We start from the raw sequence: 144179 nt of genomic DNA on the forward strand, positions 1-144179 counted from the left end.
TGTTTTTAACCTTTTAATGCCAGTTATGTAAACTGTTAGCCAACTTTCACCATATTGAATTGTTTTGAAAACAAGTTTCCCCTGAGTAATTCTACTTGGTATTGATGAAATAAAAAATAATAATGAATTTTACTACACTCTATGATTGTGCCTGAAGTCAGGCATGAGATTAGTTTATTCTGCTTCAGGCATTTTAGATACTAACTCTTACATCTAAGTTCCTGCAATATGCTACTGTATGTATCCTATATACCAGGGGTGTCCGACTCCGGTCCTGGTGGACACAGTGGCTGCAGGTTTTCATTCTAACCGTCTTCTTAATTAGTGAGCTGTTTTTGCTGCTGATTAACTTGTTTTGCCTTAGTTTTAATTGACGTGACTCAGACCCTTTAGTTGTTTCTTTTTCCTTAATTAGCATCCAAACAATAATGAGACACAAAAAAAGCCACCACATGAGCAGGTAACCTGAAAATAAAGAAAGGGGAAGGTCTCGGTCATGTTGGTCTGCTCAGGTCACCAAATAATCTTGACGGTGGTCTTAGAAAAAACAGAAAATCAACAGTCTGCTGTGGCAGAATAAGAGCAGCAACAAGTCATGATATTCTATAACGGCTTTAATTAACAGCAAGCATTGGCCTCTCATTAAGAAACTAGTTGGAGTGAAATTGGCTGGAGTTTGACATTCCAATTTAGCTGGCCATCTGTTGGCTTGTTTCACATCTCATTTCTGTTTGGCTACCATGTAATGAAGAAACAAATCAATTCAGAGGACTGAATCCTTAAAAACAGGGTTATTAAAATAAAGGGAAAAGGAGTTAATTAGCTGTGAAAACTGATTAGGAAAAGGGTTAGAAGGAAAACCTGCAGCCACTGCGGCCCACCAGGAACAGAGTTGGACACCCCTGCTATACACAGTGTAAAAATGTGACAAATTAGACTCTCCAAAATGGCAACACTGCGGTTAAACATAGGCCAGGCAGGAAGAAGCAGGGCTAGATGGATGGACATTGGACGTGCCATCAGAGGTGTTCAGGTTATCAATCATTCAGTCCGCAGAGGTTGGAAGAGAAGAGACATTAGAATACTGTGCCACCCTGTGGATCAGCGAGGTATTACCACAACCAGATCATGTGGGGTCAACTGATATGCTAATGGGACTGTGGGAAAATATTTAAAAAGTAAAAAAAATAAACAATGTATTGAATAGGAAGTGAATGTCAACATTTCAGACAACTGGGGTCATGAAAAAGCTCAGATTTCAAAATGAGGTCACAAAACAAAAATGCTTGGGAACCTCTGCTTTAAGCTGTACAGCCCCAAGGCAAATGGGAAAAAAGAAGTGCACCTTATGGAAATAGTTGACGTTTTCAACATGTTTGAACAGTCAAAGATTAGACCTTCAAACAACAGTGTGTGCAGGTAAAGGTGACATACTTGAACTAATGACACATGAAATTGACACCTCTATATTTATCACCTCTTCATATCCACAAAATTAGAATTGGATGTTTTAGATTAGGTGCCAATGAATAAAACCTCCTTAGACAGAATACAACTGGAATCTGCCTTGTTCAAACCACAGATCTGTCAGGTCTGGTGTTCCCTTTGCTATTGATGTGTGTGCGGTCATTATGGCAAGATCAAAACAGCTTTCTAAGGCCTTCAGAAAGAAAGTTATGGACACCTATGAGTCAAGTTTTAAAAAGATTACCAAATTATCTGAAATCATTCATTGCACTATAAGGAAAAACATCTGCAAATGGGGTAGATTTTAGACGCCTGCCAATTTGTCCAAGACTTGTTAATCTAGCAAATTCAGCTACTAAAAGAACCCCAAAATTTAATCACCGGATCCGCAGTCAGTTGCAAACATTGGTGTCAAAGATATATCTACAATCAGAAAGACTGTAGAAAATTGACATTCATGCGAATTGTGGTAGGAAAAAGCCTTTGATCTCCCCATCAAAAAAAAAACAAACAAACAGCAAAACAGAGCAAGATTACGGTTTGCTATTCAAGTGCAAGCATTTTGGAACAATGTGCTCTGGACAGATGAATCAAACAGTAACAGTAGACATTGTTGGTTGCAAACTGAATGAATCATTTCAGGAGGTAAACCTCATATCAAATGTGAAGCATGGTGGTGGATATGTTCTGGTTTGGGGTTGCTTTGCTGCCCCAGGGCCTGGGCAGCATACAGTCATGGAGTCAGCCACAAATTCTGCATCACATCAAAGGGTGTTTGAGGAGAATGTGAAGCCACCTGTTGAATCAGAAATTGACCTTTCAACACGCTAATGGTCCAAAGCACAGTAGCAAATCAATAAAGGACTGGCACAAAAAGAAGAAATGGAGGGTTGTGGACTGGCCTAGTCAAAGCACTGATTTGAATTCTATCAAAATGTTGATGGGGGGATTTGAAACAGGCAGTCCATGCAAGAAAACCCACAAACATCTTGCAACTGAAGGAATTTGGCATGGAGGAGTAGCCATTTCACCGAGTCAATGTGAGAAATGGGTAGACAATTATGCAAAATGTTTATGAGAGGTCATTTCTACTAACAGGGTAATACCAGCTTCTAAGGCTGAGGGTTTACTTACTTTTTGCCCATTACATCTATTGATATTTTTGATGAATAAATGTGTGTGTGTGTGTGTGCCCAGCGGTGGGCTGGCACCCTGCCTGGGGTTTATTTCCTGCCTTGCGGTAGTTAGGATATAGCGGGTTGGATAATGGATGGATGGATGACTGTGGGATGGCACGGTGGAGCAGTGGGTAGCGCTGCTGCCTCACAGTTAGGAGACACAGGTTTGCTTCCCGGGTCCTCCCTGCGTGGAGTTTGCATGTTCTCCCCGTGTCTGCGTGGGTTTCCTCCAGGTACTCCAGTTTCCTCCCACAGTCCAAAGACATGCAGGTTAGGTGCATTGGTGATCCTAAGTGTGTGCTTGGTGTGTGTGTGTGTTTGCGCACCCAACGGGGGGCTGGTGCCCTGCCCAGGGTTTGGTTCCTGCCTTGCACCCTGTGCTGTCTGGGATTGGCTCCAGCAGACCCCCGTGACCCTGTAGTTAGGATATAGTGGGTTGGATAATGGATGGATAGATGGATGATTGTGTACGTACAGTATTTCGTCTTGTCAGCTTTATCTGTATGCACTGTGCATGAAGATCTACAGTTTGCCTCTTCAAATATGTTGAAAAAGTCTGCAATTTCCATGGGGTACACTTACTTTTTCACATGACTATACATGTTGTAGTTAAAGTTAATCATTTGTTACTTTAATAGTCCAATGATAATAAGTGAATGAATAAACAAAGCAGGAAATGGCATTCTATTCCAACCTGCCTTTACAGTGGTAAAATAATACATTTCCAGAATGCTACAGAAAATCAAACAAAAATTTTGTTATGCTGCACTACCTCTAAATGAAGGCACATATTTGCCATCATATTAAGCAAACACTGTTAACTGATGAAATTGTGGTCTGAGTGGTGCCACATTGCTCAGTGATGATAGCTAAAAGGTTTTGCTGGCTTCTATAAAGCCAAATAAATAAAAGACCATTTTTCACTAAAGTAAATTCACTGGATTTCTTATAGGTCATAGGTGAGATTTTAATTTGTTTCTGCACACTCAGAGATAATGCATCATAGACAGTCTGGCTGGGGCTGTTTATCCTGGAATACTGCGTAATAGAACTTGTGGAGATCTGAGTGCCCTGATACACAAAATACTGGTTCTTATTCATAAGTGATATTGACCCTGCTTTGTGGATGGACCGGCACAGCAGTAAAGAGAAGAGGGGACAAAGCTGAAATGAAGACTGAATACAGAGATAAAACAAAAGAGACAAAGCACGTTTTCTTGCAAAGTGCTCTCTCTCGTACTGTGCTTCCCATCTGTTTGATCTGATGATGGTGATAATAATATATGAAATAGCCTGTTCCCAAATTCACTTGCAAAAGAGAAATAAATGGTAAATGTTTACCTCCCAGATGTATATACGTGCACATTTACACCCGTTCAACTGGTTCTTAATGCGCATATATAATCAGCCAATCATATGACCGCAACTCAATGCATTTAGGCATGTAGACATTGTCAAGATGACCTGCTGAAGTTCAAACCGATCATCAGAATGGGGAAGAAAGGTGATTTAAATGACATTGAACATGGCATGGTTGTTGGAGCCAGACATGATAGTCTGAGTATTTTAGAAACTGCTGATCTACTTTGATTGTTGCACACAAATGGGTAAGTGTCAGAAAAAGGGAAAATGTCCAGTGAGCAGCAGTTCTCTGGGTGAAAATCCCTTGTTGATGCCACAGGTCAGGAGAGGATGGCTAGACTGATTCAATGTGATAGAAAGGCAACAGTAAGTCAAATATCCAGTCGTGGTATGCAGAAGAGGATCTCTGAACACACAACACATCGAACCTTGAAGCTACAGCAGCAGGAGACCACACAGGATGCCACTCCTGTCAGCTAAGAACATGCAACTGAGGCTACAATTCACAAGGGCACAGCAAAATAGAACAACAAAAAATTGGAAAAACGTTGCCTGGTGTGATGAGATTCAGTTTGAGCTGTTACATTTAGATGTGTAGGTCAGAATTTGGCATCAACAACATGAATGCATGAATCCATCCTGCCTTGTATCAACGGTTCAGGCTGCTGCTGGTGGTGTAATGTTGTGAGGGATATTTTCTGACAGACTTTGGGCCCCTTAGTATCAATTGAACATCATTTAAATGCAACGGCCTTCCTGAGTATTTTTGCTGTCCATTTCTATCCCTTTATGACTGCAGTGTACCCATTTTCTAATGGCTACTTCCAGAAGGATAATGCACCATTGTCACAAAGCTCAGATCATCTCAAACTAGTTACTTGAACATTACAATGAGCTCACTGTACTCAAAAGGCCTCCATAGTCACCAGATCCAATAGAGCACCTTTGGGATGAGATGGATCGTAACATTCGCATCATGGATGTGCAGCCAACAAACCTCCAGCCACTGTGTGACGCTATCATGTCAATATGGACCAAAATCCTTGAGGAATTTTTCCAGCACCTTGCTGAATCTAAGCCACAAAGAATTATGGCAGTTCTGAAGGCAAAAGGGGGTCCAAACTGGTACTTCCCCATATGGTTATTTCAACCAATATAACATCTTTTCTTGTGAAGTTTGTTTTATGGAATAAAGATTATATTCTTTTCATTTTATTCAAAGGCACATTAAGTGACTTTATAAACCTTTATGGCTTTTTTGAATGCCAACACCATCTCAATGAGCTTTATAATATTTAAATTAACTGATTTATGCTTATAGGATTAGCATACATGAAACATGTTCTCAATATGCCAAATTAATTCATTTTTGCTGACACTTATGAACAGTGTGCTAGAGAACTGGATGGAAGTGGAGACTATGAGGCATGTGTTCATGAAATGTTCAGCTGCAGATGCAATCTGGTAGAGCAGTAAAACCTCAGACTGTTATTGGATAGTGGCAGTATCATTCTGCCGCCATGAATTATTTTACAGCAGAGGCTCTTGGAAAGTGTAATGTTATCTGGAGTCTCTGGGGGCAATCCAGAAGTGATTCCAGACAAGCTAAAGTGACATGGGTAGTAAGTACAGTATATCTACATTAGTCAGTCGAGCTCTTAGTTGGAAGAGGAGAAGAAGAAGCAAGGGCTCTTCTGGTGAGGAAGAGGAGGAAGAGATTGAGAAGGCCAGTACAATTGTGCAAGAGGAACATTTGGAGACCGGAAGGAAAGCTGTGGTTACAGTGGACTCAGAAAATATTCAGACCCCTTCACTATCTGCACACTTTATTGTGTTGTAGATATAATTTTAAATGGATACATTCAACATTTTTGTCTATCAATCTACACTCAATAACCAATAATGTCAAAGTGAAAACATGTTTTCAGAAAGGCTTGCACATGTATTAAAAATGAAAAGCTGAAATCTATTTAATACTTGTATAAGTATTCAGACCTTTAATTCAGTACTTTGGGTAGAAGACCCTTTGTCAGCAATTACAACTTCCAGTCTTTTACTAGTCTTCCAACTTCTTTGTGCATCTGGATTTAGGCAGTTTCTTCCATTCTTGAGGTAGATCCTCTCCAGCTCCATTAGATGTAATGGGAAACATTTTTAAACTGTCACCTTCAGGTCTTTCCACAGTGGTTAGGTGGGGTTTAAGTCTGGGCTCTGGCTTGGTCACTCAAGGACAGGGAGAGTTGTCTTGGCTGTATGCTATGGGTCATTATTGTGCTGAAAGGTGAACTATATACCCAGTATGAGGGGGCATACACATAGAAAATCTGTGTGGAAATGGGAGAAACTTCCAGAAGGACAACCATCACTACAACACTCCACCAATCTGGGCTTTTGGCAGAGTGGGCAGATGATGCATGAAAAGCCAAGTTGGGGTATGCAAAATGGCACATAAAGGACTCAGACTATGAGAAATATACAAGATTCACTGGTGTCATGACACCAAGACTGAACTGTCATGTCCAGAGGAAACCAGGCACAGCTTTTTGCAAGTACAATGCCATTTGAATGGTGAAGCAAGGTGATGGCAACATCATGCTGTGGGGTTGTTTTTCACTAATAGGGACTGGGAGACTAGACAGGTTAAGGGGAAGTTAAACAGAGTGTAAAAGAGACAAGAGGAGACAGCATAAAGGTTTGGGGTTTCTGGCCCCGTATACTGTAGAAATATCCACAATAATAAACAAAACAAGGTCAAAATATATAAACAGAAATTGCTCATATGCGCGACACCAAAAATGGCGTTGGCGGCCATTTTATAAAGGAGGAGCCGGAAGTGGAGGAATGCTGGGAAGGAACCGTGAGGGAGGATGGGACTGATGACGTCAGGAACAATGGCGGAGTAAGGGCGGAAGTAACGTGCTGCGGTAATGAAGCTTATGGTGGCGGAGCGTCTTTTTTCCTGGAAGAAAGCAAAGGAGAAAGGTTAGTACCCCGCCACTCCCTGCCGGCGAACATCTTCTGAAGCGTGTTAAGATCCGTCCGCGGCCTCCTATTCGCGATGCGTGACACGACCCCCCCCATCAGCCCAAGACCGTCAGGTTGGGCGGACCTAACCGAGAGGTCGTGGATACGAGAGAGGGCATCGGCATTGGCCTGAAGTTTGCCGTGACCATAAGTAACCGTGAACTTATATGGTTGCAAATCCAGAAACCACCTGGTGACCCGCGGATTCGACTCTTTGTGTAGGGACATCCACTGAAGCGCAGCGTGATCGGTCACTAGAGTGAACTCGCGACCCAACAGGTAGTAACGGAGATGGGTTACTGCCCACTTAATGTCCAAGGCTTCCCTCTCCACTGCCGCATACCTGGTCTCTCGGTCCAGCAGTTTCCGGCTTAAGTACATCAGGCCTGTGTCTGGAGAATAAAAGGGAGACCAAAATCAGGGGTCCTTAATACAGGTACCGACGTTAGGGCCTTTTTTAGGTCACTGAATGCGTGTTCCGCCTTGTCGTTCCATACCACGTACAGGGGAGTGCCCTTCTTTTTTAAATTGGTCAAGGGTGCTGCCCTTTCGGAGAAGCAGGGTACGAATCGGCGGTATAACCCTGCCAACCCCAAGAAAGCCTGCAACTGTCTCTTGGTATTCGGATGGGGCCATTCCAAGTTGTCCTTGATTTTGGAACATTGGGGTCTCACCTGTCCTCGTCCCACAAGGTAGCCTAAATACTTGGCCTCCTTCAATCCAAAAAAACACTTACGGGGGTTAATGCGGAGGCCGGCTGTAGCTAGTGTCACAAGGACAGCAGAGACCTGCAATAGATGCTCCTCCCAGGTGCCAGAATAGATGACGACGTCATCCAGGTAGGCGGCACTATAGGACTGGTGGGGCTTCAGCACTCTATCCACCAGACGTTGAAATGTCGCTGGGGCCCTGTGCAGCCCAAATGGGAGGACCTTGTATTGCCAATGTCCGCTATGGGTGCTAAAGGCCGTTTTCTCTTTCGCAGATGCCGTTAAGGGAATTTGCCAATACCCTGTCGTCATGTCAAGAGTAGTCAAGTATCGAGCCGTACCCAGCCGTTCAAGTAGGTCATCAATGCGGGGCATTGGTTAGGCGTCGAACTTGAAGACCTGATTCAGACGTTTGAAGTCATTATAGAACCTCCAGGAGCCGTCCGGCTTGGAAACAAGGAAGATAGGACTGGACCAAGGACTATGGCTCTCCTCAATAATGTCCATATCCAACATCCGTTGCACCTCCAATTCCACTTCAGCGCGTTTTGCCTCCAGGAGTCTATAGGGTCTCTCCCGGACGATTACTTCGGGGTCCGTGACTATGTCGTGCGCAATCAGCGAGGTCCGGCCCGGTGACTCGCTCACTACTTCGGGGATGGCTCGGATTGCCTGGGTTATCTCCTGCCACTGTAGGGGTGTCAGCTCGTCACCAAGGTTAAGGGCAGACGTGCTTGTGAATAGGGAGAGGAATCTACGAGTTTCGGGAGACTCCTCTCTGTCCTTCCAGGGTTTTAATAAATTAATGTGGTAGATCTTCTCACTCGGTCGATGATTAGGTTGTTTAACTAAATAGTCGACGAGCCCCTTTCTTTCTTTAACCTCGTATGGGCCCTGCCAGTGAGCTAGCAACTTTGAATGGGAGGTAGGGACGAGCACCATCACTCGATCCCCCAGGCGGAAATCCCGGAGGACAGAGTTGCGGTTGTAACACCGGGCCTGCGCTGCCTGCGCATGAGTCACGTGGTCCTTTAGGAGTGGCCTGATTTTAGCGAGCCTGTCGCGCAGTTGTGCCACATACTCCAATATATTGGAGGAGGGAAGGGCCTCAGCCTCCCAGCCCTCTTTTAGTATGTCCAAAAGTCCTCTGGGTTGTCGCCCGTACTATAACTCAAAAGGGGAGAACCCGTAGAGGCCTGGGGCACTTCCCGGTAAGCAAAAAGCACGAGCGGTAGGAGCTGGTCCCAGTTCCTGCCATCGGCGTTGACTACTTTATGGAGCATCTGTTTAAGCGTCTGAATAAAACGCTCTACCAGCCCGTCTGTTTGAGGGTAATAGACAGATGTCTTCTGGTGCTTTATCCGGAGTAATTTGGCGACCTCCCTGAATGTATCTGAGGTGAAGGGTGTACCCTGGTCCGTGAGGACTTCTTTGGGAATACCCACTCTAGAAAATAAGTTGACTAATTCCCGTGCGATATTTTTTGTGTTAACGGAGCGCAGGGGAACTGCCTCTGGGTACCGGGTAGCTTAATCCACCATGACCAATATATATTTATGGCCGCGGTTTGAGGGTTCCAGGGGTCCTACTAAGTCCACCCCTATTCTGTCAAAGGGAATATCTATCAGGGGTATAGGGACGAGAGGAGCGCGGCCCCTCCTAGGACTCTGGCGAATCTGACATTCCGGACAGGATTGGCAGAAATGCCGGACCTCCTCGTTGATCCCGGGCCAGTAAAAGCGGAGTTTTATCCTCTCCAAAGTTTTTTCGGCCCCGAGGTGGGCGCCTAGGAGGTGAGCTTGAGCTAGTTCACATACCTCCTGCCGGAAGGTACGCAGAACTAGCAGCAACTTCCGCACCTTGCCCTCGTGTGTCGCCACCCGATACAACAGATCATTCTCAAGCACAAAGAAGGGCTCGCGTGGTATGGATCCGTCAGCTTGTGAGCTGCCTGGAAGAACAACGGCATTCTAGGCAAACTGCAGGGAATCGTCATTCCACTGATCCCTTTTAAATGAGGCAGGCGTGGACCAAAATTGATGGTCCAAGTTGCTCAGGGGGTCTTGTGAGCTGGTCAGCGGAAGTGTTCCCTGGCTCGTCCCTTCTCCGGTCGGGGTCTGTTGCTGGGGAAGCGTCCCCCGCTGTGCCTGCGTCATTAGAGCCAGCCCCAGAGCACGGCGTGCAGACCGCGGGAAGGGTGCCTCGCCCCCTCATAACCAGACCCAGTGAGGCTCCGGGAGCGGTGTGTGTCTTACCGCATTTTTTGTGTGACCAGTCTTGTCCCAAAATCACTGGATAGGGGGGTTCGGGCAACACCGCGACCATCAAGTTAGATAATTGCCCCTTCCAGGTAATGTAGCACTGTGCGGAACTGTATGACTTGGTCTCCCCATGCACGCAAGTGACTTGCAAATGTTGCTTAAGCCACTGTCGCGGTAATACATAACGGCGAGCGACAATGGTTATGTTGCTGCCGGAGTCAAACAGAGCCACCACCGAATACCCATTCAATAGCACCACTCCCGTGTTCGGACTTGCCAGGGGGTGCGACGGAGTACAGTACCTCTCTGCGGTGGCCCAGGCGCAGTCCATCGGCTCCGTGGTTGTGTTCATGGGACAGGTCGGCAGTAGGTGGCCAGTCTCACCGCACTTGTAACAGCGCGGGGATGCCGTCTTTTCTTTGGATTTCTGCGGCGATTCCGCAGCGCGTCGAGAGGGCTCGGGGGTGGCTGTGGGTTCCCACGAGCTTGCCTTTCCGACGCCCCGGCTCGGAAGACCACGAGCTGACATTCCAGGACTTCCAGGAGTCCTGGCATGTCCTTATAAGGGTGGCGCCGGACCTGCTGGGCGAGGGAGCTAGGCATGGCATTTACCAGGCCCTCACAGGCCACCTGCTCGATGACCTTCTGGGCTTGGGGACCCTCGGGCCATAGCCAACTCCCCATTTTTCCCCAGAAGTCAAAGGCCTGTGCTCGGGCCGGCTTCTCTGGGTCGAATTGCCAGCTCCGCCATTCACTCGCCTGCTGGCCCGGCGTGATGCCGTAGCGTGCCAGGATCTCCTGTTTTAGGAGGTCGTAACTCGTGGCCTCCTCCTCGGGGGGATCGTAGTAAGCCCGCTGCGCGGGTCCCTTCAGGTAGAGCAGCAGAATGGACGCCCACTTGGACCGCTGCCACTCATTCCGGGTGGCCGTCCTTTCAAATATGCCCAAGTATGACTCTATGTCGTTCGCTTCTGTCATTGGTACTAGAGGCGCTGGTTGAGGTGGGTCAGGCCTTACCCTCTGGGCTTCTGCCAACCTGGCCTTCGCTGCCTCCAACTCCCGGGTGGTAGCGGCTTGCGCTTGCTGCAGGGACAGGATCTGGGCATTCATCCCCTGCAGCACCTGTCCTTCAGTCATTGTTTTCAGAGCAGTATCCTGCTGACTACGCCACTGTAAAAGAGACAAGAGGAGACAGCATAAAAGTTTGGGGTTTCCGGCCCCATATACTGTAGAAATATCCACAATAATAAAAACAAGGTCAAAATATATAAACAGAAATTGTTCATATGCGCGACACCGAAAATGGCGTCGGCGGCCATTTTATAAAGGAGGAGCCGGAAGTGGAGGAATGCTGGGAAGGGACCGTGAGGGAGGATGGGACTGATGACGTCAGGAACAATGGCGGAGGAAGGGCGGAAGTAACGTGCTGCGGAAATGAGGCTTATGGTGGCGGAGCGTCTTTTTTCCTGGAAGAAAGCAAAGGAGAAAGGTTAGTACCCCGCCACTCCCTGCTGGCAAAAGTCTTCCGAAGCGTGTTAAGAGTAAAGCACGGAGATGTCCTTAAAGAAAACCTTGCTCCAGAGGGCTATGGACCTCAGACTGGGCCTACGGTTCACTTTCCAATAGGACAACATCTCTGGAGAGACATGAAAACAGCAGTCCACCAACAGTCTCCTTTCAGCCCTCTTCTTTTGAAGAGAAGAATGACAGAAAATGTTGCATCAGACCCAAGAAGACCTTAGGCTGTAATCAATGCCAAAGGTATGTTGGCTAAGTACAAAGTAAAGGGTCTTAATACATGTGTCAATGTGATATTTTTTTTATTTTGGATTAATTTGCAAAAAATTCCTAAAATTCTTTTTTTTTTTTTGTCATTCTGAGATTTTGAGTATTGTTTAATGAGAAAAAGCACATGGGTGCAACACAGAAAAATCTGTAAAAAGTGAAGTCGGAAAACATTTTGAAGGTCCTGAACCTCCGGAACTGAATTTTGCCTTTGATTAGTTTTTAATTTACAGCTCATATGAAGGGTTCAAGTTTTTCTTTGCTCTAAACCACACACCTGCAGATTTATTTATTTGGCTAATATCAAACATTCTGGTTTGTCTTTGGTAAGCACTATGCATCTGCAGATATATTTATTTATCTATAAGGTCAGTATATTTAAAAAGTGATTATGCTTGCATAAGGGTCTGCTGGTTGTATACATGCAGGCCAGGTGCACCAGAAGGGAAAAAACATCTTAACAATTCACATTTTGAAGCACTGTAAGCTCTAAAGAATTTTTTTTCTTCCTTATTTTACCCACAGAATAATTTGAGTGAAACATTTCATCAACACAAACTTTAACAAAATAACATTGTTTTGTAAGACAAATTCATAGACATTGATGGCTGGAAATGATTGTCAAAGTATTTCTGTTATTCTGATCATTCATAAGCTTATTTACCTTGTTAAAAAAGAAAGAAAAGCAAGCATCTGATGGTTATTGACTGTCTAATTAACATCTCTGCCACACTTCTTACTGTTTTCTACCATGCAGTTTAACAGTAGGAAGCTGGCTTCAGCATTCACTTATTTAAAAAATATAATCTTTGGTGCTAAACTTTGGAATGCTATACCCTAAACTTCCATCCATCCATTATCCAACCCACTATATCCTAACTACAGGGTCACAGAGGTCTACTGGAGCCAATCCCAGCCAACACAGGGCACAAGGCAGGAAACAAACCCCGGGCAGGGCGCCAGCCCACCATAGTACGCTAAACTTGAAGATAGATAGATAGATAGATAGATAGATAGATAGATAGATAGATACTTTATTAATCCCAAGGGGAAATTCACATTATCCAGCAGTATACTGATACAAAAAACTATATTAAATTAAAGAGTAATAAAAATGCAGGTAAAAACAGACAATAACTTTGAATAATGTTAGCGTTTACCCAAACCCCATGGGGGTGGAATTGAAGAGTCACATAGTGTCGGGGAGGAACGATCTCCTCAGTCTGTCAGTGGAGCAGGGCAGTGACAGCAGTCTGTCACTGAAGCTACTCCTCTGTCTGGAGATGATACTGTTCAGTGGATGCAGTGGATTCTCCATGATTGACAGGAGCCGGCTCAGTGCATGTCGCTCTGCCACGGATGTCAAACTGTCCAGCTCCGTGCCTACAATAGAGCCTGCCTTCCTCACCAGTTTGTCCAGGTGTGAGGTGTCCCTCTTCTTTATGCTGCCTCCCCAGCACACCACCGCATAGAAGAGGGCGCTCGCCACAACCGTCTGATAGAACATCTGCAGCATCTTATTGCAGATGTTGAAGGACGCCAGACTTCTAAGGAAGTATAGTCGGCTCTATCCTTTCTGACACAGAGCATCAGTATTGGCAGTCCAGTCCAATTTATCATCCAGCTGCACTCCCAAGTATTTATAGGTCTGCACCCTCTGCACACAGTCACCTCTGATGATCACAGGGTCAATGAGGGGCCTGGGCCTCCTAAAATCCACTACCAGTTCCTTGGTCTTGCTGGTGTTCAGGTGTAAGTGGTTTGAGTCACACCATTTAACAAAGTCTTTGATTAGTTTCCTATACTCCTCCTCCTGCCCACTCCTGATACAGCCCACGACAGCAGTGTCATCAGTGTGTTTTTGCACATGGCAGGACTCCGAATCGTATTGGAAGTCTGATGTATATAGGCTGAACAGAACCGGAGAAAGTACAGTCCCCTGCGGCGCTCCTGTGTTGCTGACCACGATGTCAGACCTGCAGTTCCCGAGACGCACATACTAAGGTCTGTCTGTAAGATACTTGAACTTGACCTAGTATTAATGCTGACCTGAATATCTCATCTGTCTGTAGATTAAATCAACCAACCTAGGGTTTAATTCACCAGTCATTATTAAAGATAAAAGAAAAAGACAGAAAAAGATAGAAAGATGTACAACTGTGCAACATGCTGAAATTTGTTATTATCTGAGATGTGTGATCAACCCTATTAAACCAGGAGCAGACAGTAGACATTTAATATGAGAAGCATTCAAGTTGTATTTTGTTCTACAGTGGGATCATATCAGCAACACAGAATTACTCTTAGGAACTGCAGTAAAAGTCTGACTAAGATAAGAGTACGAGATCATATTTGAGACTGAAAGACATTATGATTTTATGGCACCCTGAGCTGCAAATTGGCAATCATGATGATGTTGGGCAGTTTCCTTGGAAATCACGATGACTGTTGTAGTTTTCTGATACTAACTCTTAGGCTTTAGCTTCAAAGATAATAACAATAAAAATCTAATAATAATATTCCAAGTAGAAGAAGAAAAACATAATAAGGTAGGAGATTGTGCTAAGCTGCACTTTATTGTTACAATTTCATAACAGCATCAACAATAATATTGTAATGAGCACCAAGATGGAAAGACTGAGATACAGAAACACACACCCTGAATTAGAGCAAAGCAACTTAATGGGCATGTTTATTTAGCATAGAATGATCCACAGCAATACTTTTAGAAGAATCACCTTCCTCCTGTTATGGCCATAGGGAAGCACCTAATAAAGTAACAGTTCCTGAAATTAGCTACAGCAATTCTGTGCCATTTCTGAACTCTCCCAGTGTTCCTGATCATCCTCCAGAGTTGGTTGCTATGTCTCTCTCTGTGAACCTCTTATCTTTAATGTGGCTCTATTGATCTAATGTCCCAGGAGTCTCTGCTTGTCATTTTGGACCTTCTCTGGCTGATAAATTGTAATACAAATGTTCCACAGGTTGTGGAATGCCCAGCTCTGTGTACCTGTATGACATTTTGCTGTCAGTCAACCCTCTAGCCTAACCTATCTTCAGGATAATATGGTGGTTACTGCAAAACATTTATGACCATCTTTGTGTTGATACTGTGATATCACTTGTGATTCATATACAGTATGTGTGCTCATCCCACTTGGAGAAGTGATATTTACTGTATGTGTGTGCTGATTTGCATGAATGCAGTTTGCTTTAGCACTACCTTATGTGGAGTGGTGGAGAAGTGTACAAATCAGCATATTGCATCACATATTGTAAGAGTATTTGAAGTTTGGTGCATGATTTGAGGAACTGTTCATTGTGTCATATCCATAATATCGCTATTACAAATCTGCATTTTCCTTCTGGCCTAAAAACATAACGTTATCAACACTTTCATTTTGGCTAACATATCAAACAGCTTCTCCAAATAGATGGAGCAATCATGTGACGTACAGGAATTGTTGCAAATATTATTCCATCTCTGCCACATCCATATAGTTTTACAAGATCATTGTTGTACAGTGTTTCCAAAACATTCAGTCTTTCCCAGGATGTGCATGTTGATCTCTGCCATAATGCCATCTTCTGACAGTTCCTAGTGAGGTAGAACTGCTCACAAGCTCTCCTACATCCTGGTGAAGTTGGAATTAGTTTCCTAAATTAAGAAAACAATAACACTTACTCCAAAGAGTAGGACCAAATTTGTACCACTGTAGAGATTTTTGAGCCAGTTAGGACTGTTTTCCTACTCCGAGATGCTTGATAAATTTGGGCATTGAATTTTTTTTTATTTGAATCCTAAAACTGTCATAACATTAATGGTGCTGGACCATGAATTATAAAAAAAATAATGTACTTCCAGCACAGATAAGGGATAGCAAAAGGGGAAAAAGCACATCCCTTGTAAAAAATCAACATTTACTTTCCTAATAAAAAGATACTTTAACTTGAACCAGGTACCTTACCCCACCACAGTGACAGCTTACTTGCACTTACTTCTTACTGCCTCACTCTTTTCCTGTTTCTTTCCAGGCAGAGAACTTTAGTTTCTGCCTGTAGGGGTTTGATTAGCTTTCCCTTGGCAGACATTGTCCTTTCATACCCAGTTCTGGGGTTACTGCTAGAGTCACACAAAATTTCAGCAGCCTTCTAGTTGTTTCCTGATGACACGCAAATGTACTGTTTCTTATGTTAAGCCATCTCATTAAAAATACTGACTGTCAATAATGTTGTCATTAATTACCCAAACACGTCTACTTCAGGACAATAGTAATAACACTCTAGGTATCTCTGCTGTCATCTATGTGACAGTTTTAAAAAGACTGCCACCTGGAAAGGTGCAAAAAGTTTGCACACCTCAGCTATATATCCAGTAATGCTTTTGACACATCAGTTGAACAAGCATGATGGTTTCCTGTTGCCATGAATTTAGGGACAGTCTGTAGAAAGTGTCACTCATTTTAAGCATAAAAGCCATTGTAATCTGGAATAGATTTCCTTAGGGAAGACTGAGGAATGTTATCTCTTGTTAATATAAACATAAATGGACCATTGCCAATATTCCTACAAAATGAATCTATCCCAGGCTCCTGATAACAACAGTATTTGCAATGGTCCATTTAGCTTTTCAGAATAATCACAGCATGTTGCTAGAATCTCTCTAATATCATCCAAAAGCCTTTTTGCAAGGCCCCACATTTTGCCCAGTCTTCACATTAAGCAGCTTTTGTTCAAATCTCAGCCTCTACCATTGCTTTGACTTGATGGCTTTCATTACTCCAGTGGATTTGAGGATTGTAGACACAATAGACTCCAAGGAACATGCAGGCATGGCTCAAAGTCTTGAATATTTCCACCCTGAACATGGGTTCAGGGTTGGTTTAGTCTCATTGTTGTGACACTAGAGGGCACTGTTGCTCATCTAACCTGACAGACAGATGTCCAGGACAAAAGGTAAAATTGCTGAAAGGTATTTTAATTCCTTTATCTTTCTTATAAATAGTGCCTCTAAGCACCCCACCCACCATACACAGGCAAGTAATAATAATAAATATGAAAATTATATGCAATTCTCCCCTCCACACCTCCCAGCAAGCTCTGTCTTCTACCTCCCAACTCCGGCTTGCTTGCTGGGTTTACAGCAGTCCTTTATATAGTCCTTGACCCGGAAGTGCTTCTGTCCTTCCATCCCCGTGACTTGCCACCACTCCATCTCTCAGATGGAGAACATGCATTTTCTTCAGCTCGGAAGTACTTCGGGACTTCCATCCCTGTGACTTTGGAGTACTTCCGGGCTATGTAGAAAGTCGAGACTCCCAGGTCTCCCTGCAGCTTTTCCTGGCGTTACCCATGATACCCAGCAAGGCTGTGAAGCCGAACTCCAGATCTCAGGGTGCCCTACCGGGCACCGCTATACTGCAGGGAAGCTGCCATCTAGCGTCCTGGGGGAGGCAGTGTCCCAAAGTAGCTGCCTTCCCCCATCCTTCCATTCTTTGGGCGTCCCGGCCGGATTGAGCTGCCAGCTGTCCATCACAATGTCTACTTCCTTATCCATGGATTTGGAGATGCTTTTTCAAAGGTTAAGCTTATTCTCAACAAAACAGCCACTAGACAGGCCCAGAATGCTTTCATTTCCATTTAGGAGCTCCAGTATTTGTCCAGCTGTTGCTCTGAGTAGTCTATCTAATTTAAAGAGTATAGAAACTCTGCAGAGATGCCATGTGAGGCTGCTACCTACAAGGCAATGAGTGTTGAAAGGTATGTGGACATTTCTTTTTCAGTTTTACACATCTTGACATTGTACTTTTTCCCCATTTTTCTTTGCAAACTGCTCAGACTCTGTCAGGTTGTATGGGGCCACAAATAAATATGCATTTTCAGGTCCAGCGGCAAATTCTCAGCTGGATTGAGATATGGACTCTGACTCAGCCACTCCAGGATATTAACATTATTGTTTTCAAACCATCCCTGTGTAGCTTTGGTTTGGGGATAATCTAAAACGATGTTAGGAAGGCACGGGCACACTGGTTTAAAAAGGTAAACAGACCTTATTTATTATTTTATGGTTAATGAATACATCAAACAATTAATCTTCATTTAAGCCATCCGGAAATATTGTTTTTAAAGAACAGATATAGCAGTTCTCACATTTTAATCTGTGTTTATTCCGCCAGATATGAGACTTAATGCCAAACATAATGGGGGTATAACTGCTTTACCTAAAATGTTTGTGAAAGGTTGTAGTAGCATCCCCTTTTTTCTATATGTTGAAGATACTGGATGAATGTGGACTTTAAGATGTTTTTAGTTTGTCCAATATAAACAAGGCTACATTCCCTACACTGAATACCATATACACACTTGCTGCAGTCCAACTGAAAAGTCTGAAAAAATGGCATTTCCATATTTGAAATTCTGTTTAAGATTATTTCCTTATCTCCAAAAAGAATCTGAAACATTTTTTTATTATTTCTCTGCAATTTGAATGACCATTTTGCACGACCCAACAGCTCTTTCAAATTTGTATTCCTACAATAGGCAGATACAAGGCCAGATTTCTTAAATGGATCACATTTTACCTGTAGCATTAAAAAATGATTAATCATGATACTGTATGCCTGTTGTGCCATACCCGAGAATATCAATACTACAGGAGTCTTATTTAAAGTAACCTCATGTGCCACCAAATCCACTGTATTACCATTAATACTCAAATTGGAACTTCCAGCAACCACATCCACAACATTCAAGTGGTGCTGTACCAACTGTACATCACACCAAATTAAAGTTGTATCCAGATTTCAATCTAATCCTAATCTATCGCCAAAGGATGAGCCCCACCATACAATCTCCTATAATATTATATCTTGGTCTGGAATCCCTACAGATTTTATTTTTTTTCTCCAGCCTCTGGAGTTTTTTTTTTGTTTTTTCTGTCCACCGTGGCCATCGGACCTTACTTATTCTATGTTAATTAATGTTGACTTATGTTTATTTTTTATTGTGTCTTCTATTTTTCTATTCTTCATTTTGTAAAGCACTTTGAGCTACATTTTTTTGTATGAAAATGTGCTATATAAATAACTGTTGTTGTTGTTGTTGTTAGGTAGTCCCAACCCTCAATGGTTAAGATTAGGATTTAGTGTTGTAAATTCATCCATAAAAATCCCAAAAGGTTATCCATACCGTATTATCATTTTAACATTAGGTGTGGGCAGCATGGTGGCGCAGTGGTAGCAGGGGTCTGCTGGAACCAATCCCAGCCAACACAATGCGCAAGGCAGGAACAAATCCTGGGCAGGGCGCCAGCCCACCGCAGGGCACACACACACCCACACACCAAGCACACACTGGGGATGATTTAGAATCACGAATGCACCTAACCTGCATGTCTTTGGACTGTGGGAGGAAACCGGAGCACCCGGAGGAAACCCACACAGACACAGAGGACCCGGGAAGCGAACCCAGGTCACCTTACTGTGAGACAGCAGCTACCACTGCGCCACCATGCCGGCGACAACAAAGTATTAATGTGTTTTTTAATCGTCGAAAGCTGATTTAAAGAGTTACAAATATTAACTCCTACTGAAAATAGTACTATTTTATCCATTTTATTAGTTTTTACATTTCTAAGAATTTCCGCTAAATTAAAAATACTCTCTCCCGGAAAACTCTATTTGCACCTCAAAATTATAATAATGGGGGATTCTAGATATATTAGAATCTCCCAAGATTAAATAGGGTTTTAAAGGATTATATGTTCAGTCTTTTTTAGATTGAGTCATTTGATGTATAATACTGTAAGTCTTTCCACAACATGTGTAGACGAAGCAGAATGAGAATGGGCATGGGGATCAGATTCAACTGTACATGTAGACCCAATGTCTCTCTTTGTGTTTAAAATCATCTGCTCCCCTGATAATGAGACAGACATTATTAATTTAACCAAACAGTCTTGTACCGGATTATCTTTTCATGGTGTAGACCCTAAATGGAAATGAAACATTTCCTGTTTAGCATCACCATCTTTTGGAATATAATCAATTATTACATTATTAGTCTCAAAAGATGAAGCTACAGATGTAGAAGGGGCTTTAGGAGCTCGCCATGAGCCACACAGAATAAATGTGTCCGTTTTGTTAACAGATGTCATATTAAATGTTTTATTTAATGGACATAAATTTAATTTGTTAAAGGGAGTTGTCGGAATTAAATTACATTGTTGTAATAGTGATAAAGAAATTAACTGAATTTGATTTAATGCAGAGTTTATCATTATAGGTGTTAAAAGATATTGACTGAACTGTTTGTGTGGAAATTGGCTGACCCATAGAAATTAAATGCTCTTCCATTTTAACCTGAATTTTATCCCAGTTTAGATAGATAGATAGATAGATAGATAGATAGATAGATAGATAGATAGATAGATAGATAGATAGATACTTTATTAATCCCAAGGGGAAATTCACATTTATCAAACTAATTTCCAACAAGTCACTACTCCCACTAAACCAGTAAAAGAATAAAGCATTTTATGACTTTGCGGGTCTTGTGTTACAAGATCCCCACCTAAATTTGAAGACGACTGAGACATAACCACTAAACCTGTGTTATTTTTACCAGAGGATAAAATTACTTTATGGGTTTGTGGATCCTGCACCACAAGATCTCCCCCTAATTGCGAAGAATAACTAACTAACAAATCTCCATTATTATTACAAGGAGGGCAAACAATATTATGGATTTCTGGATCTTGTGCTGCAAGATGTGTATCCATATTCAACCCAAAATAAGACAAAACCTCTGTTCCATCATTATTAATACTCTAAGATAAATTTGAAAGAAGTTATAGGAGAAGAAGGGGAAGAAACACTACAGTATGAATCTTATGTACTAATAGACTATCTTTTGAAGCTAACTTACAAAGTTTTTCTTTTTCGAATGTGCAATGTGTTTCCATCTATCAGACGAATGGTCAACCACCTGCATTCCAGAATTTTGATTGTGAGCCTGAAGCAAATTAGATATCTGTTGATGAGAAGCCATAATATTTAATTATGGAATAACCCCTGTTAAAATAAATGAGTTAAAATTAGATAAAATAGAAAAAGATAATGTATTCCTGTATCTTATTTTCACTTCTTAAATTGTTTTAGTAGTCAATTGTAATTCCAATGATAAATCATAAAGGTTAATATGTCCTAAAAATTGGTATAATGTTGCAGTGAAATTGAAGTTTTGAAAAAGCCAGTTATTTGTATTCTCCCTCAATTTATTTAAAACTAACTGATCAGGAAAGGCAGGTCACATCACCATAGATCCTCCCTCTAACTGATTTCAGAGTCTCCCATGTGCCTTCTTTCAAACTTTAGCTGATATTTTATGTATGTGTTTTTAAACAGTGGCTTTCTTTTTGTGTGATCGGTAAAACACCCCGGTAACAGTTGTTGTAGGTACAGTCTCTGCATTTTCTGTCACTGTGCCTTGTAAGAGTTCTCATTGGTCTCTTGGTGACCTCCCTCAATAGTCTTCTTCTTACATGAGCACTCAGTTTTTGAGGACAGCCTGGTGTAGACACATTTCTAGCTGTGCCATACTCTTTTCATTTTTTTAGATGCTTTCACATATGCACTAGGCTCCTATTGCCATAGCCCATGATTGACTGTCTGAATGAAACAACTCAGCCCCCACCATAGGCCATATTTGTTGAAATGTGGCACACTTATTCTTTAAGTAAATTTATAAAGACAGTTACATTTTCGTTGAGATATCCTGAACAGATTGTTTTGTACACAGTATTAAATGATCAATTCCAATTGAAAAACATTGGCGAATTTGCAAGCTTGTCTGTTTTAAAAAGGGGAGAAATGTTCTGTGCAACTCCATATTAGTTTCCTGCTTCGATTCTACCTTGACATCGACTATACCAACTTGTCTATTTTGCATATTTTCCTCTTTTTCACCTTAGAGAGTTGCAAACTGCATGCACTGATAGGAAGTCGCTGTCGCTGGCTGCTTGAGCACATGCAGGACAGCAGTCTTCTGTTTTTAAGTCAATATCAGCAAGTTGCTTCTGCTGGAGCGCAAACAGGAGAAAAGCAGTGCGCCAACATCTCACTCCTCTGGGTGCTTTAAGTTATAACAGGTACGTTAAATGACTTTCCTAACCATAAAAGTTTAAAATGCAGGCACAGAAAACAAAAGGTTATCTAGATATGAAATTAGTACCCTGTGCTGTGTAAACCACTGTGCACAGAACAAAAAAACATTTACATATCATTTACCTTACACTAATCCAGCATCACAGCTCCATTATCTGCAGTATATAGTGATTCACTATTTCACTGACAAATAATTTACTAGAGTGACCAGACGTCCCAATTTCAGGATATGTGAGCCAATAAATAAATGAAGGATATGAAAATTTGTCAGCGGCTGCCCATCTAATAAAACATTGTTCTGCTGACACAAGAATCCCACCATGCAGTATACGAATAATAACGCTGTCAAAACTCTGATGGGGACAAGCTTAATTAAGAACTTGTGTTGAATTTGTGGGGATGACTAAGCAGCAGACTAAAACAGACAGCACTGCCATTTATTTGTTTGCATTTCAAGTACCATGTGGGCTCCTATGTGTTCATTTGTGGAGGTGTTTGTTTTTATCTGTGCCCGAATCCCTATCAGTTTTGATGGTAAAATAAAGCAGACATTAAACAAACAAGGATGGGCTTTATGCGTTGGCTTACACGCTACACATGGGGTCCGGTCTGGACTCTCTATAATTTACTATCAGAGTGCCACATTCATCTGATATCCATAATGGTCAGTGGCTCTAATAAAGTTTACCTTTCATTTCTGTTAATCCATAACATTTGTCATATCAGAATAGTTTTGCCAGTCCCATTTCATGAAAAGTACTAAAGTCCAGAAATGCTCAAGTACAGAAGGAATTTCAAAAGGGATTTATTTATTTAGTTTATATCAATTGACACAAATTGTCACAGAGTATGAATATGGTGTGTGTGTGTTTATATTTATATGTGTGTGAGTGAGAGCAGGTCTTGTGATGCAACTACAGTTCTGTCCACCCCTGTTTTCCGCCTTTTGCTAAGTCCTGGTGGGGTAGCCTCTGGCCCCCACAACTGTGAAATCAATTGATAAAGTTCTGGAACCGAACTTCTGAACTCAGTCCATTGAGGCCAACAGTGCCTGCACAGACCTCAGACTCACCTGAATGTTACACTGTGCGTCCATTGTGTAACTTGTTAATGATTGTGTTAACTGGACTCCAATTTATATTCAGTGTTTTGGATATTTTCTTGTATCCATTTTTTGACTTTTCATGGAGATCTTTTCAGTGTTCTTTTGTCTTTATGGTGTAGATTAGTCCCCATTACTGACTAAAACCAATTTCCAACACCAGAAATGATATAGGTGTGCCATGTTACAATGGGGGAATTCGCATTCATTCAATTATTTTGTGTTTCATATTTGTAATGACTTCAGAATACTTTGGAGAGATCTCTTCACATATTGACATTAAAAAAGGTTTTTTTTTTATTTCTGTTGACCAGTGACAAAAGCCAGATAAAATCCATTGTAATTCAAAGTTGTATAAAAATAAAATGTGAAAATGTTTTATAGTCACTGTACGATAGAGCCATCGTTGATGTCCTGGGTTAGGAAAGCTAATGTTTCACATCTGCATCAAGTTGCATTAGATAAGTGGTTCCCAAACTCAGTCCTGCGGACTTGCAGGTTTTTATTCTAACCAGCTTGTGTTTTTAATTGGACTCCAAGGCTAAATAAGTGAGCTGTTATTTCCCAGGTTCTGTGGTTTTGTTCAATTAAGAAATTACAAAAGTAAGTGCATTAATACAGTTTAATAAAATTATGCATTTATTATACATGGATAACAAATTTAGCTTTTTTTTACTTTTTATTTACCTTCATCCTGAATTCCATTCTGACTTTCCATTATTGACCAACTAGTGGGTCTGATGCTAAAGCAGTTGCAGCCTTTCATCGTTTTGCTGCTCGTCTGGGTGTCTGCTTTGCTTGTTAATTGTTATCATGAGGAAACAATGAAGGGAGCAAACAACACAATAAGGGAAAATAAGAAGAAAACAACAAAAAAGAGTTAAGTATTTAAAGCTATAGAAAAAAATAGAACATTTTCTAAATGTCTTATAGAGTAAAAATCATACTGTTGTGCTTTTCTAAATCTAGAATAGAGAAGAGAAAAAAGGCCAGGTAACTGAATGAGATTAATTACTATCAATTATTATAATCAGTCAGTCAGTCATTTTCCAACCCGCTATATCCTAACAGGGTCACAGGGCCAATCCCAGCCAGCACAGGGTGCAAGACAGGAATAAAACCCCGGGCACAGTGCCAGTCCACTACAGTCAATTATTATCAAGTAAAATCTGCAGCCACGGGGGTGTTCAGGACTAAGTTTTGATAACCACTGCATTAGATCAACCTATGAAAATTAAATTAAGATCAGAAGAAGTGTCTGCAGTAGAGAATTCAAAATGACTAAGATCTTTGTCTGTACTTGTAGACAATATTTTTCCCTAGAAGGAAACAATCTTTTAAGAGAATATATATATATATATATATATATATATATATATATATATATATATATATATATATATATATATATATTCAAAATCAACAGTCATGAAAAAATGTGAATTCTGAGTACATGAGCCTGTGTAGATGCCAGTTTCTTCTTATTAACTCTCCAGTATGACACTAGTGCCAGATGTTGTAAGAGTAGTGCTGTCTGCCAAGCTGGAGATGCCAGCCAGTGTGTCTGTTAGAAGCAATTCTTATCATGACACATCAAGAGATGATTCACATAACCAACAAGGAGGATGAAAATGCTGTAAATTTTATGAAGGCTCAAAATATATAGAAGTGATAAACACTGAAAACTGAAGTGACAAAGCACCATTGAGGAAAGCACAGCATCACCATTAATAACTGGAACATTTAATGAAACCAGCAAATAATATTTCTGAAAATGATTCAACCCAGTACTAGATGTTTCACTATAGGAAGATTTTTCCCTATGTTTGTAAATGTGCATTGAATGTCCTATTCTTAGGGGTAACAAGACCTCCAATGAAATTATGGATAAAGTGAATCAATTTAATAACTACTACACTAGAGATTTTAACATGAGCCTTGTGAAAATCACTATTTAGAATTGAATTACTTCAAGAATTATTCTTGCCGTGTTTAATTAACTTTTGACCCTATATATTAAAATTGCATTAATGTTTTTGGTAAAGTCTTGTGTTAGCTTGCAGTATGGTGGTGGTAGATGATATTTTCTAATTCAGAATGGCCAATGTTTAGACAAATACAACATGTAAAATGTCATTTAATCGTCTCAAATAATCTTTCAGTTATGTTTATGGGGTGGCACAGCAGTACACACTGCTGCATGAGGGATCCGCACTGCTTACTTTGAATCCTTTGCTTAGTCATTGTGGACTTTTCACATTCCTTCTTATCTGCATGGGCTTCCCTCTGGCTCCTCAGTTTTAGCTCCCACATCCCCATGACATGTGTGTATTACGATAACTAAATTGGCTTTCATTATGTGGATGCGGGTTTGTGATAAACTTAGTTCCCGTGTCCAGAACACATTCCTGCCTTGTCCACAGTGCTACTGGGATAGACTCTGGTTCCCTATGACCCTGAATTGCATTAACCAGGTTTGACAATGTGATGTTAACTAAATGTTTTCTGATACAGAAAAAACAAGACCATTTATAAGTTAAAACATAACATAACTGTTTTAACTTTACAGTCAGCCCCTATATAAAATACCATTTGTCCCATGGGGGCTACTTTGTGCATTAGGACTACTGGGCCTGCTGTTACACCAGTGGAGTGAGAGCTTGGTTCACCTTGACGGCAGTAAGTCAGACTTGTTCTCAGTTAGACTGAGGGACTCCGCCCAGGCTGCCTGTGATGCTCCAGGGTTCCTACAGCCTTCGGGTCACCCGTTTGTAGGGTATCAATAGTCATGATGGGGACTGACCAGTACAATACATAAACAGCAAGACTGGTGCATCATAAAGCATTGTGCTATTTATTCAAACAATCAATTCAACAGGCAGTGTCCAAAGAAAAAGTGCAGTGCATTTCTTTATTAAATAAATAAATAGTCCATGATAGAAATAAGTGCTCTTTTGTAGAAGTTACAATCAGTTAATAAGAAAATAAATAATCCAAAGGAATGTTAAAATCAAGAATAAAATCAATGAGAGAAATCTGGGCTACTTTCACTCTTGTAAGCCTCCACGTCTCTCTCGTTCTTGTCTCACCCTTTTCACCCATTAGGTCTCCACTGAGGATAGCCAAAGCCCAGTTCTATCGTCCCACTACCATGTTTTGTATTATGACCCTCGAAGCTCTTAGAAAAAAGGGTGGTGTGCCCTCTCCATGTTGGGGATGCAGTGCTGCCTCAAGCAGAGGAGTTTAGGTATCTTAGAGTTCTGTTCATGTGTGAGGAAAGAAGAGTGGGAGAGAATGACAGGTGGATAAGAGCGGTCTCAGCAGTTATGTAAACATTGTACTGGTCACTCTTATTGGAGAGAGAGAGAGATGAGAAAAAATTGGGGTTAGGGTTAGGGTCAGGTAAAGCTCCCTTTTTACTGGGTGATCTATATTCCTACCCTCATCGACGGCCAGGAGATGTGTGTAGTGACTGAAAGAACTAGATCACGGATACAGAAATGAGCTTCTGTGTAAGGTGTCTGGGCAAAACCTTTGAGAGGGTCTGAAGTGCAGACATTTGGGAGAAGCTGAAAATAGAGCTGCTGTTCCTCTGTATCAAATGATGCCAGTTAGGGTGGTATTTATTAGGATGCCTCCTGCATGCTTTTCTGAAGTAGAAGAGACCTAGGGGCAGAATTAGGACACACTAGAGAGATTATTATCACCCCGGAATCCAGCCAGAGTGGTTGAAGAAGGTTGTGGAGAAAAGGGCAGTCTGAACAGCTTTGCTTACGCTGCTTCCCCTGTGACCCAAATCAGATACGCAGTAGAAAAATGGACGGAATTTTTAGTTAGAACCAAGAATGAAGTTATGTATATTGACATATATGTGATAGACTTCGATGTTTCAAACAGTATTGCAACCAATGCATGTTATTTTGCTTTCAACATAAATTGATTTTAAAAATGCTATCTGAACAACTTAATTTCAGGATTAATTTCAGTTATTATGTCCTTTCCAATTACACAATATTACAATTATTAGCAACTATTAGCTATTTAAAACTAATTCCATACCAAACAGAAAACCAGAACAAATGGTATTTAATAATAATAATAATGAAGGCAGCAACAATCCCTGGACAAGGTGTCAGCCTATCTCACAATGATCACACCCACATGTCAGGGCCAATTCAGCATCATTAATCCCTGTGGTTTATAGTTTAAGCAGGAGAAAATTTTCAGAACATTTACACTATGTTGAAATCAACGTCAGACTTACAAGATCTCTGGAGTGAGGCCTAAAGGTTAACATTTTCACAGGTAAAAATAAAAGCAACACATTTGTTGATTACTGTCATCCACATCCTGATTTTCTAGCATCTACAACTGCTTTCTGGCAGTTAAACTGAATACAAAATATGTATATTCCTGGAGAGCAGTTATACATCTTTGCAGGTTGCTTTATATGTTCCTATTACCATGATGTTGGTTTTAGGAGTGTCTTCTACAAAGGTATCTGTATAAGTTTTTTTTTTTTTTTTGTACATTACTCCATTACCATTCATGTGAACTCATGGGTAATGGATCACTCTGGGTTGTAGTTGCATATTTAGTCTTGTCTTTTCACATACTGCTGCAGGTTTTGCTTCACATGTAGGGTTAACATAGTTGCTTCTGTACACTGGAGAAGAGCATTCAATATTGAAAAGAAAATTTGCTCAAGGTTTTGTGAGATTTATAGACATTGACCCATAAGAATTATTAGAAACAGAGGTAACATGCTGTTGTCACATTTTGGATGAAGGTGTCTGTTGCTGCATTGACTGAAATACATTACTATTTTAGTTTTCATTGAAAATCTACCATTACCACCACCACCAATATTACCATTGCTGTGTATCCCTATTTTTTTGCTGGCAGACCTTGGTTATGCAGTATAAAGCTTTTTTCATCAAACCTGACTTGATAAATACTGTATTCTCTTCCAATTTTAATAAAAATGAAAATGAATGTACTGAAAATATATATTGGTTTACAATTCTATATAGCTGAGGTTTTAGGGTTATATACAGTAATCAACACCAGTGAATTGTTTCCACCAAAACTAACCAGAGAGGCATTTACAGAAAACTTAAACAGCTTGGTGTTGGTAATCATGATTCACCTGTCTAGACCACAGCATAACTCCATATTTTCTGATATAGCCCCAACATTCTTTTTAGGCTCACAACTTATTGCTCTAATGCAGATTTGTGACTTGGAGAATATTTCCTCATCACATCACAAAGTATCTCTCATTTTCTCTTCTGATGATCTCACACTTCAGCTCAACTTGACAGTGACGACTACTAACAACATTATCAAAAACAGGCTGTCTCTCACAGGACTCTTTTGGACAACCAGATAGCTGTTTTGGTCTTCCATAAGTATATGGGACTCTGCAGAACTGAAAATTTTGGTCATTAATATTAATCAAATTTTAGTTACAAAACAAAACACACACATACATACAAGACTGCACAAGCTACAAGATATTAGTCACATTTCCTTTGGTGCTATGAGCATGTATTTGTGTACTGTATGTATATGTTCTGCATGAATATTTGGAACATCCTTTTCTAGTATCTATACATCGCATCCTAACTTCAGAAAGAAATAACCAAGTTGCCAAAAACGTTTAAGCAGACCTCATACTGCCCTTGTGATCTCTGCATGATCTTCAGCAAATGAAGCCAACAGTTGAAACAGATGCAAAATAGTACATCAAATTAAATTACCTAACAAAATGAACAAGCCTTTGTAGAGTCTGTGGTAAAAAAAAATTAGGCAGCAGATAGAAAAAGGTTTGGGGATGGCCAGCCTGTATACTGAAAATCAGCAGATTTACAGATGCAGCCTTCACAACTGATCTGACTAACAGGTTAGTTACTCGAGCAGCTGAGCCCACTCATTAATTTCTTTAATGGGGCAGAAGAAACCAAGGACCTGGAGCCGGAGAGCCCTGTGATGGAGCCCAGTGCTGGAGATGGGGCCCTATCACTGTGGAGCACTCTTCCCATGTCCCTGCTCCATCCATCCATCCATTTTCCAACCCACTGAATCCGAACACAGGGTCACGGGGGTCTGCTGGAGCCAATCCCAGCCAACACAGGGCACAAGGCAGGAACCAATCCTGGGCAGGGTGCCAACCCACCGCAGGACACACACAAACACACCCACACACCAAGCACACACTAGGGCCAATTTTAGAGTCACCAATCCACCTAACCTGCATGTCTTTGGACTGTGGGAGGAAACCGGAGCGCCCGGAGGAAACCCACGCAGACACGGGGAGAACATGCAAACTCCACGCAGGGAGGACCCGGGAAGCGAACCTGGGTCTCCTAACTGCGAGGCACCCGCAGACATTCTTCGGCTTATTATTTATTTTATCTTTATGGTCATTTTTAGCACTTGCTATTCTAAGATTGTAAACAAAAACAAGGAGGAGACTATATTCACATTTCTGAGGAAATCCATAGAGCCCATCAGCACAATTTAAGATAGCCACATAAAGCTTATTGAACAAATGGTAGCGTACAAGGCTATAACAGATCAGCGGAAGAGGCTCAGTATTATTCTTATCGAAGAAGTTCAGAGGAGTATCTACAATTTGGATCAGAGGCTGAAAAAACTGGAAAATAAAATGTTGTCCCAGAATTCCAGTTTTCCAAAATGTCAGACAGTATTTTAGAAAAACATAATAGTTTAGAAAAGCAGTATAAAGATGAGATTTCGGTAGATGAGGAGTCTTGTCCAGGACGAGACGACTTTGATCAAAATGACAGTTGATGACAAGCCAAGAGAAAGTCAACACAATACCATCCCTTGTGTATCAGGTTCCAGAGTTCAGAATTTTGGGAAAACTGAAATCAGAGACTAAAGAAGGAAGGAAAAAATTGAAAAATGAAAAAGAGAGGGCTATAAATATGGTGGATAAGAGGAAGAGGTGGAGTCAGGGTGATTGGAACAGAAGCTGATGTGGCAGGAAGATGAATTCTGGGTGCTGGAAATGCCATCATCAGGGGTTGCTGGAAGTGACGTCAATGGTGGGTGGGCTGGTGGTGATATGATTGAGAGATTGCAGAGGAATAAGAAGAGAGAGGATCAGGTGAGAGCACCGAGCTCCCAGTCTGGCTGACAAATAACACTATTTAAGCCTGTAACTTTCCCTCATGCACACGTGTGTGACAAGTCATTTTGGGTTTGTCCTGAACATTAAGTGTCTTCCACATGTTAAGCTCATTACAACTTGAACTTCCATGCTCTCCTTCTGTGTAACCACCCTCTAGAAATCAGTAAATATAACTTTTAATTTTTTTTTTAAATGTAAGTTAGAATACATAAATGTAAGTGAAATTAATAAATAAAACTTAATTTATTTGCCAATAAATTTATGCAAATGACTTCCGTTCAAAAACTTGTCAAATAAACTACAAAATGAGAAAATCTGTCAGTCATACAACATACCAATGAACACCAGCTGGCCAAAGACGTCAACAAGTACTCTGCATACAGTACAGCTCATTGTGAAACATACCAGATGCTATATGTGTTCATTCTGGTGATTACTTCACTAATAGTGTGCAAACAAAAAATTTGTTAATAACATTTGTTGATTTTTTATAATCAGTGCTGTCCCCAAATTCATAAAATGTTTGATTCAATACCTGGAGTGATGATCTTGAAAAATTACTATAGAAATGGCTCCTTTAATTTTTCTCTCATGTTGTGTTTCTTTTACTTTGTTTTTAAATGTCATATAAAATCTTAAAGGGGGTCCTCATGATTAGTGGGTGCAATACATAAAATATCTACCTTACCCTTTCAACATATGCATTATTATAAATCATCACTTATTTTTTAAGTAGTAAGACAACAAATCAAATATAAGATACCCATCCATTATCCAACCTGCTATATCCTAACTACAGGGTCATGGGGGTCTGCTGGAGCCAATCCCAACCAACACATGGCACAAGGCAGGAAACAAACCCCAGGCAGGGCGCCAGCCCACAGCAGAATCTAAGATACTTTCTTTTTAAGTAAGAGATTGTTTAATTTATTAATTAATAGAGTAATTAGCCAAATTACACTCTTAAAATAATGGTTCACTTTACTAGGTGCTATGGTTTCTCATAAAACCATTGTTTGACAATGAACCTTTGCATTTTGGGAAGGGTTCTTTCCATATAAATTTGGTTGTTTGGGCCTTAAAAATTTTCTACAGTGATCTTTTAAAGTATGTACACTCTTAAAATTAACAGTTTTTAATGGCACTTTATGGTTCTTTTCTAGGTTGTGTGTTTCCATGTAGAACTATTGCAAAGCACCATGTCATTCTGGGATGGGTTATTTGCATATGAAGTTCCTTGCATTTTGAAAAACTTACTAATTTGTGAGAAGAAATGATTACATCTTTAATGTTTGGTAGGTTACCTAGCAGGAGACCAACAGATTATAAAACCTGGACACTATCAATGTATGCAGCAAGAGTCCTTCAGAAATCAGGAATCCACTGGTATTTCACAACTCTGTTACAATCTATTCATGTTTTATTTTTTTTTTTGTTTTACTGTATGGAGCCTGTTGTAGATCTAAAGGTTCTTTCCAAAATCTTTCATGTGGATGGGCCTATTGGAAACCAAAAATGGTTCCCCTATGACATCACTCTGAAAAACGACTCTTTTTTTTTTTAACAATACAGTATGTAGGCTACCTTGCGGGATACTAATAGATCACAGAAACTGGATCTTACCCCCCTGTAAATGTGCAAAGCAAGAGGCCTTTTAAAATCACAAACCCTCTATTTCTTCGTGGAACCTTCATTGTTTTGGAAACTGAAAATGGTTGCCCTATGGTATTGCTCTGAAGAATCACTTTGGCACATTTATTTTTAAGAGTGTAAAGCAAACTTGGTGATAAATAAAAAGGCTTTGGGAGGAAAATAAAATAAGTCAATAATTGAAATAATTCAGTTCAAAAATGTCTGACATTTTTATATATCAACAAAACAATTTTACTAACAGAATAACACAAAAATACATCTTGACATTTTTATGTATTATTGTATATTATGTGGAAGGGAGCACAATACAGAAGTCTATAAACATAATACCTCCAGCCAACGTTTTCTGAATGAAGCTATTCTTTCTTAAGCCCAATCTCATGTGCTATAATTGAAGGTGGTTCATCTGTCTAATCCCTAAAAAATGGCCTCAGACACAGTTGCATGTTGTGAATCTGACAACCCCCATCACCAAGGGGCACCTATATTATATTCCCCATCAGGTAAACATAATCCTTCTTTGGTAAAGTTTTTTTTATTTTTGTGGTAATGGCCTAAAATAAGGAGTTTTATAATAAAGTGAAAGAAGGCATGAACTAAAATGTGCCTTCTAATTGCATTTTATTTGTGTGCGTGAGTGTAGTTAGTAAATGAATGAATTAAAAATATAAGAAATTAGCATAAAGAACTCCTTGATTCCACGTCAAAAAAACATTAAATATTATAATGGAGTTGTATGTGCTTATTTAAATGTTACAGCTAGAAATGCGTGTGACAAAGAAATTAGGCTGCAATGCATTAAATACTGATATTTTAATTACATTCTTTAAGCTCATTTTGGTGCACACTTAGTGTTTTATTTTCCCCAACCGCCTCCATTTAATAAACACCTAATGTTAGTGCAGAGGTATGCTAAAAATAGACTTTATTGAGAATTTTGTGTTTATATGTTTAATTTACTAAAGATCAGAATTTAATACAAAATGCAAATGAAATTAATTACTTATTAATGTGATATTTTATATTAAATTTTCCCTCCACAAGCATGTTGGCTTTCTATTGAAATAATTAATTACTGTATTATGCTGTAATATATAACAAAGAAAAATAATTACTGGGAATATGTAATATCTTTCCACATTTGTGTTAATCATTACACATTATTAAACTGTCATGGATATCTATATTTATAAATCAGAATGACGTTCGTACGTCATATACCATGCAGTGACTCATTAGGCGAGTTTGTAACACTGTCACAGTGGTCAGCACATATTCAAATCACTAGGCAAATTATCTATTGACATGGAAAATTCTTCTCTTTCTGAAAGCAACGGCATGGCATTCTGGGATAATTTCAGACTCGTTACACCTTAATGTATGTAAATACTCATTAGACTCATTTTCAGTCTATTCTTCTCAGCTCATAATTTAATAAATTTAGTTGCAGATTAACAAATTGTTAAAACCTTGCTGTGCAACTTTAACAGCTACATGGCAGGGAATTATTTAATGTAATATGCCAGGTCTTGTTATTGATTAGAATAATGTACTGATGATTCTCATTTGTTGTTTTGATATAATTTAGCTATTCAGAGAGCTTAATTGTACAGTATATTTACTGACTTTTTGTTAATTTTGGGGTGGCACGGTGGCGCAGTGGTAGCGCTGCTGCCTCACAGTAAGGAGACCTGGGTTAGCTTCCTGGGTCCTCCCTGTGTGGAGTATGCATGTTCTCTCCATGACTACATGGGTTTCCTCTGAGTACTCCAGTTTCCTCCCTCAGTCCAAAGGCATGCAGGTTAGGTGCATTGGCATTCCTAAACTGTCCCTGGTGTGTGGGTGTGTGTGTGCCCTGCGGTAGGCTGGCGCCCTGCCTGGGATTTGTTCCTGCCTTGCATCCTGTGCTGGCTGGGATTGGCTCCAGCAGACCCCCGTGACCCTGTGTTAGGATATAGCAGGTTGGACAATGGCTGACTGACTGACTTGTAAATTTGTTTCACACCTAAATTAAAAGTCCAATTTCCATAACTGCTTATTATACCAACAAACTATCACACTTTACAAAAAAGTGTCTGCACTTTTTAAGTTTAATTTAACGGGGGCACAGTTAAAAGTGGTCCACTCCTATGCAGTCACAGTCTTTGTGTTCTTGTTGTGATTGAATGGTCACAAATGGAAAAAAAGGAAAGGGAAATATTCATGTTAAACAATTAAATACAGTTTTGGTTCCTGAATAAAAATTTCATGTGTATGGGCCAATCTATTTCTTTAGATCTGGCTATCAATGAGCTAAACAGGGAGTCTACTCGAAAGGTGTTTTGTGAGGGTATTGCATCTTCTTAATTCTCAGGCTCAGTCCTGGGGACTCCGTGTGGCTGCAGGTTTTTGCTTCCACCAGTTTTAAAATCACTAATTCATTTTAGCTCTAGTTGATTGCATTTGATTAGCTGTGCTTTTTTCTCTTCTCTTATTGTTCATTCAGATTTTTACATACAGTATACGACACATTTAGAAATATTTTGCTCTGGATTTAAATACTTCTTGCTTTCCTAATAATTTGCTCTCTTAATTGTATCCTAATTATGACATTTAACAATAAGCAGGCAAACAACACTGTGTGCGGAAAGGCTACCACTACTGTAGTATCCAACTCATTAATGTGCTCTGAAGTAAATAATCTGTTAAATTAGCAGAACACCTGGAACAGTAGAATGAAAATCATGATGATGATGAAAATCTCAAAAACTAAGTTAAAACAAAACACAAAATTGTTCCCATGTAACATACATAAATGTTTTGTATATTCTAATAAATTTTACCAAAATTAGTTTTGAAATTTCTGCATTGAACCCATATCATAAAAACTGACGCATAACAATACTAGGAGGGCAAGTAAAAACAGAACGAAACCCTGCAGCCACAGGGGGTCCACAGGACTGAGTTTGAGAACCAGTGTGTTAGACTGACCAACCTGTCGGCCCGTCTGAGGCCTGTCCTCTTACATGTCCTTTTGCATTGCCGCTTATACACTCACAATACAAACATTAGGTACGGGCTACTTGTAAATGCACCACCCCCTATTTTAGCTGAATACATGCTTAATAGTTTTTTTTTTGTTTTGTTTATTACCTATTTTGGGTGTGTTATGTTTTTATTTTAAATTATTATTTTTGTTGTTCATATTTTTTCATTGTTCCATTGGTGAGAGTTTTTTATTTTGTGTTTGCACCTGTTACTTGTTTCCTTTATTGTTGGCTTACAGTCTTACTGCATATCACTGTGATTTCTAACACTATTTAATATGGTGTTATGGTAGTGCACAGGTCCAAGATTTCAGATAAATACATAAAACTGAATGTTCATATAGTTTTCTTTTATTTTGACCTTTAGGTTCAGTGTTGGCCAGTTCTTGGACTAATCTTTCACCTAGCCGCAGGCTGCTTCATTTCCAGGTTCAATCCTCCCTTTCCTTCTGAAATTATTCATTATTAGTTCATTAATCAAATAAATAATAAAGAAGACATTAAATGTTATTGCAGACTTTGCACATATTATTTCAAACAAACAGGAAAGCCCTCCATTCACAGAGGGCCAGTCAAATGACTACCTTGCTAGCAAAAATGACTTGAATTGTGGTCCCTATTTCACTGCACTTATTTTGTTTTTAACCATGTCATTCTTGATTGACTGATCATCCAACAACTGTGGAGTTTACTTCAAAATGCCTTGAGTTGTTAATTTGCAGAATGTACCTCAAGAGACTTTTCCGGCGGAGGCTTGGATAATGAAAAACATTAAATCCACAAAAAGAGACAGGTCAGAATTATTTCCACATTCATTTCTGTTGTGCTTGTGTCTCACCAGGGCCACAATGATCTTTCTAATGATAGGAGCAGTGCTCTGTAATTGACAAGATAACTGTGTGATGGAGGACATCGTTTATTTGGCCTTTTAGCCATTTCAAAGATTTGTTTCAAGTAAATTTGTAGGCATTCTGTACTAAGAAGCAAGAAGTGAGTTGTCAGGGTCAGGCTCATTTAGGAAACTCGCTAACCATGAAAATCAAAACGCGATAATGAGAATTTTAATACAGGCAGCCTTATTCTATATTGTTTATTTTAGTTGCACTTTAATTATGCCATTTTACATTCAGCATGTTAACGTGTCTGGCTGTGTGTTGCTTAAATTATGGAAAAGGACTTAAGAAGTCAGTAATCTTAAGTAATTTACAACATAATGTCTTTGTAATAAAGGCTACATTACTAAAAAATGGAAAAGTGCATCAGTCTAAGTTATTTATTAAAGAACAGGGTCAAGTTCAACAGAATGTATAATTCTGTGTCAGAAGAAGGTAATCATTTTTCAAAAGCACTCTGCTTATTATACTAAATTTTTAATACCAAATTTGACAAGTGTAAGCTGTAAAATGATTATAATAAAACGGGAAATATTTTGTGCATTCATTTCACATTTACATATTTAAAAATGATAATATTTAATAATCTGCCATATTTGGAATATTAGGAACTGCCCCTCAAGAACATACAGGTGCCAGTCATAAAATTAGAATATCATGACAAAGTTGATTTATTTCAGTAATTCCATTCAAAAAGTGAAACTTGTATATTAGACTCATTCATTACACACAGACTGATGTATTTCAAATGTTTATTTCTTTTAATTTTGATGATTATAACTGACAACTAATGAAAGTCCCAAATTCAGTATCTCGGAAAATTAGAATATCAATTAAGACCAATGCAAAAAAAGGATTTTTAGAAATGTTGGCCAACTGAAAGGTATGAACATGAAAAGTATGAGCATGTACAGCACTCAATATTTAGTTGGGGCTCCTTTGGCCTGGATTACTGCAGCAATGCGGCGTGGCATGGAGTCGATCAGTCTGTGGCACTGCTCAGGTGTTATGAAATCCCATGTTGCTCCAATAGTGACCTTCAGCTCTTCTGAATTGTTGGGTCTGGTGTATTGCATCTTTCTCTTCACAATACCCCATAGATTTTTTATGGGGTTAAGGTCAGGCGAGTTTGCTGGCCAATCAAGAACAGGGATACCATGGTCTTTAAACCAGGTACTGGTAGCTTTGGCAATGTGTGCAGGTGCCAGGTCCTGTTGGAAAATGAAATCTGCATCTCCATAAAGTTCGTTAGCAGCAGGAAGCATGAAGTGCTCTAAAACTTCCTGGTAGATGGCTGCGTTGACCTTGGACCTCAGAAAACACAATGGACCAACACCAGCAGATGACATGGCACCCCAAACCATCACTGACTGTGGAAACTTTACACTGGACCTCAAGCAACGTGCATTCTGTGCCTCTCCTCTCTTCCTCCAGACTCTGGGACCTTGATTTCCAAAGGAAATGCAAAATTTACTTTCATCAGAGAACATAACTTTGGACCACTCAGCAGCAGTCCAGTCCTTTTTGTTATTAGCCCAGGCGAGACGCTTCTGACGCTGTCTCTTGTTCAAGAGTGGCTTGACACAAGGAATGTGACAGCTGAAACCCATGTCTTGCATACGTCTGTGCGTGGTGGTTCTTGAAGCACTGACTCCAGCTGCAGTCCACTCTTTGTGAATCTCCCCCACAGTTTTGAATGGGTTTTGTTTCACAATCCTCTCCAGGGTGCGGTTATCCCTATTGCTTGTACACTTTTTTCTACCACATCTTGTCCTTCCCTTCTCCTCTCATTAATGTGCTTGGACACAGAGCTCTGTGAACAGCCAGCCTCTTTAGCAATGACCTTTTGTGTCTTGCCCTCCTTGTGCAAGGTGTCAATGGTCGTCTTTTGGACAACTGTCAAGTCAGCAGTCTTCCCCATGATTGTGTAGCCTACAGAACTAGACTGAGAGACCATTTAAAGGCTTTTGCAGGTGTTTTGAGTTAATTAGCTGATTAGAGTGTGGCACCAGGTGTCTTCAATATTGAACCTTTTCACAATATTCTAATTTTCCGAGATACTGAATTTGGGACTTCCTTAGTTGTCAGTTATAATCATCAAAATTAAAAGAAATAAACATTTGAAATACATCAGTCTGTGTGTAATGAATGAATCTAATATACAAGTTTCACTTTTTGAATGGAATTACTGAAATAAATCAACTTTGTCATGATATTCTAATTTTATGACCAGCACCTGTATACTGTTATAAGGAAAGTTGACTTGGTTATACATTTTTTCCGTTATCATCAAAAAAAGCCTGTGTGTCAAATACTTCATGTCAGTTTTTGTTTCAAAGTCATTTTTAATATCAATCGCAACAATGTATTTATGGTAGTCTTATATTACACCACAGCTGATGAAATACGAGACTGGTTTTAACAAAGTAAATATTGCGGTCCATTGAAGTCATCAAACTAGACAATACTGAAATGGTTTAGTTTCTACCTGGTGGCAGATCGGTGTTCACCATTGTCTGGATATGTCCTGGGCAGACCTGTCTGTGATACTCTTGAAGCTTTCAGAATCAGTTTTCATAATATCAGTAATAAACAGTTGAATACATCTTGTAGAAAACAATACATTGTTTTCTACAATTTATTGACATTTGAGAAGAAAACTAATACTGTAAAATTGTAAATTAAATTGGACAAGGAAATCGAAAAGTACCAGCAGTGAGATTCAACATAATGCAGATGTATTTGTGGTAGAATAAAGAATGGCAGTATATTTTTATGTTAAAATATTAGATTTTTTCAAATCAGAAGAAAAGTCAGCTGTTTTAGTTGTTGGTACCTAGTACCTTGGTAAATATAGTGTACCATACTTAAAGTGATTGACCAAGACTGATGACTTTGTCCATTCATTTCTAAACCTGGTCTACCAAGTTCAAGGCTGGCATACACTATATAATGTTCTCACATGTTATGACATCAGGAGTTTTGGTGTCCTCTCTCATAAGGAATATCATACAGTGAATGATTACCAGTTTGTCCCTTTTTTCACATGTCCACAAACATTGTGCAGCTGGGACTGCAAAAAACTAAAAAGTGAACTAAACTAAACCACTCAGATTGGGTTGAAATCTAATGTCTTGCAAGTTGTGGCTTGACTATCTTTAATGACTTTCTTACAATTTCTTATCACTATTACTCTGTATCATGTATCAGTAGTCACTCATCACACATAACTACTAACTTATTATTCGTCACACCATCACTCATCAGTACTCGGTTTTCATTCTTCAGGCATTGGTCATTGCTTTTCATTTTCCATCTTTTTTAACAGAACCATTGGTGTGGTGAACGACAACAAAGGGTGTATGGAATGTAGATTATTAACATATAATGGAGCCCATTGGGTTATTGAAATGTTAATCAAAAACCTCCTGTTTGTTGGCATTGCTCTTGCGTGACTGATATAAAGTGCAATCATTGCAAATAAAATAAGGATTTGTTTATTACTTTGCAAAATCACAAACAGTTGAATACTGGATTCCTAGCTCCTAAATCCTTCTATATTATTTGATACTATCTGTATGTATGGTATTTGCGTCAATACCCCATATGTATGGTGTTTGCGTCAATACCCCATATGTATGGTGTTTGCGTCAATACCTCGACTCAATACAAATTAGAACCATGCAATGGGACTCTGCCTCTGTAGTTAGAACATAACATGGCAAACGTAGTATTGTATGAGTGCCTAAGAATGTTCGTATGCTTCGGTGACGCTGCTGGAGTGCCGAGTATAGTAAGTTGGTGTGGTTTGAGCAGATAACAGTAAGTTCGGTTGGTTTTTGTAACGTTGGTTTGGTGGGGCGTACTTTCCAGGATTAACATCGTTGATTGACTTAAACCCTACGACAGCTCCAGAACCGTAAGTAATTTAGAACGTATCGCCATTTGCTTGGTACATCAAAATCTATCTTTGGGCAGTTCGGTTTTGGCATCCGTCCTTAAGACATCTATTGGCAAACTGAGTAATAACGGCTGGGTATTAACAACGGTCATTGTTTAAATTTTAGCCTATCTCAGATCTAAAATGACCACGCCAACATAATTATTACTCCGACTCTGATTAGAGTCGCAAAATACGGTTTGTTTTGAAAATGTGTTTGCCGGAAAAAATCAAATGAGATGCACTGAAGAGCTGAGTTCACGTCTTGCAGCCCCGTTTAAACAGGAAGCTCTTCATTACATCGGCCGAAAAGTTCTATTTAAAGCACAAATTAGTTGCATGATAACAAAATCATTTCAATGACTTAAAAAAAACAAATAATTCTTTGCAGAGAAAGTATGTATTTCACAAACGTAGAATATGTAGCCAGATTCAATCTGGCTCCCAGTCGCTAGTATATCATAATATAGTGTATGCACAAGCTAATCTCTCATGCATACTATGTGAGTTACTGTGTCATAAATAGGATATATTATCTGATAAGAAAGACTTATTACCTCAAGATAAAATTAGTTTAAAAATAAGCACAGGGTTGGTTAATTACTGTATATAAGGGTTAGGGGGCTTGATTTCATTGTGACTACCATCCTTAGGCACTCATTAGGGAAATGTTCTGACCGAAGTCACTGTGCCTCTTGCTGTGTAAATGAAGTATTTTGTAGTATCATTCATCAAACGTTTATTTTATTAGCTCACATAATACATTTCCGCGTGGGGGAGAGCAACATTGGTAAGGCCTGGACGGGAAGCAAATCGATTGCTGGACACACGCACGCATTCATAAGGAATCAGTTTTAAGTCAATACTCAGGTTAAAGGAGGGAGTTTAAAAGAGAGAGAAATCGAAGAAAAACACACAAAGAGAATGTGCAAATTGTACACACAGAGTGTACTTGTGAGTCAAGAGAAATCTGAAGAAATGAGATAGCAGAGCTGAACACATCAAAAAGGCATGTAGGCTGGGATATCGTGTCTCTGAAATTGCTTAAGTATGTGTGTGAGGAAAGCAATGGATTTGCACCCTGTCCAGGCTGTGTCCTATACTAGGGTTGCCAGACGTCCCTTATATACAGGACATGTCCCATGTTTGATAATTTTGTCCCCTGTCTCGTATTGACCTTTCAGGGACACCCAAATGTCCCGTTTTGTTCATTTTCAAATTTCGTAATAAAAATATACAGTATTTTTACTACCTTCTTACAGTACTTAGTTGTAACTTTATAAGTAATTATACTTTTTTTTCTCAGATTCTCTTGATGAAAATAACCCAAATGTAATGAGGAAACTAGTGTTTGCTGCCTGTATTAACTTGGTCAGTTGCTATGGTTGGATGAGGACAGCGACACTGTTACTGTTCTGCTCTCCAGCCGTACTGCTGTGCAGTTCTGTATCAGCATTACAACATTCATGTCAACAAAGTGTGTTGTTACTACTTGTCATGGTCCACTTTTTTTCTAACTGCCTGTATTAAATAATAATAATATTTCTATGTTGTCTGTATTAAATAAATATTTTCAAATGATTTCACTTTTACAGAATTGTTTTAGCTTGTATTAAATAATTTTCAAATGATTTTACTTTTGTTTTCCTCATAACCCATTAAAATCCTTGCTTTATGTTTTTATCTTATGTCTGTACTTTTATATAACATATTGGTCTGGGTGTGTAGGGGGCATGTATAAATTTGTATATATAGTAATATAGAGAGATTTTAAGAGTGTCCCATATTTCTAATTTTCTAATCTGGCAACCCTATCCTATACTGCACTCTGTGCTGCTGGGAAAGAAAGAATGCACACATGCAGACAGCCACCTTTTGTATTGGCGGCATTGGTTTCAGAAAATTGATGAATGCCTCAAATCATTATGTTTATGGCGCGTGAAATATATTTGCTTGTAGGGAGTGTCCCCTTTTAGGGTATATTGCAAGCATCCACTACAGGCAGAATAATCATTATTATTTGATAAGTTGCGTGGCACTGAATTCTTTAATCCTCCACCCACCCATTCATTTGCTCAACCCCCATGAATTAGTTATATAGCATCAAATAGCAGGAGCACATTTTGGTAGCAGGGAGTGAAAATTAAAGCAGGAACTAGGATGGGAGGCAGCCCATTGGTGGACACGAACACCCAAATAATTTTAATTAAAATTTTTAGTTGTAACAATATTCATTAGTAAGATTGGTAAGAGCAATTTATGCATTTGTAAATTGTAAATGAATAAGGTGGCAATCATTTTGAACGTTTCACTTCAATGGGATGTGTACTTAGTGTGTACATTTGTCTTTGATTGGCTTGGTTAAAAAAGAATGGATATGAAAAGTGACAACAAATGCCTGATGAACAAAAACTGAGTACTGATGAGTGATGAGTAACTACTGAGTAGTGATGTATGACGAGTGATGAGTGACTACTGATTCATGATATGACGTTTGATGATTGGAGAAACTGAAAATGACAATGTCTTAAATGACTACTGATACATGATACAGAACAATACTGATGTTTGGTGATTGGAGAAGTGAAAAATGACGATGTCCTAAAATAGACACCATCACACTGCATGACTTCCAGTCATAGAGCTGCATCTTGTTGCTTTGAAGATGTGAGATTACACAAGTATTAATCACAGAGATGGCAGATTAAACAACTTCCTCATGACTTCTCAGCATATTTTCAAAATTCTGAAGTATTGTAAATTGTCTACATTTCAGGAGAATCAATACAAAAGGTGACCTGTGAGTACGGCTTAAGGAATATCTCTACTCTCAATGTTTTGGGACTCTCATAAAGCAGGTGATTCTGTTCCATGTGCAGAATAAAGTTTGTTCGTCAATTATATAAATTTATTTTCAACATTTTAAATCACGTTGTCATTTAAATATAATTAAAAATCTCTTTGAACAACAACAACAACATTTATTTATATAGCACATTTTCATACAAAAAATGTAGCTCAAAGTGCTTTACAAAATGAAGAATTGAAAAATAAAAACACAACCTAACTATTACCTAACTGGTAAAGGATGTCGGCTAGTTGTCTTTTCGCCGAATTGTCTTTCTCCGAGTTGTCTTTTCGCAGAGTTGTCTGTTGCCGAGTTGTCTTTTGACCAAGTTGTCTGTCGCCCAGCTGCTCCTGTACGACTAAACTAGTTTTCCAAAAAGAGATTCTTCCATCCATCCATTATCCAACCCGTTATATCCTAACACAGGGTCACGGGGGTCTGCTTTTCCGATGTATTTATACCAGTATAAATGTATTTTCATTGTTTCCTCTTTTTTATTGTTGGCTATAACTTACAATAAAGACTGTCAGACTCAGTGGCAGAAAGCAGAGGCTCAGACGATTTCTTAGTATGTCATCCTGAATAAAAGTCTTGAAGATTTTGCGACACAAAACCAATACCACAAATGAATAAGATGGTATCCTGACCATCCATGAGAGAATATCTGTGGAGAAACTACCTGTCAGTTTTACCTTCTTCTTCTTCTTGAAACTGGGTACTCTTTCCAATGGACAATGGAATGGAATGGAAAACAGAATCTGACACTGTTGTTGTTTGGTGGGAATACAAAGTTGATTAAGACTGCACAATCAACCATAATATTATGGGACTATTGTTCTGTCGAATTTGTCTTTAATAGAAATGTCTTAGTCAAATATGAACACTGCATCTTAAGTATGCGTGCATGTCTGACTGATATCTGATCAATATATTCCCAAAAATCATTAGGTGTATATTATTTTATAGGAGAGACAATGATGATTTCTTTTTCAACAAATAAACTTAAAGTACTGTAACAAACTTTATTTTAGATTCTTAGAATATAGTACAGATGTTTATGAACTGTTTAAAAACTTTGCACAGTTTTTCTGTTTCCCATGTTTGTCATGACAGAATTAATAAGTATGGAGGCTACTTAAGTGACCAACAGTTCAGGTAAAGTACCACACCAAGTAAGTCAAAGAAGCAACCTCACTGATATTGTTGGTATTCTGGGACATCAATAGAAATACACATTTTTTTAATACACAATGAATTTAATACAAGTAAACATAATTGACTGCATTGTCTTTTAAAACACTTATGCTCAGAGCCATTTGATTTTCTCAGAACTCTAAAATGTCCTACAGTATTACCCATAATAACTTCTCAGATGTTATACTCATGATTAGTGGTATCGTGAGCCCTTTTCATTCTGTGGTTAGTGGTCATAAACAAACTGTTACCAGGTTCTGTTTCAAAACAAACCACATAGCATAGTTTAAAAAAGGGTGCAAAAACTAGACAGTAAAGATCTCCGTTAGGTTAGGTAAAGAAAAATAAAAATTGTCGCCCATGTTTTATAAAACTATATTTCAATAACATAAAGGCTACAGAAAAGACAAACGCAAAATATCTGAAGACAAAATAAATAAAGTTAAAAGTACAATCACAAAACAAGTTCCAATCTTACACCTTTGTTTGGAATGTGATCTTGTATTGAAGGCACTTGTGTGAAATACTTTCAAAACCATCTTTGGTTTTTATTCCCTAATTAGCTTCAGGAACTGCTTGCTCCTTTCAAATCCAGATACAACAGCTTTGGAATAATTTGAATGTTTCCTTTTAGAAAAAGAAACACACACATGCTGATCTGGATTTAAAGGGATGCTAATAAACTAATAGTAATTACTGCATTTCTCTCTCTCTAATAAGAGAAATAAGAAGTCCATTTTGTGATCATTTCCACTTTTTCACTTGGCATTGAATATTTGGCCCCATTACGTAGCCTTCTGCAGTCACTAAAGGCAAAGCTAGAAACTTTTTCTTCATATCATATGTTTTTTTATATATTTTATTTAAAATCATCATTAAGCCACAGAAGTCCTGGAGGGAATTTCACCAAATGGGGCATCACAGAAATATCTGACATAAAAGACAGAAACTCATCAGCAATGTGAAAATGTGTGGAAAAATACAACCCTCTCCTCCACCCTACCGACATTCAGCAAAGAAAGCAAAATAATTAAATTCACCTTGATTGAGTAACATTTTCATCAAACCTAATGGATAAATATGGAGCTTCATTGCTCTAAATAGCTGCATCGCAAGCAAGCCTTGAATCCATTGTTGAAAAGAACCATGGAAACACAAATGCCAAAGCCAGTAATTGTACTGTGTTGACCTACCGCTGATAATCAAATGTGTTCAGTACAGGTTCCTTGCTGATCCACACTTAATTGCATTCTTGTTATAGGGGACAGTATGGCAGTGTAACATATCTAATTAGGGACTGAGGAGGCCACCTCAAAGATAATAGTATCCTTGAGGTCCCCAAGTGATAGCAGTAACCAACTGTGGCATTTGGGTTTCCATTTAGCTCATAAAAAACAAATGCAATTCCTTTCTCTTGTGATCTGTCATTTGTGACCTACGATATGTTATATATAATTTATATGTATTAAAGAATAATATTAATTCTCTAGTAATTATTTTTTCAAGTCAAAGTTTTACAAAAACTGTTAACAACTGTTTAATTCATTCTCGCAGGCTAGACATTGCTAAATCCTTCTTAATAAAATATGTGATATTGTTAGTTTTCATTATACTTAAAATGTATTTTATCTCATGTATACAGCTACCTGTCACGCAGTGGTTAGTGCTGCTGCTTCATAGCTTTGAACAGCCTTGACACTGTTTCTATTGCCATTGTTTAAGTGTCATCTTCATGTCAGCTGGAGGTTTTCCAAACACTTTGATTTTCTTCTGACTTCCAAGAGTGTGTGTCTTCCTCTAAATTAGCTGTGTATGAGTGATTATGGGGGTGTGTGAGTGTGAGTGGGCCTCGAGAGGGAATGGCACCCTGTTAAGAGATGGTTCCTGCCACATGGCAGGCCCTGCTACAATGTGTTTGGACAAACCTAGCTGTGAACTGGATGTTGGCTCGATATCCACATAACTGTAATAAATATTATTGTTAAATCAATGTCATCCATTTGTGTGGTGTTACGGAGTAAGTTTAGTTAAACCCTCACTAATCTGTAACATAGTTTTGATAAAAAGGGATAAAAAAATATCAACATCTAGATCATGTTCATAAAATAGTATAGTGGTACTATAGCTTTCAATGAATGGCAGCAGGTATTGCACATCTCTTTTTAGTTGACTGAACAGCCAACATGTTTAAGCTTAATAAAATTTCCGTTATATACCTTAAAAATAGGTTATGTGGAACTGTGCCACACTGACAGTATTTTGAAAGGAAAATATTTCCTAGTCAAAATTTGTGAGCAGAAACTTTAAAGATCTGGATGGTTTTAAGTAGAACGGTTCTCCACAGGCCATTGGAGTAATCATTCTCATAAGCCTCAGTATCCGATCTTCTGCGTTTTTATCATGATCACTCTCTCTATTGTTGCCAGCAATCTACAACTTAGCTGGCCATGTGTCTGAAGCAAATCAATCTGGCTTTTCAGAACGAGGCCCAGACGTGCAGTTGATGCACTGTTGACCACTGTTTTGTTTGGTTGGCAAGAAATCCAGGACAGTGATGTATCGGCCTGAATTTTGTCTATCTATTTATATATGTATTTAGCTCACACATGTCAATTTTAATATGTATGCCGTGTTTGTTTGTTTCTTTTTTCATTTCTATACAAGGCCAGTCTGCATATGAATATGCAGAGGGTAGGGGTGATAAATGATGGGAGGTTGCCCGTGAGCTATATAATAATTATTGAAGTTGCGATCGCTTATGTATGGAGCCGGCTGGTAATAACAAGTAACATTGGCTGTGTTTGGAATGATATTCTGTTCACCAAGTACTTTAAGAGCCAAAATTGTAATCATATTAAGAGTCTGTCGCCTCTCATGCCCCATAAGGCAGACAGTGCTCTCATTGACTACCCGTCTCAAGGTCATTAGGTAGTCATACTTGCTTTTTTCCTCCCCAATGAAATGATTACGAAGGTAAGACTCAATCTTGCGTTGCTGTTCATTGACGTCAGGAAAGTCAATAAAGAAGCGAGAGCACATATAACGTTCTAAAGTTTTGATTTCTGTTTCGCTGGCTGGCCTAAACTCTCTGACCAGAAGGTTGCTGTATTTCAGGAGTCCACCACCACGAATCTCCTCAGGATTACGTGTCGCAATAAGTCTGTAACGAAGGTGGTCCATAGCCTGCTCAAAGTCACCATACATACTTTCTGCCACAACAGTAACAGACAGCAGATCGGCAGTTGGGTTCTCAATGGAGGCAGTTATTATTTTTGTAGTTTCATATACTGTTCCTCTTGCTTCAGCCATCGATTCAATAGGCTCATCTATTAATTCCTGATGCTCTACTGAACAGATTTGTGCCTGTTCAACTACTTTATCTTTCTTCGGTAATTTCTGGGACTCTGCTTCTATTTCTTTTACAAATTCACTATCGTTAATTGAAAGAACTGGTATCTTTTCATCCAAAATACACTGTTGTTGTTGATTTGCTGGTTCCAGTTGTGTAACCTGAGATGACCCGGTGTCATCATGGGTTGTTGATTCCTTCTGCTTCATGGGTGGTTGATTTACCTGAGTGTTTTTATCTTCTTTAACCTGCCCATTTTTCCTTGTGGGTGATGCCTTTTTGACATTATCTTCTTGAGGCTGCAACTCCTTCTTCGTGGTAGTTAGTTTCTTCACCTGAGCTATTTCTTCTTGATGTGTTTGAAGTTCCTTCTTTACGGTAGGTGTTTTTTTGACCTGAGCTACCTGTTCATCTTGAGTAACAGATTCTTTTTTGGACAAGGGAAGTTTTTTGACCTGAGCTGGCTGTTCCTTTCCGATTTCAGATTCTCTCCTAGTGGCTGATGTTTTGTTGACTTGCTTTTCTTCTTGACTGGCCATTTCTTTCTTTGCGGCAGGCAGTTTTTTAACTTGCGTTAGTAGCTCACCTTGGGTGTATGGTTCTGTTTGTGCTACAGGCTCTGGCTGGACCTGATCTAGCTTTACATCTTGGGTTTGCAGTTCATTTTTTTCAATAGCTAATATTTTATTTTGAAAATGCTGTTCATCCTGTATTTGAGATTCTTTTTTTGGAGTAGGTGACTTTTTAACCTTAGCTGACTTTTCATCTTGTAATTCCAAATCATTTTTTGAGGCTTTAACAACATCAACTGGTGTACCCTCTGACTCCTCTGATTGCGTCTTGTTAGAGAGTGTCTTTTTTACATCTTTGTTTTGTGCAAGTAGTTCCTTTTTTGCGGCAAGCAGTTTTTTGGCAGGAGTTACCTTTTTTTCTAGGCATGGTGATCCTTTTTGGGTGGTAGATAATTTTTTTCTGTCCAATACATTCTGTTCGCACATTTTCTCTTTGCTTGTCGATTTATTTTCCATTTTATTTGAACAGTCTACCTCCAAGATGGATTCAAGTACCTTCTCTGGCAATTCTTCACCATTTGCTGTCAACACATCATTTTTAGTTAATAATTCTGGGCTCAGGGTGTCCGCGCTGCAGCTTTCTGAGTGTGTATTATGAACTAGTGGTGTGCCCAAGTCTTTTAATCCTTTGTCTTTGGGTTCTTTTTCTTTGTTGTCTCTAAAATCTCTGACCTGATTGTTTGAGAGCTTTTCACAGATTTGCAATTTGTCATTGGTCTGAGTGTTAGATGTATCATCCTGCAAGTCTGCTTTCTGAACCTGGATTGATAGGTTACTGGTCTGCTTTATAGCTGCTTTTTCTGCCTTTATTTTCTCCAACTCTCGATAGGATTCCAATATACGATCGAGAATGATTTGGAAGGAATCCACACTGAATTCAAATTGACGTCGCAAAGAGTTAACAAATTTAAGCTCCACATTCTTTCCACTGTTGTTAGAAAGTGAGATCAAACTCCAACGGTCGTGTTCTGTGAAAACTTTTACCATCTTCTGGACATAAGCCTCCTTCATGGTAAGTGCTGTAATTTTTTCTTTATTAACGCACCTTGGTAAGAAGTCTAATAAGCAATCTAAGACAACATCTTTCACAATTTGGAAGTCTTCCTCTTTGGGTAGCTCTACACCAAAAATAATGTCCAAATCTTTGTAGCTGGTCCCATTCTCCTTGACCAAGACATGACTGGCAGTAGATCCATTTAGCCTAACATCACGGACAGTAATCTTCTTTTCGATTAGTCTGTCTTTCACCATATGAATGATATCTTTGGGTTTGACCTCCAGAGTAGGAAAATTGCCTCTTCCGTGTATTGGTATTACTTCTGTTAGCACTTGATTCAAAGTTTGAATTTGCTCCATTGTCAGATTGTGGAATCGACGGTCTGCACTCTCAGTCATGTTGGCTTCTGTTAACACAAAAGAATAAAATGTAAAAGAAAATTGATGTAGGATAATTAATGGGAACTGTTACACATGTTAAATATGCTTTGCCATTTTGCACATTACGTAACTTATTTTTAAACCTGCTCAGCATCCCCACTTGTCCACTGGAGATATGCAGAAACATTGTGAGGCTAATTCTCCAGACCTCATTTATATCTACTCTCCTTTGTAATAATGAATGTGTTGCAATAAATGGTTATTAATTGTGTGTTACTGCTCAAAAAAGCCCTTTGCAGCTCCACTCTCACTTAAATGATTTCATCACAAACATGGTGAAATTGTATTCTAAACTTGGGCCTTTTCTGTAAATTTAAAAAAATACAAAATCTCTTCCTGGCATTTTATAATGTAAGTGACAGAGTATGACCAAAAAAAAAAAAACAAAAGCCTAAACCTCACAGAATATGTACCTTTAGAAGTGACAAAAGTTTTGATATAAGAAAACCTGACTTCTGTGTTTTCAACACGTGTTTGTGTCAACAAAAAGGATCTGTAGAATAGTCTTTTTATCACATATTTCTGGTACTGCGCGCGAGGATACATTTTCTATTTGCTTGTGTGATGGCAGTGACCTTTGTGGGAGGAGTTCTCACGTACAGTAAATGCAGAAGTAAATCAACACAATGCCAAAAACATAGCAGGAAATGTTTAGTGTAATGTTGTCGTTTGAGAGGAAACTGTTCCCTGGAGTAAAAGGTTGTTGTGGACAAGCACAGCTCATCTTCTTTTAAAATGGCTCATACTTACAATATTGACATGTCTACATTATTTTACAATGTTTGTATAATCTCAAGATGAGAATCAGTTCCTGATTTGAAAAATGGACATATTCTGCAAATATTTAAGCTTTTGTTTTCCAGACGCATCCCAAGCTCCACAGCTTGCAGTTTAAATCTTCAGGACAGGCTAGATATTTTTTTTTAATGGTTGAAAACACTTAACTTTACAATACAATTTTATGAGGCAAATGAATTTATACCGTATTTGTGAAAAAATAACTTTGACTTTGAAAAACACTGAGCTTATGCTTTACTTTTAGACTCATCTCCACAAATTATATACTGTACATGATGGGAAAGTCAAGAAGAAAATGGAGCTTGGATGATGTTTACTCTTGCATTCTGTACCTTTGTGCCTTTGCAGAAGCCATCATTTTGAGCTCCCTTCAGCTTCAGGATTTACATTTTTGTGCCTTCTTTTTGATTCAGTTTTGCATTTTGTTTTATTGGTCTGAACATTTCGCCTAATCTGGGTATGGCCAACTGTCTGTTTTCATGACTATACTTTGGATTGCAGACTTTCTTATAATATATTTTTGATTTAAATTAATATGGTTTTGAAGTTGTCACTTACTTTTTACAATCTGTGGATCCACAGGCTGAAATCTTGTAATAATGAGTTAGGGTTTGCATGAAATTGAATTCACAGGGGAAACGGGGTGTTTTACTTCACAAAAATGTTGAGAAACAAATGCAGTTTTGCTTAAAACAAAATTTGTGCTGTTGACACAAGAATAAAGGTGTTGAATTCAAGTCTAGAAGCGCTTACATACCTCATCTTAATATTTAAGATCTCTTGTGAAAAACAAAAGTTACCAGACTCATTTCCAGTGACGTGTAGACATTTTGAGCTATAAGCTGTGTGTTGTTCCTATTTTGGTAGTAAGATGCCAATTATGTTGACAATCTTCATAATCATGGCCCTAAAAATGTGTAGAAAGTAGAAAAGAAACTCAAAACTCCATGGCACATGGAGCATTCCTCAACCTGACGAATCAAAAAACAGAAAAGCATGGTGGCTACTGCTATATAATGGCACGGTGGGCAGCAATGGTTTTCTGTGGAGATTACAAGGTACTGTACACAATGGTACGCTTCAGTGTGTCTTTGTCTGCAAAATATGCAGTAGGTCGCATTAAAAAAATAACACCATACACCTTTATGGTAATTTGAATAAAATGCATTAATTTAATTGATTTTAATGATGTGCTACCGGGGGGCGGCATGGTGGCGCTGCTGCCTCGCAGTTAGGAGACCCAGGTTCACTTCCCAGGTCCTCCCTGCGTGGAGTTTGCATGTTCTCCCAGTGTCTGCGTGGGTTTCCTCCGGGCACTCCGGTTTCCTCCCACAATCCAAAGGTTAGGTGGATTGGCGATTCTAAATTGTCCCGAGTGTGTGCTTGGTGTGTGTGTCCTGCGGTGGGTTGGCACCATGCCCAGGATTGGTTCCTGCCTTGTGCCCTGTGTTGGCTGGGATTGGCTCCAGCAGACCCCCGTGACCCTGTGTTCGGATTCAGCAGGTCAGAAAATGGATGGATGGATGTGCTACCACTGCAATTTGCAACCACAGAAAAATTTGATTGAGCTATAAGGAGCAATATTGCTTGTTTTCCACACTAGAAAACCTGTAAAAACCCCAAAAAAACAATTATTAAGTTTCACATTTCACAACTGTGAAATCACATGAAAAATTAATTGTACTGTCAACTGTGTGAAACAATATGAATTGAAACTTGCCTGTCTCCCTTATCACTCAGATCTAGTATCTAGGTGCTGCACTTCTGTAACCCTTTCAGATGGCTGCTAAAGGTTTTAATATTTTTTTTTTAGTCATTCAGGCTGGAATGGTTGGAGGCCATTGGAGTGGATAAGCAGTGGGAGAGTACCTCCCAGCTCCATGGGTTTCCCCAGTGTGCTGGGTAACAGCATTCCCCTCATCAGGCTCTAATTTGGACAGCCGTAGGGCTGTAGAGAAATTGTAGTTCCAACGGGCACCCTTTTTGAGTTTCCTGGGTACTGCAGGAGGGAGCTGCTTGGGAAAGCCCTTGTCCTCTTGAGGTTCTGCTTCACCCAGAAGTGCTTCATGGAGGCACTACTGTTGCACTGGAAGTACTCCCAGGTATTACTTAAACTAAGCTTCTCCACTTCGGCCAGGGGAGTCAGAGTCAGGTGTAGAGTAATGCAGCGTTCACCTAGTGTGAACCCAGGGAAAGAAAGAAAAGAGAGAGAAAAGGTAGAAGAGACATTAATTGAAATGAAAAAAGAAGAAAGAGAAGAGTCCTTTTTTGAGCCCAGAGCATGACTCTGGTCTCAAAAAAAGTAGTAGTTTTGGTCTGGCTTTTGGGTCTGAAGTGTCCTCCCAGTGTTCATGTTGTATGTTTAAAATGTTTTAATATGTATATTAAATAATAAAATAGAACAAGCAGATTTTTGTATTTGCAAGTGTAGCCATTGTTGATTGTTTTCACTTTTGCTGATATACTTCATCTAGCTGAAATAATCATGATAATTTGTATACATTTTCTTATAGGTTGATAGATGTGATGCAAAGCCATAAACTTAATCTGTTGATCTGAATTAAAGACTATAAAAAGTGTGTGAGCCATAACACTCATTAATTTCACTTTAACTGCTTAGTCACCTGTCGGCATTAATAAATCACTCATACTTCACACACGCCTATGGAACAAAAACAGCAAGCAGCTGTAATTAGTGGTTAGTGAAAACATTTCAATGTTCATGGAACAGAGTTTAAATCTATTGTAATTACCTAGCTCAGGAGATTTATGTTCAAAAAATATTTTCATATTGAAATCATATGTTCAATCCCCAATCAACTCACTATATGGCTTTAAGCAACCCACTAAACCTTCGTTCTCTCAGAAATGTGCAAATACACTTAGTACATATGCATAAATTGTGAAAGATTCTATTTAAAAGTTTTAGTATTTCTGTTTTTCCATAAACCTGATAATCCTGAGATAAAGCTGTGGGAGGAGGCTATACCAATTACACAAAACAAAATTTTGCATCTTTTTCTCCCTTTCCTGCAGACCATTCACAGGAGATTCCACCTGGCCCTCTTGATGTCACTTCTGGGTCCGAGCCTATGGAAGAAGATCTTGCCGGCTCCAGCCCCTGTGATGTCATGTCCGGGCTCGACCCTATGGCTGAAGACCCCTATGAGCCCGACAATTTTGATCTCACTTCCTGTTTTCCCCTTTAAAAGCCTCCACCTTTACCCTATTCCCTCAGTTCTGTTTTGGACTTGGTTTTGTGCACATCAGTGCTGTTATACATTTTCCAACTTTGCAGGCAGGATACCAATATATGGGTGGCTGCCCCAAACCTTTTTATGACTCTTATTTCTGGTTTTTGCGACAATATATATATAATTTATTTTTTAAGATCTGTACAGTGCAGAGCCCCATAGGTATCAAGCAAAAAAAAAAATACGTTCAAATGAATTAGTAACTGATTTGAACGAATTATATAACTTGTTCGAACGGATTATTTAAATTTTTTTCCCCTGACTCATATTTCAGGAGTATTGAGCCCTGTTTTATATTATTTCATTAAAGCGCAGTTCTTATTACAGAGCCCTGTACAGTTTCCCTGGCATATAGTTTAGTGAACCATAAGTGAACTCGTAAGATGTGTGTTAAATTCAGTCATCTGGAAGAGGAACTAGTTGGAAGACCACCACAGTTGGAGCGGCTCTTTTGAGGAGTCCTGAAATGAGTTTTAAACACAAGAGAATTGCAAGAATGGATTTATGGAATTTAATCTGAGAGCATGATACTCCGGAGTCAGTGGTGGAAACATTAATAGAAGTAAAGGTACCTTTAAAACCTAGTCAATAATGCCACTGAACAGGGTAAAAATAGACTGAAACTATTGGCTGGCTATTACTCTACTGGTTCCGGCTTACTAAACTGCATACCAGGGAAAATAACTAGCTACTGAAATAAGGTTAGTCATTGAAAACAATAAAAATAATTTGTTTGAACAAATTATGAAATTCGTTTCAAAAAGTTAATAATTCATTGAAACTAATTTTGTTTTGCCTAACACCTAAGGGGCTCCATGGGTAAAGTTTCTGATGTAGCAAAAAAATATAAAAATTATATTAAGCGAAGAAGCATACAAAATGTTTAGCAGTATAGATAAAATAAAATCTGCAAATGAATTTATATTGACTTAATTATTCACAGTGAATGAAGAAGTAAGAAGAATCAGCGAGGCATTATATTATAGGTTTACTCTCAAAAATAAGTGCGTTTCTAACTTGTACTAGTAGTACTAGGTTGTTGTACCGTGTTAGCCATTATGAATGTAGAGAAAAGCCAAGCAAAATGACACCTTTTATTGGCTAACTAAAAAGATTACAATATGCAAACTTTCGAGGCAACTCAGGCCCCTTCTTCAGGCAAGATGTAATGTTACATCTTGCCTGAAGAAGGGGCCTGAGTTGCCTCGAAAGCTTGCATATTGTAATCTTTTTAGTTAGCCAATAAAAGGTGTCATTTTGCTTGGCTTTTCTCTAACTTGTACTAGATAATTGTCTAAGCTTTGAGACAACAATTCTGAAAACATGAATTACCAAAATTTAAGGAATTATGAGTAATAAATGATGTTGCATTGTTAAAAGACAATAGGTTCTGATGTGTTCATATATTCCTATGTTCTGGTCATTCAAAATGTTGCTGCAAAAATCTCTACAAATTTTGACCATATAGCTCATGTATTTAAGTCTCCCTATTGACTTGTAGTTAACTTTATAGCAGCCTTCAAAATCCTACTCTTTCCAATATACAAACCTGTTAGCAGGTCTACCTCTTTAATTAACCGTTAATAATTCTTAAACCCAAGGGTAATTACTGCACTCACAAAGTTAAGATGTTCCTGTATTTCACAGGTAAATACATCTACAAGTAGGAGTAAAAGCATCGCACCACAGCGTCAGAATCCATGAAGTGATCAGATTGTTATCCCCATCAGCTTCAGCACAAAATTCCAGGGTGAACACTTATGGGGTTTATACGGTCAATTTTCTCCTTACTTTAATACACAATATTCACGTTCAAGGTGTTCTTTCAACTGTTCATAACTGTTCTTAACATGGAATGTTAAGATAATTTGGTTATTACAGTATACACAATTTCCTATTCTCTTTTACCCAGTTGGGATTTTACTATGGGCCTGGTGCTACTGTTACATTGACCAAATCGCCATTCCTAGCCTTGGAACGAGATGTACGGGTGGACCTTGTCCCAAGATAATTATACCACAGTTACAGGGAAATGCACATGTAATGACAGACATCTAGGAAGGAAATGGAATGAGCAGCCAGAAGGTTTAGGTTAGTATTTTTCAACCTTTCTGGTGTCGCAACCCACTTTTTCCCATGTAAGTTTAAGAGCGATCTTCAGACTTACTCACAACCCACCGCAACTCACTACCATTATAAACAACAGCATCTTGTGTCACCCCCAAATGTAAGTCACGACTCAGTGGTTGAGAAACAGTGATCTAAGTCATTTTACTCTTGAATTTGCTTATTCTAAAGGTTGATAAAACCCCATTAAATCTCCAAGCCAAATTATAAACTGGAGCTTCTGATACCAACTGGATTTATTTTCTATTGCATTGTTTTGATTTATATTCCCTTTTTTCATTTGCTAAACTGAATATTTATATATTTTTTCTTTTAACTGTATTCTATTCATAGCATTAAATATTCTCAGTATAGATTTACTTTTTGTATTTGTAAATCTACAGTGCCTATAAAAAAAGTTCACCCCTTTTTTCACATTTTACTTTTATACAACATTAAATCACAGCAGATTTAATTTGTCTTTTTCTACATTCATTAACTTAAAAATAATCTTTTTCAATTCCAGTGACATATTGTCAATTGGATTGAGATCTTGGCTCTGACTCGACTAGTCCGAGGCATTAACATCAGTTTGGCTTTATATTTGGTATCGTTGTCTCCCCGGAAAACAAAGGCACGGGCTGTTGCAGACTGCGTCAGATTTTCCTCCAGGATTTCTCTGTATATTACTGCATTCATTTTTTCTTCTAACTCTCAGTAGCCTCCCAGAGCCTGCTATGGAGGAGCATCTTCTAAGTATTATGTTGCCACCAGTCGTAAGAAGTGACTAAAAGTGGTTAAAGTACTGCTTTGCAAGTTTCTTTGGAATAAGAAAAGGCTAAGGAGTAAATCCTACAGAAATCTGGAGTTGGATTCCCTAAGGCAGTCTACTGCTGCACTCTGCTTTTATGTGGAAACTCCTGCAGGGATGATGGCGCCAAGCTGTATTGGCTCATGACTTTCCCTTCAATTTCACCAGCAGAGTTGAGGGGGAGGCCTGCTACACAGGCTAGAGCTGGTGTTCCATATTATTCTATGTTAATTAATGTTGACTTATTTTTATTTTTTATTGTGTCTTCTATTTTTCTTTTCTTCATTTTGTAAAGCACTTTGAGCTACATTTTTTTGTATGAAAATGTGCTATATAAATAAATGTTGTTGTTGTTGTTGTTATCATTTATAAGCCATGGTCCACTGGTATAGAGTGAGATGCCAGGGGTTGCTTCTGATAGTGGGAGAAGCCATTGACAGTTACCACCCACACAACCTGGGCAGCCTCCAGCCAATAGGGTACTGCCCTGCCACGGTTTGCCTGCTTCATTGGGTGTGTGAAGGTTAAAGTTATCTAGTCTGACAAATGGATGGAAATCCTGCATCACGGAAAATGATAATAAGAAAAAGTCCAGCTTTCTAAGTAGGATGTAGAAGCGTGATAACCAGTCTACTGGACAACATACAGAAGATAGACAAACCATGCCAGAGAGAAGTGACAGACAGCGAACTGCTGAAGCTGAACTTGGACATTGTTGCACTCCTAGAGGCCTGTTTGGCTGACTCTGACACTTTACATGAAAACGTTTACTTTTTCTTAACAATGAAAGAAAGCAGTGGAAACTAAAGAGAATGGTGTCTGCTCACTAGTCTTCTTCTTGCATGATCACTTACTTTTTGTGGACAGCGTACTTCAGGCAGATTTATTGCTGTGCTATATGCTTTCCATTTTGTAATGGCTGATTTAAGTGGACTCCAAGGGATATTCAATTTTCTTGTCTCCATCCCCTGAAATATACTTTTCAATCATCACCTTTTCGCAGTGTTGTTTGGAGTGCTCTTTTGTCTTCACAAGTACACAAGTATGATAGGCCATGATACTGACTCACCATAAGCTGGACCTTCCACATAACATGTGCATTTATACTACATTCGAATGAAACCCCAGACAGGTGATCTCAACTGAACTAATGATGTGACTTCTATATATAATTGACTATACAAGTGATGGTTTAGGTGTATTATATTAGAAGGGGTGATCAATTATTTTGTGTTTTATATTTACTGTATAATCAATTTAGACCACATTGCAAAGATCTGTTTTTACTTCTGTATTGAATAGTTATTTTCTGTTTTTCTGATCAGTTTTAAATTTAATGATCGAATGTTGTATAACAAAACATGTGAAAACTTCCAAGTGGTGAATACTTTTTATAAGCACTGCATGTATATACTCTGAGATCTTCATAAAAGCACATAATATCATTTCCCACAAATTAAACTCATATTCTACTCTACTAATATGTCAACTGTCTCTAGAACAAGATAAATATTCTGTAATGTACCACTGAATGCAGCATCTGGGAGTTTTACTGCAAATTCAGAGCATTGCAAGGCCAGCTGTGAAGATCCCCACTAAGTTTTACTCTGCCACCTTAAAAATTAAAAGTGACATTAAAACAGCCTGGCAAATCTTAGTTTATTATGCACCATCTGCTGTGCGCACCTAATTAATCCACGGGTGTAAAAGGCCAGTTGTCAAGAACCCCAGAAACTCACTCTTTTTAACATGTTTTTAAAATTGAAATAAACAGCATGCAAAATCCTAGAAACCGAAGAAAGATTTTGAACGGTAATGCAACAGCGAGTGGCAACTGAATCTGACATCTTATTGGGTTTTTAACATTTCTGACTGAAATAAGATGATGCCAAGAATAATTCCCCCTTCTCTGTGTCCTGCTGTGACATTCAGCCACAGGTCTGTGCATGGCGCTTTGGTTCAATGGAAAGAATTAAACAGTTATTGGCTGCTGATAAGACACTGAGAGCACCATGGGTAAACAGGGCCGTGATTCATCTACCCATGGGATTCATAACTTATTGGACAGTCATTGGCAGCACTTTGTGTTGCTCTGCAAAATGTTTACTACACTTTTGTACTATAAACATTTCAAGGAATTGGTTTTACTAATCTGGTACGCATTTGTGGTTTTTAACGTGCATTATTTTACTGAATGCTATCATACCTAAAAATTGTTTATTTGTGGAGGGGGAAAACGTCTGCATTTGCATGTAAATTCAAGCTACTGATACGAAAGAATCAATCAATGACCACTCAGAAAAGTAAGAGTTTTGAGCCTTCAGCAGTTCTTCAAACAATGAGATATTTAGCTGTAGAGAGTGCAGCAGATGTCAGAGATGTTAATATAATAGAGGGCCTGGTAGAAAATGATCAGCTAAAGAGTCTAGAGGGTATTATTGAAGAGCTGATGGGTATCTTCAAAAGGAACGGCTATTGAATGTAATTAATAAAGTAGAATATTTGATTAGACATAATTGGCTAATTGATCTAATCAGAGTTGAACTATTGATGCTATCAGTAGAATTGTGCGTACTTGAAATAAAAATGCTACTAATATAAGAAGAAAGCCTTTAATCCTAACTTAATTATGATCAACCTGTACAAAAGACAACTCGTATTGTCAGAAAAGGCAATTTAATATGTTTCTTGCATGATATCTGAAGTATTATTTACGCTTTATACATGAGCTTTTTTTTCTAGAACAATTGGCTCTGTATTTGAAAGAAGCAGGGTTAACTGAGTGACTCATACTCTTCTTGGCAGAAAGCATTAATCATCCATCCCTGTGTCATTGATAAAAAAAAGAAGTAACACTGAAACGCAAACTGCAACATGGCATACAGCTCTTTCTGATCTTCTTAACACTAGAAAGTAAAATTCCTCTTGCTATATTTTAATTACCATAAGAGAGGAAAAACAGTAACCATTATAATGATTTTTATTAGAATGCAAGTTTAATAAACAAACAGTTTGTGTTTATACAGGAAAAGGACATTATCAAAGAGTCGTGGCACAAAATTAAATATCATGTAAAAGTCCACTAAACGACAGAGATCCACAGCATGGAGAAACAGCAACATAGCCTGCCATTGTGGAAAGCCAGGAGCCATCGGGGGCATTACACCCTATGATGTGTAGGGTATTGAAAGTGAAACAGACAAGAGCAGCAATGTAGGAGAAAGAGTGGCGACCCGAGGTGAAATATACAATGCCCTGGGATTCTAGACGGATGGCTGACAATGGCAGTACAAGGGCCCTAGCTGCGGAAGCTGGAAGTTGCTCGCTCGTTTTAGGGGAGGTCAAGGGGACCAATACTTTCCTATCCTACAACTCGAGGGTCTAATGGATCAGGTTTTCCCAGGTTTGTCAATTGTCAGCCAAATCTTGAAAATATATAATCTTTAAAGGTGGATGCTCTTCCTGACTTCAATTTATGGGGGGTGACCTTCTTCTAACCTTGGTTATTGGTAATGGGCAGCTAGTGAACTACTTCGAAAACCCAGCCTTGACAAACTGTGGAATACATAAGGACACTCCCAAAGTTAACAAAAGAGAAGGTTTAAACAAATGCTTATACTAGAGATATGATTCATTCTAAAGAAGATAGGATAACTTGAGAAAAGGCACACTGATGGGAAATCAGATCTTAAGGAAGAAAGAGAGATTGAGAGGTGGGATGTGAGAAAGAGAGTGCCTTGTAGTGCTTAGGAGTAGGCTATGTGAGTTAGCCATCCTACTAGACAGTGAGGAGACGAAACCTGTGTAGGTAGACCGAGTGGGCAGGAGGTTTCTTGTTTTGTCTGATCCTTTTATAATTCATGTTCTCCCTTTTTATCCTTCATCTGTAATACTTGGGGTTCACTTATCATTCTTTCAAGTATGGTGCTCAAACAAGGCCACTTACTGAAGGTAATATACAGTTGGTCTATAAAATGTTTTTTATATAGATATATTTATATATTAGTGGTGCACCGATTCCTGTCCTTGGTTTGGTCCACAGTTCAGTACGCACGTGATCCGAAGATCCGAGAAAAAAAAGTTACACTGTATTGTGCGCGTGTCTCTTGCGCACTCTCTCAACCTCTCTCACGCACTAACTCTGTCCCTCTCTCGCGCAACTCGGTAGCTCTCACGCACTGAACTGCAATTAAACTTCTCTCACGCACTATTTCTGTCGCGCACTAAATCAGTAGCTCTCGTGCACTAACTCTGTCTCTCTCGCACACTAATTCAACCTCTCTCACGCATTTTCACTCGACTTTTGTCCGGTTTCCTGTTTCATACACATGGTCATGCACAGCGGTAGCAGTTTTAGCAGAGGAGCTCGACAAACCTCCAGCATCATTTAAAAAAAAGTTTTAATCAATAATATAACTTTCCCTGCAGTGTCAATATGCAGCACCAACAGGAGCAGACACATCTCCTCCTCAAAAGAAGTCGGCACGAGCGGAGCTTTTTGGCGAGACCTTTGCACAGAAGGACGTGGTCAGTAAGGCTTTTGCTGACACCATCAAATAGGAGATGGTATCCTATGATGCAGCAAGTGGCATTCCAGTGGATGGTGATCCACTGACTTGGTGGAAAAGCAACGAATGTAAATACCCTCACCTTGCCTCAATGGCAAGACACCATCTTTCTGTGTCTGGCACTTCAGTGCCTAGTGAGAGGGTGTTCTCAACAGCAGGGGACATAGTTACAGCAAAGAGATCTACACTTTCCCCAGAAAATGTAGACATCCTCATGTTTTTGAAAAAAAAATTGAAATTATAAGCTCAGGTCTGCTTGCTTTCTTCGTTTTTGATGATGTGGACATAAACTAGTTTTTATTTCTCTCACCATGTTCAAAGTAAGAAGCAATGATGCCTTAAATTACATTTAAAGTTGTTTTTTATTGTGTCCACATTAAAGGAAATAGTTATCATGCCCTATATTGCACCTTAATTTGTATTTATATAATTGAGTGGAATGAGTCTTGAGTTAAATGCTTTTTAATGGGCAAAAAATAATTAACTAATAAATGGAGAGTTAAATTTGTCTTGTCTTTTTTTTTTTGCTGATCCGAAAATCGATCCGATCCGTGACTTAAAACCGTGATCTGATCCGTACTGAGAGTTTTTTAATCCGTTGCACCACTAATCTATAGTAATAAAAGGCAAAGCCCTTACTGACTGATTGACTGACTGACTGACTGACTGACTGACTCACTCACTCACTCACTCACTCACTCACTGACCCACTGACTCATCACTAATTCTCCAACTTCCCGTGTAGGTAGAAGGCTGAAATTTGGCAGGATTATTCCTTACAGCTTACTTACAAAAATTAAGCAGGTTTCATTTACAAATTCTACACGTAACGGTCATAACGGTCGACAACGTCCACCATGTTGAACTTTCTTATTCATGGCCCCATCTTCACGAAATTTGGTAGGCGGCTTCCCTGCGATAACCGAAACCGATGTATATACTTATTTCGGTGGTATGACGCCACTGTCGGCCGCCATATTGAACTTTCCAACGTCACTAATTCTCCAAATTCCCGTGTAGGTAGACGGCTGAAATTTGGTACTTATTTCAGTGGTATGATGCCACTGTCGGCCGCCATATTGAACTTTTCAACAGTCTTTGTTACTAATGGGCCCATCTTCAAGAAATTTGGTACGCGGGTTCCCAACGCTAACTGAATCCTACTTACGTACATATACTGCATACGTCCATAGCCTGCAGCTCAATCACCATGTGAGATGGCATTGGGTCCCCCATCCCAACGCCTCCCATGTTGTTGGCTGCCTGCCTATATAAGGCCGTCTGTCGCTCCAGTCTCTACATTCCCTTCCTTGCTTCGCCACGGGATTCACGTCTCCCTGCTGATAACTACAGCCTTTTTATTTAATCCACGGCTTCTCCGCTGTTTTATTGTTCATTTATTACGCTTATAGTTATTGTGTAGGTATTTCAGACTTACTCTACATTGTTCAGGTACCCATTTCCTTTATCATTCCAACCGTACCCGCATTAACATGTCTATCGAGGTGATCGCCATCGATCTAAAAACTGTCACTTACCGAGTGGTTTCCATGCCCGGAGATGGCACCTGCCTTTTCCATTCTCTTTGTTACATATTGCACGGCCATATCAGGCTCACTCTTGATATCCAGAGAAACATTGTGTCTTATGTATTGAATGACTGGGACAGGTTCAAGGTGTGGAATGATGACGGTACAGGAGATAATTATAATACACAGGTGCACTATAAGAGTGAAATGCTTAAGCCCTTCACCTATGCATCTGCATGTGAGTTGATGGCTGCCGCTGAATTGTTCGGTTGTCGCTTTCAAGTGTACCGAAATGACCAAATATTTTACACTTTTGGACAACCGCCAATGCCTCTGAAACATCTTAGATTCACAGGTAGTGGACACTTTGATGTTTATGAATGTTTAAACTCTCAAAAGCTGGATGTGAAGTTATCGATGAAACTGGTTGTATGCTTAGAAAGCTTGACAGATGCTGAATGTCACTTCAACACAAGTCCTACAAATACCGTCGTAATTGAAACAAACCATGAAACTCAAACCGATTATGACAGCAGCAATCCAAGCTGTGAGATTTGAAACAAGATTACTGTTCACATGACCAACTGTACGTTGCATGCTCAAGAGTAAGCTCAGCACACAGCTTGGTCATATTACAACCGGAGGGCCGAACTCACAATGTGGTATACAAAGAGATCCTTAACAAATAATTATTGGTATATTTTCCCTCAGTTTAAAAGGGTTTAATGTTCTTCTTAATAAAACTTTTAAGGCAGTACTTTTATAAAATCACTATATGTCACCTTTGGTTGATTTTGATTCCTCTAAACAGTTTTAAAATTGCATATAAATAAAACAAATTAATATAATTGCAAGTATACAATTTACTGTATGAGTACAGTATGAATTACTGTATGCAAATATAAATGTAAATTGGGATATAATCACCCTTACATTGATGTGTTACTATATAGTGACATTTGTACTACTGATTACCACCTGAGTACTACAAAATATGAGTACCAGGGTACAAGACTAATAGCTGCCTCTTGTGTGACATTTCCACGTTTCGTGAACTCCATTTTTCTGCACAATTGCAAGTGCAAAAAACAAGTGGAATAATAAAACTTAAATGACCATATACAGTATTTCATTGTGGGGATTTTTCCATTATAACATCAAAGTGTTTTGGAATCTTAAGTGTCAATAGTTACTAATATTTTGTGTGTTTCATACTCATATGTGTATTCTGTTCATAGTTTAATGAGTCCAGGATTCCATTTTAATTTTATTTTTGTAATGTAATTGGTTTTACAAAATTCAATTTTATTAACGTCTTGCTTTATTTATTTACGTGAAATTCACAGTAGTGTCACATGACTGCAGTGATTTCATCAAATACGTTACTAGATACGGCCATATAAATATGGCAGTAATCACTATATTCATTATTCCTCGGTGCACACACTTTGAAAAAGCCTCCAGAATCTTGGTGGCAGTCGTCTTCTTTACAAGCAGGCTCTTGTCCTAGGTTTTTGAATTATTTTTTGATCTTTGACTCAGACTCTGGCTTTAAACTTTGGTTATGTTGACACTTTTGTTTGAAATGAATTGACTTTTAGTTCCTGCCTTTAGCTTGTTGTTACCTGATGCCAACAAGTGCATCTGCATTTGAGACAGTATGGATTTTTGGCTGTTCACCATACAGAGAAGTTATATATTTTTATATATATTTGTATATTAGTATGTTTTACTAGGTAGAATGCACATAAAATGTAACCATAAACTATATATGAAGAGGAAAGGATGCAGCAAGCTTTAATGTTACAGTTAATTATGAAATCATTCTGTTTGGGAATATTATAAAATTTACCAAATTGCATTAAAAATGTATTTACTTCATATAATAATATATGAATACTGGAGTGAAACATAATATGAATATTCAGTATGAACCTACTCAAATGAATATGAAATGTGCAGAAAATAAAGAGTGTGTAGAGCTTCTAATCAAAAAAGGCATAAACAACCCAGGGAAGAAAACCAAACAGTAAATCAATTAGTCAAATTCAAACTCATAGGAATTACTTCATATAGTGCCTTTCTAAGATATAAGAGGTTTATCATTCCAGCACTGCATTAATTGACTGCTTATATAAAGCAGTACAGATAACTAAAAGCTACAGTCGGTGTAAAAGCCAAGAGTTTATTTGCACTGTGTGCCAAGGTGCTTATTTTGAACTGAATGCCTTTTCAGTGTCACACATTTACAGATTTATTAATACGAATGTGATCATATGGCAAGATCAGATCTAATGTCACGGGCTGTGAACTGCCATGTAATTGAGGCAAGTGGTTGGCTACTGAAATCTAAGGACCCATCTCTGTTTTCCCCTTAAAACAATGCATATTCTACGATGTATATGTAGATCAAAACACTGTGAAAAAATGAATCAGATATGAGAGGAAGGTTGGAAAACTGAAAGTAATGCCACTTTCTGTATTCATTTTAGTTGTCTGTGTTATAGTCTTGTGAGCAGACGTGCATCCCTAGGATCCAGATACACTGTATTCAAGCTCAACTTTTTGTCCAACAAAATACAATACATGCAAAAAAAATACAGTAGCATGCAGCGAATGCAAAAAAAATATGTATTAATGTATGTTTTATTGTATATATGTATATACTGTATATATACATATATGCACCTAAGAAACACCTTAAGAGCACAACCAACAGGGTTTACCACTGAGCCCCAAACCCAAGCACACTTGTAGGTTCAAATAAAATGTATTTATTAAACCTCAGCACGAATCCAAAGCGTCACCAAAATACACAAAATAAATCACTTCTTCCACCTCTCGTCCTCCTGTATGCAAGAACACATGCAGTTTTTGTTATTATGAGTGCCTGTTAATTAGTTTTATAAACTTTCCCTGAATCAGAGTGCCAGTTGCTCGGCACCATTTCCTAAAAGGGAGGAGTGACTGTGTAGGAGGACTGAGGTTTTTAAATTCCCAGTGTGCTTTTCCAAGGCAGCTTAGTGCCATATGACCTGAAGAAAAAGCCACTGAGTGCCAGTAATGTTCAGTGCCGCTTTCACCCTGCCTTGCAGTGCTGTATGATGTTGAGCCAAGCAGGTGTTGTGTAGAATGGGAAGTCGCCAGTGAGCATGGACTACACGGTGTATCTGTAGAGGTTCATCTGTAGAGCTGTTCTCAGACTTCTAACAATGGAGAGGATGAGGTGAGCCTTCTTCACAAGCGACAAATTGTGCTGTACCCAGCAATGATGTTTATCCTCTTAAAGAGCATCCCTTCTGATGCTGTCAGGAGTGTATGTGATTTTTGAAGCCTATGACTAGCTCCTTGGGTAAAATGCTAACAGGCCAAATTTCCACATTGTTGCACTTTTCACTACAAGCAGGGTCTTAGTACTACCCTAGGCATCCCTGGAGTGAATACCTAAAATGCTTAGTGTTGCCCAGCAGGAGGTGTGCGCTATGTAAAACACTACTGTCACACCACAGGGCAACAACATAAGCTCTGTGGATAAGGTAGGCTCGTCCTGAAAGGCCTCTTTTAATGCTAAAAAAAGCTGCAGCATATGGTGACTATATTCACTCTATATTTTTAAAAGGTAATTAGCAATGAACATACCTTCAATGAAAGTTACACTTTAATTCTGTAAACAAAATATGTGACGCATTTGTTAGAATCACTAACAGAAAAACATGTATTTCATATTATGCTGAAGTGTATTATGTTGTAGGAAATTTCCATTTCTTCACCCCATAATTAATATGAGGAATTCTAGATTGTAGAAATGAAATCTACAGAAAATAAAAGATACTGGCCTGTTTGTATTGCCCATGAGATGCACCCTTCTTTAAATAAAATATGGCCGTCTGTTTCTGCTCTTCATCAGGTTCAATTAAACAAACCGAGACACGGCCTCTAGTGACATGATCAGACTGCCAAGGAAATTATTCTTAGTGGTTTTCTGAATCTACATTGATTCATTACTTTAACACTCACAAGTTAGGACATTGTCTACTAAACAAAGCTGGCACAATCTTAATTCTTAACAGCCCAAATTATAGACATTGCCCATAACATTTGTATTGCTATGCCACATTGAATCACATTTTGAACTTGGATTATGCTTACAAAAAATTATTTAATTAACGAGTAATGTAGAGTTAGTGTTAATGTTTGAAAAGAATGACCATTACAGATTCAGGCACTTTTCATCCAGCCACAGAAAGCTTCAGCCCATTGCAGGGTATAATGACACACACACCCGTCACTCATGGTGGGCCAATTCAGAATCTAATTAACCTAATACACAACTTTGGGATGTGAGAGAAGAACCACGGTGGCCAAAACTCAAAACAGAAAGTGCAAAGTCCATAAAGGCAGGGAGTGGCCATGAGATATTAACGCACTATAGTCTCACAAGTAATTTGTGAGAGTTTGGGAATACTGAGGCTTTCAGAATGAGCCAGTATTGAATATTCCATATTATTTTATTTTATGCATAATATTTACTTCATTTCTGATCTGAAATGGAATATCCAGCATTTAAACTTGTTCTTTGAGACAGAATTTATAAAGAATTACTGAGAAGATGCAGTATGTTTCTTTGTGTGCAGCTCCACCTGTTGGCTCAGTTTTATGAAAGCTTACAGAAGCATATAGCAGATGCTACTTTATATTATACTTTATGACCTGTGGATTAAGGAATGAAAATGACTTATTACATGATATACATTATGTATTTTTTAAATAATCATGACTGTATAAATAAAAAAAAACTTTTATGTAAATGTATACCAGTGTCTGCCTCTCATTTGAAGGATTAGTATTAATAAAGAATAAACTTATGTTGATTCTAACTTTAAACAGCATTAAGAAACTGTACACTTTTTTTTTTGTTTGTTCTAAACTACTTCGCCTTTTTAAAAATAACAGATTGAACATCCCTATCATATGCTTTACCATTTGTCTGGGAATTGAGGTTTGTAGGCCCAAATATGATAGACTGATTTAATATTCATGAATGCCATCAAGCTGTGAACCACATCTGATGAAATGCAGCCAGGATGAAGAATTCCTGTTGCAAATTTTAGTACTGCTACAAAAATGTTATGAAAATGCATGCATATGTTTATCCTTTCATAAAGGATATGCTTTTAAAATAAACTAGGCTAAATAAATCAAATGCTAAGAGAAAACTTCCCATTGTTTATTTTTTCTATGCATTTTACACAAAAGACACTCTCATTTTCCAAAATGTACATTTGCAGACTGAAAGTACATCATTTTCTTCTGTAAATTCACATGAATACTTTGATTTTTTTCCTGTGGTTTACATAGGGGGTTCTAAAAGTAAATTAATGTTTTGCTTCTATTGAATATTATCCTGGGGTGATAGATAGATAGATAGATAGATAGATAGATAGATAGATAGATAGATAGATAGATAGATAGATAGATAGATAGATAAGGCATTAAATGATTGCTAGATAGATAGATAGATAGATAGATAGATAGATAGATAGATAGATAGATAGATAGATAAAGGCATTACATGATAGATAGATAGATAGATAGATAGATAGATAGATAGATAGATAGATAGATAGATGGATAGATGGATAAGGCACTATATCATAGATAGATAGATAGATAGATAGATAGATAGATAGATAGATAAGGCACTATATCATAGATAGATAGATAGATAGATAGATAGATAGATAGATAGATAGATAGATGTCAAAGGGAGTGTTAAAGTAGCTAACTTACAAAAACTACACAGAATAATCCCAAGTTTAAACAGCATAATAAAAAATAAGCATATACAAAAATACATCTACAAATGAATTAAAACTGAGATTTGACATGATTGCACACAGTTTAGATGACTGACTCTATAATATTTGCAAGTTCTCCCCATGTTCTTCTGGATCGCCTCAGGGTACCCTGGTGTCCTCAAAGACACACGTTAAGTTAACTGTCATCTTTAAATAGGCTCAACATGCCTGAATATTCCCAATGATGATCTGGCATGCTGTCTAATGACAATACAAAAAAGAGCCTCACTCTCTTGAAAATGTGGGTTCAAATAAATTGATTAATGTTGCCCAGTGAAGTGATTCTGCTTTACGGTTCTTGGTCACATTTTTTTACATTAACAGTTTTCTCCTGGAGTGTTTTCCTTGGGTACTTTGATTTTTTTATTTCCCATCCCAAAATAGTGCCTGTTAGGTGAATTGCCACCTCTGTACTGGCCCAGTTTGAGTAGGTGTATGACCGCACCCCGTAATGGACTGGTTTCCTTAAGTAAGACAAGGTTCAACCTTGTATCAGGATATACTCTGGAACCTCAAAATATTTGGAACATTTATTAAAAATGTTTGGTGGAGAAATGTTTTCAGAACATCGATAAATGGAAATATTTTGGGTGATACTGCAGTAGCATTGCTACCTTGCAGTAAGGAGATCAGTCTTCATGTCCCGAGTCCTCCATGAATGGAGCTTGCATGTTCTCACTGTGTCTGCATGCATTTACTCCAGAAGGCTTCAGTTTCCTCCCACTGTCCAAAGACACGCATGCTAGGTGAATTGGTGATGATAAATTGGCCCTAGTGTGTGTTTGGTGCGTGTGTGTTTGCCATGTGATGGACTATTACCCTATCAAGCGTTTGCTCCTATCTTATGCCCTATGCTAGCTAGGATAGGCTCCAGCAGCCCCCGTGTCCCTAGTCTGGAGTAAGCAGAAAAATGATACGACATGGATATGTTGTGGTTTGTTTTATCATTTTGTAGCATTGTTTTTAATGCTTTTGACAATCACACACTAATGTGAAAGGAATTATGACAAATAAAGATGAGTAGACTGATTAATCGCTTGAAGTTAATAGAATTTAATCCTTTACCGCCTATGATAAATTTAATGAAGTGATACTTTTAAGGGTACTGTTACCAAAGCAATCTAAGGAGAAGAATGCATAAACATTAATATTCAAAAGCAAAAAAGCATCTGTGAGATGTCTAATTTTAACCTTGGCCTTCTGGGAATTTGACGTAGACTGCTGAAGAAAATAAAAGAAAATTCATAAAATATAGAACACATTAAAAAAGCCAGTATTACACAGAATCTGTCTTCAGACCTTTGATTGTTTAAAAAGTGTGAATGGTGCACATGCTTTATTGTTATGAGTACAAATCTTTAGAAGTGATAATGCCATCTGTGTCTTAGTGTGTTAATTGGTGTCAGCAGTTTTTTGCACAGGGAGGAGTCCCAGTGGGCTCAGCTGGAATTGGACTAATAGGTCTTAAAAATATGGACCCCTGTACTGCTATCCAAGCAGTGACTGACCAAGAGGATGCCTGACTCCTTAAAAGTAAGCCTGGATTTTCACATTCAGATCTACATAAGCAGTGGTAGGGTGTTGCACCGTGTTAGCCATTATGAATGTAGTGAGTAGTCAAGCAAAATGACACCTTTTATTGGCTAACTTAAAAAGATTACAATATGTAAGCTTTCGAGGCAACTCAGACCCCTCTATCCTGAAGAAGGGGCCTGAGTTGCCTCGAAAGTGTAATATTTTCAGCTAGCCAATAAAAAGTGTAATTTTGATTGACTTCTCATTAGTTCTAAGTAAGTAAAACTAGGAGCAGATCTCAGTAAAGAAAGTGTTCATCCGACCAAACGCCAGACAGCAAGAAAAGAAGAGTAGGAAAATTCCATTATGAGGTGTTTCATGTTGGCAAGATGACTCAGGCACCAAATTTTCTAACAACATCATCAGGTAAAGGATGGCCATCAAAAAAAGAAAAAAGAAATCTTGATTGCTGCAAGTATGTTAATGTACTGTATCATAGATGTGATTGCTTGAAATAGACAGAAATGAGCTATCATTGACGGAGATCTGAGTAATATGCTGCCTGCGTCACTAAGGGCGGAATTAACAACAATAGTTTGGTCTGGTGTTCTTAATGTTACTTACATATTTATAGTGGTGACTACATTTAACACTTAAACTGTATTGTTATTTAGTCCTTTTTTTAAAAAGCAAGCAACAAATAAAAATAATTTACCACAACAACGCTTTACTACAGTGGTTTACAAACACCTTTTATTACAGCTGGAGTACAAGCACATAAAGTGTCTTACTCAGGGTCTCACATCAAGTGAAATGACAAATGTGTGCTTTATGATTCAGCACTTTATTCTTTAGGATTCACCATGGCTTGTTTTATTGTACAACTATCCAACTACTTCCTGAACCCTGTTAATGTAATTCTGAAGCCTGGAATAAATCTTTCATGTTGTGTCAGTACGTCACAGGGCACAATCACATACACATGACAACTCTTGCACATAAAGGATCTAGAGTCACCAGTCAGCCTACCCAATGTGTCTTTGTGATATAAGAAGAAACCCTGTGTAGCCAGAGAAACATCTAAACAGACAAGGGGAAGAATGAACAAACTTTATATCAAAAGTGGCGGAAGTGGGATTTTCACCCTGGGCACAGGAGCTATAGGAGAGACGAGCTGACCACTATGCCAAAAGGTTACCCATTACATATCATATCATATCATATCATAAGGTGATATTTCAGTATAGTGAATGCATGCAATTACTTCAAAGATCAAGAGTCATTGGTTACAAATGCATATCTAGAATACTATACTATTATATAAAACCACATCCTAAAACACATTTAATGCAATTTTGGGTTGCATTAAATGTAGCCTATCTAGAAAGCATCTAAATGATATGCTATTTTATTGTAGAGCACACTCACACACAGTTCTGGGGTGAAGAGTTTTAAAGCTGGATGCCCTTTCTAATGCCAGGCTGCTTTAGTCTAACCTCACCTCACAAGGGTTCATCTCATCACTCATGTAGAGTGAAATAAAACTTGCCAAATGTAAACATCATTATGATGTGTTAGGGAAACCAGAGTAACCAGAGAAAACCCTCATTGCAAAAGTACAATACAATTCAATACAATACATTACAAATTTTTTTTTTTTATAACATTCTTCACTGAGTGTAGGCGCAGAGTGCTGTGAACAATTCTCAGTTGATGCATAAGTATAGATTATACTAATTACTAAATATAGGAGTGGTGCACATATATAAATGCACAAAGTCAACTCAAGCAGTGACCATGTCGGAACAGTCGGGACAATGGCTAGTGTTACTGCCTCATGGCTCCAGAGTTCTGGATTAACCAGATTATAAATTAATTTATTTATCATTTTGTATTTTGAACATGATTCCAAAGGCCTTGCCATGATAGTCTGGAGATGTATACCCTTAGCACAGTACTGATTAGGTGACCAGAATCATTAATAAGATTTTAAAACCATGGTTTATACCTAGTAGGTTGTTTTGCTGATGTAACATTATTGTAAATCATTTAATATGGATTATGGGCTATCAATTCTAGAGAATAGAGCTGAAATGGGATATTTTGGGTGAAAAGCAATAGTATTTGAATTTTGTATTTTTTCTTTTGTCATTCCAACAGATGGCGCATCACAAACATGTGAAGTAATAAAATGCAGTACTACATCTGCTGGAATGACAAATGTAATGCATTTTACTACTTCAAATGATTGGGATGCGGCATCTGTTAAAATGACAAACGCAATGCATTTTTTAACTACAAATGTTTGTGATGCACCGTCTGTTAAAATGACAAAGGCAATACATTTTATTAATTCAAACGTTTGTGAATTTCCCCTTGGGATTAATAAAGTATCTATCTATCTATCTATCTATCTAACAACTAGACTGACACACAGATGCATAGACACACAGGGACTTGTCTTTCTATTAAGGTGGAAAAGCTGATTTCTGTTCCAGCCGGTAGAATATTAAGATTTGTAGTCCAGTGCTCCCATTCATTTGCTATGTCTCTGTTGTGTGCCATTTGGTACAGGATTCATAACAGCAATGTTGGTGTCTGTGATGTGCTGTCAGTTGGATAACAGAGACATACAGACACTCCTTCTTTTTTTAAGGTGAATTATTTTCATATAATATACAAACAAAACTTCTGAACAAAGTTTTATAGTGAAATAGCATTTTTATTTGCTTTCAGTTTTCTATGCATTACTATTCATTCTATATTGCCATTGAGCTTATACAGTGTAGAATAGCAGCTTTATCCTAATTAAAGCCATACTGAGTTCTGTATAATGCAAGTCTTGGATCAAAATATAATTAAGGCATTTATTTTAATTTTTGTGAAAGTTATCTAGTGACTCATTAGAGTAGCATGCAATTTACCAGACAACAGATATTAATATAATTCTTGCTAGTGTTTAACCTGTTGCTCAGTTAAATATATGCTTGAGACCTTATATTCTAAAATCATTTTGTGAGACATTGATTAAGCTCCTCTTGATTATTGCTGCTCTGCTTGAACAGACCAATCTTATCTTTGCATTCATTAAAACTCTGACAAGTCACACATTTATTTAGCCGCCCATATCCAGCTTGTCTAAACCAACAGTATGTGTTTTCTCTGCTTTGACGCCACCATTAGCTGATAAGTGGAGGGTGTTAATGAGAAAACAATACAATTTATTTCTCTCTGTCTTACATCTCAGTACCTCTTCAAACATGAATGCATGTCTTCACCAAATATTATTTTCTACATACTGGATAAGCTCACTCATCTCTTCATATGGACTGACTGATAATATATAACTGAGGTTGTCATTTTAACTAGGCGCTAGGAGCGGTAACCTTTCATTTCTCACTATATGCTTCCTTCTTTGTCTGCTATGTCACAGATTGAAGACAGAGTTTCTATGTTTTGCTATAAGCAAGATGTGTGTGTATTAAACAGTCAAGTAAACTCAACAGGTGGCTGGCTTGGAGCTCTGCCACAAAACTGCAGGGATCCATAATGAAGTGTGCATACTTTGGTGACTAAAAAATCTCAACGGGGGTGATTTTTTTTTTTTTGTTTTGTTTTGTTTTTGGTCTGCTTAATGGAAGAGAAAGCCTTTATGTCTGGAAAACAAGGGCGCTCGGAAACATGAGTCTACAAGCTGTTCAAATAGCCACCTCTATCCTTTAGTCTGGAGTGTTATATAAAATCTTGTGTGTTTGGAATGCTTGTGACTCAACCGAAACAGTGAGGTAGTTACCAGATTTAAACTACTTAAGCCACTTTAGCGCTGAGAACAGTCAGCATGATCTGAAGAGTAAAGAGCTTGAAATACTGTGTAAATAAAAGGCATGGCAAAAAGAATACAGTAGGCGAACGAGGTCTCCAGATTGACAGTTCAGGGGACTACGGATGTCTGATGATTTTCTTTTAAGGTAAATATTTATATAGCACTTAATGGAAAATTCTTACGGTAAACTTGCTTCTTTACTGTACCTTTAATAACAAAGGAAAAAAACCTTTGACTCATCGGTATCAGTGTTAAATGCTGTGTCCAAGCTGGCAATAAATTCGATAAAGTTTACTTATTAGTAATTAGCACCCTAGCCTAACAGTTTCAAGATACTACCCGTATAGAGTTTTCGCATATCAGGATGGATGTTTCTCCCCATACATGGGCTGTCCTCTCATATTCAGAACACAGTAAAGTCAGGCTGATGGCAATTCTACACTGTCCTGGTTAGGAGTCAATATGGGTACATTTGACGGACTGGCCAGCGCTCACCATTGCTGGGATAGGCTTCAGCAGCCCTGAATCATGCATCGTTACTAACCTGATGAATAAATAGAGCAGCACGGTGGTGCTGTGTTAACGCTGCTGCCTCACAGTAAGGTGACCAGGATCCTCCCTGCGTGGAGTTGACATGTTCTGTCTGTGTCTGCTCTGGTTTCCTCCCACTGTCCAAAGACATGCAGGTTAGTTGAACTGGTGAAACTAAATTGGCCCGTGTATGTGTTTGGTGTTTGTTTGGTGTGATCACCCTGGGATGGACTGCAACCCAGTTCAGGGTTATTTTCGGCCTTGTGCCCTGTGTTGGCTGGGATAGGCTCCAGCACCCCCTACCTCGTGATCCTGGTCTGGATTAAGCAGGTTAGAAAATGACATGACATGAATGAATAAATTCAATCACAATGGCTAGCATTTGGATTAGCACTGCTGCCAAACTGATTTGACTCCTGCGCCCAGTAGTTGTCTGTGTGCAGTTTGCACATTCTCCCTATGTCTGTGTGTGTTTTCTCCATGGTATTCTGGTTGGTTTCTTCTCAAATCCCCTAAGTGTGTTAAGTGGCAACTCTAAATTGGCCCTATGTGATTGTGTTTGTCTGCTTCAGAAGGCCCTGCAATGGGTTAGTTCCTGCCTGGTGTCTAGTTCCATCTCCCCACTTTCTCTGAACCCAGTATCTCAGCATAGGTTAGGTCAGGTTGTGAAGAGCATTACATCAAACTTAAAATTAACACAGGCACTACAATGCCAAAAGCATCCCATGCTTCCCAGGCTGAAAACCATCATGAATATGTGTGAAGCGACGTTTAGAGTCATTGTTCAAAGCAAAAGAAAGCTTTTATCTGTTTATTTATTTATTTCATAGGATGACATGCTGACAAATGAAAATTACATTTGACTAAAAGGGAAATGCTTTATCATCATAACTATGGAGGTTTCTGGGGACTGCAATTATGAATCAGGGTGAGTCAATGAAATGTTAGCATAAAGAGTCAAACATTTTTTTTCCATCTGTTAATGGAAAGAGGCAAGGTTTGCACATTAGAGTATGTCTATATGGTATTAGTTATTTCTCAAACATTATTTTAGATAGGCTAACAATTTCTTACAGTACACTGAATATTTCAGCAGATGGAACACTGACAGGTTAGGAGACTTTCTCTGGGTAACAGAGCAAGGCAACAGCAATGAACAGGCTTGTGTTTGCAGTCCAACTTGACAACTGCTTTACTTGATGTCCTTCAGTCAAGAATATGTGCCAATATAATGAAATACTGAATATAAGAAGGAAATCATAGACAAATTTCCAAAACATCCTAATAATCATTGTACACAAAGTGCTTTGGTCAAAGTAGTTCATTATCTGAAGAATAGTGCTGATATGCGCAACACATCTTTTCTTGTTGTCTTAAACCTGAGTCATATCTTTTGACAGCATAGATCATGACATTCTCATTAACCACCTTTGTGGGTGACTCTTTCTGGCAGTACTATGTGGTTTCAACCTTATCTAGCAGGTAGAATATTCTTTGTAACCTGTGACATGTCACATATCCACGATATTGTACACGGTTTTCCACAGGGATTCATTCTGAGCCCACTGTTATTTTCAATCTGTATGCTCTCATTACGCCAGATTGTTTTGAAAACACAAGGTGAATTACTACAGCTCTGCAAACAACACAAAGCTGACCATCGAAACACTCTAATCCACTGTCTTACTGAATTTACAAAATGGAAGAGAATTCACATCCTCAAACTACACAAGAAACATGGAAATTTTAGTTTTTGGCAGAAATGAAAAAAATATATAGGGATCTAAGAAATAAACTTGAACATCTGGGCTTAGACATTAATCCATAAGTAAACAATTTAGGTGTTTTTATAGTCTTAGCTCTAAACTTCAAGTTGCATATTAACCATATTAATAAGAAAGTGTTGCTTCATTTAAGAAACATTGTGAGTTAATCATATATCCACTAAGTTATACCCCTTACAAAAGATCAGCACCTCCTTTTCTTTTAGATAGATAGATAGATAGATAGATAGATAGATAGATAGATAGATAGATAGATAGATAGATAGATAGATAGATAGATAGATAGATAGATAGATAGATAGATAGATAGATAGATAGATAGATAGATAGATAGATAGATAGATAGATAGATAGATAGATAGATAGATAGATAGATAGATAGATAGATAGATAGATAGATAGGACACAATGTGGCCTAAACACACATCAGAGAGACAGAAAAAGAAGAATATTTAAAAGTAAGAAAAACTTCTGACTTGCCACTTACAGTCACAGTGTGGCATTATGCAGGCAGGCATATCACTGTTGGTACTATGGAATCACACACTGAAAACATTTTTAACTTCTTACTAACCACAGCTTATGTCAGTTTTCTTTTCAGGTCTCCTCTGCCACAGCCACCTGCTCAAAGTACTCTGTGGCTGCTTTTGATGCTGGAAGGAATATGGATGCTCTAACTGTTGATGTTACCCATTGCATCAGACCTTCTAGGATGGAGCAACATAACAATAATGAAGTACTTTAGCACAGTTTTGTTTCCCAGAATGCCCAGTAGGTCCTGGGGGGTCTTTTGGCCTTGAAACCCCTGCAGGTCTGTTTTCTTCAGAATCTAGCTAGTTTGTGTTTTGTTTTTCTCATCTCCTCATCTCTTTGGCTGTATATCATTATAACCACTAAAAGCTTCATTAGTTAATAGTAATTTAAGCTATATAGACTTTTTCAATTTTTTTAACTTATTTTTAATTTGTTATGTATGTAATTTTGTATTTTATTTTTTCTTTGTCTTTCTTTTTTGGTAAGTGTTAATTCTTTCATTTTCACCTTGTAAATCACTTTAAGCTAGATTTTACATACAGAATGGTACTTTACAAATAAATGTTATTGTTGTTGTTGTCTTTATATATCCTGTCAAATAATAAAGGGAAATGTAGTCTGAACAAATTAAAATTTGTTTATCTGTCTGTTTTCTCATTGGTTTAATCTAAGAATTGCAAAGTTTTAATTTATCCCGCTGGCACTCGGTAAAGGGTAGAAACCAATTTTGTACAATCTCAGAACATACCAAAACTCATTCTGACCAGGCCAAGTCAGAGTGGACAATCCATCTGGCATACAAAGGAAAACTCATATGTGCAGTGACAATCAAGCTGAGATTTGAGCTATGAGACAGCAAACAGTGTCTTAACCTAAGAAAATGTTAAAAGAACTAAAGAACTGTATTATTTACTAAATACAAAAGACTGTATATGCTGTATATAAGTGTGTGGGATTACAGTATCTGCGGTGGGTTGGCACCCTGCCCGGGATTGGTTCCTGCCTTGTGCCTTGTGTTGGCTGGGATTGGCTCCAGCAGACCCCCATGACCCTGTGTTCGGATTCAGCGGGTTGGAAAATGGTTGGTTGGATTACAGTATGTTACTTGTTTATATATATATATATGTAAATTAAATAAAATATTTATATATATGTAAAGAAAAAAAGAACATGCATATAATTAATAATACTATGACCAACACCCTCCAAACCTCACCTCATTAACCTCCACCATCTCCCTACATCCACCTACCCTCTCCTCCTTATTTACTATATATTGCTTTTGATTCCTATGATTTTCTATGTCTAATCATTTTCCTTAACAATAAAAAACTATTTTAGGGTACATGATTCAGTTTTGTCCCTTTCTGGAATTCCAGCAACAAATATTACATACATACATATATATAACATAATATAATATATATACATATACTGTATATATATTCTTATTTAATGCACTGCCATGACTGTTTATTTGCCTGTCCAGGATTTTAAATTAGCACGTAAATTTTTTGAACTATTGACCTGAAATTTGGTACACATATAATACATGACGTCTACTATTCACTTTCAGGGTGATGATTGACCTCCAAGGTTATTCCTCTTTTTATTTTTATTTTATTTTATTGTAGAATCAGTTCTCAGCAGTGGCCCAAAGGGCAGCCATGCGGCGCATGCGTATGAATGGCGTACTCATCCCTACCACCTACACCGTCACTTCCCCTACCTCTTTATATCTTAAATCATTCTTGAGGCAGATTGAAAACTTAACTGTTAGCTTAAGTGAAAAATTAAAGAAAACGAACTAAGTAATTGCAACACAAACATTGACTTACTCAGTTTTAACACAATAAGATACTGATGAAAGAAGAGAACAAATGGCCTCTAGGGTGGAGAAAAGAAGAGCTGCTCAGGAAACAGCAAACGCATCAACCTCTGAGCCAACGAATGCTAAACATATAGAGAAAGAGGACGAAAACTATAAATTCTCAAGTCAAGTGCATTCAACGTGCAGTTACTGGTGTGTGTATATATATATATATATATACATGTGTGTGTGAGTGTGTAAATGAAACGAGTCACATAACCTTTTTACATTAAGCACATCACAATATATTGTAAAGTATTGGTGGAAACTTTGGAAATATGAGCAGTGTGAAGGAAGCTTCTTGAAATGACTTAAAATGGGGTGGAGTGGTATAAAGTGTTGCTGTACACAAGCCCCAGTGCCTCCAGTTCGGTTCTAGATTGAAATGAGGTATCTCTGAGAGAATCATTCATGGACCCCCTTTGTGCACTTTTACCCCACACAGAATTTGCTCAGTGTACGTCAGAATAGTTTGCATATCTGAACTTCCCCATTATGTCTGCCTACATTTTCACTAGAACTGCACTACAAAGAAGCCTTCTCTAGGGAATGTTCTTTCTTTGTACTTGTTACAGCTACAATTGATTCCCCGGAGTAAGATAAATATATTCAAAATAATCATTTTAAATGGTCTGTCATTAGTGAGTGTCTGTGTGATTGTATGTACAGATTGGTACATATTATATTTAGAGTGAAAGCCTTAATGTAAGATAACTTAAACAATAAAATGATTCTTTTACCAAAAAAAAATCATCTTAGAAACATATTTTGAATTTTCAAATTATCCCAAAAAATTTACATAAACCTAAAGAAAAATCTAGAGTGATGAAAAAGTCAATCAGTCACACCACAGAAGAGTTAATGGGCGCACATGCCTTTATGTAAACTAAAAAACCGAACAGGTCTTAGTATTGAAACAAACTTCCAACTATTTGACGTATACATGTAATTCTGAGGACCTGTTAAATAAATAAATAAATAAATAAATATAACTGCTTTGCTACACAGATTACTCATAAACAGAAGCCGATGGCCAGTGGCAGACCCGCAGAGTTCTATGAATGAGAGCAGGCGGAGTAAACGAGTAAACGAAACCTGCGACATTAAGTTCATCACATCACACTGAGCCATGCGTGTGCTAGACAGCCATTATACCTTCGTCATTCCTGGTCAGTTTATTAAAAGCATCAATACCGATGACCTCCGGTTATTTATTTTCTTTTATAATTTGGTTACAAAGAAATTTGCTTAAATGATACGACTGCTGTAACATTTAAACAAGCTGTCGTTATACGTCTCGGTATACCAACTGCGGTTCCGACGGTTATACTTTTACAGTCCTCTTTGGTTATAACGTACGGTATACACCACAGGCAATACAGCCGAGTTAACTTTCTATGGTGTAAACAAAAGTAAAAATAAAATCCCTCAGATTTCATACATGAAAAGCGCTCTGTTCATCTGAGGTTCCGTCTTTCCACGTGGCTGTTTCGCAACTGTCTGCTCTTTTGACCGCATTCAAATGGAAGACGTTCATAAGACATGATACTGTTTATTCCCTTTATCGCAGATATACGCTAGTATTAGTCATCAGTAGCAGAAAAGCGATCAGCCTTACTCCATGACAGCTCAGCAGGTCGGCACGGTTGCAAAATCGTCTGTGTTGCAGTACAAGCCCTCCCCTCGACAGAGCCCCCTCTCCCACCCTCCCTGTTCATCAGAATAAGAGTGTGACTCATCTCTGCAAAACCTGCAGCTGCGATTCTGTACCTGTTCTGCTCTGAGTAATTCACTTGCACACGCGTATACACACAGACACACACACTCGCGCAATTCATTTCTAAATTAATAACCGTACTTCAGCATTGACATTCAAAAGCAGCAGAAACAGCAAAACATTTTATACTTCATTCGTCCTCAATTGAAGTTAACGATCTATTCGTTGCATGACAAAGGGTTCGAGGTTTAGTATTGGATAAAAAATAACGACATCTTGTTAAAAAAAAATCGGGATTGTTAAAACTGATGGTCTTTGGTATAAGAAAGTTTATTCCAGTAAACACCTCTGAGTTACGTAGACTGGTTTACTGTCCATTCCTTAGTCAAGATGCTTTATATTTCATCACGTGACATTCCTATAGGCGCCTACTATATGTGCGGGACAAACCACCGCCTGAAAAAGCATGACTGAACTGAACTACTGGAAAACGTGATTTTATTTATTTATTTATTTAAATGTAGACCAGCATTCCTGGTAAGTTATGAGAGTCTCGATCAGTTCCACATATGCCCCCTTAAACAAACTAAAAAAAAAAAAAAAAAGCTCAAAAGTTTTATGACAAAAGCAGAATGGCAGTGCATGCATCAGTAGAGAAATGACGACAGCATGAATCCCAGCATCTTTAGATATACTTAAAAGAGACTCAAACACCCTAATAAAACATTAAACCTACGTATACGCATATAATCGGTACTGTCTATATTATGGTATACTTAAAAGATTAGAAATCCTAATAATGCTAAATACAAATATGTAAAAAAATATTCAGTATTAACTATATTATGGTGTATATTAATGATAAAAAACTACTTAATGTCGATATTGGTTTACACGCGTGTAAGAAAAATTATACCAGTCACAGCAGCAATTGGAATGCTTCCAGACAATTATGGCCATCGTCACATATCACATATGCATATTGTTGCTCATGATGCTTTTACTCTTTATATCTATTGAACACCAGTGTATCTTGCAGTTCATTAAACAGAAATATCACTTAAATTGTCATAGATCCATAACATGCCCCTTGTCATCTTGGGAGCCCCAAAAGCGATAAATAACTGTTATTTTCATTATTAGTGAAATCTGATATTACATTTAACAGGTATTCCTTATACTTTAACAGTATAGTATTTTTGATCAAACAACATAGACCTAACAGTATGTCAAAACAATCGCATATTACTTTGAAACGGTTAAGGGGAAAGAGTAACTTACTTTTTTCGCTGTGATTCTTACTTTAAAAGTAGAATCTTCGAGTCCCTCTCTCTTTCTCACTCTCTACCTCTCTCTATCTGAAATGTGACGAAATCTAGCAATGCAGTATTACACAGCGGGTCTCTTCAGAGTACAATCAAAAGATTTGATTTTGTTTCTTTAAAATTCTGATATGTATGTAGTTCTCAGTCTTCGGGTTTACTGCTGGTTGCTGTCCAAGCGAAGCGTGGTGCTGAAATCAAACTGCTGAATATCTCGCACTGTTTTCTAGCTCAGTCCTTGTAGCGTAAATCAGTTTCCATGGCAACGTAGCGTCACGAATTTAAGGTAGTCCACAATAATATTACATTCCAATAATCAGAAATAAGTATTAATGAAAAACACATATTTTTTAAAAACTATGCTGTTGTAATTATTTGTTAAAATGAAATAACTTCAATGATGCTTTTTCACAATTGATATTAGGTGCTGTTTCAAGATTGAAAATATTGTTTCCGTCATGAAGCAAGAATTAAAAAAATATATTACTTTTCAGAATTTGAGTGTAAAAAAACTAAGGTTGATATGAGCCGACTAAGTAAAACACGTTAATTATAATAAAATAACTGGATTAGTAAAACTTTCACTGAAGATAATTAGTTTATTTTGTGTCCTAACAAATATACATCACACACAAAAGACACACGCTTTAAAAAAAAAACAAAAAAAAAAAAACAACTAAACAAAAAAGCTTAAGTTACTGTATGCATAAAAGAAAGAAGAGTGCATATTTATACGCGTGCCTTGATTTCTGAAGATTCCAGCAGCGGGCGGGAGAGGAATCTCTCGTCATTCTATTCTAATAGCAGAACTGCCCAGGCATTGCGTCTCTAAGATCAGTATAATGCATAGACAGTAAAAACTCCATGTAAACATTTAACTTAGGTTGCAGTGCATATCTGGATCAGTAGCCTCAATAGGTTTCTTAAACTCAAGTACTGAATTCAAAATAGAAACAAAGAAGCAAGTTTTCGTGGAATGGATCTGTGAACCTGAAACAAATTACTGAATCAGGCAGTTGAAGTGGAGAACCTGAAAGGTTTTGGAAAATATTTATTTGAGATATTAAATAAAATAACTGTTCACTAGTCAACAAATCTTGACTTCTTGGGAAAATACTCTTTAGTAAATATTTATTGTGCAATTAATTATAACCAAAAGAAAATAGGTTCCAGAATTGCAATTCTTAGTAACAAGAGGTAATGCCTAAACATCATTTAGATTTAGCCACACTAAAGTTTAAACATTACAATTGAAGAATGATTGTTGTCTTAATTTCAGAATCACAAATAACTTGATTAATATTTAATTTTTTAATTTAAGTGTACTATTTCACCATGCTGGAGCTCACCAGTGCTAACCAAATGGATTCTCTATATTGCACTTTAAGGTTGCTCGCTGCCCTTAGGTCACTGTTGCTGCAATATCTGAAGTTATTGCATCTTTGCCAGGCTTGCTGTTTTTTATGGAATCCCCTGCAGCTGTCTCGGAAGCTGCTCATTTGAGTGATGTAATGTCAACTCATGCTTCTCTTGATTCATCAGTGATGTTTTACCCAGACTGATGCAACTAATCAGCACCATTACATAGCCCTCTTTTCAAAATTTGCTGTCCCCAACAACTGTTTCCAAAGTACTTGCAAAAGTGCACAAATTCTTTGAAACAGAGGGGTGGTCTTTTTTTAAGCTGCAGTTGTGCAGCCAGTAACAAGGTCACATCAGCAGGGGTTTTAAGTGTTGTGTTGTCAGGTGATCCAGATCTGCTCTTCTGTGTGATGAACTGTCCATTACACGTGGGATGGCAGACCTCCTTTCATGTAGCTACAGATATACCAGTCATCTCTCTGCAGTCTTCATTTCCTGATCTAATACAACAATGGATGTTCCAGGTACAAATTTGCTTCATCTTTTGCCCGTAGGGTCCTATTGCCAGCTGTGCTCACCTGGGGACAGTGGCATCACAATCAGCCATACTTTCCCAGCTCAATGAGCAGACCCAGCATCTATTCTGAAGGTCTGCCAGCAACTACACACCCTGGCCAATGGACCTTAACAGATGGGGAAGTCAGCTGTCTTCCTTGTGTACTGATGTTGCACCCCCAGATCTCAGCCTCGAGATCTTCATAGAAAGTCCAGCAAGTTCATTTTGTACCTCTGTGGCACTAAGTTGGCTGTTGGTTTTCTCCTTGCCCCGCTCCTGGCATCCATTTGATTCCTGCTTTTTACATTGTTCTTTTAAATGGCTCTCACTAATGCTACAATTTTGGAAATCTTGGAACTTTGTCTGGTTTGCCATTTTTATAGTAACCATTGAAGCTTTGAAACTTACTTGAATGATGGAATGCAAGCTCGTACTGTTGGTGACTCATCACTGATGTACTACAAATATTATTTAATGTTTCCGTTCAATGAAGTAGCATGTTAAAAGGAAACTGAAAGAACCAACATTCAATTTATTCATAAGTACAGCAGAGTACCATCAATTTATGAAAGGAAATTCCTATTCTGTTTCTGATTGATATTTCCTACTAGCAGTATATATACAAAGAAAAACAATTAAGTCATAATACTTAATTCCAAATGCATTGCCCAGTATATAACTGTAGACAGGAATGAGGAAACCATGTTATCAACATCCAACACACACTGAAACAAATATTGTCATCCGAAAGTAAATCACCTGAATCGAGTGCTTGAAAGGCAAACACAAATGTGAAGCTTGCGTAGCAGAACATGGCAGGCAGCAGTATGAACGGTCGCTCTTATATCTAAAGCAGCGTTTCTCAACCTTTAAGTATTTGCTACCCGAGTTTTCATAACAGTTTTAATCGCACCCCCCCTAACATTTTTTTTGAAATGTAGATGCATATTTTATTATACCTACTTAACTTTTATCGACATTTATCTAACTCTATATTTATTGTTCTAGTATCAGAATGTAGTTTAAGTTAATTTGTTTTGGTTTCAACAGATGTTTTTTTCATATTTTTGATTCTTGTTTTCTTTTTTTCACGTCTTCGTGCCCCCCTAAGGGGGTCCGCCCCACAGGTTAAGAACCACTGATCTAAAGACAAGATGACTGATGAATTGTATGCATCAGAATATGAGAGTAAAATGTAAAATATGAGGCACAGTTGTTTCCTTGTTGAAATTTCACATGAACGCCCTGCTTTTAGGATACGACTAGAGTTGTAAAAGTTGACAAATTTGTAGATTTATAACATATTGTAGAAGACAGCTTTTATGTTGAGTGAGTCATAATGTGTGCCATTTGGCTGCTGTAGATGGTTATGTGCCTGTTAGTTATCTTGGTAGTTACATTCTGTTAGTGAAATAGTAAAAGCACCATTTGAAGACTGTTCAAAAAGTACAATGTATTAAATTAAAACAGAATGCATTACTCAGATTACCTCAAAGCCAAAAGAAATACAAAATACACAGCTAATGGTACTCCTGTAGCAGATGATGCCTTGTTTCTGTGACAGATCAGCAGACTTTAAAAAAAACAGCAAATCAGCCACAAGACTAGTTGCATATAACCATAATAGTAAACCTATTGATTAGGCCCGCACCTTAGGGTAGTATACCCATCAATTTAATTACATGGAGGTGTTAACTATGCATTTTTAATTGGATGGTAGGAAATTTAATGTATTGTATGAGGCAACTTTAATTTTGAAATGCTTTGTGTATAAGTCATAATGTGTTCCTTTGGAGTGGACCAAAAATTTGTGTGTAAGTCAATTCTGTTCTTTTTACTAATAAAATAAACTGCACCTCTTTTGTACCCTCTGTTGTTCACCTATAATAATGGTAGGCAATGTCGGTCTTGGAGGGCCACAGTGGCTGCAGGTTTTTGTTCCAACTCAGTTACTTAATGAGAAGTCAACTATTGCTGATGAAGTGCTTATTGCTCAAGTGACATTTTGATGCTTCATTTTAGTGGTGTCTCTTGTTAACGTTCCCCACCTTTAATTGCATTGCACTCAGTGTTTTTAAATGATCCTTATTAGCAATAAGATGCAAATGACAAAAGAGCCAGCAGTTCTCCATCTAACTTGTTACCATTTACACCATGTATGGATTCATCATACACTATCTGGTTTAACAAAATACTTAAGAGAAGAATATGACAGACTAAAAATTATCTGCTTTAGGCTTCAAATCATTTGGGTGATATCCTTGGAAAAGAAAAAAATCCATAATATTTTCAAACTAACAAGCAATAAAATTAAAGAAGTTCTCAGACTGGCAAGGATTGGTTTCTAATTAACCAATTGAGTTGGAATGAAAACCTGCAGCCACTGTAGGTCTCCATGGCTGTGACCTATAACATTAAACAAAGTCCATCTTCCTTACAATTCTGCTTTGGAAAAGCGGGTTTATAAAATGGATGCATGGATACAGCTGTAATAGTATCATTCTTCCATTAAATGTTATAATATCCAGTCAGATAACTGTTAGGATCATTCAAATCTGTTTTTTTTTTTTTATTTCTGTAATTAAGGCTGTAGCAATTGTCACTGTGAAGGAACTGTGTTTTTGTGCAATGCATTACAATATGACTGTAGTTGGGCATACAACTGCTACAAGTAAGTTTTTGAAGAGTGTTACTGGAATTATGTTTAAGGAAGAATTGGCTTGAGTTTAGAAATCTATTATAAATTTCCTGTGTGGCATATTAATGTGTTGTTTTTCTATTAAGTCGATGATGAGTTTGTATTGTCCCAACACTATACTCTGACAGCAACATATATAACTGCAGACAAGACTGTGGGAAGCCTGTCATCAAATTCCAGGGCATATTTAAACTTCATTCATAAGGAGATGAGCTAATCACTTGGACTACAGAGCGGAATTCAGCGTAAAGTAAGAAAGATGTTAATGCCAATGAAGAGCCGTAGTTCCAAATAATTACAGGGAGACTAGAATAGTGCAATCAGAATTGAAGAATTCAAAGAAAAAAAATCTGTAGAGTCTTTATAATTTGAGAATGACAGATTCTTATTTGAAATGTTTAAGACCTGGAAGAGTATAAACTATGTATACTGCTAACGTTTTTTTCCACACATTTCTAGTTATGTCAGAAGCAATGAACTGATAGGCATTTAAATACACAAATATGCAAAAGTGCTATATATTGTAATTTCATTAACAGAAATTCACAAAACATGTAAAAGCATAATGCTGTTTATCCTAGATTATCCTAGGAAATTGGAAATTAATTTTGTTACTGATTATTTAAGATATATATTTTTAATCATCCTTCAAGCAACATAATTTTAAATAGACTAATGTAGCTTGGTTGTTTTATTAATAAAAATAGAAAAAAGTATGATAATCTTTGAAAATTAGCAATTTTTATCTAAATTTCTATAAGGCTCAATCTGTTTTTTCTTCATGCATTTGGCCATGGTGTGAGAAAATGACACAAAACCTTTCGGTGACTATCCTCTCATTTAGTAGAAGGTCAGCGACTATTTTTTCTTTTCCAAAAAACACTGGTGCTACGCTTGCAACTCTAAATACTGCAAAACACCACCAATACAAAGAGCCCGTCTGAGCAGAAATAAATCAGCTGTGAAGCAGAATGCCAGCTTCCTGGGCATCTAAGACTCCATAATAGTGTTCCCTGATAAAATGATTTTATATATTTAGGAATGACTTTATATATTCTGATGCTGACTTTATATATTCAGGAATGACTATATATATTCAGGAATTACTTTATATATTCCGACGCTGACTTTATATACTGTATTCAGGAGTGACTTTATATATTCCGACACTGAATTTATATATTCAGGAATGACTTTATATATTCTGACACTGACTTTATATAATCAGGTTTTAGTTTCTATATATTCAGAACACTGACTTTATATATTCTGAAAATCATTATATTTGTCTGTTTGGCACCCCATAATATGGGATCTATGGGAAATGCTAACTCAATAGAAGCTCTTTGTTTTGATTTTTTGGGGCTCTTTGTAAATGTCTGACTCACTAACAGTTCATTTTCCTGGGTGGTATCACTGACTGGTCGACCACTTTTTGGAGCATTACAGATGGACCCATTTTCACCAGATTTATTGCATATTCTATAAATTGTTTGTCTGCTTGGTGGAGGTGTATTAAAATGATGTTGGTCATTGGTTATATTATCAGCCATCGTTACCTAAAAAATAAATCATAAGTAAGGATACAAAATAATACCAGTAATAATAACAATATTAATAAGAAAAAGACAAATAATACAATAATTAATAAATAAATATTTAATACAAGAAAAAACTTTTGTGTTTTACACACTCACAACTGTAAACTTATTTTTGCCCAACCCAAGTATATATTGTCACACACAAGTGCTTGGGGAACAGGTTAAGGGCTAATGTGATTGTAATTCTCCATTGAGACATGAGGGAATGCTGTTCAATAACCATCTCTCTTCTTCTTTCCCCTCTGCAGAAAGGAAAACTGACATGTATATCCACTCGTTACATAACTTCCTTGGTTAGACCACCTGGTTTCACCTCTTCCTACCAGAATACATCAAAATAGGAAACGCTGCCATCTAGGGCAGTCCAACTGAATTACAGAATGACTCAACAGTGCGCTGTACAATATGTTTTCTTTTACATCTTTTGCATGTTTATTAATAGACAGGTTTTACCTTTGAGGTGCCCCAGACCTCTTTCTTTGTCTTCTTGACTCATTACTATTTATATATATATACATGTACAGTATATACTGTATGTATGTATATATATTGTGTATACAGTAGAGTCTCGCTTATCCGACATAAATGGGCCGGCAGAACATTGAATAAGCGAAAATGTCAGATAATGGGAGGTGTTAAGAAAAAGCCAATTAAACATCAAATTATGTTATAATTTTACACATTAAGAAACTAATACTGTGGCTCGGTTCACAAACATCTCTGAACACGTACAAATTGGGTTGTGACCAAAAAGTTCGCCAAACTTTTGCCTCTGTTCATGACCACACACTCGGTATAGGAACAAGCCAGCTTCCCTTTCGGTCTGTGTGCGCTGATGATTTCCATACGTGTTCACTCTCTCTCTGTGCATTCCCTGTGCAGAGAGAGAAAGAGCACAAAAGAGAGACAAAGACAGACACACGCACGCGCGAGAGAGACATGCACATACACACGCACGAGGGAGACACACTCACACACACGCGCGCGCGAGAGAGAGACATGCACACACACGCATGCGCGTGAGAGAGACACATGCACGTGCGCGAGACACACGCACACTCACGCGCGCAAGACAGACACGCACACACGCCAGAGAGGGCTGGCCACATAATCCACTGTAATCATGTTTTCACAACAAAACAACAGAAAAATGTAACTGAAAAAATTAACTTAGCAACAAAAAATAGACTATGCTCACGCTCGCAACTTGCAGTTCTTGTTGCCGATTGATGCTTTTTTTTTGTGTTTTTTTTTGCGGTGGGACGTTGGATAATACAGAATGTTGGATAAGCGGAGGTCAGACAAGTCAGACTCAACTGTATATACAGTATATATATATATACAGTATATTGTGGAAATCGGGGGTCGGACAGCCCCCTAACCAGAACACAGACAGCAACACAGCACAGTGCAAAAGTCACCAACAATGATGCACAGTCCCTTCTCTTTTGTCTTCTTTCTTTCTTTCTCTCTCTCTCTGTCTTCTCTGCTGCCTTCACTCTTCTCCCAGCAAGCGTTGTCCTCCACCTCCGGACTCTGGCTCCTGCAATGGAGTGAGGTGGCCTCATTTATACTGCACCCAGAAGCACTTCAGGTGCTTCCTGACGATCATCCGGCAGCACTTCTGGGTATGGTGGAAGTGCTGCAGTCCAGGGCTCCGACACTGTCCAGGTGACCTCTGGCAGTGGCCATGGGCTGCAGCCAGATTCAGATTCCAATGTGGTCCAGGATGGCTGCTCTCTTGTGTCCCGAGGGAGGTATTGTCTAACTTTCAGTCCTTCCATCATGGAGGTGGCCCAGCCATCCACCACACTCTCTCTCTCTGTATATATGATATATATATATATATATATATATATATATATATATATATATATATATATATATATATATATATATATATATATATATATATATATATATATATATATATATATATATATATATATATATATATATATATATATATATATATATATATATATATATATATATATATATATATATATATATATATATATATATATATATATATATATATATATATATATATATATATATATATAGAGAGAGAGAGAGAGAGAGAGATGTTTATATATATATAATTTTTACCTGAAAATCCACAAGGGGAGAAAATGTTTTAAAATAGTATTTTATTTCTAAGATTTCAAATTCTATCCAGAGTCATCATCAGAGGAAAATGATTAGACTTACAGGAATCCAAGGTAGTATATAGCAAATAAGGAGGGGAGGGTAGGTGGATGTGGGGGGATGGGGGAAAAAGGATGAACAAATCAGATACCAGAGACCCCAGCAAACAATCATCTCTAACTTGAGCCCCCCATCCCACCTGGCACACACTGCCTTATCATCAGAAGGTACAGCACATATCATTTTCAGATCAGGCATCAAATTAGTGCAAAAGCCTTCAAATACTCTGTGCATCCTCCATTTTAATGGTTAAAGTAAGAAATTGGCAGGAGACACACAGAACGCAGTTTTTAGCATACCGTGTGGTTCACGCCCAACTGTATACGTGGTGACAAACATTAAAAATACTTGCAACATGTATACAGGAACATTGCAATCCTGTCAGAAGGAAGGACCCGCAGTATCTGATTTATGCACATATAAGTTTGACCAGACATACATTTAAATGGGACTCAGTGCAAGTAAAATTCAAGGCTAATACTAAAAGTGCCAGAGAACTGGCTAAATCATGGCTATTCAATGAAAATACCATTAACAGACATTTGGACATGAACCCAGCAAATGCAGGCTTGAAAAGAAGAAGCACATAATAAATAAGACTTTATGACCAGCACCATCTGAACCCCACCTTCTTAATCTACACCCCCATGTCCACCTCCCCTCTTTATTTGCTATATATTGCCTTAGGTTCCTGTATGTCTAATTAGTTTCCTCTGATGATGACTAATAATAGGAGTTGAAAGCTTAGGAATAAAAAAATATTTTCAAATATGTGATTCATTTTCTCTCATTATGGATTTCCAGCTACAAATATACAAATCATATCACAGACCTTTGCTTCCATATATATATTGTCACAAATGTGCGATTAGGAGACAGTTTACGGACCCACATAAGTGTGATTATCTACTGGACCAGGGATTGGCGCTGTCAGATAACACTTTCTCTCTTTCCTCCTCTGCTAACCATCAGGAGGAAGTCCTGCCTGATGCTTTTGACCTCACTTCCGGTCCCGGCACTCCTGGCATCACTTCCTGTCACAAAACTATATAGCTGCCATTTTGTTGGACAAAAAATCAGTTCTGTATTGAGCTTGGTCTGTAAAGACATATTGGACCAATTTTTTTTGTCTATTTTCAACTATATGGGCTGACTACTGCAAACCTTTGTTGTGGTCTTTGTGATTTCTTCACCATATATAAAAATCAAGATAATGGTTACACGAATTTGTTACATGAGAATAATTTAAAATGATATCATTAAAATTGACATATAAGAAACAGATCACATTTATAATATATTGAACTTCTGACAATGATTTTGTTTTTTGAAACATATATTTGTAAATTGATTTATCACTCTAAAGGTCTTAAATATGTTGATGATCATGCAGTACTGTTTACAAATTAACATGGATTAGAGCAACATTATCAATATCCTTTCACTATCTAAATGAATGAGTATGACGCACATCATCACATTTCACCATTAACTTGGTCATCATTATCATCAGCTGTCATTTTTGATCAAAAGGGAGCTGACAGCCTCTAAAAGGTTATTCTTGCTGCCATCAATGATGATCTTTTAGACTGATCTGCCAGTTTTTTTTTTTTTCTAAATTATTTTCTAAATGCTGTATTTTGCAAATGCCGCCCCCTCAAATTCTTAGTAAGTCATTTTCATTAACTTCACTACTAATTCTTAAATCTGCCCAGAATTCAATATGATATATTTAGTTCTGTAGAATATAAACAATTATTCTGTATTTTCTTCTTTGCTAAATGCTTCCACCCACTTGTACTGTACATCTAACCTAGAAAATCCCACAAAGAATCATGTCAGTATTGAACACACTGTCATGTGTGATGCAAAATGATGCAGTTAAAAATCTATAGTCATTTGGCAGTGAGTGACAGTGATCAATTAAATGAACAAATCCTCTAAATGCCCACTTAATTAGAAGTTAAAAAGAAGACAATTCCCATTTTCAATAAGATCAGCCTTATACTGTATTTAAACTCAGAACATGCTCTACCCATGTGATAGATTTTCATTGTTGGCACTTTAAACTCTCAATGCACCTTCCATCCATCCATCCATCCTCTTCCGCTTATCTGAGATGAGGTTGCGGGGGCAGCAGCTTGAGCAGAGATGCCCAGACTTCCCTCTCCCTGGCCACTTCTACTAGCTGTTCTGGGGGAATCCCGAGGTGTTCCCAGTCCAGCTGAGAGACATAGTCCCTCCAGCGTGTCCTGAGTGTTCCCAGGGGCTGGCTCCTGGTTAGACGTGCACAGAACACCTCACCAGGGAGGTGTCCAGGAGGCATCCTGATCAGATGTCCGAGCCACTTCATCTGACTCCTCTCGATGTGGAGCAGCAGTGACTCTACTCTGAGCTCCTCCCGGATGATCTTAATGGGAAAGCTCAGACACCCTGTGGATGAAACTCATTTCAGCCGCTTGTATTCGCTATCTCATTCTTTTTTGTCACTACCCACAGCTCATTACCATAGATGAGGGTAGAAATGTAGATCGACCGGTAAATTGAGAGCTTTGCTTTATGGCTCAGCTCCCTTTTCACCATGACAGACCGATGCAGAGCCTGCATCACTGCAGATGCCACACCAATCCACCTGTCGATCTTTCACTCCGTTCTTCCCTAACTCGTGAACAAAACCCTGAGATACTTGACCTTCTCCACTTGGGGCAGGATCTCGCTCCCAACCCTGAGAGGGCACTCCACACTTTTCCAGGTGAGGACCATGGTCTAGGATTTGAAGGTGCTGATTCCCATCCCAGCCGTTTCACACTTGGCTGCGAACTCATCCAGAGAGAGCTGAAGATCACAGCCTGATGAAGCAAACAGGACAACAACATCTGCAAAAAGCAGTGACCCCCTCAACGCCCTGGCTGTGCCTAGAAATTCTGTCCATAAAAGTTATGAACATAATCGGTGACAAAGGGCAGTCCGGAAATGGGTTTGACTTACTACCGGCAATGCGGACCAAACTCTGACACCAGTTGTACAGGGACCGGACAGCCCTTATCAGGGGGTCTGGTACCCCATACTCCCGGAGCAAATCCCCACACACAGGATTCCTCGAGGGACGCGGTCAAATGCCTTTTCCAAGTCCACAAAATACATATAGACTATTCCAGTCTACATGCCCAACCAGTCTCAATGCACCTTTTACACTAAATTGTAGAAATGTGTGGGTGGTGTGTGTGTGTGTGTGTGTGAATAGAAAGAGGAGACCAAAGCCTTCTCCAAATAGCCAAGGTGGCCTTCTTTATTAAAAGGTCTTATACTAAAAATAACTAAATTCACCGACCACCATTGACACATTCCTTAGTTGCTGCTTTATTGTTTGTTTTCTCCTACAATTTACCAGCTCTTTTTAAACGTATTGCCTAGTACTGATGTTACTAGGATCTAGGGACTTTTCCACATACACTGGGCACAAAGCTGGGGCTGGACCCATATTGGACATAATTCAATCACATAACAAATTCACACAGACAATGATGTTTACTTATAATTTGAAAAAAAATATATAGTCACCTATGATTTTGGGATGAAGGATGTAGCTCAAATGTTCTGAGAAAGCCATTATGGACAAAACAAAAAGTTGAAAACTGCACATCAACTTTGACAGGGCCAGGAAGCTAACAACTGCATTATTGTACCTTCTCCAAATAAATACAGTCCAAAGAAAAAAGAAAATTGTTAACCATTGGAGAGCAATATAAAGGAACTGCCACACCGAATCATGCTGCACCTTGACAGCAATGGTGGCTAAGTACTGGTGCTCAGTCCTTACCACACTTTTGAAGTCGATTTACTAATAGACCCCTTATTGCTACCGTCACACATGGGCATTATGGGTTCACCTTCTGGGCTAGTCAGAGGTAAGCACTACCACCTCGGGACTGATGTGGGTTTATGACTGCTGACTGTTCTCACTTTTATTACCCATAGCTCTGAGAAGATGCCCATTGAGGGAAACCAACCTCACCCCTTCTGGTTCATGAGCTATAAATGTGGAGTGCTCCTGGAAGCAGGCATCTCATTCAGGAGATGAGTCACCCTTGCTATGGAGCTCTGAGCATGAAGCCCCTGCACTCTCCAGAACCTTTAAGATACAGCCTACGACTATACAGTATTTTCCTTTTTAATTTGAGCAGATTAACTATTTTGAGTAAACAAGGTCGCCCCGTATTTACATAAACATGTCATCATGACTGGTGTCTTAGCCTTGAACAATGACACAGCCTAACCTTTTGAAGTATTTGAAGAACTTATTTATTGGACTAAGGCTTGAAATATTACATTTTGCATGTAGAACTCAATCAGAACCCTTTGATTTGATGAGGAAGGCTCTTAAGTCTTCTTAAGACCGATCTTAATAGATCTAAATCTTCTTCCTGGGAAATGATGAAAAATCTTTATATGGGTACTATCTCAAAAAACCACATTCAGGCTCACTTTCTGGTTTAAAAGCTGAACTCAGAGTAAACACAAATCAAAAATGAGAAACACTTCCTATGGCCCATTATTTTCTGGCATAGTGATGACATTGGTGCCCTGTGCAAAAACGTTGCTACACTTAAACTGAAACTTGCAGATCAAGAAGGCCATAGATGGTGTAAGAACACACACATTATGTGACTTCCTGAAAACTCAGAGAAGGAGAGATGGTGTAAATACTTTTTATTCCAAAGGTTTCCAGTTTTAAGTAGCTCCAGTTCAGAGGCTAAAAGGGCTTACATGTCATCAAAGGTTTAGGATATACTGGCAGATATCAAGCACTGGCTACGTCCATTCATAAGACTTCAGAGATTGTCCACAAGGTCAGTCATTCATCAAGAGTGTGAAATAAGCAGGTACCCAGCATCTCTGAAGCAGAGCCTTTGAAGCAGTCTGGTTGATCCTCTAGATAAAGAGATGCTGTTTTCTCATTCAGAATCTGCTCATTAGAGGCTGTAGGGTTAACACAAGGATCTGCACAAAGAACTTTAACTGTACTTTCTGTTTCTGTTTGTCTCTATTGTTTGTGCGAATTGTACACCATTGGTATGTGTGGTTTTTAACAGTGAAATATGCTGTTAATTGATAGTATACAGTTTATTTCTTACCATGAGGATCGGTTGGATGTGAGAAATGTTGGGCTTTGTTTGAATTGTTTTGCCTGCTGTTGCCCTCACTATGTCACTATCCTAACTAACAGATTTTTTCCTCTTAATTTTCCAGTGTTCTCATACCCAATTTTTTTTTTGCCTTAATGTGTCACATTTTTATTCCATCATGGGGGAGGCCTAGTGGTGGGAAAGGCTTGAGGCTCTTGGGTATTACTGTTTAATTGTCACTTGTCCACCTGAGGATTTGTGTGATGCTGGGAAGGGTTATGAGGAGTGAGAGAGGGGAGTCTGCTGGATTACAATTTGTTGGTTTTCAGAAGGGGTTGTGAGATGACAAGCCTTTAATGGTTTATGCATGTTGGATGGGGTGAACTCGGAACCAATAATTGACACATTTTTATCTTTATTATTTTGTATCCCAATGTTTAATTTAACAGTTGCTTCCAGGAATGTGTGGGGCCTGGGAGCGAGCATCAGGACGACCGATGTCTTTGATTACGTAGTGCATAAGAAGGTCGGTGTTGTTTTTCTACATGAAACAATGCTTTGGCCTAAAATGATAAATAGGCTTTGCAATAGGCATTATTTGTTTGCAGACTCTGCTTGAACTATTTCAAGGAAACGTGGCATAATGATTTTTGCTTCAATGTAGTTTACAAGCCAAAGTTTGGGGTGTAACTTCAGGCATGCATTGGAGATTTTGCAACAAACTAATGGAGCTTGGACAAAGAAATATTGCACATTGCTCCGTGTTCTGTCTGACTTCATATCACTCCTTCTTCCTTCCATTTGAAGGCAACCAAATCTTATAGCTGAAAAACCACACGCTAATTCTGGGGATGGCCATGAATACATTTTTGAGTGCTCCTAGATCTGCTCTGAAAGAATATCTGATGCTCAACTTTTTCACTATGTGAATTTGTTACTGACCTGAATTTGTTTAACACTTTTCATCTGTTTAACTTCCCCACCAAGCCTTTTTTATTCTTCGTTCCTTGTTTTAAATCATATTTGAGAATGGACTACCTATTTACCTTGCGATCACAATTATTTTTCTTATTAAACTCAAGTGTAGATCTCACTTCACCTCCAGATCACTGAGCTGCTTCATCTCAATTACACCTTTTGCAGCTCCTGTCATGTGCACTGTGATTGTTAGTTTAACACATCTCTGTTCTCTGATTCAGAATTCTGTGCGAAGCACTCAAGTATTTCAGAGAAATTTACAACAGAGTCTGTCTGAAGACCATCAGTGACAGATCCCTGTGTGACTGCTCCAGCCTCAGGATCCTGTGATGTCATTCAAGGGCTTGTGGCTGGAGGTGGAAGTGATGCCAGTTTGGAAGGCCTGCCTCCTGGTCAAACTGGAAGTGACATTCATGTCTAAACCTATCAAACACCATTCCTTCTTTGTTTTTAAGGTTTTGCTGGCTAATATTTTGTAGAATGTGTGCCACCTAAATATTAATTCACTAATTTAAGGAGGTAGGTTTTAAACTGTTATATAGTCTGACAACACTATTATATACAATTTGTATTAAACTGTGGCATCCTTTCCAGGAAAATAATCACAGTTAATTTAACATAAATGCAATTAATATGCAACCTCAAATGCCATTCATTATTTGTTATTATATTTTGTTGCTGCATTCTTTGTAAAAAGCGTTTATGCCATTCTTTTTTAGTATAATGTAAAAAATGGAAAATATAATGATCAGGTTAACATGCTCAATGTGCAAAGCAATCAAGATATCAAAATCCAGAACATGATCTTGCAAAAACCTCCTTGACATGTGTTAATACTACATGTGGTTTAATCAGCCAATATTTTATGGTATTCTTAGGTTAAATATTTTGGTGAGAAAATGTCACAATTTACTGTTCTGTGATTGTTAGGTGTTGTAACACATAATCTACAAACAACCAGCACAGGCTGCAATGAAACATAATAACAGAAGAAAAATGTCTGGTATGTACATGTATTACTCTTATGTTAAATATATTAGATCATTTCTCTAATGCAATGCCACCATTAAACACATCCATCCATCAGTTTTCTCAACCCACCTATCTAGAGCAGGTGCACAGTGAAGAAGCTGGTGCCTGTTTCAGTTAGCAAGGCCATCAAAAGTCTGAAAACACACACATACACATACATTAGGGCTAATTTAGCATGGTTAACCCACCTAATTTGCATGTTTTTGGACTACGGAAGCAAACTGGACCACCCAGGGGAAACCCATCCATAGCACACACTTCATGCAGGGAGTAGCAGGGACTTAAACTCCAGTCTCCTTGTTATGAGGCATCAGCGCTACTACTGTGCCACCAGGCCACCCCAGTTTTTCACATATATTATAATATTTCCTTCATACGATGTTATACTTTGGCAACTTAATATGGTAACAAGTCATCTACAAAAGATCGGCAAATGCTGTAATGATACCTAATAACAAAAAAGACTGGCTGGAGTACATGCTTATTACTCTTACGTTAAATATATTGTGATAATTTTTGGGATTCAATGCCACCATTTAATACACATACTATAAGAGTTCATTCAGACACTGTTATAGTTTAAAACTTATTTTATTAAGCTTGGTGAATGAATATTTTGGTGAGACGCTTTCTACAAAAGATTAGCAAATACTGTATCTAAATCTAATAAAATGTGAATTTTGAAAAAGACCAGGCAAAGTAAGCTCATAACAAAGAATGAATGCAGTTTAAGGGTATTGTACAACAATGTCACTTATATTTCTAACTGAAGGCAGACCTTCCAAACCTACATCACTTCCACCTCCAGCCACAGGACCCTGAATGTTATCACAGGGTCCTGTTGCTGAAGTAGCCACAGAGGGAGCCTGCCGCTGGAGACCTTTTTCAGAATTTATAACTTTTAATTTCATCTCTGCCAAAGATCCCTTATGTGTATGGTTAGCAGCTGAAGAAGCAATTCAGTACTTCACAATAGCATATGGTGCAGACTTGGCTCACCTGTGCAGTCAAAGAATCCATGACTTACAGTCCTGCCTATCTTCCTGTCCCCTTATACTGGACCTAGAATATGAAATACCAATTATTATTGTAAGATATAAATTAAACAGGGCGGCACAGTGGCGCAGTGGGTAGCGCTGCTGCCTCGCAGTTAGGAGACCTGGGTTTGCTTCCCGGGTCCTCCCTGCGTGGAGTTTGCATGTTCTCTCCGTGTCTGCATGGGTTTCCTCCGGGTACTCCGGTTTACTGCCACAGTCCAAAGACATGCAGGTTAGGTGCATTGGCGATCCTAAATTGACCCTAGTGTCTGGCGCCCTGCCTGGGGTTTATTTCCTGCCTTGCGCCCTGTGTTGGCTGGGATTGGCTCCAGCAGACCCCCGTGACCCTGTAGTTAGGATATAGCGGGTTGGATAATGGATGGATGGATGGGTAAATTGAACACTTTGCTTCTTCAGATGGTTAAATTTGAGATCTTTATCAACTGCATACATCTTCATGTATATAGTGCTAAGCCCAGTATATTACTACCCTTAAAATTATAATATTGTAGGGTATTTGTGTCCATTTCCACCATGAAAAATAATTGGGTGTCTCTACCCAAAAACATCCAGCAGATTAAGGGAAGTTGTATAGTTTTATTCTGATTCATGATCCTTGTCCGGAGCTTCATTTTCTTATGGAAAAGCTATCTAGTGATGAGGTGGGTATACCTGGGCTTTCAAAATGCTTTAGTTAAGTTCAAGGATGTGTTAGATTCAATGAACACAGGATGCCACCCAGATATTGACAATATGCGCCCAGCTATTCTTTTCTTTTTTCTATCCTCCCCAGCCATTTGCCCTTATCATCAGAGTCATTTTTAGAGACTTAGAAAATGATATTATAAATAAACACTCTACTTTTCTACTATTTAAATATCTATTTTACGAAAGTCTGTATTCATTTCCATCCATCCATTTTCCAACCCACTGAATCTGAACACAGGGTCACAGGGGTCTGCTGGTGCCAATCCCAGCCAACAAAGGGCACAAGGCAGGAACCAATCCCAGGCAGGGTGCTAACCCACTGCAGGTCTTATTGATTTATTTCTTGTTATTTATTTTTCTTACCTAATTTTAATTTGTTTTTCTTTTCTTGCAACTATTTATTTAACATCTTGTAAAGCACTTTGAGCTACATCCTGTGTAGGAAAATTTGCTATAGCTATAAATGTTGTTATTAGATTTCACATTATTTTATCTGACTAGATAGTGCTCTTAATGTTTCCTTACCTCTTTAATATTTGGCTTTACAGTAGATTACAGTTTTTGTCTCACAACTTCTGAGATGGTATAGTAATAAAAAATTCCTCTTCTCTTTCTGTCATTGCAATGACATAAAATGGTAAGTGTACACTCTTGATTTTTGCTTGCATGCTATATGTATAAGTGGGATTTCTAAAAGGAAAAATGTAAAATGTTGCAACTGTGGAATCACTACATTATGGCACTGTGAAAATCCATTTATAATGGAAAAGAAAACTCCTTACATCTGAAGTGTTTTCTTGTTATTGGAAAACCATACAAGTACCAGAAAAGTGTTGTAGCCCAATCTGAAGCACTCCTCAAAGGCTGATGCTTTCCTGCAGATTACATGAAATCAAAGGAAAATACTTTTTTTATTTTAAATGGCTCATTTTTATTGTGTGGTCTCCACACATGTTGTATATATAATCCTTGAGGTAATATTTAAACTGTCTTAGCAGCTTATTACCAAATAAAGTTTTCTTTTATTTTAAAATTTTGTTGTGTAGAAGTAAATTGTGCTGTTTATAGTGTTGAGAGAATAGCTAAGGTAAATGGCTAACACAGCCTTAATATGGTGTGGCTTAAAAAGCAAGATAATCAGTAACTACTTACAAAATATCTATATATATAATTCACTAAGGCAAGACAACCATGAAAAGCACGCCGGAAGGGGCGTGGATTCACTAAGCCGCCGACAAGTGAGACACCTACGGCGCACGAAGGAAGGAGCCACGCCCACCAACTCCATTGGATATGGCGACAACTCGCAGGGCCACGCCCACCAAGTTGGACGCGAGGACACAGAAAAAGTGGCGTCATTTATATTCGTCTGTCGAGGAGGCCACATGCGGTGCAGGGCAGGTTAATGTCATGCACCTCCGAGCTACGTTGACTGTTCATAGAGGCGAGTTTCTCGCGGAGGTGAATCACCATATGCAGCAGGTGAGGGGTATCTCAGGGGATCTTTAAAACAATCCTTTACAACTGAGGTTAAAACACAATGAAGTAAGCAGTCTTTAAAAACCGATTTTTCGGTTACAACGCATGACCGCTTGCACCATAGCAAACTGTTTTACACACTACATACAGATTCGCATCCGCGACAAACATGCGTCTTCTTAGATGCTCCTGCAGGAACACGGAAGACGTTTTCCTACCCACCAACACTCCTTTTCACCGCCCCGCCCCTCGCTCTCTAGGCATTCACACTGCCTGCCCATGTGCCCGGACGCAAAAACTCACCGACCACCCAGTTAGCCTCTTTCGTCTTTGCTAGGAGTCCACATGCACGTCTAAGCCACGTTGACTTTTCATTATTCTTTTTGGTTTCGACACCATGAAAAACCATGCGAAAGGAACAACGAAGCCCCGCCCAGAAACTCTACCCCTCCTCCCACGTGCTCAGGAACGCACCTCAGACCACTGCCCGCCAAATCAAACAGCTCATCAAACACATACTCACTCGCATTGGTCTGTGCTCCGTCCAAACCCAGCTGTGAGCCACGTTGACTAATCTTTTGCCCTCCATGGCTGCCGCTTCAAATGTATTTCATGGAAACAACAATTCTTTCAATGTTACGGAAATTCCTGCTTCAGGTAATTGTTTGTTTCTGTCAGTCGGGTTTTTTTGAAGAAATGTCATTGACGAAACTGTTGCTCTCAAACTTCGTGACATGGCTCTTAGCTTTGTTTGCCAAAATTGGGATAACTTCGGTGACGTGGTGTCCGTTGTTCTTAGTCACAGAGGCATTATTATACAGTCTGCTCAACAATACGCTGATTACATGAATACGTCCGGACTCTATGGTGCAGCGTGTCAAACGGTTTGCGAGGGGTATCCCATGGGATCCTTAAAACAATCCTTTACAACTGAGGTTAAAACACAATGAAGTGAGCAGTCTTTAAAACTAAGTTTTCGTTACGACGCTCCACCACGTGCTCCATGGCAAACTGTTTTATACGCTACATACAGCAATTCGCATCCGCGACAAACATGCGTCTTCTTAGATGCTCCTGCACTTTGTTCACACCCCCCTCCCACCTCGCTACTACCGTGGTCAGGTGTCTTGGTGGATTATATATAGAAAGGCAGCCGAAACCGCACAGAGCAATGAAAAGTCTACAGTTCCATCTTTTCATTCACTTTCTGTTGTATCCTCAAACCCTCCCTTTTAGACAACGGTGTCTTTCCAGAAGTGTTTAGCATTCAATAAATAATTATGCATGACATTGACCGTGTGTCTACCCGGCGTGGGTAAGCCGTTGAGCCCCATTCGGGCTGCAAACCGTGGAATTCCCACTAAGTGCAACTCATACGCTCCCCAGGGCCGATCCTGGCGACGGGCAAAACGTGCCCCGCACGTGGGCGGCCAAACTCAAAGGCGGCGTTGAGGAGACGTGCAGCAGCCGGCGACGCTGCGACCGGCGGCTGTCCGCCTTTGAATTTTAAAGTCTGAGCGCGCCGACGACTATAGCAGCGGCGGCGTTTGCAGTGAGCAAAGTTTGACAAAGTGGCGTGTATTGTAGTCGATGCGTTGATGCCTATTAGGGACTCCACATACATAGCGATTTGCTCGCGCGAGCAGGCGCAAAAGCCTTTGATGGTCGCCGGCTCATCGCACGCTCTGTCTGAATGGTTCCATTGCTTACCATGTGTTTACGGCACGCTCTCTAAATGTGTGTAGTCCCTTAGTCAACGTTCAACTTGCATATTTCATATTTGCCTCGCGAAGGCGATAGATTTCATGTTATACGCGTATGTTCCTCAACGGGATTGCGAGTCAAGAGAAGCGGCAAAAGACAGCGGAGCTGCGGCGATCTCTGAATTGACTGTCACTGTGTGCAGAGCATGCCTGTCGCTTAGAATGATTAAATAAACCGGCTTTCTAATCTAGGCTGGTTTGATTTGAAATTAATCGTTTGAAATTAAATTTTATTTATACATCCCGACTCTAACCCTAACACCGTCATAATCCTGTTTGAAGTAGTACATGTAATAGTAATATCCGTCATATCATAATAGAAAATAGGTACGTAGGGCGGCGAAACCACATTCGCACAAAGGCGGCCGTCTACCCCGGATCGGTCCTGACGCTCCCACTGGTTGCGTCGCGACAAACGTGCGTCTTCTTAGATGCTCCTGCACTTTCTACGCACCCCCCTCCCACCTCGCTACTACCGTGGTTAGGTGTCTTGGTGGATTATATATAGAAAAGCGGCCAAAACCGCACAGAGCAATGAAAAGTCCACGTCAGTCACATGTGCATCTGGACTGTGTAAAGACGACGACACAAGTGACAAGTTGGAGGTGGGCACGTGACCGGGCAGTACATACTGAACGAGAAATCAGCAGACTAGCATGACGGACGGAGCTGAATGGACGTCCTTCTCTCCTCCTGTTCCACTCTCCGTGCCGTGAACCCCCATCCCTCCGTCTGGCAGCAGAAGGCGCGAGGACGATCCGCCGGTTTTCAGTCACGGACAATTGTGTGTTGGTTCGTTCCGTGCATTGTTACAATGTTGCTTTTCTTGCTGATTTATTACATTACCGGTGTTTCAAATGTTAATTTTCTCCCTGTGCTTAAAATTCAATAAAAAACTGGCCTGATTATGCAGCGTATGGTACGCCGCGGGTTGGCTAGTAGTAATTATTATGTAAGTAGAAGATGGTTTGGAATCAGAAAGACTGAAACAAAAAACATGAGAAATATTGCAATTACATACTTAAGTAAATAATAATACAAAATGCAAAGTGACTGACTGGTTCGTGCAGTTCAATACAAGGGGCTAGAACAGACCCTCTCTACTGTTACCCTTATTATTAAAGGCTATTCGGTCTCTGTGTAATCACAGTGAGAGCTGTGTCCGCATACTCACAAAAGCATCAGCACCGTTCCCGGTGGGTGCGTCTCCTATCCTGTTTGTGATTTTCATGGACAAGATATCATGGCACAGCTTGGGAGAAAAGGGTGTCCAGTTCAGTGGGCTTAGAATTGCATTACTGCTTTTTGCAGACGACGTGGTCGTGTTGGATTGATCAGGCTGTGAACTCCAGCACACATTACAACAGTTTGTGACCAAGTGTGAAGTTGCAGGGATGAGGATCAACATCTCAAAATCTGAAGCCCTGGTCCTCATCAGTAGCAAAAATGTGGATGGCCCTCCCCAGGTGGGAGGTCAGTCACTACCTCAGGTGGAGTAGTTTAAGTACCTTGTGTTCATAAGTGAGGGGAAAAGGGATGGTGAGATCGACAGACAGATAAGGGCACCGAGCAGAGGAGTCAACAAAGATGGTTTGGGCATTTGATGCAGATACCTCCTGGACACCTCCCTGTGGAGGTTTTATAGGCAGAGGATACCCCAGGGAAGACCCAGGACTCAATGGGAGGATTAAATCTCCCAAATGGCCTGGGGAGGCCTTAGGATCCCACAGTATGAGTTGGCAAGTGTGGCTGGAGAAAGGGACCCCCCTGCTAAGATTGCTGCCCCTGTCTGGAATAAGCAATGGAAAATGAATGAATAAATTCTGTCACAATGTAATTGGAAATATGTATAATAATCTGGAAAATAAGGAGGAAAACATTAGCTACTAGCATGTTGAACAGGAAATCCAATGCAAAGACATCTAGCTACTAAAATAATCTACTCAAACAGAACATTAGGAAATGTACCTTCGAAAACATCCCACTGACTGAGAGGTGGTAGGGAACGGGAATGTGGTATGACATAAATTCTGTAAGCTCAAATGCTTCTGGCATAAAATAAATGTCTGCCAGGCCTAGCCAAGCTTATTTCCTATGATGAGGTCAAATGATTCATTCTTTTCAGAAAAATAAAATATAGCTAGGTATAATAAACATATTAAAAGTAACATTTCCTTCTCTTTTTCTATATTGTAGGATCCCTGGCAAATCTCCACTTAGCCTTTTTTGGCAAAAATACATGAAGACATTAGCTTTTTTTGCTAAATGAAACAAATCAAATCAAGAAAAAAATTCTCTTCATCTTTTCACCATCTCTAAAAAGATCAAGTAGCCACTTTGTACATTTTAAGCATCTCTGAAACAGAGCAAATTCTGCTTTTAAAGTACAGCCTGTTAGTGTTATTACTATATTTTAGGGCTGTTAGCTTTTTTGTTTTATCCTTATCAAAAACCTCTAACCCCTTACTGTGTGTATGACTGATGAAAATGAAAGTGTGAAAAATTGATAAGGCAAAGTACATTTTGGAAGTTCAATTAGGAAATGAAATATTACATACTGTAGGTTAATTTGAAATTGATCAAGTAAATGGAAACATATAAAAACAAAAAGTTTAATAAGTGAACACTTCAACATGAAGAAGAAATAATCGTGTTATTTAAACAAAAAGGTGTTAATGAAAACGAGCAGCTAGAAGAGGCCTACGCTGAGAATAGCAGTATTGGGAAAAAATCAGTTAAAGACAAATGAAATTCACAACAGCTCACATTAATCCATAAAAGCATAAGAGTATCTGGAAGGAAATATTTATGTACAATAACATGTAGAGGAACACACAGAGTTGGAGTAGTAAGCACATCTGCTTTATAACTACTGAAGACTGCAAGTAAATCCTAGCTTAGCCTCTGTCTGTGTGTTATGTTTTAGCCAGAGTTCTTTCCCCGTGTTACGTGTACTTTCCTTTTTTTACATCTTCCTTGTTTATTTTAAATATGTTACATTTATTTTTGCCATTTTTGTGAATATTGTTCTGTTAATTTATTATTTATTATCTGTATATGAAGTGTTCTCTGATATTACAACATTACAACATTAGAACAATCTGGATGAGAACAGGCTATTCAGCCCAACAAAGCTTGCTAGTTCTATCCACCTCATTCTTCTAAAATAACATCAAGTTGAGTTTTAAAAGTCCCTAAAATCCTACTCTCTTACAACACTATTTGATAGCTTATTCCAAGTATCTATGGTTCTCTGTGTAAAGAAAAACTTCCAAATGTTTGTGTGAAATTTACCCTTAACAAGTTTCCAACTGTGTCCCCGTGTTCTTGATGAACTCATTTTAAAATACAAGTCTCGATCCACTGTACTAATTCCCTTCATAATTTTAAACACTTTAATCATGTCTTCTCTTGATCTCATTTTACTTAAACTTATAAGGCTCAGCTTTTTTTAATCTTTCCTCAGACTTCATCTTCTGTAGTCCTGGAATCAGGCCAGTTGCTCTTCTGTGGACTTTATGTAGCATTGCTATATCTTTTCTGTAGTGTGAGGAAAAAAACTGTACAACCTTGAAACCAAAACTGACATTCATTGTATTCTGTGCCTCCTAAGAGGCGGGCCCACCCATATATTCCTCCTAATAGACCATCCTCATCTTGTAAATTGAGACCTAGAAACTAATCCCTTATCAGCTTATTGTTGATTTTGTTCTTAAATGAATATTCTGTAAATACTGAATTTTCTGGCTTCTGAATTTTGCTCAGTTTTTAGGAGTCCTTTCTTTGAGCATTTGTGCTATCATTTTCTGATTTTTTTAAATAAATCCTTCCTTCCTATTTGTTTGGGATTGTTTTTCAGCTAGAGTTTTTACCTTGTATCTGTCGTGGCGAAAAAAGCTTTACCTGAAATGAAGGCTATTAGGACTCAGGATAGGCAAACAGAGTTTATAGCTTTATTGCAATAAAATGATAACACGGACTCAACCCAATTCGACCAAATCAGATTGAGCCCCGAATAGTTCAGAACTCAAAACTTAAATATAGTAATTTCTTATCACTCCAACCTCGCTCAGATTAGCTCATTTGCTCTTTTTCTCTGACTCCCTTCTGCACCTGTCCGGCCGATACCTCGAGTTCTCATGGGAATCAATATTATCTCTTGACTTCCCCCTGCAGCTAGCCTCCGGTAATTTTACTGTCGGTTGTCCATTTTTAGTTTCTGTTTTGCTTATTTTTTATTGGCCAAGGCCGAGCAGATGTTCTCTTCTTCCATTTTTGGGCCTTCTCCTTCTTTGGTTTTATTTCATATTTGGTGGCTGAAGCCAAGCTTTAATTAAAAAGGAATATGCCATGTACCTTTATTTAATCATTTGCTTGGCATGCCTGACTTGCCTTAATTTCTGCACTAAGGTTAATGCTTATATATTTTTCTATATTTATTTATACTAGTACATGAATATACTTATTTTATTTTTCATGCATTACATCATCTTGACCTTGTTAGTAGCAATGCCTTTTGCTGTTTCTGCTGATTCACTATTCCAGCTGGCTTCTCACGTGCCTACCGGGACCATTTTTCTGCATTTGGTCATTGGTATCGTTCCTCAGCTTCCTAACTTCCGAACAACAGGTGTACATGTTCCCCCTTCTTCTGTTCTCGATAATTTCTGTGCGTCATTCTCTTTCTTTTCTGTCCTTCATTTTTCCCAAATTGGTAATTCTGCTTCAAGCTTAAAAATAATGCAATATGACTAATGTTTTAACTATTTGCTTGACATATTTTATTTGCTTGACCTTCTGTTTTATGCTAAATCTAATGCTTCAGAAGCTGTTAATTACTTTTATGGCTATTTATGCTAATATGCTATTTATGCTAATATATTAATTTTTCTCTTCCATATTTCCTCCCTAGTAAGATATTTATTGATATTAATGATATACTAGTAACAGTCAGACCTCTAGCTCTGGAAAAAAGGAGGTACATGTGCCTTTCATGAAAGACATCACCTGATTTTACCCTGCCAAGTTTGCTGCAATGTCATTCACTACCATCTGATGTCCCCATAGCCCTTTTTCTGAGAGGCATGCCATGTGCTTGTGGGGTCACTGTTCTGTTGTAAACTATTGAAAAAATATAGATTAAGAGATTTTCCTTAGATTGTTTCTGAACTGTTTGTCTAGAGCCTCACTTGGGCCTGCATAGGCCAAAGCCTCCACGTTGAATGGGGTAAGACCTATACTGGGTCATATCAATGAGGATTCTGGCCCTTTATTGTGGGTTTTCCTGAGAACTTCACTTCTTTCACTATTTTGTTGTACTAGAAGCATGTACTTTTTATGTTTGCTTGGGTTATCTCTTTCATTCCAAAGCTGTTGAATCTACGTATCAGTGGCACTTCTGCATTATGGGCAGGTGGGATACTGAACACCACATCCTAGCAGATGGTGCTGTGGTGCAAAAATGAAATAAGTATGTTTTATTATTGGCAGTATCTGCCCAATGACAGCTATTGCTTTTCAAATTTCATTATTTGTCTATTTATCTATCTATTCACTAAATTCATTTCTTAAGGTTGTTGAAATAATGTTACATCATCCCACAATGCCATTTTTGCTTGCAGATTTGTGTAGCAGTTGCTATGTAATGACATACAAGATTGTGTGATGCTGCGGTCAACTTTCTGAATTTCAAGACTTTCTGAGTTTGTGGTTTCTCAAAGGAATATAAAATCATGTGTGTGTTCAAAGTTCTACAAGGCAGTCATTCAGTTTGTGAGTTTTGAGTTTGGATGACGTTTTCACTTTGGCACTTGGTGTTATTGACTTTCCTTGCTTTCATTTTTGACTCCCGTTTGTCATTCCTGCTTCTTTTACCCTTGTGGTGTACCATTTTCCAGTGGCACAACAGTAGTAAACATGTTTCAATAATTTAGTGTCTTTTTAAAATGTTTAAAGAAATTTCAACTTACAGGAGCCATAATCCAATTTTTCCAATTTTCTCAATGCAGTTTTTGACTAAGATGTTTGTGGATGATATTATGATCTGTAATGAGAGTAGATAGCAGGTTGAGGAAACCCTGGAGAGGTGGAGATATGCTCTGGAGAGGAGAGGAATGAATGTTAGAAGGAACAAGACAGAATACGTGTGTAAATGAGAGGGAGGTCAGTGGAATAGCGAGGATGCAGGGAGTAGAGTTGGCGAAGGTGGATGAATTTAAATACTTGGGATCAACAGTACAGAGTAATGGGTATTGTGGAAGAGAAGTGAAAAAAAGAGTGCAGGCAGGGTGGAATGGGTGGAGAAGAGTGTCAGGAGTAATCTGTGACAGATGGTTATTAGCAAGTGTGAAAGGGAAAGTCTACTGGACGGTAGTGAGACCAGCTATGCTATATGGGTTGGAGATGGTGGCACTGACCAGAAAGCAGGAGACAGAGCTGGAGGTAGCAGAGTTAAATAGGCTAAGATTTGCATTGGGTGTAATGAGGATGGACAGGATTAGGAATGAGTTCATAAGAGTGTCAGCTCAGGTAGGATGGTTTGGAGAGAAAGACAGAGAGGTGAGTTTGCATTAGTTTAGACATGTGCAGAGGAGAGATGCTGGGTATATTGGGAAAAGGATGCTAAGGATAGAGCTGCTAGGGAAGAGGAAGGCCCAAGAGGAGGTTTATGGATGGGGTGAGAGAGGACATGAAGGTGATGGGTAACAGACCAAGATGCAGAGTACAGGAAGATTTGGAAAAAGATGATTCGCTGTGGCAACCCCTAACAGGAGCAGCCGAAAGAAGAAGTTTCTGATGTAGGATTTCTTTTTGGTGTATGTGAAAATGTCTTTGTTCTGGTTCTGCTAGCCTTTTGACCTTGCGCTGTCCTTGACTTATTGTACCTGGGCTCATGTGTGCACACGTGTGACCTGAATTTTTCAGTTTAGCCTTTGGGCTGGAAGGCTAGAACCCTTTTAAGCGACCCATTTATTTTTGATTTTTAGTGAAGCAATTTAAAGGGTGCATGAACTTGCACATCTCATTACTTTGGAGTAATCATCATCATTATCATAAGTCATATCAATTACTTAAGTATGCTATTATTTTGCAATTTGCTGAAAAAAAAATATGAGAATTCTTTTTGTTTTTAATGTTGTGTATTTTATATTGATGATGAGATATTTCTTAATAGTGTCCTTTGGCAGTTATACTGTAGGACAAAATAACATGTTGATAGATGTTAATTCTTTGTCATGTATTTGCCATTTTTCATCTGACATTTTATCATCACTGTTGCTGGTAGTCCAATACATTTGGAAATGCAGTGTTTCTCCCTCACCCCTCACACAAGTTTTACTAGAGACTGTCTCCTTCCTCGGCTGCCGTCCAGTACTGCTGCCACCACTCTGATCATTCATGCCTCCCTCCATGCAGTCCTAATAATCTTTTCTCTACTACCTTATTTAACCCTATGGTGACTGCATATCATCATGCATTATTGCCTGAATTTTAATACACTGAAATAATTGTCTCTAGATTTGCAAAGTACTCAGCAATTTAAAGAAGCATTTGAAAAAGTTTCTTTGAAACCCACCAACAGCAGCAAAAAACAGTTTCTGTGCGGCCTGAATTGCATACATAAGTTTGGACAGTAGATCAGATGTATTCATAGCTTTTCTTGATACATATTCATGTCTTTTGTTATGGCACTCTAACATATGGTCATTTGCACCTACTTTCCGTGTTCAGCTTCTCTAGAAGCTGAAGAAGTCCACTTGTGATCATTTCATTTCATTCACAATTTTAGATAAAATGCTCATGCATATTTAAAGTCCTACATTTGACATTGCAAGTTACCTGTAAAATCACCAAATATTAAAACAAAGGACTGTGCGCACACACCTGATAGTGTTATGAAGAGGATCTGAATGTACCAAACATTATGTAAGAGCACAGTTGTATTTACCAATGACAGTATGCAGTATATGGTGTGGATTTACCAAAACACAGTGTATGCAAGATGCAAAACCATTACTGCATTTGAATGTTTTTAACTTTGAAAGCTCTACATGCAAGTTGTGGATTCAACTCAAAATTCACTAACGTGTTCCTTCCAAATTTCAAAATGTGTATGCAAAATATTATAAACTTCTTAGCAGTTGTTTGGCTGTTGTTAGTATTGACTTTCAAATCACAAAGCTGAATAGTTGGATATCACTAAATAAGCTCTTAAAACTAATTTGATAAAAAAATCTGCCCATTCACTCTCAAGTTACAGTATCCACAATGTTTCTTTATCTCAGACACACAGACACGTGAACATATATCTTTTTAAAATGTTCAAACCATTTTCTAGCAACATCAAAATGTGTTTTTTCTTTGACTTTTTTGTGAAAAACAACACATTTTTAAAATATTGAAAAAATATAAAAATGATTTAATAAGAGTGCTGACAGGACTACAGAGTTTAAAAGCTGAGACTGAAGGCCTTAATGAAATGAAAGCATTTGCTACAAAACTTCCAGGTAGAGTTAATTATAGTAGGTGGACGTACATCCAAAGAAAAAGGCACTACAATGTGTTCACAAGAAAACATGTGACAGATTTTGGGGCCATGTGGTAAAAGATAATTTGTCTGATGAACTAAAGTTGTTACTGTTTTGCTTGAACACAAATCACTGTCTGGTGAACGCAAACAAAGATCACCACCTTACAGTATATGGAACTATTCATACCATGAACAACAGTAGGTGGAAACGCTATACTAGAGGGAGTATTTTCTATAAGGGGTTGTTGGACAACAGCTAGTGTATGGAGAGAAAAAATATCAGAAAAATACTAGTAGTAGTAGTTGCAGATGTTGTTGCATTGCCATTTGTATGGATACAAATAAAACATAAAGATGACTGTTGTCATTTTGCTAAAGACTTTAGACCTGAACAAAACTGACATGCCAAACATGGAACAACTCCAAACATACAACAAGTAATAATGGAGTAACGTCCTGTCAAGATGTTTGTGTTTGGATGGTCCATCTGAAGCCAAAGGAATATCCTGAAATCTCTTAAGAATCTGGGTAATGGCTTGAAAAATGTGGCCCACCAAAACTTGGCATTCATTTTAACAACACTTGAGCAAATCTAAAAATAAATAAATAAAAAAGATAATCTCTCCAAAATTCAGATGTGCAAAGTTCACAAAGGCATATGTATACAAGATTGAAGGCTAAGTGTTAGCGTGTTTGCAGTATTTAAATAGGTACTCGAAGATAGTCATCAATTTCATCTTATTAATTGCTTCTCTTAAACTGTAAAGGGGTGACTTTATTCATTACTACCTTCAAATAGTAATCACATTACCAACTACTTTCCTGTTGCTTTTGGAAAGCACAAGGATGACATCGATTAAGCTGGTCATGGAAGCAGGAGCAGATGACACTCCTGTTTGCATTGGCAGAAACGTTGTGGAAAGGGTCAGCAACTTTAAATTCTTACAGTCACCATCAAAGACAACTTCAGTGGACTTGGTGAAGGAGGCTAACCATTATCTTTGCTTCCTCAGATATCTTGGTCCCTATTCACCAACGTCTATAGAGACACAGTAGAATCCTTCCTTACTGGCTGGATGATATCCAGGTGTAGCACCTGTTCAGCTAAAGGCCACAAAGCACTAAAGATGGTGTTGAACTCAGCTTAGAGCTCCTTTATGTCCAGGACATGTATAACACAAAGTATATTAGAAATGCGATCAACGTTTATAAAAAAAATCCCAGTTATTTTGCAGAGACACTTGCATCTTTCCTACATTTTGGCAAATGGACCATTACCAGTTGCAGGTCTACATTCAGTGAGAGTTTTTATCCACAGTTCATAAGGGTACTTAATGGCTACACATGGTGATAGCTACCTGAGTGTCTGGCATTATATTTGTTGTCTGTTTTAGTATTGTACTATAGATAGCAGTCTGTGTGAGACATACAAATACGAAAGTCATAATGTTATGTAAGGTACAAATGTGTACTTTAACTTTCATAAATAATTTAGAAATGCAGTGTAGCTGCTTCAAAATGTTTGCATAACTTATTTCAGCAATGCTTTGACCAAAGGGGTTTAGAAATGTACATAAAAATAAAAGAATCCATCTATCCATCAATTCATCCATTTTCAGGATCAAATGGGGACATAATATATAAAGAAACAAAGATAAAGCAATCTGAACACTCTGAAATTGCAAGATGTCTAAAGGCCGAGTGATTATATGGTATACGTCTTTCATTTTAAGGGCCCAGGTTGTTTCTCTTTGCTCAAGTAACAACTACAAAGAGCAGATTTCAAGTGCACAAACCATCACCAGGCCCTTTGAATTGGTTTTCATTTACCAGGCTGACTTTACATTTTAAGAATAATTTTTACTACTGGCTTGTTGGATTCACTATGGGTACAAAGATGAAATCCAGCTATGCTTACATTGTTATTGGCAGGGAAGGACAGCCACTTATATTTCTATGTAGGCTTTGTATCTATCTCTGAATGTAATACACTGATGACTGCATCATTGCTACTGCTTTTTGTCCCCAGACATTAGCTGCAGGAATATAATAAAGTTTTCATCATGTTTTATCCCTCTTTCAGATACCCTAATAATGCGCCTGCTTTTTATGTAACTCTTTCCATTATCTCCCTGGAACTGGAAATCTTTGTGTAGTGTAAGCTCACATGGTTATCTCTGGTTATCTCCCTGACAGCTCTTTGTATTTAAAATGAAGAAAAACAAAACTTTTATCTGTGCCAAAGTTCTACAGTCATTACCTCTTTGCAATGATTTTTAAGGCAAAATGATATGTTTTATATGTAGATTTATTAATAAACATCTCAGCTGAGTGAGAAGCAACCATATTGCAAAAGGAAATACAATCCCAGCCAACACAGGGCGCAAGGCAGGAAACAAACCCTGGGCAGGGCGGCAGCCCACTGCAAATAATGTATTAGTATAAAATTAAACTTTATCCTACCGACTGGGGTCTTTGGGAACCCCAGAAGTATACATTTCATCATATATCTCACAAGTGCTTTTCTTTATCATTCCAATTTTGACTTTGTCAAACAGTTTGTTCCTAATAAGGTCACATCATTGTTTTCTATTTCTGCTTTGATTATTGCTTTTTAAAAATACAAATGTCAAAAATGCCCAAAAGCCCCAGTCAAAAGCACCTTTATTCATTCAGTCACTCTTTGTGATTGGTCATAAGTTAGAATATCAGACATTATAAAGGGGTGTAGGGACACTCTGTAAGTCATTTAGAAGGAGACAGACACAACAGCAGCTGGAGATTTCCACAGCTCCTCTGCAGACAACTTGAGATACTGTTGTTCCTAAGGTAAGATAAGTTCCAAGTCCATTCCCTTAGCTGAAGTTTACTGGAAAATAGACTGACATATTTGGGCACTATAAAGTCAAACAAGCCACAAATCCCAGAGGAGATGAAGCCTAACAGTGACAGGGACGTGAACAGTTCACATTTTTGCTTTTATGGGCCAATATTCTAGGAAAAGCAGTACTGGTGCTTTCCTCCATGCACCATGACACCAAGTTTGAAGGTGAAAAGCAAAAACCAGAGATCATACTACACTATAATGCAACCAAAAGTGGCGTGTATAATCTGGATCATCTGGCCAAAATGTTCACATGCAGCAGAAAAATAAACAGATGGCCGATGGCAATATTTATGAACATGGTGGATGTTGCAGTCATCGCTGCCTTCATCGTCTGGGTGGGGGACATCCTAGACTGGAAGTCATCAGAATGTGGCAGACGTCACCAGATCTTCCTGAGGCATGCCTTGGCCATGTCACGCATGAAAAGGAGAGCTGAAACTCCTACATTGCAAGCCCCAATCAAAGCAGTATAGCCCCTTATGGGAGTGAGTAAAACTCCTCCTGCAGATGTGACTGTCCAACGCTTGGGTGAAAAGTCTATTCAGAAAAGGTGTCAGCTTTGCTCCCAGGATACAGACAGGAAGGTTGCAACTGTTTGCTCCTCCTGTCACGTGCTAGCATGCACTGAGCAAAGCATGAAGCAAATTGTGTGCTATGACTGCCTGTAGTGTGTTTAGTTTTAATTTTTGTATTTAATTTGCACTGAAAGACAAAATAAAATTTAGAAGTGTTGAAGAGTTTAGTTTTAAAAGATAAAAGAGAAGAATATGTAAATAAAAATTGTTGACATTTGAATGACTGTGTTTATTTCAATTAATGTATATACAAAATATGCAAATTAATTGTAAATTTGCTAAAATAATAATAATACTAATTATTTTTTTACTTACATAACTAATAATGCTCTTATAAGAAATACGTTTTGCTATTATTATTATTTTGCTATAATGATTGCTTCTTATATTAAATCATCCTTTGGGGTAATGTATGCAAAATATGTCGGTAGGATGAATGTTAAAATGACTTTACTAAGCTATCTTATTTTAACTGCAATCACCAACACATTAAATATTGAAAAAAAGTTTAACTTTTCCATTTACTTAGGTAACATGTGAATTAAAACAAAAAAAGATAGAACATCTCTTAAAATGAGGTAGTTATTTTACAGTAGATCCAATTTTGAGGCCCTTCTAACATAATTACCCTAAGATTTCAATAAGTGTGTATTACATTACTGTTGCTCAGGAAGCACTTCGGATGTTACTTTTTAATAAAAGTTACCTGTTACCAAGTCCATCCAGTCCATCCACTTTGTACTTAATTTGTTTGGATTCAAGGTCTCAGGAACTAAAGCCAATCCTAGAAACGTTGAACACAAAGCACTAGCTACCTCTAGCCAAGGTGCTGATATTACCTAAAATATTTCAATCAGAATCGTTATCAGGTTTACCAACACAGTAACAAATAATATGTAGTGATGTGTTTTGGATTTATTGTACTAAAGGTATTGTTTCTTTATTCTTGTACACCAGGAAATACCATTTTTGTAGTGTTGGCTCTAATATGACCTGCATAGTGTGGTTTGCTTGTACCTAGCTTTTGTGATAGGTTCCAACTTTGTGTAACTCTGGAATTGGGTTATTTGAGTTTGGTAAATGGTTAAGTGGATGGCTCTCAAGCAGCTATAACATCAAAATGGCCACCATACTAAAACCATACTTAAACATACAAAGGTAAAGTCATGAGGCCTTACAAATTGGAACAACAAATTGTGTTTATCATTCAATAACTAATTAACCTTTTTTTTAGTGTGGATGCTTTTCTCATTTTCTTCACCCATCCATCCATAAATACGTTCATTTTTGGGACCTTTTTTGCATACAAATTACAAGACAGCTGAGAACTGGACTCAATCCAGGAAGCTCTGGGTGCAAGTCAGTAATTAATACTGGGCATGATATTGGTCCAGCACAAGGCATTTCCATACCCACTAAAACACTGTGCCAGTCTAGAGTGGTCAATTAACCTAACGTGAATATTTTAGGGATGAAGCACAAAACCAAGAATACCCAGAGAATGCAGATGCAAATATGTGGTGAGCATGCAGACTTTAGACCGATTGTAAGTTGGCAAAGGAACAACATTTTAGGAACAAGAATTAACCATAGTGCTACTCTCACATTTTTATTTCTTTAAACTCCTTTCTTTCCATTTCTCATTTTCATTTTTATTGCTTCATGGTTTCTTCACATTCTCAAGCAAGGTCCAGCAGACAAGATGCATTCCTATGAATTTTTAACTATTTTCTGTCGATAGAAATACTTTTTTTTTTTTTACATTAAATCTAGTTTTTAACCTAAGATGAGGAAACACAAATCTGGTTTTCTGCACCATAGTAAGACAAGACCTACTTAACAGTATAAAGAAATAAATTGGTGTATCATTATTCAAAACTGGAGCAAACCCTTAATGTTCTTTAATAATTTTTTGCATTTGTAATTATATAAAGCCCTAGCACACTACATATCACATGAGTATCCTGTAAGAATATACCATGAAGTCTTCTGTTAACCGAGAAGAATGTTCTGTGAAATAATAAACAATTACACTTTGCCTAGAGGTAGTATTAGAGCCAGGTCCTAGATTATACTCCACGTGCAATGAATATTATTTTAACATTAGTCCTTAGCTTAATTTTTTTGGCCAGTTTTTATAAGTTTGGTTAAGGTACTGTACATTTGTTTTAGTTTCTCTTTTTATGATACATTCTTAGGTTCAGATGCCAGCCTGGACCTTGCCTGTGTGAAGCTTACATATTCTCACCTGATCTGTGTGGTTGTCCCCAAAGATGTGTGTGTTAAGTTAACGGGAGACTCTACATTGGCATCACATGAGTACGTGTGCATGCCCCACATGAGGCTTGATTGTGTCTTGTATCCAGTTCTGTCAAGACAGTTCACCAAGAAACCATGAACTGGATACATCACGGTGGTTTCAATAATAGACGCTCCCATCCCATTACTTCTATAAAGTGCTTAAAACAGCCATCAGCAGATTCAGTCAACCATGGAGGACAGGTCGAAACAAACGAATGAAAAGACCTTTTAGAAGGAGAAAAAATCCTTCAGTGTCATTATAACTTCATGACCATATACAGTACATGCTAATTACATCCCTTTAAGACCTTTGTCATGCCCATGCTTTACTTCATTGATCAAGGAATACAAATTCCTATTATTCGTACAATACTTGTCTTATCTTTAATTTAATCTGAGCATAATATATGTGCTATTATTAGTTTGTCACTTCCTTATATAATTTATACATGTTGAACTATCAGCCAGATCTTAGAGTATGTATTATTTATAGAGAGGCTCCTGTAGAGAGCTTGTGAGCATAAAGCACTAAGTCCATACTGTCATGTGTATCGGTTACTTACTGTATTTTGGACACTTGCACATATTTTCCTTTTGAATTCAATGTTTTTTTTTTAATTCTGGGTTTTTTGTTAAATCATTTCTTTCTGTATTTTCTTTGAACACTTCTTCAAAGCAAGTAAACACTTTATTTGGAAACCACCATCGCTGTAAGCAAACCTTCAAAAACAGCAGACACACACCAAAGACAACAGAAGGAAACCTGCACCCGTAAAAGACTCTTTCTAATCATTCCATTACGCTCCAAAAATCATATATAAAAATAATTTCTGTAAATTATGAAGTGTTACCTTATTGCTTTTCTGAAATTCTTGTATGCCACCAACTCTGATTTCATGGATTTTTGCTTGGCTTTTTCCATTTCCTAATTTTTAATATTTCAGTTTAACCTTTATCAGGCTGATTTGCAAAGCCTCAGTCAGTGATCAATTTTTCCATTAAATGCATATTTTGCTTTCTTCACACAGACCTGCTATCATTCAAAAAGTTGTTTATTGCTATAATTTTAAGATTTATAAGATTCATTTTTATTTTTCTCAGTTTATTTCTGACATTTATACCTAGAGGTTTTTGGCATATTGATTGATGCTCGCTGATTTTTGTAACTGAAGTTTCTATGCTTTGTATGTTTGTGCCTTAAGACAAAGCTACTGCACTGGATAATATTTTATATGAAACTCGTTTAGAGATGAATTAAACTGCAGGCATTAAACATTTTATTAGAACCACAAAGTTCTTGAATGTATTGTTGCCACCAATATTTGGTTAAAATATATTTTGTTTGAAACTGGAGTGTAATTTTCATAAAGTAACATCTGCACTTTTTTGTTTGCAGTCATCAACATTATTTGGTATGGAGTCATGCTTTTTTAACATTTACAATATATTTTCTTTTTAATATCAGGTCAGGTCAGGTTGGAGAGCATGCACTGGTACAGCGCCTTGCCGCACCCACCACACGATGAAACGGCTCGGGATCCTGTTTGGCAACCCACCAGGCTGACATGCAATCCCATCCCACCCTCTGGAAATGACCATCTATCAGATTCCACCAGGTGTTAAGTGGGCATCCCCTTGGTCTGGTCCATCTGCTTGGGTCCTCAACAATGAGGATCCTGTAAGGCATGATCACCCTCAGGGAATTCCGCCACAGGGCCGTAGTGCTGTAACTGACCTCACAATGCAGGTAATGCACCTCATTCAGGACTCCATGAGCAACCACTCATTTCACACAAAGTTAAACCAACGGTGCCCAAGGATTCTTCAAACAGACACAGTACCAAAGGAGTCCAAACTTTGTCTCAGGTCACTGAATAGTGTCCATGTCTCACAACCACATAGAAAAACAGGAAGCACCAGGACTCAAAAATCTTGGATCTTCGTCTTTTCACATAGATATCGAGAGCCACACACCCCTTCACAGTGACCTCATGACTCCCCCCATGCTCTCCCAATCTGTCTACTGACTTCATAGGAAGAGCCATCAGAGACATAAATGTTACTGCCAAGATAAGTAAACCTTTCGACGAGGTTGACAATCTCTCTGCAGACAGACACCCTGGTGATGGCTGTGATTAGGAGGTTATTAAAGGCCTGGATTTTGGTTTTTATCCAGGACACTCGCAAGCCCAAGCACTTAGACTCCTCACTCAGTTTCTTGAGAATCCAGATCAGATCCTAGATTCACTCCGCGAAGATCACAGCATCATCAACAATGTCAAGATCAGTGAATTTTTCTTCACTAACAGATGTCCCACAGCCTAATGACCTAATACAGCAATATAAAACATTGATCCAAAGAATGTAGCTGTGTAATCTCAAGAGGCTGTACGTTTTGATCACTCAGGTAGACAGAGGTTTTGAATTATCAGCTGATCGTCATTTGGTGCTGCCCTGGATAATGGCTGTGAAGTAGACCTAGAAGACTAAAGTGGTCATGCCTAAATTGGTGGTATGATAAAATGTACTGTACACTGAACAAATGAAACAATGAAACTAAAATGTATAGTAATTGTAATATCTCTCTCTATATAAAATCTAACGTCTGTCTGTCTTTCTGTCTGTATGTGTGTCCGCTTTCATGAGAGAACTACTTAACAGATTTAGATCGGGTTTTTTCTTATATAATTTGCTTGAATTTTCTGGTTGATTTTGCGACTTCTGACTTCTGTCATCGCACTATGAATCATCATTCACCTGTAGGAGCGATTTATTTGCGCTAATCTGAGACAGAGGCTGTGGGCTGAGGGGATGGGGAAGATTGACGTCAGGTGTTGGAAGCCAGGCGGGTTCCTCCTCACTCACTCACCAGCTTCTGTTCAAGCCTGTCTACCTCTAGCCACGTTTTGGAGTGTACCTTGCCTTCACTTAGCTAGCAATACCTGATTGTTTATTGATTTTCAAAGTGGAGCCTCGGGGGACAGCTAGTCAATTAATATATTTAAATGTCTATACATGTTTAGTAAAACTTTTTGAACTGGCTTGCATGCTTTTTCCGTAATGACAAGATCATATGCCTATGAAATCTGAAACACCTAATTTGACAGTATATGGATGAATTACAGAAATAAGTAAAATGAGAAATACTCTTATAATGATAATACTCTTTGGCATTCAGTCATTCTCCAACCCGCTATATCCTAACACACAGTCACGGGGGTCCGCTGGAGCCAATCCCAGCCAGCACTGGGCGCAAGGCAGGAAATAAACCCCGGGCAGGGTGCCAGCCCACCGCAGGGCACACACACACCAAGGACAATTTAGGATCACCACTGCACCTAACCTGCATGTCTGTGGAGTGAGGGAGGAAACCGGAGCACCCGGTGGAAACCCACGCAGACACGGAGAGAACATGCAAACTCCACGCAGGGAGGACCCAGGAAGCGAACCCAGGTCTCCTTACTGTGAGGCAGCAGCGCTACCACTGCGTCACCATGCTGCCAATACTCTTTGTGATTATGGCTATTCAACTACAGTATGTATTTATTATTATTATCTACTTATCACACTGTTACACAGTGTACAGGGTCTTGACAAAGCAGGAACTAACATTAGACATTTGGTTCAATTCAGCTCATACCTGAAATACAAAAATGGATTTTTTTTTATTACATGAACTACTCTCCTAAAATTGACAAAAATGTGGCCTTTTTGTTATCAGTACATGTTTAAGGTACCTATATCTGCATTGTGAGAATAATGACAAATTCTAATGAAGGATATCATTTCATTTTGGAAATGTAACCTAAATTGCAACTATTACGTTGGAAACCAAAAAAAAGAAAAATCAGCATATTAAATATTAGCCAACACTGCAGTCATTAGTTCATTTAGGCTTTCTCTGTGTATTTGCATATATTGTAGACAAGGGAGTTCCACAGATTCAGTTGGCATTGTGTACTAGAAGAAAAGAAAGAAAGAAAGAAAGAAATGTCAAATTTCATTTAAAGAATGAAACATGTAAAAAGCACAAATATGAGAGGCAAATGATTATTTCAGTTAACAGCACATAACATTCATGTTCAATACCAGTGTTAATAACAATTACATTTACAGCATTTGTATGTGAGCTTACAGAACTCAGGCTAGTGAATGTCAAAGTCATATGTCCTGAAATAATTGTTTGTAGTACACAGCCAAGAAAGACATAAGGAAAACTTTACAGCAGAACTGAAAGCTGTCATTAAAGCCTGATGGCCTGATTAGTAAACACTTCTGTATTTTTGGCAGTTATTCAAAAGGGTATGAAGAGGCAAAGTACAAAGAACAAAGAGTTGCTTGCATATTGTTATATTTTATGATTGAAAACTATTGAAATGGAAAAGTATATACTATACTGACATATATAATATTGAAAAGTGGGAGAGCAGGTGCAGCACAGCAACAATGAAGCAGCAAGAAAAAATCTTCCTCCATAAGAACACCAGCATTTAAAATTGAAGAGAGTTTTGCTTTATAATGTAATAACATAATGAAAAGAATCCTAGTTCATTTTCTTATTGGTTACATGCTACCAGTTGAAACTAAGCACTAACCACTCTCACTTAACAGGCCAGTTTTGAGTCACCAATTATTCCAACGTGCACATCTTTATAATGTGGGAGAAAAACTGATTTATGAGGAGAAATTTGTAAGATTATTAGTATCTAATATTAGTTATTGCATATTGGTAACTGGGTAATGATCCAATGGCTGCTGTCTGTGTAGAGTCTGCACATTCTGCGTCTGCCTGGGTTTTTCTCCCATACTTTATTTTCCTTCCACATCCTTAATTTGAAATTCTAACCCAGCCACAGGGGATGCACAGACCAGTGTGGTTTTTTTTGTGCTGGTCCCAAGCCCGGATAAATGGGGAGAGTTACGTCAGGAAGGGCATTCAGTGTAAAATTTTGCCAAATCAATATGCGGACAACAATACAAATTTCCATACCAGATCAGTCGTGCCCCGGGTTAACAACAACAGCCACCAGTACTGTTAACCAACAAGGTGCTGGTGGAAATTGGGCTACTGTTGGCAAGAGAACAAGAAGGAGAAGAAGAGGGTGGAGACGTGTCCGGAGGCAGGAGGAGAGGAGGAAAATAAAGAGACTGGAACTGAGGGTAGGAACTTTGAATGTTGGTAGTATGACTGGTAAGGGGAAAGAGTTAGCAGATATGATAGAGAGAAGGAAGTTTGATATATTGTGTGTGCAAGAGACTAAATGGAAGGGGAGTAAGGCCAGGTGGATCGGAGGTGGATTCAAATTGTTCTATCACGGTGTGGATGGGAGAAGAAATAGAGTAGGGGTTATTCTGAAGGAACAATATGTCAAGAGTGTTTTGGAGGTGAAAAGAATGTCAGAGTATTGATTATGAAGCTGGAAAATGGCGGTGTGATGATGAATGTTGTAAGTGCATATGCATCACATGTTGGGTGTACAATGGGTGAGAAAGAAGATTTTTGGAGTGAGTTGAATGAAGTGATGAACAGTGTACCCAAGGGACAGAAAGTGGTGACTGGAGTGGATTTCAATGGGCATGTTGTTGAAGGGAACGGTGGAGACGAAGAGGTGATGGGTAGTTATGATGTCAAGGAGAGGAATGAAGAAGGTCAGAGGATAGTGGATTTTGTCAAAAGGATGGACATGGCTGTGGTGAATACATCTTTTAAGAAGAGGGAGGAACATAGGGTTACATACAAGAGTGGAGGAAGATGCACACAGGTAGATTACATCCTATGCAGAAGAGTCAATCTGAAGGAGACTGAAGACTGCAAAGTGGTGGCAGGGGAAAGTGTGGTTAGGCAGCATAGGATGGTGGTAGAGTTGGCGAAAGTGGATGAATTTAAATACTTGGGATCAACAGTACAGAGTAATGGGGATTCTGGAAGAGAGGTGGAGAAGAGTGTGCTGGCAGGGTGGAATGGGTGGAGAAGAGTGTCAGAAGTAATTTGTGACAAACGGGTATCAGCAAGAGTGAAAGGGTAGGTATACAGGATGGTAGTGAGACCAACTATGTTATATGGGTTGGAGATGGTGGCACTGAACAGAAAGCAGGAGACAGAGCTGTAGGTGGCAGAATTAAAGATGCTAAGATTTGCATTGGGTGTGACAAGGATGAACAGGATTAGAAATGAGTACATTAGAGGGTCAGCTCAAGTAGGACAGTTGGGAGACAAAGTCAGAGAGGCGAGATTGCGTTGGTTTGGATATGTGCAGAGCAGAGATGTGGAGTATATTGGGAGAAGGATGCTAAGCATAGAGCTGGGGCACCTTACTTCATTCCAGCATCCCAGGAGGCTGCATGGTGAGTTAGTCATATTATGGCATGTAGTTTCATCCATCCATCCATCCATCCATCCATCCATTATCCAGCCCACTATTTCCTGACTACAGGGTCACGGGGGTCTGCTGGAGCCAAACCCAACCAACACAGGGCACAAGGCAGGAAAAAAACCCAGCCTACCGCAGGGCATGAACACACACCAAGCACACACTAGGGACAATTTAGAATCACCAATGCACCTAACCTGCATGTCTTTGGACTGTGGGAGGAAACCGGAGTACCCAGAAGAAGTCCGCGCAGACATGGGGAGAACGTGCAAACTCCACGCAGGGAGGACCCGGGAAGTGAACCTGGGTCTCCTAACTGCGAGGCAGCAGCACTACCCACTGCGATGTAGTGGCATCACATAAAATTTTGCAGTTTATACAGTACTTTCTTATTAAACGTCTTAAAGTATTCCTCAACAAGTTATCAGCTATTCAGTCAAGTCAGCTTTATTTATTTAGCACATTTAACATGACTACAAGTTGATCAAAATGTTTTAAAATGATTTTATTTAAATTGACTCCTCTGTTTGTTTGTTTGGGTCAAATCTTGCAACTGATTTTAAACCCACTTTTGGTGAAGCGAATTTCTTCAAATTTTGCTTACGTGATGACAATACAATAGTCCATCAAAACTGATGCAAGTACTTAACAAATTTTGTTGTAATCAATGGCTATGCAATTCCAATTAATGCACACACAACAATGACAGAGAGAGGATATGGTGAGATATAGGAACATACAAGTGAGAGACGCCACCACTTGCCTCTTCCAGTGAGTGGAGTGGTTAAATACGCGTGCCGACTTTACTTGCTGACTCTTGCGAAGGAGTGGACTAGATGATCACGGTGTATTAGTGTAAGCTTGACGTTCTGTTGTCAATATTTTTTTTCTCAGAAACCGAGCACTAATTCAAGAGCCTGAACAGAAAAATACAGACCAAATATAGTTATTTTTAGTATTCAAATAACTCTGCAAAAAAGATATATTATATAATACTTTTAAAGAAGCTTCCCGTTCTTGAAAATCATTTGGAAAAAACTAAAAAATGTAAAAAATAAAATATATAATTTTTTTTAAGTAAAATGATTTTATTTACTTCATTATAAATGCACTAAAAAGTAAAAAATAGTTTTTTCTTTAACCACAATTTTCGTGGTTATATGTGACTTGTCACACACGTGCACATGGGAGGCAGCTAAAGGACTTGAGTAAGGGCGGTTCCGAAGCATGCTGGGATGTGGCAGAGTGCACTAACTCTTTTTCTCCCTTTCCTGTAGATCATTCTTGGGCGATCTCACCTGGCTCTCTTGACGTCACTTCCAGGACCGAGCCAATGGAAGGAGACCTTGCCGGCCCCGGCCCCTGTGATGTCACGTCTGGAGTCGAACCAATGGCTGAAGACCATGAGCCCAATCCATATGATCTCACTTCCTGTCTTCCCCTTTAAAAACCTACACATTTTCCCTAGTCCCTCAGTTCTGTCTTGGACTCGGTTTTGTGCACATTAGTGCTGTATTTGCTAATCATTACTTTTGCAGCCAGGATACCAGATTATACGGGTGGCTGCCCCAAACCTTTATATGACTCTGTCTCATATTTATGACAGACTAAATAAAATCATGGGGCGCACGTAAATTAATTCATGCAATCAATCAATTAATACAATAGCTACTTTCATCATAAAATATATTTAAAAAACAAAACATTGTAATTCCCCACCATGCTAAGCAAGTTTCAAAAATTGTTTGAATCAAATACTTTATGTGCGCCCCATGATTGTGATTTAAGAAAAATTAATGTTTTGCTTTTTAGTGCATTCATAGCTAAAGTAAATAAAATCATTTTACTTAAAAATTTATTTTAGTATATTTTTTATAATAAGAACATAATTCCCAATAAACACAGTTCTCAAAAGATAAAACCAACAAAATAATATAAATAAAAACAAATAAATAAAAAGCTATACACAGTAGTAATGCATAAAATCTTAGCAAATTGTATGAATACGTCCTTATGATCCAAATGCCATGGAAGAAAATTATGCTTTTAATTGATATTTAAAACTACAGTACTAATCGAAGGTGTGGCTCTTATTTCATATGGAAGACTGTTCCAAAGTCTCTGGGCCACTGCTGCTAAAGAACAGTCACCTATAAGCTTCCTACATTTCTGCAAAATACAGAATAATAACTGATCTGGGGACCTGAGAGCCCTGGATGATAAACATGGAGTAACAGGCTCAACAACATATGAAGGAGCAGACCAATGCAGTGCCTTAAACACGAATAATAAAATCTTAAAATTACTCTACTGAAAGTTTTTAATACCAGATTGCTGCAGTCTTTGTATGTCATTGAGCTGTGATACATTTTATTGTGAGTTACTACAGTATAAATATAGCAGGAGAATATTTTTGATATTTTACAAAAGATTTGTAACAATGACAAAAACTGTAATCATCATTTTTGTAAGTGCGCCTTTGTTGTTTTATTAATGTATCAGTTTAGTTGTTTGTGACTGTTCCTCATATGACACACAGTAGATCACAATGATTTTGTGTCAGTAATATTTTTCGAATCTTGAAGCTGTGCCATTTTCCATTCAAACATCTATCCATCCTGTTTCTGTTTCTCTCTTTGTCTTTTTCATTTTGCTTTCTAAGCATTCTTGCCTTCTCTAGTGACTTTCCAGTTTGTTTTAGCTTTATCTTAATTATAAATGATACCATAATATCAGATCTAAACATGACTAATTTGCCAGTCTGTATAATGCATGCTAATCTTCTCTAGTACCACAGTTCAAATACATCAATTTTTATTTTGTCTCTGATCCCTTGATGACCACTTCCATATGCCAGACCTTTTAACTCAAAGTACATGTCTTCTTATTTTATGATAACAGTATTCAGGATTATTTTAAATTCCAATAGCCAAAATTTGTATTAGCCTTTGCTTCTCCACTTTACATTTTCATTTGATGGATGATATCATTTGACATAATCTCCTACCTTTTTAAAAGGAATGGCTGTCCAGTAATTGTACATCCTACCATTCTCTTCTTTAGAAGATACCTTTTAAAAACTTATGCTCTTTTATCTGTTAGATTATGAATAATTTCATCCTCCAACTTTTATTTTAGTTTCTTTTTCACATAGTCAAGACTATTTTATGACATGTAGTAGTTTCAAAATATATATAATGTATAAGATAATAGGCATTAGAATACAGACATTGTGCTGACCATTGCTATTTCATTATTTTATAGGTTTTTCATCAGGCAGATCAAAGGAATCTGGATACTCCTGTCTTTTAGTAATTTTGCCTTCTGCTTTAGAAACCACCGCAAATGGACAGCCACCTTTGACTTTTTTGATGGAAATTTTAGCAATAGTGGAAAAATATGGAGCAGCTGGGTATTTATTTTCTTCTGTTTACATTTTTATACAGTACATCTTTATTATATATCCGCATACTTTACATGAACCAATGTAAAAGCAAACCTTATCTATCTATCTATCTAACTATCTATCTATCTATCTATTGTGGTGGGTGGCCAGGTCCCATGCCCGGCAGGGACGCCGCTTCTACACATCTGCCAGGGGGACAAGGGTGGGAAGCCCAGTATCTCCCCCTGGATGTTAGATGGCTGCCTCCCTGGGTTGCAGTGGTGCCCCCGACTCCCCTAGGGCTTCATGGGGGTTGGAGTACTGTGCAGCTCTGTGGGGTTCCACAGGCGCCTCCAGGGGGTGCTGCAACAGGAGTGGTGGGCCCCTTTTGGGCACTGGTTTCGCCTTATCTGGAAGTGCAGCCAGATGTTGGCAATCAACCACCTGGAGCACCTACAGGTGAAAAATAAAAGGGAGCCAGTGACCACCACTCAGTGGCCAGAGTTGGCAGGTGGAGGACAAAGCTTACTGAGGAGGAGTGGTGATGGTGGTGGTGGTAGAGAGAAGAACAGTGTGGTAATTTACTTGTACTTGTGTGCTTAGTACTTGGGACTGTGTTGTGTCTGTAAGTCTTTATCACATTATCTATAAACAGATAGTTAGATTGAACTGTATTTGTCCCCATGGGGTAATCTGGCTTTTTACAAAAAGCTATTTACATTATATATATATATATATATATATATATATATATATATATGTATATACAGTATATATATGTATATGTATGTATGTATGTGTATATATATATATATATATATATATAGTGGCGGCTGGGGTGGTACCCAGCCGGGACGCCCAGGAGGACCGGAGGAGGACCTGTGCCTCCTCCTGACCACAAGGGGGTGACCGCCCTGGTTATGTTGGGGGTGCCTGAAGAACCTTGGACCACAGCACTTCAGCCACACCAGAAAGTGCTGGAGGGAAGAAGACTGAGTACACCCGGAGGGCTTCCTGGGGTGTGTCCGCAGAGGACTGCCGGGAAGCAGCTGGAGCCCATCCGGGCTGGTATTTAAGGGGCCGCCTCCCTGCATTTGAGAGCAAGAGTCAGGTGGAAGTGGACAGAGCTTAGAAAGACGAGTGGAGGCGGCCAGAAGGAAGGCACGGGAGACTGTGAGGCCTGGACTTTGGGGGATCAGTGCTGGAGGCACTGGGTCATGCACTGGACAATTGTAAATATTGCATAATAAACTTGAGTGTGTTGGGTGCAAAACCGTTCTCCATCTGACTGTGTCCGGGTCACGTTCCACAATATATATATATATATATATATATATATATATATATATATATATATATATAGTAAAATATGAAAAAAGACAGAAAAAGACTTGGGGATCCATCCCATAAATTGTACATAATTGCAAGCAAAATTATTAGCTCCAGAGTATTGTCTGGGTCAGCGTCCAAATACGGCCAGATTAGGAAGGGAAGGTGCTAGGCTTTTATAGTTGAAGGGGAGGAAAAGGCGCGTTCATGATGGTTCATTCTGGAAATGAGGTCAGAAGGAGGCGTGGTGCAGGAAGGGAGTGCAGGAACTGATGAAGCTTTATGCGGGGTTTCTGTTCAGATGCACTGCAAAGGAGGAAATTTAAGCAAGTGAAAAATATTCATTTAATGACATTAAATCTTGTTTTCCTTATTGTAAAAATTATCGACATCAAAAAATTTGTATTTATGATTATTTAGCTTACTTTAAGAAATCTTGTCAAGTAACTTTTGCTTACAGCATTGGCAGATGTTTTTGCTAAATAAAAGCAACACAACTCAACTTTGAAGTGTTTTTGTCTAGATTTTTCATATGCATTTTTGCAGCGTGATCTACAAAAGAGGGAGAGGAAAGGTTAGTGCACTTCGTTAATCCCTGCCCTCGTTTTCTGCCCTCAGTTAAACCCTATAGCCTGCCTCCCAAATGCACATGTGTGACTATATATATATATATATATATATATATATATATATATATATATATATATATATATATATACAGTAATACCTCCTAGATCACGGGGGTTGCGTTCCAGAACCCCTGCGATAGATGAAAATCCGCGAAGTAGAAACCATATATTTGTATGGTTATTTTTATATATTTTAAGCCCTTATAAACTCTACCACACTGTTAACATTATTAGAGCCCTCTAGATATGAAATAACACCCTTTAGTCAAAAGTTTAAACTGTGCTCCATGACAAGACAGAGATGACAGTTCTTTCTCACAAATAAAAGAATGCAAACATATCTTCCTCTTCAAAGAATACATGTCAGGAGCAGAGAATGTCAGAGAGAGAGAGAGAGCGAGAGAAAAGCAAACAATCAAAAAATCAATAAGTGCTTTTGGGCTTTTAAGTATGCCGAAGCACTGTGATAAAGCGGCATTTTTTAGAGAAGCGTCCATATCCTCTAGGCAAACAGTCTGTGTAAACAGCCCCTCCGCTCGTAACCCCTCCGTCAGGCGCAGAGAATGTCAGAGAGAGTGGAAGAGACAGAGAAAAGCAAACAATCAAGCACCGTGTGGGAAGCATATCGTATATCATTGAGGAGTTTTATTTAATACGTAATACATGCTCTGATTGGGTAGCTTCTAAGCCATCCACCAATAGCGTCCCTTGTATGAAATCAACTGGGCAAACAAACTGAGGAAGCATTGTACCATAAATTAAAAGACACATTGTCCACAGAAATCCACGAACCAGCGAAAAATCCGTGATATATATTTAGATGTGCTTACATTTAAAATCCACGATGGAGTGAAACCGCAAAAGTCGAAGTGCGATATAGCGAGGGATCACTGTATATAGTCACACATGTGCGATTGGGAGACAGCTGAAGGGCCTAAATGATAGTAATTCCATGCCAGACCAAGAGGGTCTGGTCCTGATGACACCACTTCCGTCCCAGCACCAATGATGACGTTACTTGTGTTCCAATTACGTCACTTTCAGTTATGGCCCCAATGATGTCATTTCCTTTACTGGTCTCATCAGTAACAGTTTTGGATTCAAATATGTGAGCATCTCTGTTCAAACTCACTCATTTTTGCAGCCTTGGAACAATATACGGGTGGCTGCCGCAAACCTTCATGTGACTCATTCTTGTGACAATACATACATACATATATATATTATATATATATATATATATATATCTATACTAATAAAAGGCAAAGCACTCACTCACTCACTCACTCACTCACTGACTCATCACTAATTCTCCAACTTCCCGTGTGGGTGGAAGGCTGAAATTTGGCAGGTTCATTCCTTACAGCTTCCTTACAAAAGTTGGGCAGGTTTTATATCGAAATTCTACGCGTAATGGTCATAACTGGAAGCTGTTTTCTCCATTTACTGTAAAGGAGATGAGCTTGAACGCCGTGGGGGTGGAGTTTCGTGTGACATCATCACGCCTCCCACGTAATCACGCAGTACATAGAAAACCAGGAAGACCTCAAAAAGCGCTGAAGAAAACATGCATTATATAATTGAGAAGGCAGCGAAACAATAAGAAGCGGCGAGTGACATATACAACCATATTCATGACTTCTGCTACTCCGGAAACAAAGCACGATGTAAACCTACACTTTAAATTAAGTTCATAGACAGGCTGCCGCTGGCGTTTGTAATTTAGTGCCTGCCCATATAAGGCCGTCCGTCCGCGGCAATCCAATAGCAAACTCCCACTAAATATTCACGGGTTAAGGACTGTGCTTATGCAGAGGAAGATGAGATGGTCAGAATGGTGTTTGGTACAAACTCAGCGAAACTGCGAGAGAAAGTTTTAAGTGCCAGGACTAAGGTAACATTAAATACAGCCACGGACATAGCACGAGATGGCACCAGCACAGCTGGGAAACTTCGATGCATGTACACCGAGCGGCTCACGTGAACTGACGCAGTGCACAGATAAAAGCAACAGTTCCAAAGAGCTGAACAAAACCGAATTACACAATTGAAAAGGCAGCAAAAATATGAAGCGTCTCATACATACAAGCATATTCATAAATCCAAAACAAAGCACACGTTGGAAAAAGTCAATGTCCCGCTAAAGGAAGACAGTGTAAAAAAAAACCGTGCATGCATTGTGTCAGGTCTCAGATAAAGAAGAAGACGAGCTGTTTATTAATGCAGTAAGAAACGAATCGATGAATGAAACCTGTCATCTTTACAACGATTGACAAACACGGAATGTAACTTGAACACAACACATCCTACAAATACGAACCTGATTGAAAGAAATAATGATAATCAAATCCTTGATGACAGCAACACTCAGTAACACAAAACAAATACTGTATATTGACAGTCATGTTACGTTATTTTTAAAATGTTCCCTTTTCTTTTTCATAGCTTTTTTAACACACTACTTCTCCGCTGCAATACGCGGATATATTTTTTATATATATATATATATCTATATATATATATCTATATATATTGTAGCGACCGTGGAGGAGTCTTTTAAGATTTCGAGCGAACTCTGCCGTGCACCTCTCCGGCTGTCGGCTAGCGGCTTGCCAGCGTCATGCACGCAACTGCACCCAGCTCTTTAAGAAAGAGAACACTCGTGCCCCATACACCGCACGACTCCGAGTGTCTCGGTAGTTTGCTTAGATAACATCTTAGCAAATAAACAGCTCTGTCCTGTTGTATCTTTTTTTACAGAAGATAGTCAGAAACAAAAGCTCAACATTATTGCGCGGCCATTGCCAAGGTCAAGCACGAAGACACATTTCAATAAATTGGTACTTTTTACAAAATAAATAACCCCGGACGGCGATAACCCAAACCCACCCAACCAATTAAATACAAACACACCATTATTTACAACACAAATGACAATACGTAAATTCCGACATACAATAAGCTTTTTATAAATTACCCATAATTTCCCCAAACTATTTACATAAATTACCCATGAGGCGTCACTCCGCCAGCGCTTGCTGCCGGGTTGTTACACAGCCCCCTCCTAAGAGGGTTAGTGTCCCCACAACCCTACTCATCACAGATAAAATCACGTAAATGTCCTGGCCGCCGACGGACACGCTTTGTCCTGCCGGAGGTGCCATCACTGGTGTCGGGCTCAGTCCTGTCACTGTCTGACTCGGTGCCGGGGGTGGAGGTTGGAGAACCGCTTATATTTTCGAGTTGTTGTTGCTCTGGGGCCAGTGGGTGGTATGGTGCTAAACGGTCCTTGTGCAGCACCACCCGCCTGCCTCGCCCAGGCATTCGGACTCGGAAAACTACCTCCGATATTTTGTCCAATATTTCTCCCGGTCCTTGCCAATGGTGGGCTAGTTTTGGGGACAATCCCCGTTTCCGTTGCGGGCAAAATACCCACACTTTGTCCCCTGGCTTCAGCGCCGGGCCATGAGCCCGCGAGTCATAAGCCCGTTTTGGCGTGCTCCAGCTCCCTCCAGGGCCTCCCTGGCCAGTCGATGAACGGTGTCCAGCCGCTCTTTTAGCCGTCTAAAATAATCCATTTCGGGCCCACCAATAATCTCAGGCTCAGGGGGTGAGCCAAACACTAAATCCACCGGCGCGCGAAGTTCCCTTCCAAACATCAGCCCCGCTGGCGTGCATTGGCTCGACTCCTGCACTGCTGTCCGATATGCCCATAGGACCAAAGGCAGATGTTGGTCCCAGTCCCGCTGGTGTTGACTGGTCAGAATTGCCAGTTGAGTGGCCAGGGTGCGATTAAATCGCCGACCAATCCATCACTTTGTGGGTGAAGGGGTGGTCCGGTCTTTTCACCCCAGTCGCTGACACACCTCTCTGAACAAACGGCTCTCAAAGTTCCGCCCTGATCGCTGTGGAGCTCGTCCGAACTCCAAATCGAGTGAACATTTCATCCACGAGTTTTGGGCAGCTGTGGGGGCACTCTGATCCGGAACTGCATACGCCTCTGGCCATTTGGTAAAGTAGTCCATTGCTACCAAAACGTAGCGATTTCCGGCTTCCGTTACAGGAAAAGGACCCAGTATGTCCACGCCAATTCTCTCCATGGGTGCCCGACCAGGTATCGTTGCAATGGCGCGTGAGAACGTTGACCAGGTCCTTTTTGTGCAGTGCAGACGTCACAGCAGTGGACGTGTAGCTCTGCGCCTTGCCGACACCGGCCAATAAAACCGCTGCCGTAGTCGACGCACTGTCTTAGCGTTCCCGTAATGTCCGGATCCAGCCGCTCCGTGGACCCATCGGAGGACCTCGGCGCGCAAAGCCTGGGGAACCAGTAGTTGTAGCCGGTCAATTCCTCCCGGTGCGTGCCACCGCCTGTAGATTACGCCATCGTGCAACTCCAAGTTGCCCAACTGAGAGTGGAGTATTTTGAGTTCAGGCCCCTGTGACGACACGGTTTGCCAGTCGGGACGTTCTTGTGTCTCCAACCAGCCCTTTACCTTTTCTAGTGCTTGATCGTTCGCCTGTAACTGCCTCAATTGGTCAATAGTGTACGGCTCCCCTACTCCAACAGTGTCATCTATCCTTGCGGATGCGGACGATGGCCCCAGCCCCCTTTCTTCCTGTCGGCGGCAATATCGACATTCATTGCTGAGGCATGGACGCCTGGAGAGGGCATCAGCGTTGGCATGCTGCCGTCCCGGTCGGTGCTGTATCTCAAAGTCATATTCTTGTAGAATCTCCATCCACCTTGCCACCTGGCCCTCTGGTTGCCTGAAATTCAACATCCAGGTGAGGCTAGCATGGTCAGTCCGCAGTGTGAACCTAGTGCCCAATAGGTAGGGCCGAAAGTGCCGCATCGCTAGGATCACTGCCAACAGTTCCCGCCGAGTGACACAGTAATTCCTCTCCGGTCGACTGAGGCTGCAGCTGTAATAAGCTATCACTCTTTCTCCAGCCTCCCCCTTCTGTGAGAGCACGGCCCCAATCCCCACATTGCTAGCGTCAGTGTCCACCACAAAAGGTTGGTTGGGGTCAGGGTACGCCAGGACCGCGCGCTGACGAGGGCAGCCTTTAACTGTTGGAAGGCGGCTGTGCAATCCTCCGTCCACCCAAACTGTTGGCCCTTACTCGTTAGTCGGTGCAAAGGGCTGGCAATGGTCGCAAAGTTTTTACGAATCTTGGTAGTAGGAGGCTAAACCCAAAAGCTCCGCAGTTCAGTGATATTGGCTGGTGGGGCCAGTTGCTCACGGCAGTCACCTTCGCGGGTCTGTAGCCACCCCACTCGCTGATTACGTGCCCTAGAAACTGAGTCTGTCGGGCGAGAAGATTGCATTTCTCAGGGTTTAACCGCAACCCGGCGCTACGAATGGCGGTCAGGACCTCCCTTAAATTGTGCACCGCCTGGTCAAAGTCTCTGGCATGAATCAGCAGGTCATCTAAATAGACCACACAACGGGTTCGGGAATGTCTTTAGGACCCGCTCCATTAGTCTTTCAAACGTGGCCGGCGCATTACAAAGTCCAAACGGCATTACCTTAAACTGCCACAGCCCTTGTCCGATGGTGAATGCAGTTTTGGGTCGGTCCTCTGCTGCCAGTTCTACCTGCCAATATCCACTGCGCAAGTCCAAAGTGCTGAACCAACGGGATCCAGCCACATAGTCCAATGCATCATCGATGCGAGGCAATGGGTAAGAGTCTTTTCGAGTGACTGCATTTAATTTACGAAAGTCCACACAAGGCGCCAACCCCGTTTTCTTCCGCACCATGACCATGGGTGCGCCCAGGACTGTCAGAAGGCTCAATGATGTCGTTGGTTACCATCTCGCGAATCAATTCTTCGCAGCTTGGCGTTTTGCAAGAGGCAATCTGTGGGGCGCAACCGAATGGGGCGGCGTGGCCAGTGTCAATGTGGTGTTTGACTAACGAGGTTCTGGTGCAGTCCTCTTCTCGAGCCGCAAAATGTCCACAAAGTCGTTCAATACTTTCTGGAGTTGCTCCTGCTGTGGCGTGCTCAGCTGTTCACCACTGATGGCCCAATTCTTCCACAGCAGCAACCGTCTCAGTGGATGGGTGGTCGTGTGAGGAAAACCGTTGGGGAGCACTGGTCTGAGCTGCAATACTCTCCTGGGGGTCTTCTTCAGTCCCTGCATCTTCCGAACAACGGTCGGGAGCCGGTGAGCCGTGGTGTCCAGGCAAATCCAAGCTAACAGCCCTTCCAGGATGATTCCAGCCCGATTGGAGCGACACAGTCTCATTACCTACGCGGAGGATGGCCCTGGACACATCAACACATGCTCCCCAGTGGGCCAGCAAGTCTAACCCAATTATGCATTTGTCTTTAATGTCCGCGAGCCAGAATTCGTGGCTGGGCTGGCTCGTCCCTACTACTACAGTCAATAGTTTCTTTCCGGCATTTTTGTCCGCTCACCCGTAACGCGCAGTTCGATGTTAGAAGGAGTCCAGTCTTTTGGAAGAGGACCAGCTGTTTGGGCAACACTCCTCTCTGTAATAGACAAATAGTGGACCCGTGTCCACTAAGGCACTGCATGGCCGTCCGTCTATAATGCAGTCTAGGTACAGTCCACCTGAAAACCCACAGCCCCACTTTAGGGCAGTCATTGCGGAGGGATGATGATGGCTGGGCGACTGACCTCCACACCCTCAGGTTGGTCCCTTTCTACCACTCGCTCAACTGCTCTCGTTAGCCGGCTTGGGCGTGATGATTGACGTGCCGGAGACCCAAGCTGTAGTACCTCTTCAGCCCGTTCAGCCTCCCGTAGTGCCTCACTCAAATGTCTGGGCGACAGCAGACAGACGTGCTGACGGAGACGCTCTGGTGTAAGGCCCGCAGGAAAGCATGAACACTGAGTTCTTCCCTTGCTGCTGTCGAGAAAGTAGGGTAACCTTTCCGTACATAGACCCTGATGTCAGCTGCAAATGCTCCCACACTCTCACCTTCACGCCGATGTCGGTTTGTCAGCTCCTCCCTGTTGTGTTCCGCTGAGGTTCTCTGTCCAAAACGACGGGTGAGAGCATCGGTGAGGGCCTGAAGATCACGACACTCCTCAGGCGGCAGGTCGATGAGTACCTGAAGTGCGGGACCCTCCAAGGCAAGGGCCAAGTGTGTTGCAGCTTCCTCGCAGCTCCAACCATTGTGAAGAGCAGCCAGATCCACTTGTGCAAGGTATGGCTCTAGGGCGCCAACCCGCTGTATCGTGGCAGCTTAGCGGGTGACCGTGTGGGGAGGACCGGCCGACTGGTGATTTGGGGTGTCGCGGCAGCTACAGGTTCATTCCGCCGTGCCTAGAAGATCGCAACACTGTCCGGGGAATACTGGCACCCTCAGGCCAGTTTGTCCTTATTCTCCGTGCAGTTCTGCTGATCAGGCGCTCCAACATAACGCTATTTTCCGAGATGGCACGCTCTATTTCTTCAAGACTCTGTTCCATGACGGCGTCTTCTTAACAGCCTGGTCTCCCACTTCTGACACCAATGTAGCGACCCGTGGAGGAGTCTTTTAAGATTTCGAGCCGAACTCTGCCGTGCACCTCTCCGGCTGTCGGCTAGCGGCTTGCCAGCCATGCACGCAACTGCACCCAGCTCTTTAAGAAAGAGAACACTCGTGCCCCATACACCGCACGACTCCGAGTGTCTCGGTAGTTTGCTTAGATAACATCTTAGCAAATAAACAGCTCTGTCCTGTTGTATCTTTTTATTACAGAAGATAGTCAGAAACAAAAGCTCAACATTATTGCGCGCCATTGCCAAGGTCAAGCACGAAGACACATTTCAATAAATTGGTACTTTTTACAAAATAAATAACCCCGGACGGCGATAACCCAAACCCACCCAACCAATTAAATACAAACACACCATTATTTACAACACAAATGACAATACGTAAATTCCGACATACAATAAGCTTTTTATAAATTACCCATAATTTCCCCGCAAACTATTTACATAAATTACCCATGAGGCGTCACTCCGCCAGCGCTTGCTGCCGGGTTGTTACAATATATATAACCCGATCTACATACTCGAATAATGGATACTTTATTCGCCATCAATGATTGTTTTGGTAAAGCCATACTCAGTGTATTCATTAGATGAACGGTAAAAAAGTAAGAGCGAGGGAAGGATGACTTATTGAGGCATGCAGGCTGTAGTGCGCGTCAACTCTATCTGAATTGCGCGATCACATTTGAAAAATATATCTTTTCAAGTTCTATTTAGTCCATATGTGTCAAACTCAAGGGCGCGGGCCACATCCGGCCCGGCGTGTAATTATATCCGGCCCGCGACATCATTTTATATACTGTATTATTGTTATTAAAGCCCGGGTATATGAAGCGCTGGTAACACAATAAACTACAGATCCCATAATGCAGCGCTTCAGCTGCCTTGCCGAACACTTACCGAGTTAATCAAGTTATTGCGAAGCTAGCTCACACGATGCTGAAGAGAAAAGTTGATTCAGAAAATAGAGCCTTTAAAAACCGATGGGAGGCTGAGTATATGTTTACTAAACCCGTGTGTCTCATTTGTGGAGCTAATGTGGCTGTAATTACAGAATTTAATCTAAGACGGCACTATGAGACAAAACATCATGTTAACCTGAATGCAATGCAGAAGATACAGAAAGCAGCATAATTAAATAAGAATCTGACACTTCAGCGGACGTTTTAACCCGTGCACAATCACAAAGTGATTTCAAGTGAAGCTGCTTTTATGGGAGACACAAATGCACCAGTGCACCTTGCCTCACTTTCCCTGTTGCCAAGTAATGTTAAACCAAGTCGTCACTACGGTGTTCCCAAATACGCACTTTGCTGATAAACCGTGCGCACCTGCAATTCATCCTGAGAATCTCCACAACACAGAACCTCACACCACACATAAACGAACCTGTGGCCAAAAAAAGATGCCAGGCGTCTAGCTCTAAAATGACATATGAGCAAAGACAACTGAATAATTTGATTTGTTATTGCTGAAAAGAACACATTTCATTTATATTTCTAGGTTTTGTTATGCAGCATGTTCATATTTGAATTTGTATCATTTTGACAGGATATATTTTTATGGAGAGCAAAATCTTTTGGGATATTTAAAATCTAAGTTTATTTTTTATATAAAATTACATAAGAGTAAAGAAATGTGAATGTTTGTTCTTTTAACGTTTACTTTATTTCTAACTTGTATAATTTAGACAGGATAAATTTTTATGGAGAGCAAAATATTATAAGTTGTTTAAGGTTTGAGTTGATTTATTCACGAATAATATTCCTGTCTGTTTTTACCATTCCTACCAAAGATATTTCTGTTGACTAAATAAAAATTCCTTCTATTTAAAATTTAAATAGAACTTGAACAAATACGATAGTTCATAATATCCACGCAGACTTGCACGTAAGAGCGGGAGTTATCCGTTTTAACAAGCAGCGTATTGCACTGATACGAAATAGCTGTGTGTGTATATATGTAGATATGTATGTATATGTATATATATGTTTATATATGTGTGTGTGTATGTATGTATGTATATATATATGTATTTGTGTGTGTATGTATGTATGTGTGTATGTATTTATGTGTGTGTGTATATGTATGTGTATATATGTAGATATATATGTGTATATGTATAGATATGTATATATATATATGTTTATGTATGTGTGTGTAAATATATATATATATATGACAACAACACTCATCACTCACAACAGTGACAAAACAATTACATTGACAATCATGTTACGTTATTTTCAAAATGTTTCCTTTTCTTTTTCATTGCTTCTTTAACACACTACTTCTCCGCTGCGAAGCGCGGGTATTTTGCTAGTATATATATATACTAGGGAGCTTCACCCACTGCTCCCTTCGCTCACCAACCCCTCCCCCCCCTCACCAAGCACTTGTGCCGTTGTGAAGAGGAGGGCTGAACGCACCCCAAGGAGATGTGACCCCTATTCCGAAATCCCTGTTAAACGGTGATGCAATGGGAAACAAATTCCTTTTTTTTTCACCTCCTCTTTGCTCGATCAGCTGCTGGCTTTCTGCTGCTTCCATGCCACTTGATCTGCACTTCGCTTGCCTACCCCTTCCCATCCCCTTCCTCACCAGCGCTACGCTCTGTTGTGAAGAGCAGGGGCTGCACGCACCCCAAGGAGACGCGTTTGCTCCTCCAAAACCCCTCTTAACAGTGGTACAATGGGAGACAAATAACATTTTTTTTACCTGTTCTTTGCTCGGCCAGCTGCTTTCTTGCTACTGCTCCCTTGCCACATAATCTGAATTTCATGTGGCTCTTCAAGCATTTTAAAGTCAATGCCTTGTCTCTCTTCTCCCCCAGACATCCTCAAACACTATGCGATCTCTTCTCACTGTTTCGTTATTTCACCAAGAAATATTTTCTGTTTGATTGCGCTAATGTGAGCTTTACTCTCATTTTCTTGAGACTTTCAAATTATCCTACTTCCATTATCTCTAACCTGCTCTGCATGTGTATCATGGGACTTGCTTCCAAAGGTTTTAAGTATGATGTGACTTGCCCATCTCGCAGGAGGTGAAAGTGTGTCTCTGTGTGTTTCTGTTTGTCTCTCAAAGATCTCTCTTCAAAAGATCTTGCCTCGTCACAATCTTGTCTCAGGTTTTTTTTTTTTTTATAATAGAGATATATGTATACAGTGCATCTGGAAATATTCACAGTGCATCATTTTTTCCACATTTTTTATGTTACAGCCTTATTCCAAAATGGATTAAATTCATTTTTTTCCTCAGAATTCTACACACAACACCCCATAATGGCAACGTGAAAAAAGTTTACTTGAGGTTTTTGCAAATTTATTAAAAATAAAAAAAACTGAGAAATCACATGTACATAAGTATTCACAGCCTTTGCTCAATACTTTGTCGATGCACCTTTGGCAGCAATTACAGCCTCAAGTCTTTTTGAATATGATGCCACAAGCTTGGCACACCTATCCTTGGCCAGTTTCGCCCATTCCTCTTTGCAGCACCTCTCAAGCTCCATCAGGTTGGATGGGAAGCGTCGCACAGCCATTTTAAGATCTCTCCAGAGATGTTCAATTGGATTCAAGTCTGGGCTTTGGCTGGGCCACTCAAGGACATTCACAGAGTTGTCCTGAAGCCACTCCTTTGATATCTTGACCGTGTGCTTAGGGTTGTTGTCCTGCTGAAAGATGAACCGTCGCCCCAGTATGAGGTCAAGAGCACTCTGTAGCAGGTTTTCATCCTGGATGTCTCTGTACATTGCTGCAGTCATCTTTCCCTTTATCCTGACTAGTCTTCCAGTTCCTGCTGCTGAAAAACATCCCCACATCATGATGCTGCCAACACCATGCTTCACTGTAGGGATGGTATTGGCCTGGTGATGAGCGGTGCCTGGTTTCCTCCAAACGTGATGCCTGGCATTCACACCAAAGAGTTCAATCTTTGTCTCATCAGACCAGAGAATTTTGTTTCTCGTGGTCTGAGAGTCCTTCAGGTGCCAAACTTGGCAAATTCCAGGTGGGCTGCCATGTGCCTTTTATTAAGGAGTGGCTTCCATCTGGCCACTCTACCATACAGGCCTGATTGGTGGATTGCTGCAGGATTGGTTGTCCTTCTGGAAGGTTTTCCTCTCTCCATAGAGGACCTCTGGAGCTCTGACAGAGTGACCATTGGGTTCTTGGTCACCTCCCTGACTAAGGCCCTTCTCCCCCGATCGCTCAGTTTAGATGGTCGGCCAGCTCTAGGAAGAGTCCTGGTGGTTTCGAACTTCTTCCACTTACGGATGATGGAGGCCACTGTGCTCATTGGAACCTTCAAAGCAGCAGAAATGTTTCTGTAACCTTCCCCAGATTTGTGCCTCGAGACAATCCTGTCTCAGAGGTCTACAGACAATTCCTTTGACTTCATGCTTGGTTTGTGCTCTGACATGAACTGTCAACTGTGGGACCTTATATAAACAGGTGTGTGCCTTTCCAAATCATGTCCAATCAAATGAATTTACCACAGGTGGACTCCAATTAAGCTGCAAAAACATCTCAAGGATGATCAGTGGAAACAGGATGCACCTGGGCTCAATTTTGAGCTTCATGGCAAAAGCTGTGAATACTTATGTACATGTGCTTTGTCAATTTTTTTATTTTTAATAAATTTGCAAAAATCTCAAGTAAACTTTTTCCACGTTGTCATTATGGGGTGTTGTGTGTAGAATTCTGAGGAAAAAATGAATTTAATCCATTTTGGAATAAGGCTGTAACATAAAAAAATGTGGAAAAAGTGATGCGCTGTGAATACTTTCCGAATGTACTCTATATAGACCAACACACCAGAATGACTAAAAAGGAAGAAATTAGAAAAAAATAAAAAAAAAATAAGTAAACGCCACAAATATTAACTCGTCTCATGTTTGAACTCAAGACTACAACATGACAAGACAAGGAAAAGAGAAGCTGTTTGCTAAATTTACTGTGAAATTTTAAAAATAAGTGAGAATATCTATCAGCATCATATACCACAAAAATGATCTATTGGCCCTAAATTTCACCTGGGTAAAAATACTAATTGCTATGTAACATATTTACATTAATCATGCAACAGAGCCTTAAATATTACCAGTCACGTAAAAACAGGTAACTCATAAACAACACGCATGTATAATTCTAAAGATTATACAACACTAATGAACTTTAAAAGTTCATGTTGCAAATACAATATATAAAACTGTAAAGTTTCAAGCAAGTTTGAGTGGGAGACATATAAACTGAGAAAACATCCATATTTGATTTACTTTATAATAATGCTCAGAAGATGATAACAAGAAAATAGCTCTTTGATTTCAGTGGAAAAGGGCAATGACCAACTGCAAAGCCTTTATCAGTTGGAAGAAACCTAAACAGAAAGAGTGATAAAAAATAAATGAAGTAAATAAATAAATACATGAAAGTGCTCCACATGCTTACAGGTATGGCAATGTTTACCTAAAAAAGCAACAGCGAATTAAACAAGACTAAGTGAAGGGCTAGATTTGGAAACGCAAAGGTTGTTTGTTCAGTCTATACACCTATGACTTATGAACAAGGTTTTTCAATTTTTACCATACTTTTCATCAAAACAAAAAGACTCATTTAAACGTTCTTTCTTCAAGGATCATGAATAATTAGTACCATTTAAATAATAAAAATGTCCCTTAAAAACTATGGATTTTGTGTTAAAATACAATTTTGTTGCCTCTTATTACTAAACGTTTCTTTAGAAACACAAAAATGAATTGTAACCGTTTCACTATATGTATTGTCATCTTCCATTTTACTCCTATCTTTGAATTTTATTAACATCACTTTATTTTCTATTTCCATGTTTTTTATTCAATCAAACCTATCCGCCTTCTTCCCATGAGTTTTCTTGTACGATCAATGGATTCCCAGTGAGACAGACGTCAGTGTTAAAAACAAAGCAGCATCCTTTATAATGCTGCATTTTTAATTCATTTTCAGGCTATGCCTGCAAGATTTGCCCTTCTGCAGGAGGTGTTAAAATCTAGTTTAGTTGCTACACAGTTTCTAATATTAATTCAACTTTTTTTCTAATTAAAAACATAGACAAAAAAGTAAACCTTATTTAGAGTACATAGAGGTAAATACAAGAAGAACAGGTTAATATATCTGAAAACAACAGTTTTTGACAAAAATATGACCTTTAGCTCTCTTCATGATGCCTGTCTAACAGAAGGCTCAAAGGTTAACTTGTTTATGACACCTCAGATCAAAGAGTTCAATAGTCTACGGGATCCGATAACTGAGTGGACTTTGCAATGACTTAAATTAGACTTAATGAATATTTATTTTTCAATGTCATTTTAGACATTTTTCAACAGACCAAGTTATTATATGTTAATTTTAAATGGGGATACAAAGCTAAAATTTGAATAAAGTATTTTTTTACATCATGGTATAGCTTCTGTTTTCATTAGCTCTTTTTTGTAAAAGAAGCATGAGTATATTAGCAAGAAGCTTGTAATTTAAGTAATGTTTAATTATGTCATAATAGTTCATTCATATAGTTTACATTAATTACAATGCAGCATGTCCTACCATCTCTACCTTCTGCTTTTCTTCCTTTACAAAGTGAAGTGTGTGTATCTGAAAATCATGGCCATAAAAATATTTTTGCTCCTATGATCAGATCTAAATAGCAATGAGAATAAATAAACCATAATGACAGAAAGAAACAGAGTCGCAGAAGAACGAGAATGATTTTAATCATGAGTCCCTCTCACAGTGGGTCCAAAGACCTATTAACAGCACCAATAACTACCGAGAACCAACTGCTGTCTACACATTGCGGTCAGAGTGTCGAAGAGGATGAGTCATACAGTTGCCAGGCAGACCCCAAGGTCAAAATGGCTTCCGCTTAAACTTAGCAGATCAAGAGAAATGTTAATTGCATTAAATGACAAAAAGCATTCTTGAGCTGACCATACATGAACTGCAGCAAATCCTTAATAAAGTGCAACTTATCAAAGTTCAACCCCAGATATTTTATAAAACGTTACTATTATTATATAATTTTCCTTTTCCACTGCCAGTAAGGGAGGTTCACTCTTTGGAGAAAAAGTAATGAGCCTAAGCTATATGATCTGCTTACTAGTCATGCAATCAGAATGCATATTTTATCGGGCAGCGATGACTCATTCTTATGTTTTTCATGATGTAGAAAAAAAATGTAATCATCAATCAACCAACCTTCCCCAGTCAAACTGCCCTATCAGTAGGATTCTCTGGGGCTAAGTTTAAAAAAACTCAGCCAGCTCTCATCTTTACAGAGCTAATTAACTGCCCAGTAAACAAGTTGACAATTTTCTGTGGTATTTGGCTAGCTTTTTGTGAATGACTTTTCTAACTGTATATCAATATTAGAGCATACTATCTATCTATCTATCTATCTATCTATCTATCTATCTATCTATCTATCTATCTATCTATCTATCTATCTGTCTGTCTGTCTGTCTGTCTGTCTATCTATCATAAAGTAATAACATACAGCATGTAAAATATCCATAGGATGTTAGGATGTAACGTGAGCTCTGGCCCTAACCAATTTTTCTTTGTGCAGGTTCCCCTTTACCCCTTACCCAACTGCCCCCAATAGCTGTATTATAGGAAAAGCTAAGGCAATAAAAGATGGTACTTTACTTGAGTTGGCAGTGTGAATGCCTCTGGTCAGCCTTGCTTTGAATTTAATGTTTTGAGTGTTTTTTTATCTTTACTTTCTGTTCTGCTGTTTTTTTTGCCTTTTTAAATCTATCAAAGCTTTGTTTATGCTTTTCCCATATTGGGGTTTTCTGCCTCCTGTGTGTTTTAATTACCCTTTTGGATCATGGACTTTTGCACAATTTGCTTCTAATTTTGTAATCTTCACAGTTCCTCTTAATGCATTTGCTTTATCTGGGTTTATGTTGTTCTGCTGTACATGATTGGGCATTATTCTACTAACCATCCATATCATGGGAACTCAGAACAAGATGCAATGAGAAGTAGAACATTATTTAATCCAGAAACTGATTGTTACATACATGGCGAAAGCAGATACATTATTGTGCCACAATTGCTAGGGGCATGGGATTGTACAGGGTAGTATAAGGCAATAAGATGATGCATGAGTAAATAAATACCATAAATGTCCTAATGTACACAGTGAAAAACAGAACTGTACCAACATATATAATAGATTGCTCTGTTTAACAAAAGTTAAAAAATTTTAGATGACAGTTCACATGTGACATAAAGCAGAATTACACATAAACCTGCTCATGGGTACAGTACAGGCACAAGTAAAAACAGGGATGAGCAGGATGACTGACATCAGAAATGATGGATTCAACCTTCCTTTGTCATCAGGTGGAGTAGATGGTATAAAGCTGTGAAAGATCAACCGCAATGACTTTCGAAGCAGTACAGACAGTTGTTTAGAGGCACCCAAAACCACACTGTGATGCATTCAGTCAGGATACTTTTAATAGTGCAGCTGTAGAAGTTCACCTGGATTTTGGTTCCTATCCCAAAGCCCTTTAGCCTCTGCTGGGACATTTTTAGGATGCAGGTGGTGCTGACAGACCATGAAAGGCAATCAGTAATCTGGGTACTGTTATGGAAAATATTCTGTAAATAAAGAATAATCGTGACCCACCGTTACTAATGTATCCAAAGATGGATGTTGTTTATTTATACCAGACTGGTAAATCCACCATGTGCCATTGTTCAGTGCAGCATGATGGACTGAATAATCACAACAGTGTCTTATCAGTTGGGTTCATTTTCATGGCAAAGTTTAAGAGGCATTTAAACTGACACCAATCAGCACACAGATAAATGGTATTTTCACCAATCAGCACACAGATAAATGGTATTTTCTAATAACATGTTATCTAAAGGTTATAAAAACAGCTAACATATTAGAAGTCTTATAAATTCT

The 144179-nt window shown here is 39.0% G+C and overlaps 1 protein-coding gene across 2 annotated transcripts; it reads right to left on the bottom strand.

Moving 5' to 3' along the window:
* Nucleotides 1-43566: 43566 nt before the first annotated feature.
* Nucleotides 43567-97750, bottom strand: LOC120537204. Of its 2 annotated transcripts, none has more exons than XM_039765963.1 (2): nucleotides 97707-97750; nucleotides 43567-49089 (listed from the first exon to the last, which is right to left on the bottom strand). In XM_039765963.1, the coding sequence occupies exon 2, from the start codon at nucleotides 49079-49081 to the stop codon at nucleotides 46421-46423; it is 2661 nt and encodes an 886-aa protein (XP_039621897.1). In that variant the 5' UTR covers nucleotides 49082-49089; nucleotides 97707-97750; the 3' UTR covers nucleotides 43567-46420. The 2 variants fall into 2 exon arrangements, with proteins under 2 accessions (XP_039621897.1, XP_039621896.1); XM_039765962.1 differs by lacking the exon at nucleotides 97707-97750 and adding an exon at nucleotides 81103-81323.
* Between the last annotated feature and the right edge of the window lie 46429 nt (nucleotides 97751-144179).

The sequence above is a fragment of the Polypterus senegalus genome, chromosome 10 (genome assembly GCF_016835505.1).
Source record: "Polypterus senegalus isolate Bchr_013 chromosome 10, ASM1683550v1, whole genome shotgun sequence".
NCBI classification, from domain to species: domain Eukaryota; kingdom Metazoa; phylum Chordata; class Cladistia; order Polypteriformes; family Polypteridae; genus Polypterus; species Polypterus senegalus.

Bases quoted from the DNA above. Each gene is read 5' to 3' on its own strand.
- LOC120537204 (XM_039765963.1), bottom strand. From the start codon at position 49,081: ATGACTGAGAGTGCAGACCGTCGATTCCACAATCTGACAATGGAGCAA.